Source organism: Nuphar pumila, chromosome 4, assembly GCF_984573655.1.
Source record: "Nuphar pumila chromosome 4, dmNupPumi1.hap1.1, whole genome shotgun sequence".
NCBI lineage: Eukaryota > Viridiplantae > Streptophyta > Magnoliopsida > Nymphaeales > Nymphaeaceae > Nuphar > Nuphar pumila.
The window spans coordinates 138,176,024-138,297,919 of record NC_143252.1 but is presented as its reverse complement, the minus strand read 5'-3'; the positions used below and the strand labels follow the sequence as shown (position 1 = coordinate 138,297,919).

Below are 121,896 nucleotides of genomic sequence, written 5' to 3'. Positions count from 1 at the left end.
CATGTAAGGTTATCTGACTAGAAAGATTCAAAATCACGAACTTGGTCATGTTGATACTCGAAAGGATATCGGATTCACATGACATGCAGCACGTTTTAACCTAATGCCAAACGGGGGTTTGTGAAGGAGCCAAGCTGCGGGTTTGGATTGCAAAATTTGTTTAAGCTCAATCCCTTAATCACGATAGTAAGATAGTATCAAAGTGAATTTAACTAACGGGTGATATTTTAGTCTTAGACGCGCTTTCAATTATATGGGTCTGGTTTGGGTTTTTATTTTCTTCGACCCGATTTGTTTGACAGGCAGCCGGGCCCGGTCCGATGACGAGTTCGGTATGAGAAGGCTGCCCTGAAGTCTTGGGTCTGCCCGGGCGGGTATTCCACGTCCTATAAAAGCGTTTCTTGTTCTCCCTCCCTCCCTACTGAGAAAGACAAAGGGGAAAGAAGAAGAAGGGTGGGGGGAGAAGATGTGGGTGTTCTACCTCATATCGTTGCTCCTAACCCTAGGAATGGTCTGCATCACGCTCAGATACTTCGCAGGGCCCGACGTCCCTCGCTACGTCCTCTTCACCGTCGGCTACGCCTGGTTCTGCTCCTTGTCCATCATCATCCTCGTCCCCGCCGATATCTGGACGGTAGGCTTCGTCTCTTTTTCTATCTATCTTCTATCGATCTCGATCTATGTCGATATTTTGTTGTTTTTTGATCCTTGTTATCCGTCGAGTTTTTCGAGATCTTGGATTGTGTTTGTTGGAGAGGGGTTTGATATGGATTTCTGGAAGACTAATTCATAGTGATCCTCTTTTTTTTGGCGCTTTTTTATTGGAAATCTTGTCTTATTTGATATGTGAGGATTTTGAATCTGGGAGTTTTGTTTAGTTGGATTAGTTCGTCAGCTATAGATTGCAGAATTAGAGCTTATTTCTTATTTTTATTTGATCAATTTACATAATTTTGTTAATTACTGGTTCGTTTATGTTGGTAAATGCCGACCATCTGACCATGTGATGTTGTAGGAGCCCTTGTATAGAACTATAGGTTGAGCTACGATCGTATCAGGGGACTGTGTGAGGATTTTGAATTTGGGAGTTTTGTTTAGATGGATTAGTTCATCAGCTATAGATTGCATAATTCGAGCTTATTTCTTATTTTTATTTGATCAATTTACATCATTTTGTTAATTATTTGTTCGTTTATGTGGATAAATGCCTGACCGTCTGACCATGTGATGTTGTAAGAGTCCTTGTATAGAACTATAGGTTGAGCTACGGTCGTATCAGGGGACTATGCGATGCTATAGGAGTCATTGTATAGAACTATAGGTTAAGCTATGGTTGTATCAGGAGTTTTGGTTTCTGTAGCTAGCAGATTGTTTGCCCATTTGTGGGGGTTCTTTTCAAAATATGGTAGTCAGTGGATGGAATTAGTTATTTTGAGAAACATGCATTTACGTGCTTAATTCTAGCTAGCAGTAACTGTAATGCTAATGTCCATGTTTCTTCATGTCCATTGATGCTAGTTTCTGTATTATGCTTGCCTCCATGCTGTTGATGCCACAACTTACTTGGGGATTTGTATCTGGAACAATGGATTAAGTGGGCTTTGGTTTGCACTTTGCAGACTTTTCCTGTTTCGTGGAAGTTAATTATTATTTTGACCTGCATCTTCCAAGTTAACTGGTGGAAGCCAACTGTTGATGATGGATAGAGCTGACCATTTGAAGTTACATAGCATTTACATTTGGAGCTCTAATTGTCGAGGCCAGTTCTGGCTCTTGCAAATTAATTATGATGCAAATACTTGAAACTCTATAGCATTAGGCGTTTATACATATGTCTTAAATCTTTTTTTATGTGTATTCCTAAAATTTCATCTTTTACATATGCTAAATGCAGTGTAGATGATCATTTTTCATAGTCACAAATATCGGTATCGGCTATATCTCGGCGAGGCTATTTCTCGTGATATTTGGAAAAATCTCAGGGCTTAAAATATAAAGAATAACAAAAAAAAGTAAGAAAATATCATGTTTAGACAAAAATACATAAATAATAAAATAAGTAAAAATATAAAAGAGAAGAAAAACACATTTAAAATGTAAAAAATAAAAAACCCATAAAATTAATTGATAATATCGTGATAATATCACGAGTAGGGATGCACACAAGCCGAGCTCGAGCCAAGCTTGACATATACAAGCTTGGCTTGCCCAAGAAAATATGTGTACAGGCTTGGCTCGAGCCTGAACCATTGGTTTTCAGGTTCGGCTCGACTCGAGCTCATCCCAGGTCAGTGTTTCACAAGATGCACATGGGCCAGGCTCGAGCCGAGCTTGGCATGTATAAGCTCGGCTCACCCCCCTCCACCCCCCCCCCCAAAAAAAAAAAGAAAAAAAAAAAAGAAAGATGTACAGGCTTGTCCCGAGCCTGAACCAGGTCAGTGTTTCACATTGAGCACACCAGACTAAGCTAGCTCGGGCTCAACAAGCAAAGAGAGAGAGAAAGAGCATACCCGCCAGTGGTCCGTTGAGCCACAACTACCTTTCTTTTTCTTCTTCTTCCTTCTCCTACTCTTTCTTCTCCTTATTCTATATCTTCTTCATCCGCCTCCCCGAGCAAGAAATTCCTCATCTTTCTCCCCATGCGAGAAAGGAGAAAGGGGAAGAGAAAGAGCGAGAAAGGGGTAGGTAAGCAAGGTGGGGTAGGTCTGAGTCTTATCGAGCTCAGTAGGCCGATCAAGCTCAGCTTGTTTGCTTGGTCTGAGCCTCAGAGCTAGTATAAGATTGACTCATTTATGGCCGAGCCGAGCCGAGCCCGTGTCGGGCTCGGCTCGTTGTGCTTCCCTATTCATGATAATATCACGATATTATCAAATTGGTGATGTTTTCAAAATATTGTGATATTTTACCTATATTATCATTTGCTGAATTTACAATGATAATATTGCGATATTTTGAAAATATCGCCGATATCTGTGACTATGTTATTTTTTTATGCTAGTTGCTACATGGAAGAGCTCAGGCATGGATTTACAGGGTGATCAAGAATTGTGCTGATTCTTTTGAACATGGTGATGAAATTGTGTTCCATAGTGGGTGTTGTTTCACCCAACTGGGGCAGTCTGGATGGTTATCCGTTAACCTAGTCCAGTAGGGCCATGCAATGCTAACATATGTGAAATGAGGAGTTTGACCTTTATGCCCCAAAGCAGTGTCTGTTGTGAAGTGTTGCTAGGTTAGAAAGAAGGCCATTTTGAGGAGGGGAAGTACACACCTTCCAACTTTTTCTTATTGTCTTAATGTTTTTTAACTTGCATCTGCAAATAAAGGAGACACTAATCCTTGTACTGATATATTGCTAATTTTCGTCCTTAGATTCTCTTGCGGAAGTAGAACTGTTTGTAATATTGATGGTTTGGAATGTTACAGGTTTGTAATATGATTTGCTTTCGTGTGCAGGCAATCCTTGGCCATGACAAGGGAGGTATTGCATTCTTTTGGGGCTGGTCGTATTGGGGTACATTCGCTCTTACTTGGTAAGCTTGGGTCAACTTCATTGCATGTGAATATTCTCTCACTTTTTGATCAAGTGTCTGAAGTAAGGAATAGGTGAGGTTCATTTGATGTTGACTAACAATGTATTTTCCATCTATCTATTTGGACCTTCATCCTTTTATAGAGCACAATCTATGTTACTTTGACACTGATATGAGTATTGGTGTATATATATATAATATGATGTAAGAAAAAAATTACTGACCTTCAATTTTTGTGAAGAAAAGAGAGAGAGGAAAGATGTAATAAGAGAGAAAGGGGGAAAGAAGTGAGCCAAGAGAGAAGAAGAGAAAGAAGGTCACCAGTTCTCAATTAAAGGATTGAGCAACCCACTTGACATGAAATGATATATGGGCGAGAGGGGGATTTTGAGTTTGATTTATGTAATTACATTATGGTTGCTTAATTTGTTACTTTGCAACCTTAGCACATCTCTTGAAATTTGTCTCCCTTGATACTTATCTTCTGCTACTTTATTTGCTACCCCAGAAATGGCAGCACTTGGAATTCTCTTTGCGATTAGATAAGGTAGTTGCACTATTTTACATTCTTCTCATACTAGTCTCATACCCTTCAACATTATTTATCCATTACTTCACATAGTGCAAAATGGTTTCTCATTCTACAAAAGCTAGTGTAGGAAATTTATATAAAATCATTAGCTATGTCACCTGAGTACGGGTATGGGTACAAAGGGTACGACACGGAGATTCCAACAAAATGTGGGTACGGGGACATGGCTATATACATTAAATATCACATAAATACAAAATAAATTCAAAATAAACTGAATATAATCTAAATATATATGCTATATCTAAAATATATATTATATACTGAATAAAATTATAAATTATAAATTGAATACAAACTTGTATGTACGGAGGGTAAAATGGCATGTCCGGGTGTGGATGCGTGTTGACACGGGTACGGAGGGCAAAATAGCATGTCCGGGTACCATAGAATCAATAGGGGAAGAGTTTGAGTTATTGATGTGAGATGGGGCTGTAGAAAGGGGGTTAGATTTATAATCCATAAAATGGTTTCTCAGAGAAATGTAGAATCAAAGTGGATTATGAAGTAGCTGGAAGACATGGGAATAGAGATATCATTTAAAACATTTTTGCCTTCCCACACGAGGAAAGTGCAGTTTTGGGTGTTATTTTGCATTTGAAGAGTATCCATGTATCTTATTATGCTGCAGTTACCACATGTACGATAAGCAGTGTGAGATCTTTAGTGGTTGCAATCTACCAGCGAGAACTAATGAGAAACCACAGATGAAGGGTAGAGATGTGCATGTAATTGCTTAATGTGCTAGAACAAGATGGAACAAAAAGGAGCTGTTTGAAGGATTATCTTCAACACTTTGATAGCACTGATTCTTTTAGAAGAAATAAAATTATTAAGGGTTAATTTAGTGATGAGGAGTCATCCAGAAAGCACAATCAGTGTTCAGAAGATAGTGTTGTTTTGAAGAAGCATGTTTGCTTGACTTAGCTAACTTCCCCTATGACTTATATAAGAGGTCTATATGCAGTAAGATTTCATTTCCGCTTGCTATGGCCAACAACCGTTTACTCCCCAACCTGTCAATCATGGCTTCATGGGAATGAGCTCACACTTGAATATGTGAAGAACGAGTCATGAAAGGTCAAGGCAACAGTTGAATGGAGAAGTTGGGGACCTGATGTTGGGAAGTTACATCAAATCAATATTATGCTTACCACAAGGTAAATAAGATGTTAGTAGCCATATGGGCCATGGTTGGTGATTGCCAAAGTAGTCAAAGGCTATCCATCTGCCACCTCCAAAGTTGCACCTTTGCTCATGTTAGCCACCACGCCCATGCATATCCAATGAAGCAGTGCAAGGCTACCCTATGGGAAGAGCCAATTTCTTTTGTACTTTTGGTTCCTATAAATGCTATAACAGTCCAGGCCTTGCAATTTGCACATGAAAAATTGTTCCAAGTGGTTCGTTGACCTCGTGCAGGAACTCATAAGTTACAAAAATAGCAGTCGATGAATAATTGTGCGAGAATATGCCATATCTTAAATCACATCAGAGTCTAACCAATATCGTACTTTGTTCTTATAGTTCTCCATATGTATTGTAGACAATGTTCCTAATTAATCTGCTTGATATCGTACTAGTTCAAAGTGGTGCTTGATATTGTCAGATAAGATATTGTTTTAGAAGGAGCAATTGTGGTAAAGTCTGCAGAATTTCCTGCAATTTATGATATATGGGTTGGGAAGGGATGGTTTTAGGTTGGTGGTGGAGGGAGGGTTATTCTTTACTCACGCTGGTGGATCTCAAGGATTATAAGTAATGTTTAGTGTTTCATTTCCTTGATTATGATGAATTTATTCCTTTTCTTAGTGTCTAAAATTGTCTACCTCTACTCTGAGAGGTCAATTGACTTTTTTCTGAGGTCTCTTGCAGCACTATGAGGATCCTATTGTAGCACTTAGATCTTTTAGGAGCAGGCAGCATCCTGTCATTTTCATGCACTTGGTGTCTCTGGCCTTTTCTAAATCCTTTTCCCATAGAAGATTTAAATAATCCAAATACAAATATCATACTTTGGGTTTTTTGGTGATTGAAGTGGTTATTAATATTGTGTGGCTGGTTATCTGCTGTTGCACCATATATATATATTGTAATGAAATATGCGGAAAAGAAATGTATGTCCTACAATGGACATTCACACATAGAAATCAAAGAACAAGTCCAAAAGGACATACACAAAAGCCAATAATGGCTAGAAAGCATGAAATCTTATAAAGGCACTAAAGGGCTTGAAGAAGCCACACATTACAAAGGGGGAGACCCCACTTATTTATAGGCAAGAGAGGAGTGAGGGAGAGTTAGAGAAAAGCAAGAGAGAGGGACCATTGGGAGTCCCAACAAGGAGTCGTTGTGACCGTTGGGGGCCCAACGACTCTTTGTTGGGCCCCCCAATGGCTGTGCATTAAATGCACAAAAAGTACAATAAAAAAAACATAAAAAAAGAAATAAGGAAAAGAGAAAAAGAAAAAGGAAAAATAGAAGAAAAAGAAAAAGACTAAAATGCCCCTATTGGGCGAGTTTACAGAACTACCCCTTATCGGGTAGTGTATGATAAATATATTTATATATATATATATATATAAATATATATATATTACATATATTTTAACACCCTCCCTCAAGCTTTACGGGGATACAACGGAAAACTTGTTGAGAAGAAACATGAATCGAGGAGCAGCAAGAGCTTTGGTGAAGAAATCCGCCAACTGGTACTCGGATGTGACGTAGGGCAGTGCTATGGTTCCTTTTAGGTATTCATCTCGAACATAGTGACAATCCATCTCAATGTGTTTAGTACGCTCATGGAAGGTGTGGTTGCTTGCAATATAGATAGCACTCTTGTTATCGCAACACATCTTCGAAGGATTTGAGATGACGATGCCCATATCACAAAGGAGACTTCTAAGCCACACAAGCTCCATGGTTGTAGTGCCCATTGCACGATATTCCGCTTCAGTTGAGGATAATGATACTTTATGCTGCTTCTTGCATCTCCAAGAAATCATAGAGTCACCTAAGAAAACACAAAAACCAGTAGTTGAGACTCTATCATTGGGATTTTCTCTCTAATCAGCATCTGTATAAGCAATTAAATCAAGGGATGATGAAGAGGAAAGAAAAACTCCCTTAGTTATGGTGTTTTTATTATATCTGACAATCCTTAAGACTGCACTCATGTGCACAATTGTAGGTGCATGTTGAAACTGACTGACGGAGTGAACTGCATGAGCTATGTCTGGCCGAGTGATGGATAAGTATGTCAGAGACCCAACGAGTTGACGGCAGGGAGTAGGGTTCTCGAGAAGTGTCCCATCTTCCAGCCTTAGCTTTGCATTGATAACCTCAGGGGTTTCTGTCTTCTTATCATCCGAAATTCCAGACTTGGAGCAAATGTCAGCAACAAGTTTCATCTGTGAGAGAATATATCCTCGGGGAGAATATTCAACTTCAATACCTAGAAAATATCTTAACCAAGGTCAGACATGTCAAAAATTTTTTTTTAAATTTTTTTAATATCATGGATTCCTTGCTCATCAATTCCAGTGATGATCATATCATCAACATATAGTAGTAGAATAACTACAGAAGACCCTACACTTTTCACAAATAACGCAATGTCAGTATAACATGAACGAAAATTAAATCTGTCATGCCAAACCTTTGAAGCTTGTTTTAACCTATATAGAGCCTTTTTTAGTTTAAGAATTTTGTTTTCTCCAATAGATACTCCTGGTGGAGGATCCATATAGACCTCTTCACTTAGTTCGCCATTGAGAAATGCGTTCTTAACATCCAATTGATAGATAGGCCATTTTTTAACAGATGCAACCGCAATAAGAGTCCTAAGACTAGTCATTCTAGCTACGGGAGCGAAGGTTTCTTCATAGTCTATTCCGTACTCTTGAGCATATCCTTTTGGCTACCAACCTAGCTTTATAACGTTCTAATGACCCATCACTTTTAGTTTTAATCTTGAAGACCCATCTACATCCAATAGACTTCTTCCCAGTGGGTAATGAAGTTATTTCCCAAGTTTTAGCCTTTTCAAGGGCACTAAGTTCTAGTTTCATGGCCTCAACCCATTGAGAAATGTTTTTGGCTTCATTATAGTGTGATGGTTCATGATAAGAGTGTAATGCAATTAGGCATGCCCTATATTTAGGTGTTAGTGACTCATAGGAAACAAACCTATTAGGAGGATTGGAGATTCAGCTAGATCTCCTTAAAGAGGTTTCTTCTATGTTGGAAATTTGAGAATATTTTTCTAAAGCGCTTATGGGAGTTTCTTGACCACGCCTAGCATAGGTTTGAATTGACATATTTTCAAAATCATTACTTCCATTTTCAACATTACTAAGAGGAGTATCCTCTAAATCATTAGGAACATCCTCTACGTGAGGAGTCACATCTTCTTGAGAGAGAAGATCAAATAAGAAAGCATATTCGCTTTCATCAATATCTTTATTTTTCTCAAAACCATTCTCATTTTCTAAAAAGGTAACATCTTTGGATACATATAGTTTGTTGCTTTTGGGGTTGAAGCACCTAAAACCTTTTTTATTTTCTCCGTATCCTAAAAATACACATTCGATAGCTTTGGGAGACAACTTATCTCTTTTATGTGTGAGGACAAAACACTTACACCCAAAAATTCTTAATCTATTAAAATCGGGTGTTCTTTCAAAGAGTTTTTTATATGGAGATATATTTTGTAAGGATGAGGATATCATTCTATTTATCAAATAAGTGGAAGTTAAGGCGGCTTCGGCCCAATAGCATTTTTGGAATTTATTTGGAAATGAGAAAAGTCCTAGTGGTTTCCAAGATGTGTCTATGCTTTCTTTCGGCTAGACCGTTTTGTTGGGAAGTCTTAGGACATGACCTTTGATGACAAATGCCATTGGTTTCTAAGTATTCTTGAAATTCATTTGATAGATATTCTCCACCGGAATCGGATCGAAGAATGGAAATATTAGTTGAAAATTGATTTTTGACAATCATATGAAATTTCTTAAAGAAATTAAAAACTTCGGATTTTAGGTTGAGAAAATAGATCCACACATATCGAGTGAAATCATCAATGAAAGTAACATAGTAAGAATATCCTCCTTTTGATATGACTGGAGAAGGACCCCAAACATCCGAATGAACTAATTCAAAGGGTCTTTTGGACACAAATGTTCTCTTTGGAAAAGGGGTGGAATTCATTTTTCTAAAAATACAACTCTTGCAAACAAAATGTTTCTCATTACAAAATTTCTTTTCAAAAGGAAAGGAGTACATTTTTGAGAAGCTTGGATGTCCAAGTCTTTGATGCCAAGTTTCTATATTTTTATCTTGGACATGATTACAAAATGAGTTGATGGGAAGTTTCAAATGGTTCATGTAGTAGAGATCTCCCCTCCTATGGCCTTGCCCAATCCGCTTCTCGGACTGGAGATCCTGTATAGAGCAACCCTTGGTTGAGAAGGAGATTTCACATCCATGATCACATATTTGAGAGACGGATAAAAGATTTAAATTAAGTTGAGGTACTACTCTTACATTTGGCACAAAAAAATCTTTTGAAAAGTCTAAGGTTCCAAAACTTTTAACTTGTAAAGAGGTACCATCGACGGTTGAAACAAAAGAATTTTTGGAGTTGCTACATATATTGGATAGTCCATTTTCAATAGGGGTCATATGAAAAGATGTTCCAGAATCAAGAATCCAAGAGGGCGTACCTGGAGGAGAAGAAGAGGCAATGGCGGCTCCCGAAGTTGATGGCGATTTGAGTAGAATTTGAAGTGCTTCGGATAGTTGAGCAAGGGAAAAAAACTCTTTCCCTTTCATTGGCTCCTCTTTCTTTTGTGGGATTTCTTCAATAATAGCAACTTTCCCTTTTGGAGGTTCATTTATCTTTGGACAATTAGGTCTTATATGACTCGGTTCTTGACAATGATGGCAAATGGCTTTCCTATAATTGCCATTATAGTTGTTTTGTCTCCCAAAGTGTGGAGGCTTATATGCTTTCATATGATTGCTGGGTTTAGACACGGCAAGAACTTCATCTTCTCCTTTAGTCATGCCAAGACGCGTTTCTTCTTGGCATATTTCGGCTATGGCATCTTCCAATGGAAGCGATTTTGACCTATGAAGAAGGGAGAACCTAAGTTGTTCATATTCGGGCCTAAGCCCATGTAAAAATTGGAAAAAGTGTTCTTTTTCCATTTGTTCTCTTCGCATCTCCACATCTTCACTAGATACCCATTTGGGTTCAAGAAGGGATAGCTCATCCCATAAAGGTCCAAGAGTGCTATAGTAATCTCTTACACTCATTTCACCTTGCTTAATGGTACAAATTTTTTCTTGGATAAAGAATTGACGAGCACGGTCTTTTTGGGTATACATACCTTTCATAAAGAACCATGCTTCATTTGCTAGGCGGAATTTAGCAATGTTGGCGCAAATCTTTAGCTCCACGTTGTTCATGAACTATGCAAGAATTTTTGCGTGCTTACTTTCCCAATCTTCTACCTTAGATTGGTGATCTTCAATAGCCTTCATGCGAGCATTTCCTTCAAGAGCTTTTTCTTGATCACCATCTATTTTTGTAAGTTGAAGTTGAGGTTCCCTAATGGTGCCCATAACATATCCCCAAAGCTTTTTACCTTTGAGGTTGTTCTCCATGGCGGCGGCCCACATCATGTAGTTAGTACCATTAAGCTTGAAGGAGAGATCAATCTTTTGTTCTCCTTCCATCCTATAATTAAAAATGAAGGACAAGCCAAGAGAGAGATAAAACAAGACAACTAGCTATATATGAATCAAGAGCACAACCAAGGCTCTGATACCATGTAATGAAATATGCGGAAAAGAAATGTATGTCCTACAATGAACATTCACACATAGAAATCAAAGAACAAGTCCAAAAGAGGACACACAAAAGCCAATAATGGCTAGAAAGCATGAAATCTTATAAAGGCACTAAAGGGCTTGAAGAAGCCACACATTACAAAGGGGGAGACCCCACTTATTTATAGGCAAGAGAGCAGTGCGGGAGAGTTAGAGAAAAGCAAGAGAGAGGGACCATTGGGAGTCCCAACAAGGAGTCGTTGGGCTCCCAACGGTCACAATTGTGACCGTTGGGGGCCCAACGACTCTTTGTTGGCCCCCCCAATGGCTGTGCATTAAATGCACAAAAAGTACAATAAAAAAACAGAAAAAAAGAAATAAGGAAAAGAGAAAAAGAAAAAGGAAAAATAGAAGAAAAAGAAAAAGACTAAAATGCCCCTATTGGGCGAGTTTACAGAACTACCCCTTATCGGGTAGTGTATGATAAATATATTTATATATATATATATATATATATATAAATATATATATTACATATATATATATTGTTGCAAGGCTATGTAACACGGACTCTTCTAACAGAGCACCACACCCGCCCTCATGCTGGTTTGACACTTGGGCGCGGCTTCCTTTGTGTCAGGTGAAGTCAACCGCACTGAGGTCCATTTCTGTCAAAAAGCAGATTCAGTTCCCTAACCAAGTCCAGTTATATATATATATGCCCTCCCCGCACCCAAGTTTTTTGAAAGTGCCGCATCCGCATCTGCGCCCGCACGTATGTGACAGTTGCAAAGTGTATAATCTTTCTGCTTCACTGACATGTTTCTTTGACTTCTAAAATTTATCTAAGTTTCAATTCTTATTCATATTCCTAATATTCCATATCATGGCATTTGTCTAAGCAGGGCTGTGGTGCCCACTATCCAGGGTTATGAAGATGCAGGAGACTTCACTGTGAAAGAGAGACTTAAAACTAGTATACATGAGAACCTTGTCTTCTATCTTATTGTTGGTTCGATTGGTCTTTTTGGACTAGTTATACTCATTATCATGCACAAAAACTGGTAAGAGTACCCCTTTCTTGTCCCTTCCTTTTCTCTTTTTTTACCAATACATGCATGTCTTCAGTCAGACTTCTTTTTTTTTCCTCATAGTTCCTTTTTCTCTATCTCTTTCATCAATTTATGATAAACTTTAAGGTATGCATTGCCAATCCTGCACATTCATTTGTCTTTTACGAAAATATTTTATTATTCATGTTGCTTTGGTGGTTCTGCAAGCATGCATTTCTTTTTTTTGGGAAATTTTAAAAAATGCACCTAAAGTATTGGCATTAATAAAAAACACACCTAAGTTTTCGATATTTTAAAAAACACACCTAAATTTTTGCAATGTTAATCAAAAACAAATTTCCATCCTTTTAACCTAGGTTATTACCAACCTAAGTTGAGTTAAGATGGTAAATTTACTAATTTGCCCTTAGAACTCTCCTTACTCTTTTGCTTTCCCTCTTTCTTTGCCTTTCCACTTTCATTCATTGCCACCTACCCTACTCTTTTACCAAATAGTTGTGCAGCATCCCTCCATTTCTGTTGCAACCAGTAAGGCTTCTCTCCAAACCCACAACATCTATCAAGAAAGCTCTCTCTCTCTCTCATATACAGGGTCATAGAGGGATGTTGGTCTTCTTCTTCAAAGCCACGTTTTTATCTCCAACAGATCCACTCTCCTTTGTCATCTTCTTGATTTAAAGGTTTGACCCCACTGTGAAATTCAAGCAAATGGATTCTTAAACCTCTAGTGAAAATGATATGCCATGACAAAAAAGAATCATGAAAATGTCCATAGACTCCATACACTTAAAAATGACTGTAACTTTTTCTATTATGGTTTGACATTACTTAGTGAAAAAAAAAATCCAACCCTTATTAGGCAGTATTGTTACATCTATTATAGTTGGTTTGTATTGAATCCAATCCATCGCATTTACTGGTTTGTGTCGAATTAGGTACCACAAGGACAAAGACTTTCATACCCTGTTTCAGAACAACTTCTTTGTGAACTTGTTTTGAAGAAACTCAAGAGGATGGGTTTTGTAAAAAAAAAAACACCGTGGGGATTGCAAGGGGTTTTCCTTGAGCTATAAGAAGAGAAAATGGAACCCCATTGGCTGTTTGCTAAGGTACAGCATACTTAATATCTTCCAATCCTATATATTCTATTAGGTTTCATAATGAAACCTAGTAGTTCTTATTTTAAACAAATGACAGATTAGGAATTTCCACTAAATTCATTAACTTGAAGGTAAAATAGTAATTTTGAATCACATTTGACGGCAAACTTAACTAAAATAAATGCTGGACCTTTTAATTAACCACAAAATTTTTAGGTGTGTTTTTAAAAATATTCAGAGCTTAGGTGCTTTTTTAATTAATGTCAATACTTTAGGTGCGTTTTTGAAAATTTTTGTTTTTTTATTTTCGTTTCTTTTATAAGATATTTTGTTGGCATTGCCATAGATGATATAACCCTTTGCCATTTCCCTGTAATGATATGTTCTTAGCTCATTTAATTTGAATTTTATTACCTAGGCCTGCATAGATTGTGGAAATAAGTGGAGATGATGTCTCATGATTGCAGGGAACCTGATTAAAGTTTCTGCCATCTGATATTGATTACATCGTCTCATTGAAATTTTATTTCCATAATATCAAATTTGATTTCAGTTCTTAAGTTGGTTTTAAAGAGGAATATTTCAAACCAAACTTTTTCAAAATTTAAAATAAAGCTATAAGAGTACCTGGACAAAGGGACACTGGGTTGCAACAATTTGGGTTATTGAACTCCAGGCAAATAGTATTTTTCCTATATATTAGTCTTTTTTTTACGAATTGACATTGACTTTGAGGCATGAACTATGGTGTTTTTGCTAGTGCCTCTTGTAACTGTTTTGTCTATGTGCTTTTGTTTTGCTTGTTGGTTCACACTTCACAGGTTCACATTTTAATTTAACTGAGCTGAACTGTCTTAATTCTTAAATTTTTAAAAGTTTATTGTGATTGAAACTTTTACTGGGGGTGAGACACTGCTTGGGATAATTTTGTGTTTATCACCTGGTTGCTTAAGGTATCATCCTCAAGCTGTGTATCACTTTTGATCTTGTCTTGAAGTGTGAGTTGGATTAAGTGCAGGAGTGGAGGGATCGTTGGCTTGGCTATGGCATGTTCCAATACCTTCGGGCTTGTTACTGGTGCTTTTCTTTTGGGTTTTGGTTTATGTGAGATACCAAAGAGCATCTGGAGAAATGCAGATTGGGTAACTCGTCAAAAAGTTCTTTCCCATCGAGTTGCTAAAATGGCAGTGAATCTTGACAATGCCCATCAAGAATTGTCTAATGCAATTGTGGTTAGTCAAGTATCACTACCTGGTGCTAATTTCGTAATGTCATCTTGAATTTTTTTTCTTCTTGATCTATCGATTGGTTGATTGATTACAAGTATGAAAATATATTATTTTGTAACAATCTTGCCATATTTGCTTGATTATTTAAGTATTTTTATGCATCCGAATGGTTGTTAGTGATTATATGCGTACTTATTAACTTATAGAATTCAAATAGTCAGTATTCTCACATCATTAACTTGTAGAATTTGAACTTAGTCATAGAGATGCTCATCTTCATGATCTGTGAAATAATAAGGATAGGAATGAAATTGAAAAGGATGATGTTATGGTAAGAGTGGCTTAAGTTTTGGAAACATTCATGGAACACCCTCATGGCTAGTTTAGGCAAACTGGATGATGCTTATGTTTTTACCAATAAAGCTCAGTTATTTTTAGGAATATTTTTTAGGAATAAACAGTGCATTATAACAGTTTTTTTTTTCTAAAAAAAACTGTTAAGAACTTTGCGAAGTCGTGTTTTCTTTTGGCCCTCCATAGGATAAGTATCTGTTGGGATCTTTGAACTTCTAGAACAGTCTAGGAGGCTCTTATACAAGTGCAGTATAAGTAATGTTCTAGTCATAAAAATTTAGGATACTAGACACTAAAATACATAGATTTAAAAACAGCACATGTTGGTAGCTTTTGTATGTCTATACATATATATGTATGTGTATAGGTATGTATGTATGTAATATACTTACATGGACATGTGAATGCTAATAATATAAATCTTTTGTTTCAAAGATAAAGAGGAGCTTTAACATAAATCACGAACATTTTAAAGGCTTCATGATTAGAAATATGCATCACCATTTCTGTTATCATAATGTGTGTTCTTTGGCAAAATTGTTTGTTAGTCCTATTTTATCCTCATCATATTCTCAAAATGTCAGACGTAGTTTCATTTAGACTCTATACTTGAGACAATTAACCAATGCATCAGAAGTGCAAAAAACCATCCTTTGTTCTTTTTTGTGATTATTTGTACAAGTAATAAAAATGGAAGTTTTTACATAAGCTGAGAGAGTCATTCAGTTTTGCATACTACATGAAGAATACAAGGAAGATGAATGATTTGGCAGTTCTGTATTCTCATATATCCACTCTTGGCATTTCATCACACGATTCATGTAAGCGCTGTTTGTCTAGATTTTGGAACTTGCGCTGGAGAAGCCATATGTTTTGGAAGGAACTTGCACAGCCTTGGAAGGTTTTTTTTGCTAACACAGGGGAATCTACTCACAACTGATATGCCCTTGGGCATGGACTTATGCAACATACTAATAACACTTGGAAAGACCGGATCAGTGCTGCGAAAAGCGTTGAGGCGTAGCGAGGCGCTCCACCAAAATCTGAGGCGAGGCTTACGCCTCGAGGCGTAAAGCGTAAGCCTCAAAATTTTTTTAAACTTAAAAAAACTATAAAAATATCTAAAATTATAAATAAATAAAAAAATCTTTATTGATGAAGCAACAACCAACATGACATAAAAAATCTCAAGTAAATACTGAAAAAATATGAGATTAACATGTAAAAGTAACATTATTGCAACAACTTGATCTATGTAAGTATCTAAAAAATAAAACATGGGCATTCATTAAATAAAAAATTAACATTAACAACGAAATGCATCTTAGCATTAACAATACAATGTCATAATTAGAAAATGCATGTTAGTATTAACAACCAAATGTTAATATATTTGTCTAAAACTCTTCAAAATGAGAGTGTTAACATTCACAATTGCAATTGAAAGACCTAAAAAAACATATAAATCGCCATAAGTCTATGATATGAATTAGGGCCTAGGCTCTTCTTGTGTCTCGTCATCATTAATATCTAAGTCTTCAATGTCATCATTTGAGAAATCCATATAAATAGGTTCTCCTTCATCTTCATTCTGTGACTCTTCATCAACTGCACTTTCTTCCTCCATATCCTCGGTCACTTATTTTGCTTTTCTTTTTCCTGCAATAAAAATCATGTATTAAATACTTATTTTATGTAATTAAAAAAATATATTTATATTCATAGCAAGGTAAAAGAAATTTAGCTTTACCTCGATCTCTTGAAGAGTTGTCTTGCCTATAACCAGTTTGTGAATCATGAGGTGAAGTGACTTTTTCAATAGGCACATGCTCAATGGCATTTATGTCGAAGTTCGGATCCAACCATGAATCCTACAACCAATTGGGATCACTAGGCAACACTGAATCTTTCTTCTCCGTAATCTACTCATTGTCTGAGTCTATATGATCTAGACATATAGGGTCTTTGATAGTCCTCCTCCCCATATTTCTCTATCTTAATTTCATATTGTACATTACAAAAATCAATGCATTCATCTTCTCTTGTTCAAGTCTATTCCTTCGTTTTGTACAACAAACAACAACAACAACAACTACGCCTTCATCCCAAAACAATTGGGGTCAGCGATATGAACCAAAAAAGAAATTCATTTTGGGTCTTCCTCATGAATCCTTTTCCTCCAATCATTTCTATCCAACGCCATGTCCTCGGTGAGGTTCAAAGCATTCATATCCTTTCCTATCATCTCCATCCAAGTCTTCCTAGGCCTACCCCGACCTCTTTTAACTAATATATTTTCCCATTTCTCCAACCTTCTAACTGGAGCATCATTAGGCCTTCGCCGAATATGTCCAAACCACCGTAAACGATTCTCTCGCATCTTATTTTCAATGGGTGCAACACCTACCTTCTTACGTATCTCTTCGTTCCGAATCTTATCTTTTATTGTATTTCCACACATCCATCTAAGCATCCGCATCTCAGCTACACTCATTTTTTGAATATGATGTCTCTTGGCAGCCCAACATTCCGTACCATATAGTAAAGCGGGTCTAATAGTCGTCCTATAAAACTTTCCCTTCAACCGCAATGACATTCTACAATCGCACAGCACTCCAGTAGCACTTTTCCATTTCATCCACCCAACCTTTATCCTATGATTTACATCTCCATCAATTTCTCCATACTTTTGAATGATGGATCCCAAATATTTGAAATAATCATTCACCGGTATATCTTGCTCACCAAGCTTCACTACACTCCCATCACTACTTCGTTGCTTACTAAACCGACATTCCATATATTCAGTCTTACTCTTACTCAACTTAAAACCTCTAGCTTCCAATGTTTGTCTCCATAATTCTAACTTAGCATTAACCCCAGCTCTAGACTCATCAATCAAAACAATATCATCAGCAAACAACATACACCACGGTACATTTTCTTGAATTGATCTCGTAAGCTCATCCATCACTATCGCAAATAGGAAAGGGCTTAAAGCAGATCCTTGATGTAACCCAACCGTTATCGGGAAATTGGTTGTCACCCCTCCACAAGTGCGGACATTGGTTACTACTTCTTCATACATATCTTTAATTATACTAATGTACTTGAGAGAAACACCTTTCTTCATCATTGTCCACCAGAGAACGTCCCTAGGTACTCTATCGTATGCCTTCTCTAAATCAATAAAAACCATATGCAAATCTTTGTTCATCTCTCTATATCTTTCAATAAGTTGTCTAAGAAGATGTATAGCTTCCATAGTTGATCTTCCAGGCATAAAACCAAATTGATTCTCCGATATCAAGACAACCTTCCTCAACCTAGACTCAATCACCCTCTCCCAAAGTTTCATAGTATGACTCATGAGTTTTATACCACGATAGTTTGTGCAATCTTGTATATCACCCTTATTCTTATATAAAGGCACCAAAGTACTCTTCCTCCACTCATTAGGCATCTTATTTGTTCGCCAAATCAAGTTAAAAAGATTTGTCAACCATTCTAAACCTTTCTCTCCCAAGCATTTCCAAGCCTCGATAGGTATACCATCTGGGCCAACTGCCCTTCTTGATTTCATTTTCTTCAAAGCCTCTGCAATTTCTTTCTTTTGAATCTTGCGCATGAAGTCACGATTTATCTCATGAAAAGGAATGGAGAAGTCTCCAAGATCTTGAGCATGACTATCATTAAATAGCTTATCAAAATAATCTTTCCATCTCTCCTTAATCTCCTCATCTTTGACTAAAACCCTTTGCGTTTCATCTTTGATACATCTAACCATACCCAAATCCTTCGATTTCCTATCTCTCATCTTTGCAAGCCTATAAATATCCTTCTCGCCTTCTTTGGTATCCAACTTGTCATAAACCTCCTTATATACCTTAGCCCTCGCGTTTCGAACAACTTTTTTAGCTTCCTTCTTTGCTATCATATACTTCTCCAAATTCTCATTATCACGACTCTTACTTAGATTTCTATAACACTCTCTTTTAACCTTAATAGCTAATTTGACATCCTCGTTCCACCATGATGTATCCTTACCTAGTGGTGCACCGCCTTTAGACTCACCCAATACCTCCTTAGCTACTTTTCTCATACCACCCGCTATCTTATTCCACATTGATTCTGAATCCTCCTCGAGACACCAATCAACTTCCTTAACTACCTGCTCTACAAACATTCCTTGTTTAGCTCCTTTCAGTGCCCACCACTTAATTCTAGGATCTATCCTATGTCTATCCCTTTTGCGGCATTGTCTAATTCTAAGATCTAAAATTAAGACTCTATGTTGTGTAGCTACACTTTCTCCTGGTATAACCTTACAATCGATGCAACAACCCCTATCTCTCTTTCTAAGTAGGAAAAAATCTATCTGACTCGTATTAACCCCACTTTTAAATGTTACTAGGTGAGACTCCCTCTTCCTAAACCAAGTGTTTGCTAAGATCATATCATAGGACAAACAAAAATCTAAAATCCTTTCTCCACTTTCATTTTTTTCTCCTATACCATAGCCTCCATGGATATTCTCAAATCCATCCCTACTAATGCCTACATGTCCATTAAGGTCACCGCCGATGAAAAGCTTTTCTCCATAAGATGTCTCTTGTACTACTCCATCTAAATCTTCCCAAAATTGATGCTTAATGGAATCATCTAAACCTACTTGAGGTGCATAAACACTAATAATATTAATAATATCCGTACCTAATACTAATTTAATAAGTAAAATTCTATCACCCTTCCTACGGACCTCAACTACATTATCTATAAACTGACGACTCATAACAATCCCTACTCCATTCCTATTCCTATTTATTCCTGTATACCAAATCTTATATCCCCAAGGTTCTATCACTTTAGCTTTCTCACCTACCCATTTGGTCTCTTGAAGACATAAAATATCAATCTTTCTCCTACACATAACATCTACTAACTCTACCAACTTACCAGTTAAAGACCCTATGTTCCAAGTGGCTAACCTAATTTTATGGTCTTGGACTAACTTCTTTACCCCCACCCGTCCAACAAAGTGAGGGAACCCTTGCTTAATGGAATCATCTATTCCTTCGTTTTGTATGCACCTATAATTTCAAATCGTTGATAATCAATTATAAGATAAATACACTTATAAAAATGTATTTCAAAAATAAAATACAAAGTTACAAACCAATGAGAAAATACTCCAGTTCCTCTCACGACCCGATGCACTGCATGTCAAACTTAGATTTCGAATTAAAAAATTCATCAACTCAGGATTTTCGTACCCAAATAAACTCCACCAATCGGTTGCATTCAAATAAAACAATAAAAAATTGATAAAAAACATTAAGAATGTTACAATTAACAAAAAACATAAATAAAATATTAACAAATAACAATATAATTACAAACTTACCAGGAGTTTTTATTTTTTTTTGTTGTAACAGTTGCTTCTCTACCAAACAACCCCTTTGCCTTTTTAAATGCATCGATTTGTGTTGTAATTTTCAACCGAACATTTGCATCAGAAACCAATTTTTCAACAGAATCATATAAGCCACTCATAACTTTTTCATCCGGGTTGAAGTTGTCAGCATAATAAAAATGATGATTTAAATAATAGGCAACTGCATGCAAAGGCTTATGAAGTTGCAAGTCCCATCGTCTATCAATGATATCCTAAATAGTTTATATTTTTTTTCAACATTGTCAAGGTTTGAAGCAATTTTCTCCTTTGCTCTATCCATTGCCTCGTACAAAAATCGTATTGCAGACTCATCTGCATCTACTAATCGCAACACTTTCACGAAAGACAATATAACTTTAATTGCATATGATATGACAGCCAAAACTTATGATCATTAAGAACAATATAAGAAATGTTCTTGACATCAGATTTCTTATAGTAATTAGATGATCTAAAATTTGAAGACAAGAACATCGACTTCAACTCTTTCTTATAATATCCAATACTATGAAGCGTAAGATGTTGTGGCGAAACGAGTGACGGCTGTACGTAAAAGTTCTTTCTTCTTTGTGAACTTTATCATCAAATTTAATACCCATGCATGACTATAAATATATTTTGTAAATTTTTTTGCTTTTCCACTGTATCTTTAAAAATTAATATCTTTCCAATATCTTCTAACATAAGATCCAAGCAATGCGCCGCACATGGTGTCCAAAAAATATTTTTTTCTACTGTTAACATATTCTCAGCTGTCACATAATTTGGTGTATTATCTGTAATGAATTGTACCACATTACTTTCACAAACTTCTTTAACAATTTCTTCAAACAATTTACACAAATTTGCACAAGTTTTTTTCATGTCACTGATGTCAACAGATTTCAAAAATACTGTATCAGATGAGCTGTTCACAGGAAAATTAATTTTCTTCCTTTTCCATCTGTCCAACCATCTGCCATAATGCAACAACTAACCTTTGGCCATTCCTTTTTGAACTCTTTTAAAATTTCGTGAGTATAATCTACCTCGCCCTTCAAAATCCACGTTCTGATCTTTTGATAAGAAGGCGGTTTGAACCTTCGCCCATAGTTTGCAATAGCTTCTACCATTGCACCAAAATATGGACTGTTGCAAAGATTAAATGATATGACATTTGAATAAAAAAATCTACCAATGGCACGACATACATTTTTTCTTTCATCCATTTTGAAAGCAGTGTTTATTGTGGTTTGTTGTGCTTCTTTGTTCACAAAGAGGTCCATAGGACCACATGTGCTTGTTTTTGCATCACTACATGATCTACTGGTTTCTTTGTTTACATTATCGCCCGTTGATGATCCAAAATAAACACTCCTCCCGATATCCAACTTGTTTTGTTCTTTCTCTTGTTTTTTTTTTGCTTCTGATTCCTTATATGATTCTGAAAAGATCTTTTCACATCAGGTGAAATCACTTCGCACATGCTTATACCATGTTTTGTGCCAGCTAAGTGATGCTTTAACCTATAGATGCCTCTTGTAGTTTGATTATGACAATACTTGCAAATTACATGTCCTACGAGTTTGAGATCTTTAGTGGGATTTGGAACTTTAGCTCCATGATCCCATCCTACATCTTTTTTTATTGTTCAACTGCAAAAATGATATAAGAAAATATATATTAACACACAAAATTAGATTACAAGTATCATTCTTTGATAAAAGACACATTCAAAATAAACCGAAAAGGATTTTGCTGCATTTTATGATTCAATAATTCAATAGTCAACAAATGCACAAACAAACAATAAACTAATAGCAATAATGAATGTATACATGCTTGTGTATATGAGAAACCAATAAGTGCACAAGATCTTAAACCAAAAAATGTGAACTAAGCCAAGCCAAAAGAGTTAAATGGAACAAGGCTAATCGACTCAAACTTTTTCTGCAATGGGTTTTCCCGTGACAGACATGGTCCGTCACTCCTTCAAATAGTGACAGTTGGGGCTACTTTTGGCAACGATTCATGGCCGTTGCTAGTGGGTCAATTTGTTGTAGTGAATCTAGTGATAGACCCCTTCCTGATGAAAAGGCAAGGTCACAAATTTCCAGAATTCTCCACTGAGCCTAATACAATTTCAAATCACATTCAAAATATTGCCACAATATATGCAATATTTTTGAAAATATCATGAAATTATCATGTGGTATAATTAAAAAAAAGATCTCGAAAACAAATTGAAAACATTTCTAAAATACCCTGATATTTATCACTATATTTACAAAACTTTTCCTTGCTTATGCTTTCTATATCTTAAATACAAGTAATCTTAGTTTGTATTTTTATTTTTAAGAGATTTTCTGTGTTCTCTTTACATTATTGAAAAGAAAATTACTTAAACCTACTTGTTTTACTGTTATTGTTATATTGTATTTTTTAGGACAGAGATTTTTGCCAAGATTTATCTAAAAGCTTATAATATCCCAAGAACAAAGATTTTACCTACAACCAAGACATGACTATGACCGAAAGTTACCTCCCCCCCCCCCCCCAAAAAAAAAAAACTGTGATAATGGTTTCAGAAAGAATAAACGAACAAATAGTCAGTCATACAACACGCTAATATTCATCAATCATTAAATCCATACTACATAAATTGTAATAATCTGCAAAGTAAATATTCCATAGTGCATACTAATTTGTATTTCATCAATCAACTGACTCATTTTTACTGCTTAAGCAGCATGAAGGCAGACAAATGACAAGTTCTCATTTTGTATTGCCAAAAGAAAAAGTTCAAAATTTAGAGGAATATAAAGGCAAAAGAATGAGTGATAAGGGTAGCTTGAGACTTACGTGCACAAGCACGCACAATAGAGTTCACATAATCTGACTTTCTTGAATGGAACTATGACCAGTCTAATACATAATTTTCTTGTGATATTGACTAAATTGCAAGTGTGTAACGTTAGAAACTTTAAGCTTTTGTTGCAACATTTCATATTTAAGGAAAAACAAGGTTAATTTACGGAGCACTAAATTCAGAACAAAATTGCAAAGCACAATCATCAACATGTGTGTGAAAAAAAAACGAGAGAAGTTCACATGTTATCATATGAATGCAGTCTTAGAAAAGTTCACATGTTTTTTTTTTCCACACGCAGACTCTGAACCTATGTCACATGGGTGCGGGCGCGGGTGCGGGTGCGGGTGCGGGGATTCGGCACTTCCAAAAAACCCGGGTGCGGGGGTGCGGCAGGGGCAAAAATATAAATATATATATATATATATATATATGCGACGCGGGTTTTTTCAAATTTCATTTTATATACAGCTGCACGCACCCATTTCGTCAGGAGAACAGTGAAAATCCTTTACTAAAAAGAACCATCATTATCATTTATTATGGAGAGAGAAAATCCTTTACGAAAAAGGATTGAAAAGGCAGCTGCTGTCAGCTGTCATTTATTGTGGAGAGAGAAAATCCTTTACGAAATTGAAAAGGCAGGAGCAGCAGCTGCTGTCATTTGTTGTGGAGAGAGAAAATCCTTTACGAAATTGAAAAGGCAGGAGCACCAGCTGCTGTCATTTATTGTGGAGAGAGAAAATCTTTTACGAAATTGAAAAGGCAGCTGCTAGCAGAATTTTTTTTAAAAAAAAATTTCGCAGCCCATTTCGTAGGGCAATTTTTTTTTTAAAAAAAAATCCAAACAAAAATGGACCGAAATGATCCTGGGTGCGGTCAACGCACCCAGGATTGGGTTGACCGCACCCGGTGCCGCACCCGCATCCGCGTCGAGTCGCGTCGACGCGGGTGCGGCACCCTGCTAGCCAAATCCCTGTGACATAGCTCTGAACATTGCAAATTGTAAAAAAAGCTTCTCTCCAAAGTTTATGAAATCATCAACTTACGCTAAGACTGCGTGTGAAAAAAAATGAGAGAGACATTACCATTTTTCGGTGTGTGAGAGAGAGAGAGAGAGAGAGAGAGAGAGAGAGAGAGAGAGAGAGAGATCTACCAACAAAATAAAAGGGTTTAAGCCCTAAATTTTGGTCAAATAAGGGGTTTGACCCTTATTTGACCAAAAGCAACGAGGCATATGTGCCTCATCTTGAGGCGCGCCTTGCCTCGAGGCGTGCGCCTCAAGGCCTATGAGGCGCACGCCTTGGGGCTTTTACGCCTTATACTTGCGCTCAAGGCATAAAGCCCCTCGCCTTGAGGTGAGGTGCGCTTTTTGCGCCTTGAGGCGCTTTTTTAATAACACTGGACTGGATGATTAGCTAGACCTGTAGGTGCTGTAACATAAGTGATTGCAAAACATGGTATACTATTTTTTTGTTTTTTTAACAGGGAAAAGTTCATCATGTCAAAATAAGAAAAACATATAAAAGGTGTATGTCACATGGGTACAGGGAGTGGGTTCTAGTACAGGTACGAAGGTAAGACATGGCAATTTCTAAAACTTTGGGTTCTGCTATATATAAAAATATATATAGGGAAATGAAAACCTACAAAATAGGCATGGTGCTAAAGAAACATGCTATTGGATTTCCAGTGATTTTTCAAATTTCTGACCGTACGGATGTGATCTATATGCTTGTTTTTATAGGAATTATTTAGTGCATTTGATTCTGATGCATGGATAGATTTTTATAAGGTTTCAAAAATCAACGGTCTACACTTTTCATAAATTTTTGAGGCTCTAAATGCCATTTTTTCCATCCAAAATGCATGATCCAAGTGTTGATTTCGAGTAAATCAATCATGGTGAACACATCTATGGGTCAGAATTTCGAAATAAACATCGAAAATCCATTAGCATGAATCATTTACCACCTAGCCTATTTTGTAGGTTTTCATTTCCCTATATATATATGTGTGTGTATATATATAGATTGAATGAGAATCCAAACCCATATATAATGTTTTATATAATATGTGGGTTTGGGTTGGATTATAATCCAAGCCCAGTCTCATATAGTATATAAAATACAACATATGGGTTTGGATTTTCATTCAATCCAAACCCATTATTTATATAAAAGGAGAGCTGGTGCCTCTTCTTCTCAACAATAGATAAGAGGGAGAGGGGGGGGGGGGCGCAGATACGAAACCCACCCTTCCAGCCTCTCTTTCTCTCGTCTGGTGTGCTCCAGCCCGGCATGAGTGGGAGGCAGGAAGTAGGGAAGGGGCAACAACACCCCTCCCCCATTTTCCTTGGCTGTGCTCAACTGGGGCAGGGAGGCCCTGCCTGGTTGACAGAGTAAAAAAAAGTGTTTTTGGGTGGGTCGGGCCGGGTTGGGACCCGACCCAGCCCACACTGTATCTGGTGCAGGGGCAGGTATGCACCTGTGTGACATGGCATAGACGATTCCGAATATATAACAAGCAAATGAACAGTGTTAGCTGAGAAATAGAAGTCATTGATATCTTTGCTTTTCTTTTTCTAGTAGGAAAAAGTGCCACCTCAACGCTCCATTACTCTAACCTTGATTGTCATGATCTAAATATTGCGGTCATAATCAAATCAGCTTACATCCTCTAGTCATTCTGATGTTGCAATACATGCTTTTATGCCTTGCACCGATGCTACTCTTGGTAATTGAATCTAGAACAGAACTACCATAACACTATTTGCTTGCATAATCAAAAGTATAAAGTGGAGGGCAAAATTGCAATCATTGATTTGTGTAATTTTCTACATTTGTTTATGGTTTTTTAGCTTTTGCTTTTTCTATTTGAAATTCTTAAAAGGCGAAAGGATGATGCCTTGTCTTTTCTAGGTTTTTGTTCCTACATGGAACTCATCTTGTGGTCATTTTCTTTGTTTTTACCATATGTGGCAATAGACACCCTAGCTATTAGCATGCTTGATAAGGTTGAAAATAGCCAAAATGAATTTGGGCTGATGAATTGATTTCTTACCTTGGATGCTTCAATTAGTTGGACATCATGGAATAACATTTTGTATGGCCAAAGGGTACTTTGATTTATACATTGAAGTTCAGACCAGAGTTTGTGATACTTGCTATTAAGGGGTGTTAACCATTGTATAATGACAGTCACTTTGGTCATTTTCATATGTAGGCACAATAACAAATACAGGCAAGGCTGGAGGCATTCTTGTCATCATCAAAAGGCATTTTAGCCATTTCAATCTTTCATTGCCATGCCTCGCTTGCCCACGAGGTTTCTCCCCTGGGTCTCTCTTTCTCCCTTCCACGTTCCTCTCCTTGTTTCTCCTTTTTCCCCTTCTCTCTCTCTCTAACCACTTTCTTCGTAGCATTTAGTGCCCCTATATTGATTGTTGGTAGTCAAGCATAGATATCAACTGGCAATGTCAATTTTTGATGGCTCAACCCCAGTCGTGCCCCCCATCTGTTTCTCCTTTTTATCATGTGTAAAAAAATCTTCTTTTCCTCTCATTGAGGATCCAACCATCTCCATGCCTGTCCTGTTATTAACATCCCGTGAAAACTGAGCTGCTTCTCAGGTCACCAAAACCCTCCTTTTCAGTCAGCCCATCTCCATCTAACCATCATTCTCTTGAAACCTGCAGCTATTTCTGCTCAAACCTAGTTGCCTGAACCTACTCAAACATTGACACATCGTCAGACCAGCGCACTGACTTGTGGGCCTGTCAAAACTACATATTTGCCATCATTTATAACCATCTGCAGCCACCATTTTGCAACACTACTGGTGGACTGCTCCCATTCCCACATCACATGGTGGTCAACATTCACCAGGAACCTCTCTCACAGCTGAATCCTAATAGCGTCCATTTTAATATGCCCTTTCATTACTTGAAACCAAAGAACCTCTTGTTAATATGCCCTTTGCTTATTCCCAAGTCATCATCCTTTCTATTCACTATTTCACAGAATTTGTCCCTTATTTATTTCAGTTGGCCTTTTGCCAATGTCTTACCTTTCCTACTTAGTCGCCCTTTAGGAGTGCAATTTGCATGAGTCAGCTCAGCATTCTTCCACTTGGAACCAAATAGCCCACCAATTAGCAAGGTCCACTCTTAGGTAATATTGTTTGTGTATGACCTAATTTTGGTTTAAGAAGCTCACCCCTTTTGCTAATCTAGTTGAGAACCCACCTCCCCTCACCCGCCACATGCGAAGAAAAGGGAACTGCATGATCAACTATGTGACATGGGTGTGGGTGCGGGGATGCGGCACTTTAAAAAACCTTGGGTGCGGTGTGCGGCATGGCAAAAATGTAAAAAATTATATATATATATTATATATATATAATTTTGAAGTTTTAACAGTTAACATTGTCATAATATTATTCATCATGCATTCAATATATCAAATTAGCAATCTACAATTCTATTCATCACAAAAACTAACACCACAATTAAATCAACCTAAATATCAATCAAATAAAGCAGAAAAGAACTAAATTATATACCAAAAGTATATCCTACAATGTATATGACGATGAAGTAATGAATCTTAATAATTTTCTGCTTCATCATCAAATGCATCATAAGAAGGAAGACTGGGCTCAGATAAATCCATGTTTGTCATGTTAAATTCATGCTCTCCCTCTAAGTGACACTCTTCTGGGTTTACATCCCAAAATTTGGATGTTCCTTGTTTGCATTACAAACCCAATTTGAAAATATTAAATACAATACAAATATATTTAAATAAAAAACTAAGAAATAATCAAATAACTAAGAGAGAAAATTAGTACTTGTATTCATCATTGGTTCGCGAAAGTAGTCGAAGATTTGAATGAACATATACTAAATCCTTTGTACGCTTGCTGGTGAGTTTGTTTCTCTTCATATTGTGAATTTGAGAATATGTGCTCTAATTTCTTTCACAACAAGATGAACTAGTAAGCTGAGATAACAATCTTAATGCAAGACGTTGGAGAATAGGTGTTTCTGATCAAAATGTTGACTACCATGTAATAGGATCTATATTATCCTCATCTCTCGCGAGTAATGCCTGTCCATATAATCTCGAAGATGCAATTTTTCCAAACACTTGTGTGGCTTGATTTAAACTATGTGCTTCTGAAAAAAGTCTTGTCATACATATATTTCTATGCCTTGATAGCTTTGGGTCTAAATTTGGAGGAACACGACCAATACCACCTTTCTGCCACTTTTTTGCATAATATTTTGGATTAAGAGAATGTGTCATGCAATGCAAATGAGTGTTGCTCTTATCTCATCTTCTGACTAAAATTGAATGAATATGGTTAAAAAATTCTTAATCATCCAATGCAAGATTTTTTTCTTCTTCATGCTTGAAAACTACAACTTGTATTTTTTCAATCATATTATCCCATATTTCATAAACTTTGTGAAGCATGGGCTCATCCTTATCAACTTCTCTCAACATTTCTCAAATAGGTTGCGTAAATTGAAGGAAGTATACCACTCTGTCCCAAAACTCATCATCAATAATGAATTTTCTAATTTCTTGAGTTTTGACATCATCATCAGCACGATAGAATGTCTAATTCTCATCATTCACCATACTAACCAAAGCATTCTTCACTTTTTTAATCCTCTTTACCATCATAATGATAGACGCAAAACATGTTTCAACAACCTTCAAACAATTTCAGGTCAGAATGCCTATTAAATATAATATTAGCATGATGGTGGTTAACAACAAAATTTTTAATTCTTTTGACATTTCTTTCTAAATCTTCAATCAATGAACATAAAACATATGCTGGTGAATTTTCTTCTTTTTGGGGGTTGCAGATGCTCTTGAAAGCCAGATTTAAGCTGTGTGCTACACAAGGAGTCCAAAAAATATGAGGGTACTCACTCTCCAAACTCAATGCTGTACTTTTACAAACTGGAGCGTTGTCTGTAATGATTTGTACTACTTTCTGATCACCAACTTCTTTTATGACTTCTGTAAACAACCCCTTCAAATACTCCACATTTTTATATTCCCGAGATGCATCAACTGCTTTCAAGAATACTGGGTCACTAAGCGAAGAAGTAATGAAATTGATTAGTGGACGCCTTTGATTATCTGTCTACCCATCAGAAACAATAGAAACTCAATTTTGCTTTCATAAATATTTTTTAATCTCTAGCAACCTCTTCACATTTGCCCTCTCTTCTGCAAGAAGTGTGATTCATAGTTTTTTCTGAGCTTGGAGGTACATAGTCACTCAAATTACAATTTGCCAAAGAAGTTACTAAATCCTTTCAATAAGGATTTCTAGCTGCATTAAATGAAAGTGAACTAGAATAAAAATATCTTCATACTTTTCTCTCCATCTCCTCCGTTCCGTATGTATTGAATGATGCTTGTATCGTTCATGTTCCTCTACCTCCTACATTGACTTTTTTTTAGCATCTTCTTGGTGGCTTCCAAATGACACACTAATTGCACAAGAATTACTCATTGTAATTCTCTTTTCATATTCTTCTTGTATTTTCTTGTATTGTCTCACCAACTTTTCTGCATCTTGAAATGTCATGTCCTGATATCTTCAATAAATGAGCCTTAACTCTTGTGTAAGACCCAACAAAATCTCTTTCACAGAGCTTGCATCAAAATCTTTTATTTCCACCACCTCCAGTTTTTGCAAGCTTATCTACATGTATCTATAGTGGCCTCGCATCATCACTCACACTACAATTATCAGCAACACTAGCAGCAGAACTTACATGTGGGGATGAGGATGACGCAAGTCATTTTTGTCCTGAAAACACAAAAAAATAGTCAAAACCCATTCTAATATCAAAAAATGAATCATATATCCTCATTAAAAGACATGCATTTTTAAAATATTTTCATAGTATGATCGAATGAGAGAAATTTGAAGAAAACAATACCCTAATATCTCACAAATCATATTAGGTCAACTGTTACTTCTTAGACTGGGTTTTTCAAAAGGGGATGGGGTGGTTTGTCATTCATGAGTGTATTCTTATATGATGACACCCTTGACTGCATATACATGTTTTATATGCATATTTATATATCCAAGAGCATTTACATAATATCTTCGTTGGGTAACATGGATAAACTCTGTTCTCCACGTGATTGTATCACTCTTTTGACTTCATAGTCTCCTTCCATGAGAGAGTGATGATGGCACAATTGCAGTTCCTGTTTTGAGCCACATCTGCATGCTTGAGTCACATTGTTTGAAAATCTTATGATCATTTCAACTTCTGATATATGTTGAAGCCCAATAAACTATTTCCCTCTTTCCAGTCAAAGGAAAACTTGATTCATGCTCGACTTGCATAAAAATGGAAATTCTGTATTATCTATTATCTGTTTCAGACAAAAACAAATTAAATATTTTATTATTTGATTCAACAAAACTTTTTCATTATTGATAATTGATGACTTTGATATATTAGCTTCTCTAGGTTGGTAAGATATAGATATGAGATACGTTTTGATCTCTTTCATGAATGCTGCTTAATGTTCTTATTTTTTTTTCTTTTGCTTTTTCAGCTAGCCGACTCTTCCACATTGAAGAGAAAGATAGCAGAGGGAGTTGACATCATGGTTGTGAGGGAACTTCCTGGAGGTGTATTCTAAGTGATTGAGAGTGAGAGAGAGACCGACCGAGAGTGATGGAGAGCTCGTGAGAGAGAGAGAGAGAGTGAGTGAGAATGGGAGAGAGAGATGTACCTGATAAGTGAGGAGCGGTCGGAATGAGTCAGAGACCGTCGACGTCGACGAAGGCGTCAGAGGCGACGTTGGCGTCGGCTTCATGAGGGAGGCTGGGGAGGAGGATTAGGGCAAAATACTTTTGCCCTAATCCTCCTCTCAAGCAATAAAACATTGGGCGTTTTTTTCCAGTCTTAAATTTGGATAAAAATGACCCTGGGTGCATTGACCGCACCTAGGGTTCGTTGACCGCACCGGGTGCTGCACACACACTTGTGTCGCGTCGACGCGAGTGCGTCACGCGGTTGGCCGAATCTCTTAGACTTAGATGATCAAGTATTCGTACATATATTTCAACACTATTCACTTTACAAAATGAGTGAAGTGTTTTGGAATTCTCTAGAGATTCTGAGTGCCGAAGACAATAAACAACACCTGCGGAACATCTTACTAAGTGCACTTTCCCTTTTTAGTTTAAGTTTTCTTATTTTCTTTAAATATCTTAGTTGTCAAAGGCACAACCCTACTGCCTGGGCGACCAGGTCTGGGTGGTGGGGCCCTATATTGCCGCCTAGTTTTTTTTTTGTTTTTTTGAAGTTTTTTTTGAAGACATATCATTTGTTTTCTTCTTCGAGGAGAAGAAGAAGAAAGAGAAGACAATATACATGTTTCTTATTATGTTTTTTATGTTTTTTTTTTGGGGTACCACCTAGGCCTTTTTAGGGGCTCACCGCCTAGGCTCCGCCTAGCGCCTATGAAAACTAAGTTAAATATATTTGTTTTCTTTTTATTTCTTAAATCAAGCACTTGTTGAAAAGCACGAGACAATCTTGGTAAGATCATACAAGGTCGAGTAATTGACCAATTGCTCTACATTGAATCCGTGATCTAGTTGCTTCCGATGGGTATACATTGTTAATAAATTTTTAACAGGTTGTTAGACCTAAATCTTGATTTTTAGGATGTCAACTCCAAAACTAAGGAACTGTCACATGATTTATCAGATTTCGATCCAATCCCTTCAGATTCTCTTCAGAATCGAAAATGCTTCCTTTCCTAAGCCAAACATTTGGAACTTTCATACCTTAATCCTAAAACTTGAACACAAAAATCCAGAATAGTAGTTGTGCTCATCTGCTTGCAGTGCCATTGATTATATCCATACCAGGCGTTGTCTATTATGTCAATGGCACCTAGTACCTAACAATAGAGCTATGTTTAATTGACATAATTTACTTCTTTAAGTTGTTTGTGGCTGATGATCATCTCCTGCTCTTTGTGATACATTTTATAATGACATCAATTATGAGAATGCTTCCTCCAGTTACTACAATATAATTCAAGAATTTCTGCTTTTTTTTTAAATTCTTTTACTTTGAAATTGCATATTTACTTCTGGCTTTCTATGTTAGATTGCTCAAGCAACATCAAAGCAGATGTCCAAGCGTGATCCATTGAGGCCCTATATGGATGTTGTTGATGATATGTTGCATCGGATGGTACTTTTATCACCTGTCTCTAAAATTTCTCCATAATAACTTAGACCTTTTCAGGCTGAAGTTTTCTCTTAACTACAAATTTTTTTCCGTATTGCTTTCAGTTTAGAGAAGATCCATGTTTCAAACCAACAGGAGGCAGATTAGGGGAAAATGACATGGACTATGATGCAGATGAAAAGTCAATGGCTACACTTAGAAGACAACTTAGAATAGCTCGTGAGGAATACTATCGATATAGAAGGTATTTTTTCATGCAAAATGGGATTTCTACTTATTTTCTGAATTTCTGTAAGTGCCCTAGCTTCATGGGTCTTATTTGTGATAACAAGTCATGTTTCATACTTTTTTAAAGGAAATACACCATGTTTTTGCAATTTGTTTGAAACAGCCAAATAGGTGAAGGATTATGCACTTGTTAATTTACCAACATTTGGAAAATGTAATGTTTTCCCAGGTACTTAAGGGTATCCTATTTATGGTGACACTTTGTATATTGTCATATATTGGCTGCAATCGACGGTTTAGTAATAACTATACTGTATGATAATGACTGCTCTGAATGCATAAGACAGCGTTAGAAACATTTCCAATAAGTTATGCTATTCAGAATGCCTTAAAATGTTTATAAAAAGCAGAACACTTATGTTTGAGGCTTTTATCATTTTGGGGGGTTGAGAGAATAGTTGTTTCCACGAACCAGCCTCAGCCTTCTGAGGCTTTTGCAGGGCAGCTGGTAGATGCATGCCATTGAGCAAAATATGGTGTAGGACTTTTGGACATGGATTTATAAGACATGTCAGAGGACGGCTAATGTCTTTGGCTATGGTGCTGGAACACACTATTTTACCCTCCGTACCCATGTCAACATGCGTCGACACCGGGACATGACATTTTACCTTCCGTACATACAAGTTTGTATTCAACTTATAATTTATAATTATATTTTCAGTATATAATATATATTTTAGACAGCATATATATTTAGATTATATTCAGTTTATTTTGAACTTATTTTGTATTGATTTGATATATATATATAGCCATATCCTCGTACCCACATTTTTTGGAATTGCTATGTCGTACCCTCTTGATCCATACCCAGGTGACATAGGAGTGCATGGATGGATTGTAAAGTTTTCGCTGGATTTCATGGATAGCACCAGATCTTAGGTAATCAATGGAAAGTCCTTTAGGTTTTTTATGGAATTTTTTATGAATCATCAAGCTTTGCCTACCAGCTAATGTGTTATCAGTAAGATATTAATGGAAGATTTTGAGCATGAGCTAGTTCATGGATTTCATGATAGCCTACATGGGTGTGTGGGGGTGGGGGGGGGGGGTGTTGCGAATGTGGAGCATGTTAAGGATAGAAAACGTGAGGTTATTCTGGCCATAATAGGAATTCTGGTCATAACAGGAACCCAACTGAGGGTATTTTAGCCATATTGCTGGACCAGTTTTAGTCCAACTCACCGTCTTGTGAAACAATCCTGATCTAAAACAATATCTGTATTGTTTTCTATATAAACATACCTAGGGACATCCTCTCATGCGTTTAGAAATAGAGGAATGTCCCATAGGATTCATTCATCTTCTCTCTCTCTCTCACTATATTCAGACATGAAACTCTGCCAAAACTTGTTAAAATACATGTATATCATATATGTGGTTACCATATATATACATATATATTATTTCCTTCTGTCCTTTGTAATGCCCACTAAGTGAAATTTGGTCTTTTTCTTTCCATGTAAAATACACATCTATCAGGGTTATTTTTTAGTTTCTTTTTCTTTTTCTTTTTCTTTTTATTATTTCATTAAATAATGTAAAGGGGTCCTCATTAGAGCCATTTGGGGGCTCCCAACGACTCTATGGGAGCCCCTTGGGTCCCATTTTGTGTATAAATATGGGTGCTTTGCCCAATCTCAAAACAATGCTTTTTCAAGCATTTTATCAATAAACACATTATTATTTTTAAGCTCTCTTCTCCTTTGTGTGTGTGTATGGTGTTTGCCCTTTGTGGCATATTACATCTTGTCCATTAGAGACAACTTGCTTATGTGTTTTATGCTTTCTTGTAGTCACTTTGTGATATTGTTCTTGGCACTTGTACTTAATTACATGGTATCAGAGCCCCTAGGTGTTTGATCCCTCTTGGGAATCTTTTTATTTTTATTTTTGAAGTATGTTCCTAGATTCACTCTTGTGCTTCAACTCTTTTGCAATGGCGGACAAAAATACAAAGATTGACTTCTCATTCAAATTGAATTGGACCAACTATAGAACGTGGGTGGCCGCTATGAAGAACAATCTCAAGGACAAGAAACTTTGGGGGTATGTATGTGTTACCATTTCGGAACCTCAACTAAAGCTCACTAAGAATGAAGGAAATAAAGAAAAAGCCTTGAATGAGAAAGAAAAAGCCAAAGTCATTCAAGAATACCATTTTAAAGTTCAAGATTGGGAAAGTGAGCATGCCAAACTATTGGCATGGTTTATAAACAATGTTAATTTAGAAATTTGTGCTAATCTAACCAAATTTAAGAAGGCAAATGAAGCATAGTTCTTCATGAAAGGTATGTATAATAAAAGGAACTTTGCTATACATTTCTTTTTACAATAAAAAGTAAGAGGAACCAAGCAAAGTGATATTAGTATTAAAGACTATTATAGTCATTATCTCCTCTATGGGATGAGCTTGCTTTCTTTGAACCACAATGGGAAGAAAGTGTTATTACCATGAGGCAAGAGCAAATGGAGAGAGAAAGATTTTTTTTTCATTCATTCATGGGCTTCTACCCGAATTTGAACAACTAAGATGGACTTCTAATCCTCTTAGTGAAGTTTCTGCTGATCTATGCCAACAAGAAACTCGCTTGGCTCCATTGATGAGGTCCATACGGTATCTAAATCGAGAAATAGCACAAGGATATATAAACCCCCTCATTTTTAGAAAAATAACAATGGTGAAGAAAAAAATTTATTTGTTAATAAATTGGGACATCTTAGACCCGATTGCCCTAAGCTTAAAAAGGTGGCTTTCGTTGGAGATAGTCCAATCTATTCAAGTGAAGAATCAAGAAGAGATGAAGACATAAAGGTGTAATGAGATATTGCGGAAATATAAAAAGTGCATACAAGCACTTACAACAATGAATAAAAGAGACAATATCACAAATCCACTAAGAGACAATACATGCACAAGCCTTTAAGAAGGCAACAATATAAAAAGCCTCTTATTGAAAAGAGAGAGCTCTCAAGATTGAAAAATATACAAGGGGATCACCCCTATTTATACAAAAGGGGAAGGAGAGAAAGAGAGGCAAAATGCCTCAAAAGGAGAGCCCAAAAGGGGGCTCCCATGGAGTCGTTGGGAGCCCCCAACGGTCACATTTGTGACCGTTGGGGGCTCCAACGACTCTATGGTTGGAGCCCCTTTTGGCCTTTAAAAAATACAAAAAAATAAATGAAAAATAAGAAAAGAAAAATACATTTTAACAAAAAACTGAAAATAGTTGTTTTCTAAAACAACTGTGTGAATTTACAAAAATACCCCTATCGGGTATTGATGCAATATTATATATATATATATATATATATATATATATATATATATATATATATATATATATATATATATATATATAAGAGATACATTTTAACACCCCCCCTCAAACTTTACGGGGAAATGACAGAAAGTTTGCAAGAAGGAACATGAAGCGAGGAGCCGGAAGAGCTTTAGTAAAGAAGTCCGCCAACTGATATTCTGAAGTGACATACGGTAGGGTAATTGTTCCTCGTAAGAATTCGTCACGAACATAGTGGCAATCCATTTCGATATGTTTTGTACGCTCATGGAATGTATGATTGCTCGCAATATAGATGACACTCTTGTTGTCGCAACATAATTTTGAGGCTTCAGTAATATCAACCCCCATGTCTTTAAGCAGACTGCGAAGCCATACAAGTTTCATTGTCGTGGTTGCCATAGCCCGATACTCAGCTTCTGTGGATGACAGTGAAATTTTTTGCTGCTTCTTGCATCGCCAGACAATCAAAGAGTCCCCCTAAAAAGACACAAAAACCAGTAGTTGAGACTCGATCATTGGGATTACCTCCTTAATATGCATCAGTATAAGCAAGAAGATTCAAGAAAGAAGAGGAGGATAGAAATAGCCCTCTATTGATGGTATTCCGAATGTAGCGGATGATTCGGAGAACAACACTCATATGCACAGTTGTAGGAGCATGTTGAAATTGGCTATCTGAGTGAACCGCATGGGTGATATCTGGTCTAGTGATGGTTAAATAGGTAAGAGATCCAATGAGTTGTCTGTAAGGTGTGGGATCTTCCATAAGAACCTCATCCTCCAACCGTAATTTGGCATTAATAACCTCGGGAGTCTCTACTTTCTTGTCATCAGAAATCTCAGACTTAGAACAAATATCTGCAGCAAGCTTCATCTGTGACAAAATATATCATCGAGAAGAATATGCAACTTCAATTCCAAGAAAATATCTAAGAAAACCTAAATCAGACATATCAAAATTATTTTTTAACATATTTTTAACATCAATAATACTATTTTGATCATTCTCAGTAATAATCATATCATCAACATAAAGCAACAATATTATGATACTAGTACCTGCATTTTTAACAAAAAGAGCAGTCTCAGTATAACAAGAGTGAAATCCTAACTTTACCATGATATCACTGAAACAATCATATCAAGCCTTAGGAGCTTGTTTGAGGCCATATAATGCCTTCAAAAGCCGAAGTGTTTGACCTTGCTTAACATTAATTTCGGGTGGCGGATCCATGTAAACTTCTTCACTTAAACTGCCATTTAAAAATGCATTTTTTACGTCAAGTTGATAAATAGGCCATTTTTTGGTTGATGCAACAACTATTAAGGTTCTGACACTGGTCATTCGGGCTACGGGAGCAAATGTTTCTTCATAATCAACGCCATATTCTTGGGAGTATCCCTTAGCGACTAATCTAGCTTTATATCGTTCCAAAGAGCCATCACTTTTAGTTTTAACTTTGAAGATCCAGCGACACCTAATAGGTTTTTTGTGTGAGGGCAAATTAACTATTTTCCAAGTATTAGCCTTTTTTAATGCATTTAGTTCAACTTGCATTGCTTCAACCCAATGTGGTATAGATTTAGCTTGATTATAGTGAGCGGGTTCAAAATAAAAATGTAAGGTTATTAAACACGCCCGATAGTTGGGGGTTAAGGAATCATAGGATACAAACCTATTTGGCGGTATTGATACTCTAGAAGAATGTCTAACTTGTGGTTCCTCAGTAGATTCAGAAATTTGAGAGTATTTTTCAAGGGCACTAATAGGATTTTCTTCATTTCTTCTTGAGTAAACATTTATATTTGTATCACTATCATTTGAGGATGTTATATCAAGATGGGACACTTCACGTGTATCTTCTATGTTTTCAAGAAAATCTTCTTGTATGTCATCAATAAGATCATATAAGAATATATAATCAATTTCATTTGTTTCTTCTATTTTATCAAAACCGTTCTCTTCTTCTAGAAATGTTACATCTTTTGAAACATATAGTTTATCATTTTTAAAATCATAACATCTATACCTTTTTTGATTTTCACCATATCCTAGAAGAACACATTCAATTGCTTTTGGAGACAACTTATCCCTTTTATGTAATAAGATAAAACATTTGCAACCAAAAATACGAAGACGATTGAAATCAGGTGAAAATTTGAAGAGCTTTTCATAGGGAGAAGCATTTTTTAATTTGGAAGAAGGCATTCTATTGATTAGATAAGTTGAGGTTAGAACGGTTTCGGCCCAAAACTTCTTTGGAATATTCCTAGAGACAAGTAATGTTCTAGCGATTTCTATAATGTGCCTATGTTTCATTTCCGCTAGGCCATTTTGTTGAGGAGTCCTAGGACATGACTTTTGATGACAAATTCCATTTTGGGTTAAATAATTTTGAAATTCGTGGGATAAGTATTCACCACCGGAATCAGATCTTAAAATAAATGTCATTTTGGAATTGATTTTGAATCTTTTTATGAAAATCTTTAAAGGAAGTAAATACTTCTGATTTATGACTAAGAAAATAAATCCAAACATACCGAGTAAAGTCATCAATAAAAGTAACATAATATGAATAACCCCCTTTAGACATAACCGGAGAAGGCCCCCAAACATCCGAATGCACCAATTCAAAAGGTCTTCATGAGAGAAAAGTTCTAGTTGGAAATGGAATAGACTTCATTTTTCCAAGAATGCAATCTTTGGAATTAATTTATTTTTCCTTACAAAATTTGTTTCCAAAAGAAAAGAGATACATTTTGGAATAACTTGGATGACCAAGTCTTTTATGCCAAGTTTTCATGTTTTTTTTTGGACATAAGAACAAAAATAATTTGTAGGGAGATCAAGATGATCCATATAATAGAGGTCTCCCTTTCTATGGTCTTGCCTAATCCGCTTCCCGGACCGGAGATCCTGCACAAAGCAACCATTAGATGAGAAAGATATTTCACATTCATGGTCGGTAATTTGAGAGACCGAAAAAATGTTTAAATTTAGTTTGGGAACAACTCTTACTTTTGGAACACAAAATTTTTTAGAATCTTTAAAAGAGCCAATACTTGAAAATTTTAAAAAAGTTCCATCGGCCGTAGAGACACAAGAGTCCTTTGAATTGGTGCAAACATCAATAAGTGCATTTTCATGGGGGGTCATATGAAAAGAGGCTCCGGAGTCAAGGATCCAAGAATATGTACCAGGTGAAGATGACGAAGCAATAGCCGCACCCGATGTGGAGGAAGAAACTTTTAGAATTTGTTGGAGAGCCATAGATATTTGTCCAAGAGTTTCTTTGATGTCATTGTTCTTGCCTTCATCATCTTTGGTGGTAGTTTCTTCAAGAGAGGCCACCTTAGGCTTGAAAGTTCCATTAAGCTTTGGACAAGCGGGTTTAATGTGACTCGGCTCATAACAATGATAACAAACAATCATTTTTCTTCCTCCATTGTAGTTTCCTTGTTTCTCAAAATGAGGAGGTTTATGGGTTCTAACATTGTTACCCGGTTTTGATATGACAAGTACTTCATCAACATGTTTACTCATGCCAAGTCTTGTCTTCTCTTGAGTGATTTCGGCAATAGCATCCTCAATAGGAGGAAAAATAGATCTATGGAGAAGTGAGAATCTCACTTGCTCAAATTCGGGACGTAGCCCAAAAATGAATTGAAACAATCGTTCTTGTTCCATTTGTTTTTGTCTTAAATCAATATCTTCCATAGAAACCCATTTTGGCTCCAAGAGAGCCAATTCATCCCATAGTGGGTTTAGGGCACTATAATAGTCTTGAATGCTAGAATCACCTTGTTTGGTGGTTCTAATCTTTTTTTGCAAGAAATATGCTCTTGCAAGATCCTTTTGGGTATACATACCCTTCATAAAGGACCAAGCCTCATTGGCTCTACGAAATTTAGCTATATTAGCACATACCTTAAGCTCAACATTGTTCATAAACCACGCAAGGATTTTTGCGTGATTGCTTTCTCAATCTTCCACTTCTTTTTGATGATTTTCAATGGCCTTGAGGCGAGCATCTCCTTCAAGAGCCTTTTCTTGACCTTCTTCGTCCTTTGTGAGCATAAGCTTAGGTTCCGGAACGGTGCCCATGACAAAACCCCAATGTTTTTTTCCTTTGAGATTATTTTCCATTGTCGATGCCCACATCATATAATTCTTTCCATTGAGCTTGAAGGATAGGTCAATCTTTGCCTCCATGATGTTGCCAAGAAGTGAGAAGAGATTCACCAAATATGAAATACACGAACCACACCTTTCCTTTAAGAATCGAGTGGCTCTGATACCATCTAATGAGATATTGCGGAAATATAAAAAGTGCATACAAGCACTTACAACAATGAATAAAGAGACAATATCACAAATCCACTAAGAGACAATACAAGCACAAGCCTTTAAGAAGGCAACAATATAAAAAGCCTCTTATTGAAAAGAGAGAGAGCTCTCAAGAATGAAAAATATACAAGGGGATCACCCCTATTTATACAAAAGGGGGAGGAGAGAAAGAGAGGCAAAATGCCTCAAAAGGAGAGCCCAAAAGGGGGCTCCCATGGAGTCGTTGGGAGCCTCCAACAGTCACATTTGTGACCGTTGGGGGCTCCAACGACTCTATGGTTGGAGCCCCTTTTGGCCTTTAAAAAATACAAAAAAATAAATGAAAAAATAAGAAAAGAAAAATACATTTTAACAAAAAACTGAAAATAGTTGTTTTCTAAAACAACTATGTGATTTTACAAAAATACCCCTATCGGGTATTGATGCAATATTATATTATATATATATATATATAAGAGATACATTTTAACAAAAGGATACCATTGTGAAACTTATGAAAACTCTCCAACAATTTATGAGAAATAATTCCTCCATACCTTTCACTTTCGGTGTCAGAGTCTCATCAACTCCCGGTATGTCCTCTTAGATCCTTGATTCGGGTGCCTCCTTTCATATGACCTCAAATGCATCTATTTTATCCAAGCCTTAATTATTTTAAATCATTTATTTCCACGACTGATGGAATTTAAAGGAACGGAAAACCTTAAAAAGATTTTGAGCAAAAACAAAGCATTTTATGTTCAAAAAATTAAAGCTATTCCAAAACCTAACTTAAATCTTTTCTCTGTTTCTCAAATAACCGATTTTGAATGTAGTGCCTCTTTTTCACCTGCCAATTGCTATGTGCAGGATCTCCAGTCCAAGAAGCGGATTGGGCAAGGTCATAGAAGAGGAGACCTATATTATGTGGATTTTTTGTTATTGTCATCCAAATCATTTTGTAATCATGTCCAGTCCAAAGATATTGTCACTTGGCAAAAAATGCTCAATTATCCTAGTTGCTCTAAGTTATATCTTTTTCCTTAGAAAAATTCTGTAGTGAAAAAGAATTTACATGCAATGATTGTATTATTCGAAAAATGCATTCTCTTCCTTATCAACATAGCAAATTTATTTCTAAGAGACCATTTGAATTAGTGCATTCAGATGTTTGGAGACAGACACCTGTTATGTCTAAAGTAAGATATTCACAATATGTAGTTTTTATCGATGATTTCACTCGATACACTTGAGTTTATTTTATTAAAAACAAATCCAATGTTTTTTTTATTTTTAAAAAATTTCATATCCTTATTCAAAATCAATTTCAAAATAATATAGCAATTTTTAGATCTGATTTCGGAGGAGAATATGTGTCAAATGAATTTCAAAACAACCTTAAACAAAATGACATTATTCATCAAAGATCTTGTCCAAGGACTCCTCAACAAAATGACCTTGTCGAAAGAAAATACAGGCATCTTATCGAAACAACAAGAACTCTTCTTATTTCTAAAAATGTTCTAAAAAACTGTTGTTCTGAAGCTGCACTTTCTGCAATTTATCTTATAAATAGGATGTCATCCTCATCTTTAAAAAATATTTCTTCCTTTATAAAATTGTTCAAAATATCTTCGAATTTTAAAAGATTAACAATTTTTTGTTGTAAATGCTTTGTCATTTTTTAAGGACTAAATAAACTTTCACCAAAAGCTCTTGAATGTGCTATTAGTGGCTATGGTCAAAATGAAAAAGGATGCATGTGTTATGATAAAATAAAAAAATTTATATTTCAAGAAATGCGACTTTTCTTGAAGAATAAAATGGATTTGAACATCAAAAACCCAAGGAAGATGTTGATTATTCTTTTCTCTTTGACTTGTTACCTAGAAATAAGTCTAAAGATTCTAATGATACTATTTATGATAATGTTTGTGATGACAATTTTCATCAAAATGATGATTCTCCCAATGAGAATCCTAATGATATCCATGTGTATAATCGGTGAGAGGGAAATGAGCATCAAAATGCTTTTGACATGTATTCACAAAACATTTCCTTAGAAGACTAAGTAGAAGAATCACTACTTAGGTGATCTTCTAGGATTAGTATATCTCAAAAATTTGTGTCATATGATTCTTTTTTCCCAAATTATAGAACTTGTCTAATGATGATCCATTTCTTTCATGAACCTACCAACTTTAAAGTAGCCAAGCAACATCCACATTAGATAGATGCTATGAAACTTGAATTAGAAGCACTCAACAAAGCTAAAACTTGGACAATTGTAAGTCTCCCTTTGAAAAAGAAAGGCTATTGGGTGTAGATGAGTTTATAAAGTCAAAACTAAGAGTGATGAGTCATTAGAAAAATACAAAGCTAGGTTAGTTGCTAAAGGGTATGCACAAGAATGTGAAATTAATTATGAGGAGACCTTTGCTCTAGTTGCTAGGATGACTAGTGTAAGAACTTTAATAGCTTTAACATCTATTAAACAATGACCTATCTACCAATTAAACATCAAAAATGCATTTTTACATAGGAACTTTTGTGAAGAAGTCTACATGGATCCTCCACCGGGTTTTGAGATTGAGAAAGAATTTTTTTAAACTTAATAAAACTCTTTATGGTCTTTGTAGAAGTTTAGATGAGATGCGCAGGAACCTAGGCAGAGAGAGAGAGAGAGAGAGAGAGAGAGAGAGAGAGAGAGAGAGAGAGAGAGAGAGAGAGAGAGAGAGAGAGAGAGACGACTCTGAAATGAGAAAACACACTTTCTTGATTAGGGCTAATCTCTATTTTAAATAGAGAGAGGCCAAATATAACAAATTACATATGAGTCCCTCATTAAACAAGATATATCAAATAACCTACTTTTAACTTAAAACTCTTTAATCTCAACACTCCCCCTCAAGCTGGAGCATAGATATCGATCATGCTCAGCTTGTCACAGCATTTTGAGAAATTTGGTCTAGCAAGAGGCTTTGCAAACATATCTGCAACTTGGTCCTCAGACTTTAGATATTTGGTAGTGATATGACCAGCTTGAACCATATCTCTTACATAGTGGCAATCAACCTCAATATGCTTTGTCCTCTCATGAAAGACAGGATTGTTTGCTATATATGTGGCGGCCTTGTTATCACACATCATGGTCATAGGAGAAGAAACCTTCACCTGAAGATCATTCAGAATAGTACGAACCCACATTAATTCAGTAGTTGTTTGGGCCATAGCCCTATATTCTGATTCTGCACTAGACCTACCAACCACATTTTGCTTCTTACTTCTCTATGAAATTAGGTTATCTCCCAAAAACACACAGAATCCTGTGGTAGATTTTCTATCTACTACATATCCTGCATAGTCAGCATCAGAGTAAGCCACTATATCAAGAGTTCCACCTTTCTTGAGTAATAACCCTTTTCCAGGAGAGAATCATTATAGCGGCATTCCAGTGTACCTCAGTTGGTTTGTCCATGAATTGGCTAACTTTGCATACTGCTAAAGCAATATCCGGCCTGGTCACAGTTACATATAGTAGCTTCCCTATTAGTGAGCGATAGCTTTTGCAGTCAACGGGTTTCGACCCTTCTTCAAACAACTGAACTTTATGGTCCATGGGGATATTAGCTGGTTTAGCTCCCAGCATTCCAGTTTCCTTTAATAAGTCAAGAACATACTTCCGTTGGGACAAAACCATCCCTTCACGACTCCTGGCAACTTCTATACCCAGAAAATATCTAAGTGAGCCAAGGTCTTTTGTAACAAAGTGTTTTTGAAGATGAGCCTTTGTGGCTTCAATATCTTTCACATCATCTCCTGTAAGAATGATGTCATCCACATATACCACCATAACAACTATGCCTGAGTTGGTTTTCTTAATAAATAATGTATGGTCTGCCGCTGACCTATTAAAGCCAAAACTCGACATCACTTCAAACAACTTTTGAAACCATGCACGCAGACTTTGTTTCAATCCATATATTGCCTTTCTCAATCTACACACCTTCTGACACTCCCCCTCAACCTCGAAGCCAGGAGGTTGTTGCATGTAAACTGTCTCAGATAGATCCCCATATAGAAATGCATTTTTCACATCTAATTGACACAAACTCCAACCATGATTAACAACTACTGAGAGAACAAGACGAATGGTGTCCATCCGTGCAACAGGAGAAAAGGTTTCAAAGAAATCAATACTATAGGTCTGAGTATACCCTTTTGCTACTAGTCTGGCCTTGTACCTTTCAATAGAACCATCTGATTTGTACTTTATTGTATATACCCATTTGCATCCAACAATGTCATCCTCCATTGGGGAATAAACTAGATCCCATGTATGCTGAGACAATAAAGCATCCATTTCTTCTTGCATAGCCAACTTCCACCTGTTATCTAGCTCTGCCTGTTGATAGTTCAGAGGAATAGTTTCAACAGATAAGGCTGAAATAAAGGTTTCCATCTGATTTCCAATTCTGACATCGGACACAAAATGAGATATGGGATATAAGGTACATTGTCGAGTCCCCTTTCATAGAGCGATTGGCTTGTTATCATCATCATGAAGATCACTGTTGTCAGTAGTACTTACCTCAGGAGAAGAGGAAGATGAAGGCACCGGAGGAGATGGAGCTCTACGCACATATACCAATGGAGGATTATTAAATCGTGAAGAGGATGAAGTTTGGTTCGGTAATGAGGGCACATACTCCAAAGGAAAAGGAGGTATAGGTAATGGAAAAGACTCAGCTGGATCAACTTGCATCTGGGAACCAATGCTAGAGTAATATGGAATGGATTCCAAGAAAGATACATCCGCATTGACATACTCTCGGCGAGAAATTGGATCATAACATCAATATCCCTTTTGATTTTTTGGATAACCTATAAATATGCATTTTGTAGCTTGAGCATCTAGTTTATCACGGTCAGGGCCAGGGCCAAGTTTGTGTACAAAGCAAACACATCAAAAAATTTTAGGTGAGAAAGCGAAGAGTGGGGCATTAGGTTTTAGGATATGTAATGGAATTTGATCTCCCACAAAAGATGAAGGCATGCGGTTGATCAGGTAACAAACAATGATAATCGCATCACCCCAATATACCGCAGGAACATTGGATTGTATCATAAGGGTCCGTGCAACATCAAGTCGGTGCCTGTGTTTTCTCTCAACCACACCATTTTGCTGAGATGAATAGGCACAAGTGGTTTGGGGTTGAATGCCATGATCTTGGTAAAATTGTAACAGGGCTTTTGATTTAAACTCAAGAGCATTATCAGTGCGAACAATCTTGACAACAGATTCAAACTAAGTCTTTATTTCAAGAATTAAGGATTTGATAATACTTGGAACTTCAGATCTTTCTTTTATTAAGAACACCCACGACAACTTAGAAAAGTCATCAACAATAACAAGATAATATCAACACTGAGTCATAGTAGGAATTTTACTAGGACCCCATACATCTGCATGGAGAGGTTCAAAAATTTTATGACTGGACTGACTCTGACTCGAAGGAAACGAACTTCGATGATGCTTGCCCAACTGACATGCTTCACACTGCAATGATGTAGTAGAAGGAATTTGAGGAAAGACATAACGAAGCTTTGACAATGAAGGATGACCAAGACGACGATGCCACTGAACAGGACTGGAGTAGTGGTCCACTGCAGCATAAACATTACCCAGTGGATGATGTAGGTAGTAGACTCCATTTTCTTCATAACCTCCACCAATCTTCTTCCCCGTCAATAAATCCTGAAAATGACAACCCATCGGATCAAATATCACTCTACAATTTAGTTCTTTAGTAAGACAACTAACAGAGAGTAAACTTTGAGGAAAATTTGGAGCATGTAGAACATTTTTCAACTGTAAGGAGGAGGATATAGAAACATTTCCCTGACCAACAAGTGGTGAGGAACTCCCATCAGCTAATGAGACTCCTCGATGAACATTAATATCCTTTAGATCGGAAAGGAGAAACGAATTTCCACGCAAATGTCTGGATGCACCAGAGTCAATAATCCACTTACTATCATTCCCTGTTGAGTAGGCAACACCAGCTACAAGAGAGTAGGAGCTCGACGGGCGAAGAGCTATCAACTCATCATATTCTGCTCGACTGAGGGTGATACTGTCACTTGCAGAGGTATTCTCATGTGCATTTGTTACCTCTAGTATAGTAACATTTGCTTTTGGAGCATTTGACTTTGATGAAGAAAAAGAAGGTCGGCCATGCTTATCCCAGCAACGATCTTCTAAATGTCCAGATTTTCCACAGAATGTACATTGAAGTTTTCCTCAGCCTCCTATACCTCTGCCACAACCTCGTCCTTTGATGTTCTGAATATTTTCACGCCCATAACCAGATGAGACAGCGAGAGCAGATGACTGAGACACAGAATGAGATTGTGGAAGAGAGATAGCAAGTCTACTCAGACGATTGTATGCATCAGCAAGAGTAGGTACATCGGATCCAGTCAGCATTTTGACTTTTGCAACAGAGAATTCAGAAGATAAACTAGTGAGAAACCGAGCAACCATAGTATGTTCTTGATGATCCTTGTGTTTTGAATAACAAAGAGGTCTGTGAGCATTAAGTCTTTCAAACACAGCTTTGACGGAGGCATAGTACTGGGCCAAGGTCTGATCTCCCTGCTGTAAATTATATATTTCCTGTTCGACTTGCAAGATACGACTCACATTAGTCTCTTGTGAGTACGTATCTCGAAGATTGTCCCACATCTGTTTGGCTGTATTATAGTAAATTAGACCATCTGCAATATGAGGTTCAACACTATTCATGATCCATGACATAACAATGTCATTATCTTCGTCCCAAGTAATATATTTGCCCACCTTTTCATTTGGTTCATTTTCCAACAAAATATGTTTTCTACGATGTCCAGATACCGACATCATAAACGTTCTGGACCACCTGACATAGTTTGTTTAATTCAATCTCACAGAAGAACCATACGCAAAGGGGTTTGCAAATGCCTTATATTTCCCAATATTCTCATTTTTGGAATCAAATTTCGAAACATCACCCATACTGAATAATACTTAACAGGGAATGAGATATTTGATGCTAAAAAACTGCTGCAAAAGAAAACCGATTCACTCTCTTAATCACTTATGATTAAAAAAAATTTAATGTTCATCAACCACAAGCCAACTAACACAGGAGCAACATATTTCATAATCTTGTGTCAGTCAATTTCCACGACCACCCAAAGCTGTTCATCCCACATCAGGGATAAAATCACGTCAGCAAAGAAAAACAATGCATTTTACCCTCATACGACAGCTTCTTTCACAACTACACAGGGTTATTTAGCCCAAAACAGATATCAGATCAGATCAGGCAATGAGATCTGAAAAAAACTTGAACCACGTCGAAACTCGGCATCAAGGTTCACGACCACAAAACAACACAGAAAATGAGATCTGAGAAGAACAGAACCATGTTGAACTCGGCATCCAGATTCACAACCAAAGATAATATGAGAAAAAAACTTACTGCCGCTGCTCCCAGGTACAGAAATCACGACAGCTTAAAAAAATTTCACAACAGAGGGGTTACAGCAGCTGCTCCCAAACACAGAAATCACGGCAGCTGCTCCCAAACACAGAAATCACGACAGTTGCTCCCAGACACAGGAATCACGACAACAAAAAAAATCCCACAACTCAGGGGTTACGACAAGAGACCACCTTACACATCCAGATCCAACACTGACAGGGGTTACGACAAGGAATCACGGCAAGAGACCACCTGAAGACACGCATTCACCTTATATCTGATGACAGATCTGGGTCATGACCTTAGTCAGACACCAGATCTGTTATCAGATCTACGCAAAAAAAATGAATGTGCACACCTGGTTCCAACTTTTCTTTTCGTTGGTGTAGATCAATCACGATCGATCACGCTCCTGAGATCTATCGCTCTGATACCATGTAGAAGTTTAGATGAGATGCGCAGGAACCTAGAGAGAGAGAGAGAGAGAGAGAGAGAGAGAGAGAGAGAGAGAGAGAGACGGCTGTGAAATGAGAAAACACACTTTCTTGATTAGGGCTAATCTCTATGTTAAATAGAGAGAGGCCAAATATAACAAATTACATATGAGTCCCTCATTAAACAAGATATATCAAATAACCTACTTTTAACTTAAAACTCTTTAATCTCAACCGTCTTAAAAAAGCTCTCAAAGCTTGATATGATCACTTTAGTAAAGTTGTTCTTGATAGTGGATTTACTTTTTGTTATATTGATACAACTATTTTTGTTAAGAATGCATGTGATCACATAACCATTTTATTGTTATATGTTGATATGATCATCATCGGGAATAATAAAAAGGACATTGAGTTTATTAAAACTGTTCTTAAAAACAATTTTGATATGTCAAACATTGGATTTCTAAGATATTTTTTAGGGATTGAAGTTGCATACTCTCCTCGGGGATATGTTATGTCTCAAACGAAGCTTGCATCAGATATTATTGCTAAGTCTGCCTTGACTGACAAAAAGAAAGTGAAGACTCTAGAAGTAATCAATGCTAAGATGAAAGTCAATGATGAACCTCCTTTAGAAGATTTCACTCCTTATCGTCAATTAATCGGATTTCTAACATATTTGTGTATTACCAAGCCAAACATTGTTCATGTTGTACACATTGCATGTCAGTTCCAAAATACTTCTACTACTATTCACATGGCAGTTGTCGTGCGAATTATCAAATATCTGAAGGAAACAATCACAAAAGGGCTATTCTCATCCCGTTTTTCATCTCTAAATTTAATTGCATATATCTGATTGAGGTGGAAACCCGTATGATCGTATTTCTACCACGTGTTTTTCTTGGAGAATCGTTGATTTCTTGGGGATGTAAGAAGCAACAAAAGGTTTATTTATTTTCCACAGAAGCCAAGTATATGGCAATGACCACCACTACAACAAAACTTGTTTGGTTAAAAAGTCTGCCTAAAGATATTGGAGTTGTCATCTCTATTCTTTCGAAACTATGCTGCGACAACAAAAGTATCATCTACATTGCTAGCAATCATATATTAAAATGGGCTGTCATTATGCTCGAGATGAGTTTTTATGTGGCACTATCGAACTTCCATACGTCACTTCAGAGTGTCTGCTTGAAGATTTCTTTACCAAAGCTTTACCATCCCCTATGTTCTCCTTTCTTCTAAGCAAACTTTCGATAATCTCATCGTTAGTTTGAGGGGGGGGATGTTAAAATATATGTATATCATATATGTGGTTACCATATATATATTATTTTCTTTTGTCCTTTGTAATGCCCACTTGGGGCAATTTAGTCCTTTCCTTTTTGTGTAAAATACAAGTCTATTAGGGTTATTTTTAGTTTATTTTTTTATTTCATTGAATAATGTAAAGGGGTCCTCATTAGAGCCATTGGGGGGCTCCCAACGACTCCATGGGAGCCCCCCTTGGGTCCCATTTTGTGTATAAATATGGGTGCTTTGCCCCATCTCAAAACAATGTTTTTTCAAGCATTTTATCAATAAACACATTATTAGTTTTAAGTTCTCTCTTCTCCTTTGTGTGTGTGTATATGGTGTTTGCCCTTTGTAGCATATTATATCTTGTCTATTAGAGACAACTTGCTTATGTGTTTTGTGTCTTCTTGTAGTCACATTGTGACATTGTTTTTGTCCCTTGTACTTTATTACAAAACTGACATGGTTATGAAGTAAGATTTTTATAGATAAAGTGGTTGTAATATAGGCAACGGCAACTTGGTTCATTTTAGACCATATGGAGAAATCCAAATTTGGCACAAGCTTATATGTCTGCTTGCCATCCTTTAATTCAGAATGTAATAAAAACTCCGTAGGAACAAGTAGAGTGCTATCTAGATGTCAAATCAAACCATGGTTGCTGATAAAGGGGATGATCTGCTTCTTCCAAGTAACAAAGTTGGAAAAGTCTAACTTGTCAAAGACAAGTTAACTAAAGAAGGAAGAGTTAATGAGAGAGCTGGAACTTAGGGTAGCCATAACAAGAGGGTTATTTGGAAAAGATAGAAGGAAAGCAGAAAAACCAGCACCGGTTTTTTATTTTGTCGGTCGATAACAGTAACTTCAAACCAACAGAATTTCGCAGATGATATATGCTGGAACAGAAATATATATATTATTTCGAGAAACAAGAAAGAAAGAAAGAATCAAGAAGGAACAAAAGAACTCGAGGATAGATTGGCAAGCAGATTCATATTTGAATCTGTAAGATTCGTTCCACCCAATGTCGTGAAAAGCATTGAGGCGAAGCGAGACATAAGCCTCAATTTTTTTGTTTGAAAACTTAAAAAAAATATCTAAAATTACAAATAAAAAAATGCTTTATTGATGAAACAACAACCAATAAAAAATAAAAAATCTCAAATAAATACTGAAAAAATATGAGATTAACATGTAAAGTAACATTAATGCAACATGGAGAGTAGGGAAAGAGAGAGAAACGCAGGGAGAGCAGGGACTGAGAGAGAGACCCAGGAGGAGCAAAGAGAGTAGGGAGAGAGAGATGCAAGCATACCTTATTCTTCTTTTTCTTTGCCAGAGACGCAAGGAGTCCGAGAGACTAGACCGAGAGAGCAGGAAGGGAGATAGCCCAAAGTTCTGGCTATTTAGCCCCAAAATTGAATCAAATGGGGGCTTTGACCTCCATTTGACTCATAAATGTGAGGCGCATGCCTTATGCTTGAGGCGTGCACCTCAAGGCAAGTGCGCCTCAAGGCAAAAAGGCCCCCACCTTGAGGTGAGGCATACTTTTTGTGCTTTGAGACACGTTTTTAACAACACTGGTTCCACCTTTTTTTTTTGGAACAACAAGCTTTCCCTTTTTTTTTGGAGAAATGATAAAGGAATTTGAAATAAAAGAAGGCACAAGACGAACACCTTAGATCTGATTCAGATGTGGATCCCTTTTCAGAGTACATGATTTTCTTTTTGGAGGACTTTATTCTGAAAGGAATAGCAGAAATTTTTTTGGCTGGAAAGTAAAACGGAATTTGAGAAAAAAGAAAAGGGAGTAGGGTTGCCCCCTTATGACTCACCGGAAACCCTCATCCCACCCCATTGCCACCACTGTCGCACGCCATCCAGCACCGGACCTCTTGTGCCCTCGCCGGAAACCTTCATCCCACCCCATCGTTGGTCACCACTGTCGCACGCCATCCAACACCGGGCACCTTGTGCACTCGCCGGAAACCCTCATCCCACCCCATCGTCGGCCACCACTGTCGCACACCATCCAACACCAACCACCATCGACGACCACGAGCCCTCTCATTCCTCTTGTGCCCCCCTTGTGATCGTTGCCCCTTGTGACTCGCCGATGGTTGCCCCTTGTGACCGTTGCTCCCTTGTGACTCGCCGGAAACCCTCATCCCACCCCATCGCCACCACTGTCGTTCGCCATCCAGCACCGGACCTCTTATGCCCTCGCCGGAAACCTTCATCCCACCCCATCGTCGGTCACCACTGTTGCACGCCAGCCAACACCGGGCACCTTGTGCACTCACCGAAAACCCTCATCCCACCCCATCGTCGGCCACCACTGTCGCACGCCATCCAACACCGGCCACCATCGACGACCACGGGCCCTCTCGTTCCTCTTGTGCTCCCATTGACCTCCGACAACCACGAGCCCTCGCTTTCTCTCAGCACCGGCCACACCCAGCGAGTGTCGCACGCCATCCAACCCCCCCTAGTGCGCACCTCTCTTGCCGGAGACTCACCTTCCCTGGCAACCCTGCTCTGGCGACCGCCCTCTTCCACGGCGACGACCCCCTTGTGCCCTCGCTGGAAGAACCTCTTCCTGATTCTACGTAGGTGAGACCCGCATGCTGAGTTCGTGGGGTGTGAAGTGGATTCGGTTGGCCTGCGTGTGACGCCGGTGCTGTCGACTTCATCCCCCCTCAGCCGGATCTCTTCCGTGCCTGAGTCTATTACGGTTTGAGTCCCTCTACCCTCTTCCTGATTCTACGTTGAGAAATCTGTATGCTTGATTTGGCCTCCATGCCTGCGTTTAAGGAACTAAAATATGCGGAACTTTTTTGGAACTGCAGACTAAGTGTTTGTTAAAATTCCTCAAATAGGAATTTCGACCCAGGTGTGATGCATTTTGAGTTGATTTCTTTCTCTTTATTTTCTTGTTTGCTGAATTTACTTTTCTGCTTAATTGTTTAACTATTTTTAGGCTGTGTATAACTGTTTAGTGTACACTGCCGGTCCCAAGCCCGGATAAAGGAGGAGGGTTGCGGTAGGCCAGTGACAACCAACATAAAAACTTACAACTTATGCATACGAACCAATATAAGAATTTCGTTGGGGCGTTCACTACTGAGCGACACACTGTACTAGATAGGCTCGGAAGCAGTGATAAATGGGCAAGGGTTGCTAGGTCGTCGCCCAGAAGCGACGCGTCACATCGGCGCCCAGGTGTGGTGTCAAATAGGCAAGGGTTCTCTCATTTTGTTGGACGGGTGGGGGTAAAGAAGATAGTTCAAGAACATAAACTTAGGTTAGCCACTTGGAACATAGGGTCTTTAACGGGTAAGCTGGTAGAGTTAGTAGATGTTATGTGTAGGAGAAAGATACAAGAGACCAAATGGGTAGGTGAGAAAGCAAAAGTGATAGAACCTTGGGGATATAAGATTTGGTATACAAGAATAAATAGAACTAGGAATGGAGTAGGGATTGTTATTAGTCGTGAGCTTATAGATAATGTAGTTGAGGTCCGTAGGAATGGTGATAGGATTTTACTTATTAAATTAGTATTAGGTACGAATATTATTAATATTATTAGTGTTTATGCACCTCAAGTAGGTTTAGATGATTCCATTAAGTGTCAATTCTGGGAAGATTTAGATGGAGTAGTACAAGGGATATCGTATGGATGAAAAACTTTTCATCGGCGGTGACCTAAATGGACATGTAGGCATTAGCGGGATGGATTTGAGAGTATCCATGGAGGCTATGGTATAGGAGAAAGAAACGAAAGTGGAGAAAGGATTTTAGATTTTGGTTTGTCCTATGATATGATCTTAGCAAACACTTGGTTTAGGAAAAGGGAGTCTCACCTAGTAACATTTAAAAGTGGGGTTAATACGAGTCAGATAGATTTTTTCCTACTTAGAAAGAGAGATAAGGGGTTTTGCATTGATTGTAAAGTTATACCGGGAGAAAGTGTAGCTACACAACATATAGCCTTAATTTTAGATCTTAGAATTAGAAAATACCGCAAAAGGGATAAACATAGGATAGATCCTAGAATTAAGTGGTGGGCACTGAAAGGAGCTAAACAATGAATGTTTGTAGAGCAGGTAGTTAAGGAAGCTGATTGGTGTACCGAGGAGGATTCAGAATCAATGTGGAATAAGATAGCGGGTTGCATGAGAAAAGTGGCTAAGGCGGTATTGGGTGAGTATAAAGGCGGTGCACCGCTAGTTAAAGATACATCATGGTGGAACGAAGATGTCAAATTAGCTATTAAGGTTAAAAGAGAGTGTTATAGGAATCTAAGTAAGAGTCGCGGTGATGAGAATTTGGAGAAGTATATGATAGCAAAGAAGGAAGCTAAAAAAGTAGTGCGAAACGTGAGAGATAAGGTCTATAAGGAGGTTTGTGACATGTTGGATACCAAAGAGGGCGAAAAGGATATTTACAGGCTTGCAAAGAGGAGAGATAGGAAATCGAGGGATCTGGGTATGGTTAGATGTATCAAAGATGAAACACAAAGGGTTTTAGTCAAAGATGAGGAGATTAAGGAGAGATGGAAAGATTATTTTGATAAGCTTTTTAATGGAAGTCATGCTTAGGATCTTGGAGACTTCTACATTTATTTTCATGAGCTGAATCGTGACTTCATGCGTAGGATTCAAAAGAAAGAAATTGTAGAGGCTTTGAAGAAAATGAAATCAAGAAAGGCAGTTGGCCCTGATGGTATACCTATCGAGGCTTGAAAATGCTTGGGTGAGGAAGGCTTAGAATGGTTGACAAATCTTTTTAACAAGATTTGGCAGACAAATAAGATGCCTAATGAGTGGAGGAAGAGTACGTTGGTGCCCCTATATAAGAATAAGGGTGATATACAAGATTGCACAAACTATCGTGGTATAAAACTCATGAGTCATACTATGAAACTTTGGGAGAGGGTGATTGAGTATAGGTTGAGGAAGGTTGTCATGATATCGGAGAATCAATTTGGTTTTATGCCTGGAAGATCAACTATAGAAGCTATACATCTTTTTAGACAACTTATTGAGAGATATAGAGAGAGGAACAAAGAGTTGCATATGGTTTTATTGATTTGGAGAAGACATACGATAGAGTACCAAGGGATGTTCTCTGGTGGTCAATGATGGAGAAATGTGTTTCTCTCAAGTACATTAGTATAATTAAAGATATGTACGACGGAGTAGTAACCAATGTCCGCACTTGTGGAGGGGTGACAACCAATTTTTCTATAACAGTTGGGTTACATCAAGGATCTGCATTAAGCCCTTTCCTATTTGCTATAGTGATGGATGAGCTTACGAGATCAATTCAAGAAAATGTGTCGTGGTGTATGTTGTTTGCTGATGATATTGTTTTGATTGATGAGACTAGAGCTGGGGTTAATTCTAAGTTAGAATTATAGAGACAGACATTGGAAGCCAGAGGTTTTAAGTTGAGTAAGAGTAAGACAAAATATATGGAATGTCGATTTAGTAAGCAACTAAGTAGTGATAAGAGTGTAGTGAAGCTTGGTGAGCGGGAAATACCGGTGGATGATTGTTTCAAATATTTGGGATCTATCATTCAAAAGAATGGAGAAATTGATGGAGATGTAAATCATAAGATAAAGGTTGGGTGGATGAAATGGAAAAATGCAACTGGAGCGTTGAGTGATTGTAGAATGCCATTGCGGTTGAAAAGAAAGTTTTATATGACGACAATTAGGCCCGATTTACTATATGGTACAGAATGTTGGGCTGCCAAGAGACATCATATTCAAAAAATGAGTGTAGCTGAGATGTGTATGCTTAGATGGATGTGTGGAAATACAATAAAAGATAAGATTCGAAACGGGGAGATACGTAAGAAGGTAGGCGTTGCATCCATTGAAAATAAGATGAGAGAGAATCATTTACGGTGGTTTGGACATATTCGGCGAAGGCCTAATGATGCTCCAATTAGAAGGATGGAGAAATGGGATAATATATTAGTTAAAAGAGGTCGGGGTAGGCTTAAGAAGACTTGGATGAAGATGATAAGAAAGGATATGAATGCTTTGAACCTCACCGAGGACATGGCATTGGATAGAAATGATTGGAGGAGAAGGATTCATGTGGAAGACCCGAAATGATTTTCTTTTTTAGTTCATATCGCCGTCCCCATTTTTTTTGGGATGAAGGCGTAGCTGTTGTTGTTGTTGTAAAGAAAGGGAGTAGAAAGAGAAGAGTAGAAAATGGAAGAAGAAAGATCAAACCTTATAGCAGCCTCTGATATGATAGGAACTTATTCTCGACCCTGCTTTGATACCACATGGATGTTGTGAAAAGAATCATTAGATATTATCAAGGGCACGATCACTGATGGCCTTATATACTCCAAACCGCTGAATCATACATATTCAATGAACCTTGTGGTAGTTGCCTATTCAGACGCAGATTGAGCAGGTGATCCCTCCACGAGAAGGCCAGGTTATGGAGTATTTTTGGGAAGGCATTTGGTCGCATGGTCAAACAAGAGACAAAGAACGGTGGTCAGATCAAGCACAAAAGCTGAATATAGAGCAATGGATGTTGTCACGGCTGAAATTTTATGGCTTCATCATCTATTGTCGGTTCTGAGATAGATAGATAAATCCCTCATTATTGTGATAATCTAAGTGCAGTGGCAGTTGCGACTAATCTTGTTCAACATGGAAAGATGAAGCACGGCGAGTTGGATCAGCATTTTGTTCGCGAACGAGTAGAAGATAAGGAAGTGCTACCACATTTTATTTCTGGAGAACATCAAGTGACTGATCTCTTCACCAAACCATTACCCTTTCTTCATCATTGGATGCTTAAAAACAAACTGTCCATGGTCAAAACCCTTGCACAATTTGAGGGAGAGTGTTAAGGATAAAAGACGTGAGGGTATTCAGGAACCCAGTTGAGGTTATTTTAGTCATATTGCTGGGCCAATTGTAGTCCAACTCAAAGTCTTGTGAAAAAGTCCTGATGCAACACAATATCTGTATTGTTTTCTATATAAACATACCTACGGATGTCCTCTCATGCATGCAGAAATAGAGGAACATCCCATATGATTCATTCATCTCTCTCTCTCTCTCGCTAACTATATTCAGATCTGAAACTCTGTCAGAACAGCAGTGGGTGGATATCCGAGGTATGTAAACCTCAAATTAAGTTGGAAGACAGTAGAATGACTAGATGCCATCAGATGGTGATTAAATTATCCTTTTGTTACAGTTATTAGTATTTTCTTGTTATTGAGGTTATGGTTGAACCTTGTCTTGAGGAAGCCTTCGGGAGATTAAGAGCTGGTTGAGAGGTTTATCCTTTGTTGTCTGGTCTTGTTAGGAAAACTCTTGATTGTGGATTGCCTCAGGAAAAATGATACTTTACTATAGATCCTTTGTGGTATGGAGAGGGAGATCACGGGGCAAGTGCTCTGATAAGTGGGTGGTGAGTTCTATTGATATTTGGTAATCACTAGAATACTCAACTTCTGGAAGATATGAAGATCTTGGGTTCTTTCTGGCTTTGTGGCATACATTTCTTGAATGAATTATATGCCTGTCTGAATAGACCAATGTTCCTATTCCAACTAGCCAAACACAGCAAAAGCCTATTTTTCTTCTTCATGCAACTCTTTTATTAAAATGCTTTCCTTTTAGTTTTAGATATTTAAAAAGGAATGAATATAAAAGGTGATTTTTCTTGCCTGACTCATTTTTGCTGAAATTGTTTTGCCTGATTCGGTGGAGTTATAGTGAAAATAAAATCTGGTGACTGCTTTTGTGTTGTCTTCACCCTTTAGCGTGAGCAGCATATTCCCCACCCTTCTCCACACGCCCCCAACCCCCTGCGAAACAGCTAATTTATGGCTATTGTTTCACATGGTGTTGCATATCATATCACAGCCAGGCAACCTTTTAAATTCCCTGTTATGCTCTATCAATTGGTCAAACTTTTCCCTTCCTAAGCCATTAAATTGAAATGATAGACTTACACCACTTGCTTTTCTTTGTTTCCATTCTCCCTTCTGTTTGAGAATTAGTTTCCCTTTTTTTCTTGCTTTATGCTTTCCAAAATTGATTTCTACATGTTTGTCACTGATCTTTATTTGCTTCTGCTAAAAGTTTTAAGTTAATTATTTGAAATATGGATAAGATACTGGTAATGATGTGGTTTTAACTCCATGAGATGCAGTTCAAAATATTGTGTTGATTGGGGAGGCCAAATTTGCGTCATTGAGTTTCTTTTGGGTTCAGATATCATGATGATATTTTGAGAATTGTACTATTATTGCTTATATTTGTCAATCTGCTTCATGATTTTTCTTGTGTTTTCTTCTCAATGTTCTTGCAGTGAATACATGACTTATGTCATCGAGGCCCTAGAATTGGAGGATACCATAAAAAACTATGAGCTTGGGAGTGCATCAGGATGGTGGGTTCCTGGCTTGTCTGTCACCTTTCTTTTTCTTCTATGTTTAGAATTTCCTTTGTGCTACATGTTTATAAGTTTAAGTTGTATTGATTTCTAGTGCCAGAACGGCAAATATATGTTAAACTAATGGTCAAAAACAGTGTTCTGATGGTCAAAAATAGTTTTCTGTCATACGTGATTAGATCCTTTATAATCCATTCTCCTTGTTATGATTTTTTTATTTCACTCCATTCTAGACCAGAATTATGCGCTTGTTTTCTTGCATAATGCATTGTAATGATGATGATTCTAGAAATTGATTTCACTGGAAATTCTTTTGAAACAGTTTAGTTTTATATTTTCTTTTGTGAAATTTTCAGGGGATCTTCCTTGCCCCAGAAGTTTATGTTATATTTTATTAGATCTTCTTGTTGCAGGAAATATATTTCAAGTTTGAGATCTCCTCGGACTGGCACTTTTGCACCATTTTTGGATACACTGGGTAAATTTTGCATCTAATTGTTGGACTGTTTTAAGTTTCATCCTCATGAACTAATGACTAATGATACAAGTTCCATTTTCCAAATGGTTCCTTGATTTTATTTGCCTGATATTGTATATTTTACTAGTAGTTTTTGCCCTTTTCATTTATAGGTCAGATTAATGCATATTTGAAACATATTTGCTCTAAGCTGCTTCTGTTATTTTGTTATTTCTTACTTTTTCTGGATATTGAGTGCTGTTATGTCGGCATGATTAGTGTCATAATATTTGCTTCTCCAAATGCCATAACATCGGCCTCAGAAATTCTTAAATGTTATTTTGGTTTTCTGTAAGGTGTGAATCCTCTTAAACCCTTTTGGGAAATTTCATGTCCTTAGAGCTGCTATCTTAACATTGCATATTCCGGGGTAATAACTGCTATCTTAACATTGCATGTTCCGGGGTAATAACGTAGATGTTTAGCTGTGCAAAATGTCATCTCTATTTTGCACTAGTATCAAGTGAGTTGTGTAGCATTCTTGTCAAATGGGCAAACAGTTGTTTTGTCTGCTTTGATGTTAATTATCATATTGCAAGTCACTGAAACACTCTATTCAGTTCACTGTAACTATACAATTACATTGCCTTTTTTTTTAAAGAAACTATACAATTACATGGTCATATTATGTGTTTCAAGAATTGTAGAGATTATTGCTTCTTAGGAGAGTTCTGCATGGGAGAGAGATTCATGTATGGGGTTCGAGTTGTTTCTCCAATACTAATGTTGTAATATTTAGGGACTGGGTCTATCGAAAGTTACCCAAGATTTTCCCTTGCAAGCTAGAGGCTAAAGTTAATTGTCCTGTTATGAACATTAGTGAATGTTATGTAATGAAATATGTGAAAATACAAACAAAGGCCTATAAGGGCTTACATTATCATAAACACAAAGTGCACATGCACATACACAAGTCCAACTAAGGGACAGTACGAGAGCAATAAGGCACTACCTAATCACTAAGTGCATACAAGACATTAAGGAATTAAAAAGAACACAAGAATATAAAAAATATACATTTTATTGAGCATGAATGCTTAAGAAAAGCATTAGAGAATGAATGAGAACAAAGCCTCTATTTATACACAAGAGGCAGTCTCAACAGCTCTATTGGCTAGTCAACTCTATGTTGACTAGTAAAAAAAATCCAACAGCTCTTTTTGTATTTGACCAAATAGTACCTTTAAAAACAGAAAAGGACAAAAAGAAAAGAATAAAGTGAAAGTACTAATGTCCCTCTAATAGGCACTTCCTATTACAATACTTATGAATATGAAATGATGAAAATACCCCTAGAGAGTATTACCTATTACATCAATATAAATCGAACATATATATATATATATGTATATATGTATATATATATATGTACAATATGAAACAAATATATACATGTACAACTTAACATGTTAATCCCCTACATCTTATCATGTTTAATAGCCTGCTACTGATGTATTTTGCAGAGTGGATTTGGCACTGCATTCTGAGGAAGCAGCTTAAAAAATTATTAGCGGTCTCACTTGGATGTATGTCAGCTGCCATTCTTCTGGCAGAAGCTACGCTTCTTCCAAGTGTCGATTTGTCTCTTTTCTCCATTCTGATAAAAGCAGTTGGAAAGCAAGATGTGCTTGTGCAGGTAATCTCAGGGTCACATATTCTTCATTAGCCTGAGGTGCATTCTTTTATGCCATTATAAGCCTTAATATTCTTTCCATCATTATTTTTAAAAGGAAAAGGTTGAACCAGGCGGTTGGGGCATATTGACAAAAGGTGTGAGTATGCCTTTCCAGAAAAAAAAATGGTGGCTGAATTTGGATGGAGTCGGTCCAGATATTTAGCTAAACAAATGGCCAAGTTGAGCTACAGCTGTGGGATGCATTGAATCTCAGTTGGAATTTTGAGCCTGTGTTAGGCTTTCCATGTCTTGGTCTTGGTTTGAAGTGGCTGTACATGGTTATGGTGGAAGTTCATTTAGCGATTTTATATTTTACTGCGTTCTGTCATCCTATATCTATTTAGTGTCAGCTTGTGTCATGATTCCATAGTTCTAAACATGGCACAACAATGTCTGCTCTTGTAATCTTGTCCATCTGATTCATCAATGAACCTTTCAGCATATGGCCTTGCTAATTTGGTTAAATCTTGTGCAGGTTGCTGCATTTGTTCCTTTAATGTACATGTGCATTTGTACATACTACTCCTTATTCAAGATTGGGATGCTGATGTTTTACTCATTCACTCCAAAGCAAACAAGTTCAGTGAGCTTGCTTATGATATGTTCGTAAGTATCTCCTTAACAAAGCTTGAGTTACAAGCAGGTTTATCTGGATTAATGTCGCACTTTGAAGTTCTAGTAATATTTAATGCCTTTGCTAGGATGGTTGCTCGATATGCTCCTCCGATATCTTACAACTTTCTAAATCTCATCCGACTTGGTGGAAATGCGAAAACCACCTTTGAAATGGTCAGCCTCATCCTCTCGTGGCTTTTAAAGCTAATTATGCTGTTTGATATTTTTGCTGTCAACATTACAAAAATGCTAAAACATTATAGGCGGAATGTCTTATCTGTTCCAGTGTAATATCAAGTCCATCTTCTGTCTTAACAACTGCTGATATGTTCCACTGTTTTGGCCTACTCCATCTCTGTTGGAAAATCTGATGTAAAATTCATATATTTTCTGGATTAATTGCTCATATTGAAACCATGTTTCTGTCACGAAACGGTGCAGAAACCAAGATTCTCCAAACCGAAATCCCAATACCATACCAAAAAGCATTTGGATACAAACAAGACTCATTAAAACAAATACAATACAAATATTGTGAATGAATGATTTCATCAATAATGAACATTAAAAATACATAAAGACCTCACTACAAAATACACTTAAACACTAAAAAACCTAAAAACTACCCATCACTCTCTCACTCACAATAAGCACACCCCATATATAGAGAGAGAAAAGACAGGAAGAGTTAGAGTAAAGAGAGGAGAGAGAAAGTTGTCTCTAGCCATTGGGCGTAGTTCCCAATGGCTAGTTTGACTATCTGTTGGACCTGGTTCAACAGCTAGAAAGACTAGCCGTTGGGCTTAGTTCCCAACTAGTAGAGAATCAACTTTAGTTGACTTTATATATATTATATATACACAAAATATGTAAAAAAGGATACATTAATCGAAAGACTAGCTGTTGGGCTTAGTTCCCAACGACTAGTAGAGAGTCAACTTTAGTTGACTTTATATATATATATATATATATATATATATATATATATAGAGAGAGAGAGAGAGAGAGAGAGAGAGACAAGGGGATACATTAATCTTAATAGTTTCTCAGTCTACTTAAGTGTGCCTTCAAGCTGTAATCAATGCGGAAATTATTTTCATTTTGTTTTTTTTGCTTTTATTTTGTGAAAGGGCTAAAAATGTGTATATTTTGAATCAGGAAAAGATGAAAAAGGAACATACATAAAAATAATAGTAGAATTAGAGTGTTTGTCCTTTCATCATTCTTTTAGCCAGTTTTTTCTTAACAAGATCCAGAGGGGTTGGGCCTTAACATGCAGTGAAAATTCTGGTTCATCGTCAATTCATCATGTCCCAATGTGTTATTCATCATCTTTACATTAATTTGTGATGATCAACATGAACAATAGTCTCATTCTAGTATGTCACTTCCGTGGTCGTCCTCCTACATCATTTCGTCATAATAATCATTAATGTCCCACCAAACATCATCATCAGCAAACGACCTTCTCACCACTGTCTGTCACCATAATCATTGGCAACATGTACCATCAATTCTGTAGTTTTCCACCCTACATTGTCGACGTAGCATTATTGATGCAAATCCATACAACTTGGCCATGGTAGGGAACCGGACCTGCACGATGGGATCCCTACATACCTACTCCAGACGAGCACAGGCCCAGACGCCCCAGATCCAACAACAAACAGAAGTTGTCTCGGGTCCGGCCGGAACCGGACCCGGATCCAACTGCACCCTTTAAAAGGGCCAGTCTAGGGTTGCGTGAAAGGAACACACCGAATATTGGATTACCGCAACCTTTGTTTTCCTGAGTTTTTTTATTGCCTTTCAGCAACCTCTTTTCAACGTTTGTTTATTGTTCTTATTACCTGTTTGTTTCTTGTTTCATTTCCTTGTTAGATTGATTATTATTGATAATAAAATCAACCACTGTCCATTCAACGGTGGTTTTCAATATCATTCTCAACATACTTCACGACTAGTGCAGTCGTGAACCTCATTTCTCAGCACCTACGTGCCAAGTTGCAAGCAAGAAACGTTGCGTCACGTGCAACACGATACCTCCCTGCATCAAAGTGGTATCAAAGCACAACCTTCCTCCTTCATAAACGGCATGGCTCAAGAGGCGAGGAATGATCTTGCGAGTGAAAAAGAGCGGGAGAAAATCGGCAACGAAGATCCGATGTTGCGTATGATGAAGATGATGACCAAAATGCAAGAAAACATGTTGCGTATGACCAAAGAAGCGGCGGGGATATCCAAACGGCTGGACGGGATTGAAGGTCCGCTCGTCGCCCTAGAGTCGCCAGCAGAGCCGCACACGACGTCAATATCAAAAATGGGTTCAGGCGTAGGCGACAGTGTAGTCAATCTCGTCAATACTGTTGTGATCGACCCCACCCAACTGAGCCGTCAGCCTATCATGCAACCGGAAGGCACCGAGAAAGACTTGCGCAGAGACGTTGGTCGTGCGACATTCCCGTCGGCGGTACCGTTTCTGAACCCTGTCCCGGTAGCAACGAATAACCAGATCGACAACACTTTCCAGCAAAATGCGGGGGTCATCGTAAGGCCTTCCGACGTCGGCCTGAGTGCGCAAGCCTGACATCGACCCCAGCACAGGGGCTGCAGATCAGGCATGGCCTGCAGGGTTCGAATGAGATGTGGGGCCAGGCTACAGGCGCGCCTGCTTGGCCCGGGTTGGGGCTGACCTGACAGCCCTCCCACCGCGCGTGCTTGGTGGGTCGGTCGCAGCCCACCAGCGCGCCGGGGTGTGTGGACCCTTGTGGGTCGGACCGAACCCGATAGGGTCCGGTCAGGAGCCAGTTTTATCGGGTCCCAAACCCGGATCCAAGGGACCATCCTTTGGGTCCCATGGGGCGGGTCTGGGCCCCGAAACCCATTACTCGACCTACCCAGTTGGGTTCGGTTCGCCCCAAATCAGACCCAACCCACTATGTTTGAACCCCAAAATGGATCCAATGCTGACCCAAACCCCTAGCAGACCCGGATGGAGCTCCAGTTTAAATTTGAGCCAGGTCAAAACCAGACCCATCCTGTTATGGATCAAGGATCGAGTTCAAACCAGGCCTTCTCACACCACAACTCGATCCATGATCCCACCTACCCCATTCTGGGTCCGACAAATAGTTTAGGACTTGACCCGATCTAGATCCAATCGGATGAATCATCCCAGTATTACACCAACCAAACCCAGTACCCACACCAGACCCAATCAATTAACCCATCCCCGATCCAGAACCCAGTACCATACCAGACTCACTACCCCTACCCTGACCTAATCCATAACTCAAACCCACATTATCCCGTTCCTACCCACTTAGAACCCGAGACCCGACCAACCCGTCCACCTTTAGTAGGACCCCTTTTCATACTGGTGCCACAACATCGGCCACAGATGGCTCCATCCCACGGGCTAGTCAGACCGAGGCCGAATCAGCAGGGACCGGTGCAACCTGAGCGCCGACCACACATCGTTGGAGTTTATCAGCACTAGCATCCAGGCAAGCAGTACCGCGCAAAGGGTGATGAAGCAGTGTGGGATGACGACGCTTTCTGGAACGAGTATCCCGCAGGAATGGTAGAGACTCGTCAGCAGAGAGCACCAGAGCACCCCTCCACCTACGGGGTGAAGCTAGACCTTCCGGAGTTCGCAGGACGATTTGATGCGGAGCAGTTCTTCGACTGGTCCTATGTCATACAGTTCTTCTTCGACTACCACACTATTGCTGAGCATCGTCGTGTCTCTTTAGCATCCACTCAGTTGAGAGGCCTAGCGCAGACATGGTGGGTTGAGCTACAGAGGTCGAGGGAGCGGCAGAGACTAGAGCTCATACAGACATGGGAGGAGATGTAGAGGTTGATGCAGTCCAAGTTCGTGCCGTCAAATCATGCTGAGAGAGCCTACAAGGAATATCTGACCCTGCGTCAAGGCACCCGTACTGTGATAGAATACACTGCTGAGTTCCATCGTCTATCCCTACGAGTGCAGATCGAGGAGACCGCCTGCCAACAGGTCATGAGGTATATTTCTGGTCTCCGTCCTGCTATTTTTGATGATTTCAGTTGTATCACAGTCGAGTCATTAGATCAGGCAAGCAGTTATGCCATGAATATGGAGGAAAAATTGAAAAGGAGGCGGGATTATAGGACCTCTCGTAGTGATCAGTCCGATCGACCTAAGTCAAATTTTCCAATCAAGGGAGCGAGCTCCCCTAGGAAAGAAGACTCAAAGTTCACCTCTAGAGTAGACCCTAGCAAACCTGACCAATCCGGACTTACGTACAATACCAGATCCAAAGCCAAACCTAGTGAGTCTACCATCCGTTGTTTTAGGTGTCAGGAGTTAGGACATGTCGTGTCCAAGTGTCCCACCATGAACAAGAACGCCCATCTCATCGAGGGTATAGTTGAGTCAGCATCCGATAGTGAGAGTGAGCGTGAGTCATTGGTTGAGGAAGATGATGAAAGGGAAGTTGTAGAGTTCGATGACAACATTGAAAACTTATTGTTCATCCGTCACATTTTGACCGCACCCTGTGAGCCGACCACTGCAAAATGGTTGCGGAACAACATTTTTAGAACCCGGTGCAACTGTGAAGGTCATGCATGTGATGTTATCATTGATACTGGGGCGTGTGAGAATATGGTGTCCGAGAGTATCGTGTCCACCCTAAACCTGAAAACGGAAAAATTGTCCCAACCTTACAAAATGACATGGTTTAAGAGAGAAAACGAGGTTCTCATCACCCAACGTTGTCTAGTCGGTTCTCTATGGGGGAGCATTACCACAATGAGGTGTGGTGTGATATAGCTCCTATGAGTGTGTCACATCCTTTTGGGACGTCCCTGGCAATTTGATCGCATGACCATTCAAGATGGCCGCAAGAACACAACAACAACAACAACTACGCCTTCATCCCAAAACAATTGGGGTCGGCGATATGAACCAAAAAAGAAAATCATTATGGGTCTTCCACATGAATCCTTCTCCTCCAATCATTTCTATCCACTGTCATGTCCTCAGTGAGGTTCAAAGCATTCATATCCTTTCCTATCACCTTCATCCATGTCTTCCTAGGCCTACCCCGACCTCTTTTAACTATTATATTTTCCCATTTCTCCATCCTTTTAATTGGAGCATCATTAGGCCTTCGTCGAATATGTCCAAACCACCGTAAACGATTCTCTCTCATCTTATTTTCAATTGGTGCAACGCCTACCTTCTTACGTATCTCCTTGTTCCGAATCTTATCTTTTATTGTATTTTCACACATCCATCTAAGCATACGCATCTCAGCTACACTCATTTTTTGAATATGATGTCTCTTGGCAGCCCAACATTCTGTACCATATAGTAAATCGGGCCTAATTGTCGTCATATAAAACTTTCTTTTCAACCGCAATGGCATTCTACAATCACTCAACGCTCCAGTTGCATTTTTCCATTTCATCCACCCAACCTTTATCTTATGATTTACATCTCCATCAATTTCTCCATTCTTTTGAATGATAGATCCCAAATATTTGAAACAATCATCCACCGGTATTTCTTGCTCACCAAGCTTCACTACACTCCCATCACTACTTCGTTGCTTACTAAACCGACATTCCATGTATTCTGTCTTACTCTTACTAAACTTAAAACCTCTTGCTTCCAATGTCTGTCTCCATAATTCTAACTTAGCATTAACCCCAACTCTAGACTCATCAATCAAAACAATATCATCAGCAAACAACATACACCACAACACATTTTCTTGAATTGATCTCGTTTATTTTTAAGGGTCATAAAATAATTCTTCTCCCTATCAAGGAGACTGTTTTTCCCACTGTGGATAAGCCTGAGCCAGTTCTCCGACTCGCAGGCCTATCCTACCAGTCTTTCTTGAGCCATTGTCAGGAGGATGGTTATTGTTACGCCCTGGTGGCTAAGCCGTCGATGAGTACGTCGTTGCCCGTTTCCGCGGATATCGCCTCCCTTGTTGAGGAGTTTCACGATATTATGCCGGATGACCTTCCTGATAGTCTACCTTCGATGAGGGTAGTTCAACACGCCATTGATTTTGTCCCGGGATCTAGTCTCCCTAACTTCCCCGCATACCACATGAACCCATCTGAACATGCCGAGTTGTTGAAGCAGGTCCAGGAGTTACTGCAAAAGGGTTTTATTCGTGAGAGGGTGAGCCCTTGCGTCGTACCCGCCCTGCTCACCCCTAAGAAAGATGGGTCCATGCGCATGTGTGTTGATAGTCGAGCAATCAATTACATCACTGTCAAATACCGTTTTCCCATTCCTCGTTTGGATGATATGTTTGATATGTTGGCCGGTGCCTCTATTTTCTCCAAAATTGATTTAAAAAGTGGGTACCACCAAATCCGTATCCGAGAAGGGGATGAATGAAAAACGACATTCAAGACACGTGATGGATTGTATGAGTGATTAGTTATGTCATTTGGGTTGTCTAATGCCCCAAGTACGTTCATGAATATGATGACCCAAGTGTTGCATCCTTGTATAGGGAAGTTTGTTGTTGTGTATTTTGATGATATTCTGATTTATAGTTCGTCTTTGTCTGATCATTTGAGTCATTTACGTCAGGTCTTAGAGATTTTAAGGAAAAAAAAGTTGTATGTCAATGCCAAGAAGTGTGAGTTTATGACGCCAAGTGTTGTCTTCTTGGGTTTTATTGTGTCCTCTGATGGAGTCAAGGCAGATCCCGCCAAAGTTCGTGTGGTTGTAGATTGGCCTACCCCAAAGATTATCGGAGAGATCCGCTTCCACGGGTTAGCCACTTTCTACCGTCGTTTTGTGAGAAACTTTAGCACCCTCATGACCCCTATCACAGAGTGCCTAAAGGGGACTAGTTTTCACTGGACGTCTGCTGCGGAAAAAGCCTTCACGCTCATCAAAGAGAAAATGACTAGTGCCCCCGTCTTAGCCCTTCCTGATTTTAGCACAGTCTTTGAGGTTGAGTGTGATGCCTCTAGAATGAGAATTTGTGCAGTCTTGAGTCAGAACCACAGACCCATTGCTTTTTTTAGTGAAAAGCTGACTCAAGCCAGGTGCCAATATTTCACTTATGATGTTGAGTTTTATGCCGTGGTACAAGCCCTTCGCTATTGGAGGCATTATCTTATTTATAAGGAGTTTGTCTTGTACACGGATCATGAGGCATTGAAGTATCTGAATAGTAAAAAAAAGTTGAGTGCTCGTCATGCCAAGTGAGTCAGTTTCTTGCAAGAGTACACATTCACGATTCGCCATCAATCTGGTACTCTGAACAAGGTAGTTGACCCCTTAGCAGGAAGAACAACCTTCTAATGACAATGTCACTGCAGGTCATTGGGTTTGAGCAGTGCAAGCAGTTGTACCCGACGGACCCTGATTTTCATCAAGTCTGGGAAGGGCACCTCTCCTTTGATCGCACAGTCGACCAACGATTTAGTATACATAAGAGTTACCTCTTTCGTGGTAACAAATTTTGTGTGCCTGCATTCTCCCTTAGACTCCAGTTGATTTTCGAGCTACATGAAGGGGGACTAGCTGGGCATTTTGGGCATGATAAGACGTTCACCCTGTTAGATGAACGTTACTTTTGGCCTAAAATGCGCAAAGATGTTGTCAAGTTCGTTCAAAGTTGTCGTGTGTGTCAAGTGTCCAAAGATCGACGTCAGAACAGTGGATTGTATACGCCGTTGCCCATCCCTGAGCGTCCATGGGAACATGTGTCCATGGATTTTATTGTGGGTTTTCCCAGAACCCCGCGTCGTTTTGATTCCATTCTAGTCGTTGTTGACTGATTTTTCAAAATGGCTATTTTTATCCCATGTAAATGAACCACTGCCGCCTCGTTAGTAACTTCATATTACTTCAAGGACGTGGCCTGCTTTCATGGATTGCCGCACACGATCACCTTAGATCGTGACACACGTTTTATGAGCTATTTTTGGAAATCGTTATGAGCCTTATTGAAAACCAAGCTCCAATTCAGTAGTGTGCTTACCACCCACAAACCGATGGCCAAACCGAAGTAGTGAACCACACTCTAGGGAACCTGTTAAGAAGTCTAGTGGGGGAGAATGTCAAAACTTGGGACCTAGTATTGCCTCAAGCCGAGTTCGTATATAACAGCTCCATCAACCGGTCAACAGGCAAGTCTCTTTTTCAAGTGGTTTATGGTCGGTCACCCACCCATGTAGTAGACCTAACACCTATGTCCAGTCCCCCAGCCCCAGACGCATTTAACGCTATCGAGTACATGCGTGATATCCACCGACAGGTCCGCGCCAAACTTGTGGAAAGCTACGAAGCCTACAAAGCTTTCGTAGACCAAGGTCGTCGAGATGTCCAGTTTCAAGTCGGTTAGTATGGGTTTACTTGCGTCCCGAGCGTTTTCCAGTGGGTACTTATGGCAAGTTGAGTCTTAAGAAGTATGACCCTTTTAAGATTCTTCGATGATTGGGCCCGAATGCTTACCTCCTTGAACTGCTCGAAGATTAGCACATTTCGCCTATCTTTAATGTGTCTGATCTATATGCTTACTTTGGAGACAAGTCGTCAGAGCCGACTTCTTCCCAACCTGGGGAGAATGATGCAAAGCCGGATCGACCCAGATCCATACAGCTTGACCATGGTAGGGAATCAGACCTGCACGATGGGATCGAGGATCGGACCCAAGCAGTGGATCCGACCCAGTTTCAGTCGGTACCGAGACGCCCCAGATCCCTGCGTACCTACTCCAAACAAGCATAGGCTCGAACGCCCCAGATCCAACAGCAAACAGAAGTTGTCTCGGGTCCAAAACCGGACCCGAGACCCGGATCCAACTGCACCCTTTAAAAGGGCCAGTCTAGGGTTGCGTGAAAGGAACACACAGAATATTGGATTACCGCAGCCTTTGTTTTCCTGAGTTTTCTGATTGCTTTTCAGCAGCCTCTTTTCAACGTTTATTTATTGTTCGCATTACCTGCTTTTTCTTGTTTCATTTCCTTGTTAGATTGATTATTATTGATAATAAAATCAACCAGTGTCCATTCAACGGTGGTTTTCAATATCATTCTCAGCATACTTCACGACTAGTGCAGTCGTGAACCTCATTTTTCAGCACCTACGTGCCAAGTTACAAGCAAGAAACGTTGCGTCACGTGCAACACGATACCTCCCTGCATCAATTATTATCAAGTCATAATGTCATTGCATGCTTCCACCATCATGATGGCCATTTTCATCATGTTTCCTTGCAATCATATCCCACCCACCAAGTTTATCTTTATATTATCATTATCATTATCATTATCATTATCATTATCATATACCGCTGTAACCCCATACCACATTTTCAAAGATTGCTGTGTTGGTACCCTTCATACTTGTTATGCATGTATCATCATGGCAATGAAAAATGTGAATTTACTGCGAAGAACCCTGCTCTTCCAGGATGCATCCTCCCCCTTTTTTTGACATTACTTACTGATAAGTCATCTACCTAACCTATTAGTTGTGTCAGCCCTTGTAAATAACGCATCATGTTCTATTTTTGTAAAGGCTTAACTTTGTGTATATGGGAAATCAAGTGTCATCTTTTTAAACTTGGTTGTGTGCAGAGGATGGGAAACATTGATGATGCTGTCCCGTTTTTTGGGCGAGGATTCAACAAGATTTACCCACTCATTATGGTTGTTTATACGTTACTGGTTGCAAGCAATTTTTTTGATAAAGTCATTGATTTTTTTGGTAACTGGACAAGCCTCAGATTTCAAAGTGATGCAGAAGATATGAATGGGTTTGATCCATCAGGAGTTATCATCCTACAGAAAGGTAAGCTAGAACTGTTTTGTCTAATTATTTTCTCTCAGCATTATTGTACTGTCTCCTTTGGCTTGGTTTTAAATGAGTTACCAAATAGCTTTCACGTGAATTTCATTAAGGATATGTTTAGATTCTATTTCTGCACTTCCCAACCCAAGTTCTGTAGAACTCATAGTTGGAGTATGAGTTTTGCGGACTCCATCATTACAGTAGACACCTGGACGGGTTCCTGTTTAATTTCCAACAACATGAACGAGTTCTGCCGAACATGTTGAGAATAAAACCTAAGAAGCTGAAAAACATATTGGTGTCAGATGAGATGCATGATAAATCTTTACCACCAACCTGTGCACAGGCTAAAAGAGTGTGCATTGTTTCCATATCTTTGTTTATATATTTGAATTCTGAATTGTCTTCAGAGCGTTCCTGGCTTCAGCAAGGGTCCAATCTTGGGGAGCATGTTATCCCATTGGCTAGAAATTTCAATGCCATGAGTTCAGATGTGGAATCTGGTAGTATGCCTACGGTATGTTTCCTTCTATAGCATGGAATTCATGATGTTCTTTGTTTTTTTCAGAGATCTACATCAGAATGATGCATCCCCAATTTACTTTGATTTACTAAAAATCCAAGTTTGCCAATCCATCATCTTGTTTTCAGTCAAAACCTTCTATTTCAGAACGATGCATCCCCAATTTACTTTGATTTACTAAAAATCCAAGTTTGCCAGTCCGTCATCTTGTTTTCAGTCAAGATTCAAAACCCATTTGATGGTTCTACAATAAACATATATCTTTTCCATGACTAATTTGCCTAAGCTATTACTGCTTAGTTGTCAGTATTAGAATACCTTATCAGCGTTTTGACTTTTCTTAACATCCTGGTTATCACTTTGCCGATGATACTGCTCAGACATCTGCCAGAAACGAAATGAAATCACTCACAGCCAGTTTATCAAAGGATGATGGTAAAGGGTCTCAGTCAAAAACTCTAGATGACAATCGAAGATATAACAGTAGCCGAGGCGGCATTGGGAGCAAATATGCTGCTTTCAAAGATCAGCAGGGAAGACAATCCAAGCCTTCTGTTTCGGTGTCTCTGCTTGAAGCAGGCAACTCCAGAGATGAACATAATTCAAGAGAGTGGATAGGCAGTTCATCTGGATTGGCAAATACATGGACATCGATGAAAACTAATTTCCAGAATTTCAGGGCAAACTTAGAAGCCAAGAGATCATTCCAGACTCAGGAAACGAAATCAAACTCAAGTTTCTCAGCCGAATCACTGGATCAGATATTTGAAAGATTAAAGAAACGTCCGGAGAAGGATAGAGATGAGTTTGGTTACGATACAGGAGTTGCCAGGTCTGCAAGATAAACACAGCCAACTGCTGAAGGATATGAGATGGACTAGGATATGAGATGGACTAGATAAAAGAAATGGGATGCTCTGCCCTGCTATCTTTGAAAATTCAGATGATTGCCAGTTTCACCAGATTAATCCCCCAAAAACTGTCATACATGGGGAACTTAGTATTATAATAAAACTTTACAGTGCACAATTGCAATAGCTTTGAAGAAATGCAAGAACACGGCCATGGTTGCAAGATACTGATCCCATTTTCCTACTCAGTGAAATCATGTCAAATTAGTTTCTGTTGAAAGAACTCGAGTGAAAATGTGTGTATACTGATGGAATGCTTCACTGTACAGCTACAGAGCGGTGATGAACCCCCCACCCTGTATATCATCTTTGTATTTGCAAACTGTTAATGGTGTCTATAAGAAGTTTATACACAAGCTGTTCAATTACACGATTTCGTGTTTGTGATAATACTGTGATGTAAACATCTACGTTACCAAGGAATCAGAGCGCTCCCATATCAAGTATTGATGATTAAATGCAAGTTTTTGTATTCTCAAACATCTTTAACCAACTGTGGAAGTGCATGGATGATCAGATCATTTGTTCGTGAGTGGGGCTTATGTTTAATCATGAGTATTTTATTTCTTCCATGAATAAAATTTCGGGGCAATGCATATGCTGGTGTTTATAGTGTTCCTTGCCTTATTGATTCTCTCTTTGATCCCTTGGACCTAATGTATGGTATTTGAAGTGCACCACCTCATTATAAGTTGCATGTGCATCTTTTAAATATGTGCTTAATATTTGCAGGCGGTTCTCTTGTGACTTACATTGTAAAGTTGTGTTTAGAGACTGTTTTGTTTTTGTTGAGTTTGATGTAAGTTGTCCAGTTCATGTTAATCAATACCCCAAAGAGACAACCCGTATATTTGAAGGGACAACCCGTATATTTGAACTATAAGAGGCCTACGGGCTAAAATTGTGAATGAATCAAATGCGTTGAGCTTTCTTTTGTTCACCTTCGTTGTGATTGCTTATTGTGATTACAATTTTTTTCTCTTCTTTCTCTTGCACTTTGATTACAAGCTTTTGTGACTGGCTAGCGAGCGATAAGTAGGCTTACAGCGGTAAGAAAGGACTGTCGCACCGCGTTGGCTTATTGAAGAAAATAGGCTCATGACAAGTGATACCAGAGCCTATTCTCGTGTTGGGGAAGGGACTCCAGAGTCGGTGTTATGATTTGTGAGCAAGATATCGTGGTCTCCTATAAAAACTTGCGTAACACTAAAAGTAAGACAATTGTCGAAGCTGAGAAGATGGGTTCACCTTGGAGCTAAGAGCAGATGACTGCAACTGTCAACAAGCTGGTGAAAGATGTGACTTTGCACGAAGAAACAATTTCATGTGCAATTGAATCATTTGGTGCACTAAATGATATGGTGATTGTAACGACCTCAGCTCATACCCTTTGAAAATGCAATTTTTTTAAACCATTGCGGAAATATCCCCAGAAACTCGGGGCCTTTACAATTCCACTCTCAATTGGATAAAATAACCAACTACAATAGAGCTTACAATTATCACCCATATCAAACCAAATCTTTATTGGAATAATGAGTAATAAGTCTAGAGATAATTGCATAAATGAAATATTCAGAGTGCAATAACTACTGAATGAAACAAAAAAAAATAAAAGTAGATTGAGTCACGTTGTCCATCTGTGATCTGTCTAGCAAGTGTGTGACACTCGTAACTTTCTTAAAAGCCAGTCGCTTCACTGATCTCCTTTGGCTGCGAAAAACCACAGAAAGAGGGGGTCAGAAATTTAAAAAATTTTGCGTACAGATCACTCTAATGAAAATAAATGAGTATAAAGAACACAAATACAATTTTATGCAATAATTTAGAAAATTGCAATTATGACAATTACATAATTCATGTAAGCATTCATGTAACATAGAACATTTATTAAACATGAAGAAACATTAATCAATAACAGAAATTACCATTTTAGTAAGCAGGATATTTAACATGCATTAGAAATTAAAATGTCATGCATCTATCAACATGTAACAATTAAGGGAATAAGTAAATATGCATGATCTAATGAATAACACGAATATGCATGATTTATGAGCAATGCATGAATACTTTATTATCTTTTATTAAAACTTTCGTTTCTATATGCATGCCCTATTGAACGCATGCAATTTAAGTTTCTCTTTTTAATTACCGTTACCCACGGATATACCACATAGGTAAAATCCTCGAGGTCAAGTTAGGTTTTCAGGGTAGCTTAACACACAAGTTGTATTTTATTACTGGGTTTCAAACTTAGCCCTCGACCGAATCACTTTCGAAACATTAAACCTTCACATCTAATGTTGGGGACACTCCACGCCCACAAGTGTCACTTTCTTGGTATACCAAAATAACAATTGTGTCAAACACACTACCTTCAGGTAAAATGACAGACTCTTCCTAAAACCGTGGCTAAAAGAAAGAACCATAATATCGGGTTTAGGGGTCAAAGTAAATCACACAGAGTTTTTGTGTTCTCGTGGTCCCCCAAAACTGAATCTTTAAGATGCTCATTATTTCGATGGGAGATCTTAGATCTTACATTGCACTGTTCTTTTTCATTATCTTTTTATTAAATGTCAATTATTAAGTTTTGCAATTCAGTATGCAGAAGTAAGGGCAAAAGCTCGCATCTACCCCTGCGAGAACCATCACGGGACTTCCGCCCGTGAAAACACATAGAACCGTGTAATATAATGCAATAAAAATAAAATATAATTTTCACAATGCATTTAAAATACATAAAGGAAGAGCAAACCATAGCTCAAGACCCACCAGTCCCACGATGATTTATTTCAATCATCGATACACCCTAAGCAAAAACCATAACAACATGCCATAATTTACATGCTTTCTAGATGCACATTCATAAGAACAGTTTTCAGTTGTGTATATGAAGCAAGGATATTTAGGAGCATGTTTACATTCACTTCATATATTAATGACATTCACTTCATATATTAATGACATGTGCAAGCTTTCATGTAATACATCCGTTCAAGGCAAATCTATGCTTTTATTCACTTTGCATAAGCATGTCAATTTCATGTATTCACCGTAGGTCAATGTATGTTTCTCTTTGAGGATGTATATTCATGTAAATTGCATGATGTCAACAACTTGCATGCATCTATCAATGCATGATTTCACCACATGTACATATTCACATAAATGCATATTCCCATCGACTATGCATAATCATGCCAATCACAGAATCTAGATAATTCAATGATTATGCTCATTTCATTCTGCATATACAAAGCAATATGCAAGTCCAAGTAATACAGAGCAATATGCAAGTCCAAGTAAATTCTGCATCACGTATCAACATGCAAGCCTAAATCGATTCTACATAGCAATGCACATTTTGTCTAAGCTTCATCATCAACATATTATTAAATACCCTCTCTCTTTTTTTCTTTTGCTGAATGAGCATCATTGCGTGCCCAGCACAATGCAAGAATTTATATATATATATATATATATATATATATATATATATATATATATATATATATATATATATATATATATATATATATATATATATATATATATATATATATATATATATAAAGAAGTTGCACCCAACTGACCCTGTCAGCTGAGGCTTCCAACAGGCCCCACTGAGCTGGGTCGGGTCTGACCGACTCTGCCAGGCCTGTCCCAATTCTGCCCAAGGGCCGGATAGGGCCAGACATGCCATTAACAAACCGGGCTGGCTGAGTCAGCCTAGCCGACCCTGTCGGTTGGGCCTGACAGCCCATGCACAGGCCCCAGTCCAGGCCTACGTGCTATCAGGGTTGAACAACCACAAAGATAAACGATATTTATTTATATATATTCTATTTTTATTATTATTTTATATAGGACATGACCCAACCAACCCAATCGGCTGAGTCTGTCGTGCAACAGAACCACCCAGCCGACCCAGTCAGCTGGGTCAAACACACACAGCCCAGCCGACCCAGTCGACTGGGGCTGATTGTCTAACAGGCTCAGGCGTGCGTGGATCGACTGGAGCCCAACAACATCAGACCCAAAGTTTTTTTTAAAGGAATGATAAAACACATGAAACCAACCATGGGTCATCCCTCATGCTTCGTGGAGGAATCCACCATGAAAACGCTTTTCCCTTGGATTCCATAAAAAAAAAGCATAAAATCAAACCGGAGTTTGATTTCTCATCTATTTTCAAAAGAGAAGACCCATACCTCAAACTGACGCTTAGGGGCTGCGGCTGTTGCGAGAAGGGGATGTTGCCAGCCACCAAACCTCTGCTGCAAACGGGCGATCGAGAGTGTATGAAAATCTCTGGCTGCTAACAGGAAACTTTGAGGGAGGTCTCATCGGTGCTTCGGGGTCATCGACGATCAGTGGTCACCGAGAAGCGAGGCAGTGGGAAGGGAGCCGCAGGAGGAGGTGGGGCGTCAGCGGCTAGAAGGTCGTCAGCAACCAGCCGAGAAAAATACGGGGGAGAGGGAGAAAGACAAAGAGAGTGGAGGAGGAAAAGCGCACGGGTGAGGGATCCTCCCTCACCCTTGCGTGCTTTTAAGGGCGCGATTCGGGAAACCCCAAAGGGGTTTCCTTCTTCAGTCGAGCGGGGAAGGGGAGAGCAGTACGGGGGAGGAAGAGGGTTTTAAAAACCCTCACCCCCTGCGTCGGGTTTTATAACCCTAAAGGGTTATCGGGTCTGGGTCCGGTCCGAGTCTGGCCTGGGTCCAAAAAAGTTTTTTTTATTGTTCGTTACATGGAGCGCGGCCTGGGTCTGAGACACGGGATCCAATCGAGTGTTGGATCTGCGCCTCACTGGCAATGTGGATCCATAGGTTGGATCCAACTGTGGATCCCTATACTAAACTCTTTTACATTTTTTTTCAATAGATAAGATATTAATTTCCTATATCGACCCCCTTTATGGGTCCTGGATCCGAACTTGGATCCCAAGCCCAAATCAAACAATTTTTGCGTTAAAAATTAACTGAAAAATTTAGGTTGTTATAGTGGCGAGCCTGCAAGAGCAGGTGATCTTACTAGTGGAACAGGTCATTTCATTAATGACAAAAGTGTCTGACTTGCAGACTGAATTTGGGAAACTTCAGTTGAGAAACCGTACATTGCAACAGATAGTGACCCTAAATGGGAGAAATGGTGAGAGGCCATCAAGGATTAATGTGCAAAAATCATCAAAGTTCAATGGTTCTCGTGACAGCAAGGCCACTGAGAACTTGTTGTTCCAAGTAGAAGACTACTTGGATATTCAGAATGTGACGCTTGAAGATTTCAGGATTAAGGCTGCAGCAACCCTACTGGATGGAGATGCTATCGTTTGGTAGAGGCAGAAGCGCAGTGACATGGAGAGAGGTCAATGCGTGATATACACCTTTGACGACTTCAAAATGGAATTGTGCAACTACTTCATGTCAAGGAATGTGCAAAGACAGGCTTACAGAATGGTGGCAGATCTTAAACATACTAGTTCGTTGCAAGACTATGTCATAACGTTCCAGAAGCTTATGATTGAGGTGCCTAACATGCCAGATTAGGACAAGCTCAACTGGTTCATTGTGGGACTTCATCCATGGGCACAATCTAAAGTAAAAAGGAGCAACTCCAGTATTTTGGAAGATGAATACGTGACGATCGAGCACTTAGCTAACACTCAGCGCAAGCCCTTCACCCTATCAACCAAGGTCGGGAAGAAGCTTGACTACGAAGGCAAGAAGGATAAGCGATGCGACAACAAAGGTGAGGCATCGACATCCCACCAATTTGATAAGGAACAAAACTTCAAAAAGTATAACAACAACAACAAGGGAGAAGTTGTTTGCTGGTTCTGTGGGGATAGGCATATCGCAAGGCAATGCCTAAAACGACTCATGAAGGACGACAAACAAGCCACTGCGGTGCATGCATAATACAATGATACTGAGACCATGCAACCAAGGATGAGGGCAATGCGATCGATTAACGCATCTAGAAGTTGCACAACTGAAAACATGCAAGTCAGTCAGAAACTCATGTACCTAAAAATCATTACGAATAAAAAGTCTACTTCAGCAATGGTAGACTTCAAGGCCACACACAATTTTGTCTCGCTGGAAGAGGTAGAGCGGTTGGGCTTGAAGCCCGGGCCAAAGAAGAGGACCATCAAAACGGTAAACTCTGAGGCCAAGCCCATCCTTAGTGAAGCAAGGGATGCGGCTATCCAAATTGGGAGTTGGGCCGACAAGGCCAACTTCTCTGTGGTGCCCCTGAACGATTTTAAGATGATTTTGGGTATGAAATTTCTGCGCAGCCAGAATGTGATGATGTTGCCAAAGTTTAACTTGTTGGCGATTATGAATCCAAACATGTTATACACAGTTCAGTGTCTTACTCAGAAAAGCAAGACTTCAGTGTTATCGACAATGCAATTGAAGAAGGGTGTCAAGCATGGGGAGCAAACATTCTTAGTTATCGTGCGTGCAGAAGAAGAAAATATGCAAGTAGCAGTGCCACCAACCCTAGCCCCATTGTTGGCAAAGTTTCGAGGGGTGATGCCTTCAGAATCGTCGAAGCGTCTACCATCAAGACGCGAGGTCGACCATAAGATTGAGTTGACCTCTGGAGTGAAGCCTTCCGCAATGGTTTCATACTGCATGGGGCCAGCTGAGCTGAAAGAACTCTGTAGGCAGCTAGACAAGATATTGGATGCAAGCATCATGCATCCATCAAAAGCCCCATTTGGCACACCAGTCCTATTTTAGGTAAAATATGACGGCTCCAAGCGATTATGTGTGGACTACCGTGCGCTAAACAAGGTCACAATAAAGAACAAGTATATGTTGCCATTAATAGTGGACTTGTTCGATCAGTTAATGAATGCTTATGAATTCTTAGTAATGTCATTTGGGTTGATGAATGCTTCAGCCACGTTCACGACCTTAATAAATCAGATTTTCTATTATTATTTAGACAAGTTTATGGTAATCTAATTAGATAGACATCGTGATCTATAACAGCAATATGGAGAAACATGTTGGGCACTTACGATCAGTATTTCAAGTGCTAAAGGTGAATGACCTCTGTGTTAAATGAGAGAAGTGTCTCTTTGGTTAGGAGGAGATCAACTTCCTCGATCACGTTGTGGGGCGTGGTGTGCTACGCATGGATGAGCAAAAGATAAGAGTCATCCATGAATGGGTTCCGCCAAGCAAAGTTTCAGAGTTGCGGTCATTCCTTGGTTTGGAGAATTACTATCGGCGATTCATTGAAGGTTACTCTCTTATTGTTGCGCACCTCACTGACCTGTTAAAGAAGAATCGGGTATGACTGTGGATAGGAGCATGCCAAGATTCCTTTGATGGCTTGAAGAAAGCCTTAGTGAGGGAGCCAGTGCTACGATTGCCTGATCACTCGAGACCCTTTAAGGTCAATACAGATGCCTCAAACTTTGTCATCAGTGGAGTTATTATGCAAGGCGGTCATCCGATCACATATGAGAGTCATAAGCTAAAGGATGAAGAGAGGCATTACACGGTGCATGAGTGTGAAATGACAACCATCATGTATTGCCTCAGGACCTGACGACACTATCTTCTGGGTGCCCAGTTCATCATCAAGACAGACAATGTTATCACGAGCTATTTTCAGACACAGAAGAAGCTGATGCCTAAACAAGTTTGGGTGTAAATGTTTTTGGCTGAGTTTGACTTTGCCTTAGAGTACAAGGTTGAGAAGACCAATGTAGTTACGGATGCCTTGAGCCGCAGGGTTGAACTGGCTGTTGCGCATGCAAAACCTTTTTAAGTGCATTTGGAGGGTGCTTTGTTGAGCCGCATCTGCGAAAGTACGCAGCAGGATCCGACGGTGCAACACCTTGTTTCTCTGGCACAGGCAGGAAAGACTCGATAATTTTGGCTACAAGACGGCCTCCTCGTGACAAAAGAGGGACACATTTTTATGTTGCGGTGGAGAAGCCTTCGTCGAGAATTGCTTAAGGAGTACCATGATACATTATAGGTCAGTCATCCTAGTCAGGAGCGGACCTTAGCACTCTTTGAGCGCGGCTACTATTGGTCACAAATGAGAGACAATGTTGAGAGGTATGTATTAACGTACCTCGTCTGCCAGCAAGACAATGAACCAACCAGAAGACAGATGGTCTCCTTGAGCCTCTACAAATTTCAGAACGTCCTTGGGAAAGCATCTCCATGGACTTCATTGTTAGTCTGCTGAAGATAGATGGCACTGGCTTCATTCTTATGGTGATTGATCGTTTCTCAAAGTATGTCACCTTCATCCCAGCTTCTAAGGAGTGCCCTGCAGAGTTGTTTATAAAGCATGCAGTGAAGCACTAGGACATACCAAAGAGCATGTGAGTGATCGCGATGCTCGCTTCATAGGCAAGTTTTGGCATGAAGTATTTCAGTTACTTGACTGATTTACTGTTTTCAACAAGCTTCCATCCGCAGAACGATGGGCAAACAGAGTACATCAACGAGATACTTGAGCAATACCTTAGGCATTTTGTTAGTGCCAATCAGAAAAATTGGGTGAAGCTCCTTGACGTAGCACAATTTTGGTACAATCTACAAAAGAATGAGTTTTCAAGCTACAACTTGTTTGAAATAGTCATAAGGCAACAGTTGTTGACTCTACACACTCTTGCCACGCAATAAAAGGAAAGTTCATCCTTCGCCTATCAGTTTGTTCGAGACTGACATAAGCATAATGAGTTGGTGAAGGCATTCCTATACAAGGCGGCAAAGAGAATGAAGAAGTGGGCAGACAAGCACTGTTAGCCCGCTGGGTTCCAAGTTGGAGATCAAGTGTTGGCGAAACTTTATCTTGGTTGCACAAACATCTTTCGCGGGCAGCACCGCAAACTGATTAGAAAGTATGAAGGACTATTCACCATCACAAAGAAGGTGGGCAAACTAGCGTACAAGCTGGAGTTGCCTCCAGATTTCAAGGTGCACCCAACGTTTCATGTGTGCAACCTCAAATAGTTTCATACAGATGACAGAGATCTAAAACGTAGCGTGCCACAATGTTCTCCCATCATACAGAGAGCCCCGACAACACAACAGGCTGAGAAGCACCTCAGTCAAATCCTTTGCCACATGGTAAACTACTTGAGCGAAGTAAAGAAATACCAAGTGCAGTGGGAGGAAACAACATAATCTACATGGGAGCCAGCTTTCCGGATGAACAGTCGCTACTCAGCTGAAGTCAGAGCTTACCATGAAACAGATGGCCCCGAAGACGGTGCATGATTTGAAGGGGAGAACATGTTCTCTTAATTAGCGACAAAAATTTATGATGGATTTTTTTGTCGCAAATTTATGATGGATTAGCTAGAGAAAACTATCTGTCGCTAGCGATGGAATTTTTTCCATCGTGAATTTGTCACTAAATTTTCTGTAAGTTTCTAATATGAGCCCACTTTCTTATCCTTTCTATTTCATCCCTCGCTCGTCGCTCATCGCCCGCCGCTCATTGTCGATCGCCCGTCACCCGCCGCCCGTCGACCTCTCCCTTCGACTCAGTCCCCCTCTCACCTCCGCTCTCCTCTCTTTTGCTCTCATCATTTTTTTGGCCGGCGAGCCCTGTCTGGATGTATCGTAGGATAATATTCGTACCATCATAGGACAAAATAGCTGCAAACTGTGAATAAATGTACTATAGGATAGTTGACAATAAGGTATCACTTGAATATATGGATGGTGTTGACAATTTTATTGAATTTGCAATAGCAAGTGTCAGTACAGTGGATCCCACAGGTCAGATCAGGTGTCCCTACACAATGTGTAAGAACAGTCAATTTATAGAACCTTATGGCGTTAAGCATCACCTATACAGGAAGAGTTTTATGAGTGATTATCAGAATTAGATGCTTCAGGTGAAGAATTTTGAAACAATTTTGACGCACAGGTGGATGTGGTGCATGATAATCCATATATAGATTTGATATTTGATGTCGTAGGACCAGAACTAGGTTCTGCTATAGGTTTTAGTGATGTACCAATTGGGGTAGAAGAAGAAGCAACAAACGATACAGCTAGTAGATTTTATGATTTACTTAGAGATGTTGATGAGCCACTTTGGAATGGTTGCGAGAGTCACACTATCTTGTCTATAGTTCTTCAACTAATGAATTTGAAGTCTGAGTATAATTTGAGCCAATCATGTTTTGACCGTCTGTGCTGTATTGTGAAGAGTATGTTGCCCAAAGATGAGAAGTTGCCATAAAATTTCTTTCGTGCAAAGGTTTTGGTCAACGCTTTAGGTATGGGGTATCAAAAGATAAATGTGTGTCCAAATCACTACATGTTGTATTTCAAAGATCAAGAAAATAACAGATCATGTCCGTCATGTAGGCATCCTTGGTTCAAGCCAAAGACAAGTGGCAATGATAATATGAGGTCAAAAGAAGTGTCATACAAGTTGCTCCGCTACTTCCCTCTCACTTCTAGATTGCAACGATTGTATATGTCTTCGAGGACAGCTACACACATGAGATGACAAACAAATAAAGTTCAACATGATGAAGACAAGATCACGCATCCTGTTGACGCGGAAGCTTAGAAGCACTTTGATTGTACTCATCAGACCTTTGCAATGGAAGTGAGAAATGTTAGGCTCGGTTTATCTACATATGGATTTAATCTATTTGGAGGTAGATCAACCCCATACTCGTGTTGGCCGGTATTTGTCATCCCATACAACCTTCCTCCAAGCTTGTGTATGAAGTATCAAAATCTTTTCTTGTCTCTATTGATCCCTGACTCGACGTCTTCGGACCAAAATCTTGATGTATATTTAAGGCCATTGATTGATGAATTGAAAATACTGTGTGATGATGGTGTTCTCACGTACGATGCCCACAAAAAACAAAACTTCAATATGAAGGTTATTGTTCTATGAACAATTAGTGACTTCCCTGCATATGGTATGTTATCTAGATGGAGCACACATGAGAGGTTGATATGTCCGTACTGCATGGAGGATACAAAATCTTTTAGATTGACGCATGGAAGGAAGCCGTGTTGCTTTGATTGTCACCGTCGATTTCTACCCAACGACTATCCATTTCGACGACAAAGGAATGTGTTCAAAGCAGACACAACTAAAATAGAAGGTCCACCTACATGATTTTCTGGCATAAAGATTTTAAGACTATTGCGATACTTTTCATATGGACTGACAGATGCCCGTAGTGCGAGGCCCTTCCTTGGATTTGGGAAGGATCATAATTGGAAAAAGAAATTTATATTTTGGAAACTACTATATTGGTCGACCTTATTGATACGATATAATTTTGATGTGATGCATGTGGAGAAAAATGTGTTTGATAATGTGTTCAATACGGTAATGAATGTCAAAGAAAAAATAAAGGATAATTTGAAGGCTCGTATGGATTTAAAAGTAATATGTAAAAGATCAGAATTGAAACTCAAAGAGTATAATGGCAAAGTACTGAAACCAATGGCAAGGTACGTGCTTGGACCAGATTAAGTAAATCAGATATGCCAATGGTTGAGACAGTTGAGATTTTCAGATGGATATGTCTCTAACATTGCTTGGGTTGTGAAGATAGACGAGGGACAATTATATTGGTTGAAGAGTCATGATTGTCATGTTATCATGCAACGGTTGATTCCCCTAGCATTCCATGATATGTTGGACAAACCTATATGGGGGGTATTATCCGAGTTGAGTCAAATTTTTAGAACATTGTGTGCATCGAAAGTTGTTGTAACTGAGGTAAAGAATCTAGAGGATTCTATCATCACTACTATTTTTCAACTAGAGAAGATATTTTCTCCAGCATTTTTCGATGTTATGAAACATGTGATCATACACTTGCCATATGAACTTAGGGTTGGTGGTCCTGTGCAATATTGGTGGATGCACCCATTTGAAAGGTAATTTTTTTTATAATTTTTTCTCTAATGCTATTGAAAATTTATTGTATTATGAGATGTATATTGTTGGCAGATGCATGTTTGACCTAAAAAAGAAGGTTCAGGATAAAGCAAGAGTGGGAGGTTTAATTTATGAGGCATACACTTTAGAAGAGATTTTAAATTTCTCATCTATGTACTTTGAGCCACATATTCCAACACGTTATACTTGCCCACCTTGTAATGATGATGGAGAACAAGTTATTGTGGCTGACAAACTATCAATATTTAAACCACTTGAGAATGCCTTTGGCAGTTGTCAGTCAAGACTCTTGAAAGATCGAGAGCAAGATGCAACACAAATCTATATCCTTTTTAATTGCTCAGAGATCGACCCCTACATCGAGTAAGTATACATAATATGTTACACTAAGTTCTCTACGTACATGGTTCGGTAATATAATTATTTGTTAAGTGCAGACTATTTGATCTTAACTTGTGAAGAGAACTTTCTCATCTCACTGATTCAGAATTACAAAAAGAACGTGAAAATAAGTTTGTGGCATGGTTGAAAGAGTTGGTAAGGACGATGACATACATTCTTTCCCTATAAACAACAATATGTTACTTAATTGGTCGTATTTACAATCATTGTTTATGCTTGTAGGTCCGTCATGGTGATGTTAATGATGAAGAAATATGTAATTTATAAAATGGTCTGACCAAAGTTGTGCAATATTACAACGGATACATCGTAAATGGTTATTGATTCCATACAAAAGACTACAGTGTAAACAAGTCAACGATGAATAGTGGCATGTGTCAAGGGTAGTAGTTACGGTGAAAATGAACTTGACTGCTACGATGTTATAGAAGAAATAATGAAATTGACTTACTTAGGCATAAATAACATGGTAACTTTATTCAAGTGTCATTGGTTTGATCCCACAGCAACAAGAGTCGACAAAGCCTCAGACATTGTGGAGGTGAATCATAAATCAAGGTTTGGAACATATGCACCATTCATATTAGCATTGCAAGCTCAACAACTTTACTATACTTCATATCTGAATACAAAGAAGTTAGATAAAAATGAATGGTGAGCGGTTTGCAAGGTAAAGTCTAAACTATACCCCAAGTATGATCAGTTACAGGAATATAAGATTGTTGAAGATGGTGATTACTATCAATCAGATGATATGTATAATTTCTCTTATGGTCACGATGTCACACATGATCTGCATGTTACATCTCCATTGTTCGATAGCACACGTATGGAAGAATGTGATTCAAATGATATACTAAGTGGATGGTCGCCCAATGAAGGAGGAGAAAGAAGAAGAATATGAAAGTCAAACAAGTGATGAGGAAGTATACTCGAGCTAGTGAAATACATTTTGTAATACATACCTTATGTTTGATGTGAATGATTTAAATGATTTGAATGTATTGAAATGTATTGCAATGATTTGAATGTATTGCAATGTTTGATGTGAATGATTTGCAATGTATTGCAATGATTTGATGCAAATAATTTGAATGTATTGCAATGTTTGAATGCATTGCATAAAGTTATTTTCGATTTGATTATGTATCCATGAAGATATAGAGTTGTGTAATTGATCTAAATAAAATTTTTATTTGTTAGAATATGGTTCGTAGAGGTCACGGTGGTCGAGCACCCAGTGGTAGCCAGTCTCGGCCTTCATCTTCACGGGCTGCTTCGATAGGTATATCATTTAACTAATTGTATACTTAATTAGTTTAAATGTGCATTGTGTGAATTTCTAACTCAATTTTCTATAGGTGATCTTTTGCCTACACATGACCCACCTACACCATCTATTCGTACATGTCACGAGACAATGTCGGATGCAGGGTCTTCTCAGTCTGACACACGATGACTCATTCAAATAGTATATATCGATAGTCGACCGTAAGTATTTCATTGTCACTTATCTAATACTTATCTTATAAATAGTATATATCGACAGTCAATTATTAATGTGTATCAATTCATATGCAGTGCGAGGTTCGAGCTATAAGAAGTAGTACGAGAAATTAGAAAGTCGTTACTACAACATCTTCCAGAACCGGTCGCTCAATGGAAAGAGTTCCTGATGGAGGTGTTGGACAAATTATTGTCCTCATTCATAGTATACAATCATTTATCATAACTAATGTGTTTTATATTTAATTTTTTGTTATAGTCATGTGTTAACTTTCTTAAAGTATTTATAGGTTTCGTATCGCTTCGCGACTGTAAATGAGGAGAAAGACATGAGGGTAGTGTGGCAGAAGGTGGCTGCCAATCGATTTAGCAATAAAAGCAGCTGGTGAGATAGATGATCCACTGCAGTGGAAGGGTAATGGCCTTTCTACTATCATAAGATATTATTGGTAAGGGATGTGCAACAAGTGGTTAAGCAATGAATTTTGAAACTGCGCGAAGATGCCCAATGCCCATCTACACATAGGTGGATCTAGGACTTTTGGGAGCCACCAGAAGAAAATGGTAACTCATCAATATATATTGTCAAATTTATAAGTATTTCTGCATACTTTTTATTTGATTTTTTTATCATTTAACCTTGCAAGAAACAGAAAAAGGAGGCATTGTGCCTTATAAGGATGTGTTTGTTGAAACACATAAATGCAAAAGCACAGAAGAGTTTGTATCAGAGAATGCGAGAGCGACATTGGTATGTATTTATTGTATTAATAAATATTATAATATACAAGTTACTATGAATTACATTATCATAAATATTGTAATTCTTAATTATTAATTCATATTGTAATCATTACTTTGTAAGAGTCATACGAGCAGCAGATGGTAGAGCGATATGGTGATGACTCCACTCAGCATCCGTCTTTTGATCCTACAGCATGGGTGACTGCAACCGGTGAACCCAAAAAAGGTCGTGTGTTCGGGTTTGGGAGTAACATGAACACCACACCAGTTGTTGCCTCCTGCAATCAGGGTTCTCAGAGTTCTCCCGCCAGCATCAAATCCCACTATCCGTTTGACCCTGCTATATCTTGGGATGGTGTCTGTCAGCGTCTTGAGGACAAACTACGTGACCTTTTACATGAAGTCATTTCTAACCTTGTCCATAATGTGTTGTACAACTTTTTTTGAGATAGGGGAACTTCGTCTGAATTCAACATGAGCTTCATTGCCCGTCAGGTATAAAGATTCATGTAATTTGTTTTATGTCGTTAGATTTCAAGTTAGTATATGCATGATTGAACACATATAAGCATGATTTCATCACTATAATTTTTTTTACTGCCTTATAGCACATATATTCATGATTGAATCACTATAAAAGTTTTTTGACAACCTTAGAACACATACAAGCATTCTTTCATCACTATGACAACTTTAGTATGAGCATGATATTAGCATATATGAAAGTTTTTTGACTGCCTTATAACACATATATGCATGATTGAATAAATATAAAAGCTTTTTGACAACCTTAAAACACATATATGCATAATTGAATAACTATGAAAGTTTTTTGACAACCTTAGAACACATATGAGCATGATTGAATCACTATGAAAGTTTTTTGACAACCTTAGAACACATATGAGCATGATATTAGCATATATGAAAGTTTTTTGACTGCCTTATAGCACATATATGCATGATTGAATCAATATGAAAGATTTTTGACAACCTTAAAACACATATATGCATGATTGAATAACTATGAAAGTTTTTTACTGCCTTAGAACACATATGAGCATGATTGAATCACTATGAAAGTTTTTTGACAACCTTAGAACACATATGAGCATGATATTAGCATATATGAAAGTTTTTTGACTGCCTTATAATACATATATGCATGGTTGAATCAATATAAAAGTTTTTGGACAATCTTAGAACACATATATGCATGATTGAATCACTATGAAAGTTTTTTGACAACCTTAGAACACATATAATTATGATTTCATCACTATGAAATTGTTTTACTACCTTAGAACACATATATGCATGATTGAATCACTATAAAAAAATTTTACTGCCTTAGAACACATATATGCATGATTGAATCACTATGAAAGCTTTTTGACAACCTTAGAATACATATAAGCATGATTTCATCACTATGAAAGTTTTTTTATTGCCTTATAACACATATATGCATGATTATGATACATAACACATTTATTTGACAACCTTATAAACATTATATGCATGTGTGAATCACTGTGATATTTTTCTTGACAACCTTAGAATACATATCTGCATGATTGAATCACTATGAATTTTTTTTGTCAGTCTTAGAACACATATCTGAATTCTGTTATTGTCCTTCACTTTATTGCTAGTCCATGTGTCATTCATTTATTTACTTTGATTGCATTAGACTAGGTGCATTGCATATAATTTATTTCATTATATTTTGTTTAGCAATACTAACATTTTGGTTCTCTTGTAGGATGCTGGAGATGATCAGCGTAGAGGAGCTGATGGAGGCGTGGATGGAGGGGCAGATCGAAACAATGAAGAGGATGATGTCCCGAATCTTAGCGATGATTAGATTCATCTGTTTAATTTGTTTTACATACTTGTAACTAATTAGAACTTGGCAAGCACTATACTGTAACTTATAACTTGTGTTAAATTTGCTTCACCTGCTTTGTATATATATTTTTTATGTGTACTTTGTTTTTTATACAGAGGTTATATAAATTGTATAACGAGAAATTTTTTTCGATATTCATATTTCAAAATTTTTTTTTTTTAATTCGTGACAAATTAGCGACGGATATTATCCATCACCAATTTAAATCGGTCGATGTTTTGCAACAAAATTTAATTCATTGCTAATTCGTTGCTCAATTAGCGACGGATACGTATTCATCGTTAAATTTTAATGACGAATTAGCGACGACATACATTCTTTTGCAAAACCAAATCAATCCTTATTTAGCGACATACATTATCCGTATTAGCGACGGATTGATGATATATAAATTTTGTCGCATTTTAGCGATCAGAATTATGCGACGACCGATTTTTATCGTTAATCCATTGCTAAACACGTTAGCGACAGATAGCGTTTGTCGCTAATTCACATTTTTCTTGTAGTGTTACGTTGTAAACTTGCGTCTAAAGTTTGTTTTTGCTTTTATTGAGTCTAATGTAAGATGCCCAGTTCAAGTTAATCAATGCCCCAAAGGAGCAACCTGTATACTTGAACTGTAAGAGGCCTACGGGCTAAAATTGTGAATGAATCAAATGCGTTGAGCTTTCTTTTGTTCACCCTCGTTGTGATTGCTTTTTGTGATTGCAATTCTTCTCTCTTCTTTCTTTCTTGCTCTCTTGCACTCTGATTACAAGCTTTTAGGCAAGCGAACTATAAGTAGGCTTGCGGCTGTAAGGAAGGACCGTAGCACCGCGCTGACCTATTGAAGGAAATTGGCCTGTGACAGCAATACCCACACTAATATGGTGGATGGCACTCATGAGTGTTCTAGAACCAGCACATAATCATGGTCCTCTAATGTCCTAGGACCACGGCTGTGGCCTGGCTTGGTGGTCTAACAATGGTAAGTGGAGGAACCTGCATGTGCTTATGGAGCTAAGATCGCGTTTTGAGGCTGCAAATGAGGAAGCTGAAGCGTTATACAATACAAAGGGAATGACATTTTTCATGCTGCGCTACGATTCTACACTGTGCTCGGTGAAGCGTAGCAGGAACTGTCAAGTCCAGTTGGTCCGTTTTAGCTTCACAACATTGTGTCCACTCTTGGTTGAGCATACATTGACAGGTGCTAAACTGCATGTTGCTGTTGTTTATATGGGTATCTTGCCCCTCCCAGCACAACACACTATCAGTATAATTGATCTTAGTCAAGGCAGAATGAGCCCATGTTGGGGCCCATTTGTTTCAAGGGGAAATGCTGCATTTCCCGCAGGAGAGAGGCCACTTCCCAATGGGACATGAACAAATGGGTCCCAAGGGAAGTGGTATGGTAGTGGGCCTTATCTTTTCTCGTGGGACTCATCTGTTTCCTATGAAATTCCTTCCCTCCTGGACGAGGAGTGCTGAAGCGCTTTCCGTTGGAAAAGGGGTCAGAACCTGCTTACTTTTTTTATCGGTGCTCCCTTTCCCATCGAAAGGGCATCCCCACAGGTCCATTGAAACAAACGGGATAGAGAATTCTTGAGAGTTCGGCAATGTTGAAGCGTTGGGAATTTGTGTCGTGAGAAAGGTTGCCATGTCTATCATTGCTCTCACCAACGGGCAGGATCTGTTAGTGCACGGCACTTTGTGTTGGGACGTTGCAAGTTCGAATCCCAATGGTATAGTTGTATAACTGGTAGGGATTTGCCTAACCCCAGCTTTCTCTGTAGAAAAAAAAAATGTCTATTATGTCGTGGAGTTGGTGATGGTGAAACATATGGTGCCCTGTGTTGGGCTGCAATATCAAGTGTTACATAGCCGATGACAGGAATCTTTTCTCTAGGTTCATGATTCCATGAAGATTTCTCAGAAAGACATATCCGGTTTAGCCACCTCAACTTGATTTGTGGCCTAGAGATCATCTATTGCAGCCAAGACACAGATCTAACATTATCATAATTCACGCAAGGCCAGTCCATATCAGACCCCTGTTCAACCCAGTAAGCCTATGAACCAGTCTATAGATTTTCTTATACATAAGAAATGACACATATTAACCTTTTTTTGTCTATTTATTACATGGTGAAAACTGCACCCGGGATCGAAGACCTGGTCATGCTGGCCTTAGCCTGTCATTACCTACAGCGGCCATTAGTACACGTCACCTTGTGTTGGGACGTTGCAAGTTCAAAACCCAATGGTATGAGTTGTATAATTAACTGGTGGTGGGTCTGCTTAATTCCAGCTTTTTTCTTAAAAAAACAACAACTAGTTATCCTGTTAACCCTACTAACGGATTGAAAAATACACACGTATGATAATTATTGGATTATTAAGTACACTTAATTGTCTCCTGACCTGGTTAAAAGTGGAGAGAGAGAGATTAAACACACGCAAACACATCGTTGTGAAGCTATGTCACAGGAACACGTCATTTTGGTGGTGTCCCTAGTGGCATGCTCGGACACGTGGACATAAATACTGTATGGTGAATATTTTAATATTTGTAATGTTTTAAGTGTTATTTTAATATAAATTATATTTAATATTAAAGTATCAAAAAATAGTTATTGATTAAAAAAATTAAAAAATTATATGCCCTTCTATAGGGATGCACAACGAGCCGAGCTAGCTCGAACTTGGCCCGTTTAAGCTTGGTTCAAGCTCGTTCCAAAAATAAATGAACCAAACTTAAACAAAGGTTTAGGCTCACGTAAACAAGCCCAGTTTTAAGAGGTAGTCCAGCTCGGTTAGGCTCGATAAACCTGATTAGGCTCAGTTCACATAGTTATATAAAGAAATTAGAGCTTATGTATGTATATTGTTTTTATATACTTGAACACAAAAGGAGGTATTACCTTATTGGGTGTGTCTGTAGTCTCTTTGGAAAGCATCGTGAGTTAAAATCCCACCACATACTATTTTCTTAAAAAGAACTTTTGACACAAATTTTTAAAAAAATTATAAATGTGTTCAGCTCGAGCTTGACTAGAGCCGAGCCATGACATAGGCTGTTCAAGCTTTGCTAACAACCACTTCCATATGAAAGCCCAGTCCTAGCCCAGCCCTGATTCCATATGAAATAGATTTTTATCCATTTTTGTAGCCCAGTTCTAGCCCAGCCCAGCCCAGCCCTGACTGCAGCAAATAGTTTGATTTGTCCATATGAAATAGATTTTTATTAATAATTGTAGCCACTTTTTATTTTATCTCAAAAAAATATATTTTCGGGGGTGCTGCCCCCGAACCCCGACTATCAAACCAGTTTTTTTTTCCTACACCCCTGTTTGCGCTCCCCCCCCCCCCTCACATGAATCCTAGCTACGCCACTGCGACGGGCGGTCTTGTGGCACCGGTACCTTTTGTCACGAATCCTATCAATATTTTGGAAAATATTAAGATGATCTTGGAGGAGCTTTTCATGACAATAACATGTCAAGAATATCTTGATCCTTTAAAAAGTCATTGCATTTGATTTTATCATGATCATGTGTTCTCATGCTTTTTTTGGTCAAATTGTAAGAGATTTTTTTAAGCTAAAAAATCAACCCAAAAACTATCGTACCGTATGACAAAATGTCAATTTTTTCAAAGTACTTTAAATTTTTTAAAATCAGCCTCATGTTTATAAATTCACAAATGTTTTACTTTTTAAGACTATTTTACCGTCTACATGAGTGAACTTCTTGAAATTTGTGTGATATATTGGTATGCTCTTCGGGTATTACAAACTCTTACTAACAAGTAAATTCATATTTTTTTTGCGTACTTTACAAAATTTACATAATCAAATATGCAAACTTTTTGTAACTGAAATATGTTGATACTTCATAAATATTTCACTAAAATTTCAAATTTGCAAAATGTCTGTAACTGAAACTTGTAGTAACTTTTTAATTAATACATTAAATTTGCATATACAGTACAAAATTCATGAGATATCATGTGAACCGCTTTTTACTGAAACCTCATAAGTTTGCAAATACGGAATTAAATTCATATATAATACATAATTAATGAGATAAAGTGCAAACCTCTTATTATTGAAACCTCGTATCTTCGCAAATATCATATTAAATTCGTTTATATAATATGAAATTCACAAAATATTGTACAAACCATTTTTAATAACTAATCTTTAAGGAGATTTACAAATATATGACAATTTGCATGAATTTTCATATATTGACATTCTTGTTAGATCATATGTAAATCCATTTTTTTTATTTTGTATCTATACAGGTTTATATATAGTAATGGATAAGTACTAAATAAAATATACTAAATGAAGCGTGTTAAATGTTTTTTTTTCTTTTTAGTGTTTTTTTTTGCAGTTCTGACCTCGTAAATGTGTTGGGCATGGCTGATTTATGAAGAATCTACACCTGGTTCATGTCTTTTCTATGAAAAAAATGATATTTGGACTTACGAAAATTTATAAAGATTTTAGACTGTTGATTTTTTAGAACACTATAAAAACCTACCCATGTGTCTGAATAGAACTCTTCAAGAGTTGTTCCTTATAAAATCAAGTACATAGATCACATCTGCATGGTTATAATTTAAAAATAAAACTTAAAAAATCTGAAAACGCGTTTCGTTTAGCATATTTCATTTGGCACGCCACTATATATATATATATATATGTGTGTGTGTGTGTGTGTGTTTGTGTGTGTAAAGAGAGAGAGAGCCAAGACGAGTTCGAGTTTGAGAACAAAATAATGGTAATTATTTTGTTGTATTTTACAATTTACGTATAACTTCTGGAGACTAACCACCCCCATAAAAAAAGGTAGCTAAAAACAAACCCGCAAGTTCTGCTCATGAACGTACGCCAAGAAACAAGACATCTCTTACCACTTTGGAGGACTGTGCAAACCTCCACCTCCGTCCCTTGGCCTTTTCCTCCACCTCATCCTTCCTCCTCTTCATCAGCAGCAGCGACCACAAACCACCGCCACCAATCTTCTTCTTCTTCTCTGCTACAGCCTTCTTCACCTCGACCGCCGCCGATCTGCTCCTCCTCAGCGGCCACAACCTCCCCTCCCTCTCCGGAAGCTTCCCCTCCTTGCTTATCAGAGACGAAACCCTCGCCCCCTCCTCCTCCTCCTTCCTGGCAGGTGGGGCCCACGAAGGAGGCGTTGAGGGAGAGGAAGACTCGCAGGAAGAGGAAAAGTAGTAGGAATAGGAGGTGGAGTGGGAGGTGGAAGAGTAGTAACACGAAGGCTTGCAGTTCGAGAGCTGGGTGAGGCGCTCCTTGAGGCATACGGAGCATACTCCAGGCGATGGACGGCGGTCAGGGTGCTTCAGGCACATCCCTTGCAGATCCGACGACCGTGGTAACGCCATCTCTCTCCTTCTCCCTTTCTTTCTTTCTCTCTCTCTCTCTCTCTCTCTCTCTCTCTATATATATATATATATATATATGTGCAGAGTCTTTTGCTTGCACGAGTGGCCGTGGAGGGGAAGGCGACTCCGTATTTATGGTCTTGGGGGTTGCGTATAACGTCCAAAAGTGGGTGAACATGGAGAGGTGGTGGGGCCTGGGGGAGAAGGTGGGTCTGAGCCCACTTGACTAGGCAGGAACTTGTCACCTTTCTTTGGGCCGGCTTCGTGGCGTACCTTCTCTGTTCCTCCTTGTTAGGGATGGGTCAAATCGGCCAGGTTTGTGGTCTCATATTCTATATAATCGTTCGTCAGTTATATTCAATTCCGGCCTCACATCTTTACTCTTTACTTGGAACAGTGAGAGTAACATTTTCATCGAATGAGATGTGCGGTGGGAAGTAATCGAGGAATGTCTTGATCTGCTCTTGCCAGGTGTTGTGATTTGAAGAGGGTGCAATTTCCCAGACGCATTGTGCACGTGCGTGTAAAAAGGGTTTGGCGCAGTTGATGTTGACAGTCACGTGCCACTTGGTAGCAATTGCTGGCGTCTAGTTGTGTTTAGGAAAATATTTGCATACGCATGGTGAAACTTATACTTTGGTAGCAAAAAACTTCGGACAGCGATTGCATATTTTTCGTATATTTGCAATTTCTATTCTCATTTTCTTTGCATTTTAAATTTGATTATTTTATTGATGTTTCATCAGCAAAAGCGAGAGAAATATTTGTTAGATTGTGGTTTTAAACAATACATTTTATGTTTATTATGGCTATCATTAGTTCTCCCTTCTCCACACCTACGTCTCTCTCTCTCTCTCTCTCTCTCTCTCTCTCTCTCTCTCTCTCTCTCTATATATATATATATATATATATATATATATATATATAGTAAAACCAGGATTATTAATGATTTTTGATGATAAAAAAACTCTCACTAAGAACCGGGTCACTTAATAGGTCCTCCTCCGAGTCCAAGCGAAATAAACCCTAAGTGTGGTCACCGACACTCAAGCCCTAATTATGAATGAAGCCCACCAATTAAAAGCACCCGCACACACTATCATTAATGATTTAGTAGAGTAACCAGCTGGGCTCTCGCAGGTAACATTGTTGACCAACTGTCTACTAAGTCAAGAACCACTTTAGGTTGTGCATGTGCAGCATTCAATGGGTGACCCTGAAGGGCTTTACCAACCGGTGGTCAGCCAATGTGAGGTCGGAGTTTTTTTTTTTTGCTTGTATTATCAAAAAGAAAAACATGTCAAACGTGACCAAGTTCATGGGTGAAACTTTTTACAGCCATAATAACGCTGGCCAAAAGCGTCCTTTCAAGACAAAATTAACATGTAGCACTCATGATGATTACTTTTCAAAGTTCTCTTTAGATTTGCCGGGCGAGCTCATTTGTTGCTTTTTTGAACTAACCAAAATTAATGTTTAGCTTTAAGGAGTGAGACAATAGACAATGCGTAAGTGATGGTCCAATTGGATATCACTAGTTAGCTTCTTCAAATTATGAACCTAGTGGGCACCCACTAAAATATACAAGCAAATATTATTTTGGGATAGTGGTGTTGATGGGTTGGGTTTGACTCGGACCCTACCTGTAACAAATCCTATAGGGTCTGGGTTTGGTGATAAATAAGAATGTCAAATACAATCATGGTCGGACTCCAAAGGTCCGATTAATATATGGAGCATGGTATGTTTTGTGAAAATTCATACGATACCTAAGCTCGACCTGAGTTTCAACTAAGATCTACAATTTTTCAATGTAAAAAAGATTAAAATATATATTATTTTACCGGATATGGTTTGTGTGTAATACTTATAGGGTTCGGGTATGTTTTTTCTTATGGTGGTTTGATTGGATTCGGGTCCGAACCTGATACCAATATTTCAAATCATGTCTGGGTCTGGTTTCACCTGGGTTTGAACCAAACCCCACCCGTTGATACCCCTAATTATGGACCACACCAAAATGCCGTGATAAAACCTCCAAGGGTATAGAAAAGAAGAAGAGAAAGTTCATTTGTTTGGCATTTCATAGACATTCCTTTGGAGTTCAAACGCTCTTAAATTCTTTTAACAATGGCCTAGAAGCCTAGAATGAAGCAGCCTTGACCACGAAGATTCTTCGTACACTCATCTCTTATTTTATTAAAAGTTTAATTTTTAATATCATGTGTACTAAAAAAGGAACTACTACTGTAAAAAGTAGGTAGTTTTCAAATAAGAAATGCTATAACCTGACCTGATCTTACAGGTACTAAACAATTCCTTCTAATTTCAAGTAGTAACCCAACATTGGCCCCAAATCCAAAACCGATTAGTCAGATTCGGTAGCCAAATTTGGATCTGATTAATAATTAGATTTGTGTTCTGTATTGTGTTTAGCAATCATACCTGAATTCAAATCTGGTTAAGATCCGAATCTGACTAAAACCCGAATCTGATTAGGTGTAAATAATGGGTTTTAAGCTAGATGGATCCGGTTTTGATTTTAGTTGATTCCATCCAGCTCTGAATCTGAATTCAAATCCGAATCCAATTAAGTCAGACTCATTAACGCCTGGATCTGACCCGAGTCTGACCTGTTTACATCCCTAAAGTTTATACACTATTTTAGGGAGTAATAACAAAGGAGGGGCCCGTGTTGAGTTGAGAACAGTGCTAGCAAACATGTACACAATGTCTTAAGTCATTGGGTGATTGACTTTAATATACAACGCATAATCACACAAAAATGGTCTTTCGTGATGCACAATGTTCCTAGCAGTGCATGTGGGATCTTGGTGATTCGTTGCAGGTAGGGGTGTCCACGGGTGAGGTTTGGTACAGACCCAGATGGAATCAGACCCAAACTTTCTATATTTTACGAGAAACCATACCCAGCCGCTAAAATAAGAGAAACCATACCCAGATCCTATAAAGATTACATGAACCAGATTCAGACCACAGCCGCTAAAATAATATTTTTTTTATCATTCTTACATTAAAAAATTACCAATCTTAATTGAAATTCGGGTCGGGCCCAGGTCTGGTATGAAATTTCACAAACCATACCCGACTCTCTATATTAATCGGACCCTTCAGGTCTAACCCGAATTCTAATCAGGCCTTCTTATTTATCACCAAATCCTGACCCTATAGGTCTGGGTCAAACCCAACCCATTGACACCCCTAGTTGCAGGTGGAGCACTTTGGATACATAGAATGGGTTAGGTCATAGGTGGTCCTTCAATTACATTTTGTTTTGGAGTCGCACGCTTTGGGCTTTGCACGTGCAACTTTAATCTTATGTCATGCTCGTTTTTTTAATATTTTCAAGAGAAAATTTTATCATAAATGAATGCATGGAATGTAAGAAGCTTGACCGCCGAGGTGGCATCCCATGTGGTAAGCCGGGTCCTGTGTCAAGCTGAAGGCCCAAGTTCGAATCCCTCTGCCACCTAGGGCTTAAGAGATATCTGGTAGGGGTCTGACTAACCCAGCTTGACTATTTAAAAAAAAACTTTTTATAATAAAAATCTTCATAAAAGTAAATTATATTAAAAAATATCATTAAAACAAAACCTCACACCTATGCTCTGCTTCTTTGTTTCGCGAAATCATGATTTATCGCTTGATGTATGGAAACCCCAGTTGGAAAGCATCTATTGCTGAAAGGTCGAATCCAGTAATGATTTCCAAGGTTTTACCTAATGTGAAAATTAGTTTTACGCGGTTTATAATGAAGGGTTTTTCTTCTTATGTAATTTTCTTCGACTGAACATGTCACTAGCCTTCGTTTGTTTCATGCAATTTTCATGGGAAAGTACTGGGCTGGCAATCCTGATATAACTTTTTTTCTAAGGTAAGTGAATCAAACATCAACTCATTATGATAGAAAAGCGTCATCCTGGGATAAGTAGACCCGAGGTTTTTTTACTACCTACCACTTTTTTTTTTCTGTGTAAATCCTTTGTACCTCTCTCTTCTTATGAAAGCTTTCTCATGAGAAGGCTGAGCCGGCAGGATTTTTTAAAAATTTATGCTCATTCCCATGAAAAACCTTTCCTTTTACATGAGAACCAAACATCGGAGGCCTTAGTGATTTACGGGCTAATATAATAACTAATAACTGAAGAGAGAGAGAGAGAGAGAGCAGCAGCAGCAGCAGCAGTAGAAGCTAGCTGATAAGTTGGGTGACTTGGCTTTTTGCAAGTTGATATTTTTTCCCTTTCATTAGTCTTTCAAAAGACTTCCTAATGTAGACTATGAAGCTGGCATTCCTGTCGTCACGTGTACAAAGTCAGGGATGTTTTGAGAGAGACAAAAGATGAGAAATTTTTTCCAAATCTCTCTCTCTAACTTTTGTCGTGTGGCTTATTTCATCACAACTCACCCCAAACTTCCTAGACAGCCAATGAAAAATGTAATAGTTATATTCTTATAAGTAAGCATTAAATCCCCCATGAAACTTATTTCCTTTTTCGTCAAGTGTATACATTATCTTTCGAAATAAGTTTTAATATGATTTTTATTGATTTCTTAACCTTTCTTAAGCTAACTTATAGATTCTGAGGCTTGCCTTAAGTCCACAAGGACTTACCAAGCTGGGTTAGCCTGAACTTAGCACCAAGTGCCTTGTGAAGCAAGGAACTACGAGGCAATAAGGTGTGTTTGAGGGTTGCAGATCTATGAGAAGATCCATGGAGACACGCTTCAAGGAACGAACCCGATGCCTTGATCCGATCCCTTCTCAATGAAGGATCTCTGAGATCCGCATTTTAGGTCATTCCACCTTAAATCCATGGATTTCTAGTTTGACGGGGGTTGGGGTCGGACAAGAGATCCATGGATCACAAAGCTAGGGATCTTTGATATGCAATCCGAGGAATTCAAACATGAAGTGAAACATAATCAATTTGAATTTGGGATGACTATTCAAAATCTTAGTGAAACACTTTCTTTGTTTTCTCATGTTTGGTTGTAGTGAAAGTGTAATCCGTCAACACCAGATGCACTACTAACTAGTGCATTTGGTGCTGCCTTATCACCAAGAGAGTATTATTCATGAAGAGGAAGTGGGCGTAGATAAGATCTACTTTTGAAATTTCATCTAGACAGGATCTATTTTTTAAATAGACTTTTCATTTCATGGTGATTTTTTTTTTTTTGAAAGGCAAAAGTTGAATATATCAAGAATGTAATTTTCTACATCACGCAAGCTATATATCTAAGTGTATTGGCTCCGCAGTGGCCGTTCAATCCAGTCTCTAAGGATACAGGATCTCAGGCTCCGGGGAGCAACCGATTATTTTCCGTTCATTTTTCTTGGTAGTTACATAAATGACACACCCATCTCTCCTGTTGTTTTTTCTTGTTTTGTTGCATCTCGAAACTTTTAGTGTTCAAGCCTACGTCACAAAGGCACGTGGACACGAGGATGGATGATGCGTGTTTGACCAGTAAATTTGATTTTTTTTTGGGAAAAATAGAACACTATTTTTAATTAATAAAAATTTAGTTTTTGATATTTTAATGGTAAAATATATTTTTATTGAAATAAAACCTTAAAATATTAAAATATTATTCAAGCATGTTAGTGTTTGCGTGCATGTGTCCAAGCGTGTCTGCTCATGTTACCGGACACAAAAATGGCGTGTCCCTGTGACGTAAGTTCAAGCAGAGCATATTTTTTGTTCATAAATAAATTAACCTTATCTTGAGGATAAAAAGATGTTGATCGGTTGGTCAAAAGAAGATACGAGCCATGGAAACTATGTTACCTGTTAGTGTTTAAAAAAGCACTTAAACAAAGAGATAGTGGCAACAGAGGAAACTAGAATATGTTTACCAGCAAAATATGTTTGCTGATATAAATTGAGATTTTCATAATTTTTTTTATTGCAAATCTGGCCTTGCAGATGCATTTGAAGTGGTTCATTTGCTAGGAATTGACTGTTGGATCAGCCTATAATAGGATCAAGAAATATGATTTTTTATACTTTAATATTTACGAAATTTATGAGCCGTTGATTTTCAAGCCTTAAAAGATCCTTCTTATACTTCATAATCGGATGTTCCAAGTGTGTTTTTATAAAACCAAGCATCTAGATCACATCCGTCGTGCGATAAAATAAAAAAAAAAAACTTATGAAAATCTTGATTGGTACCAATCAAGATAGTTTGTTGGTAAACATATTTACAGTTGCCCTTGTCAACAGAGGCAAGAAAAAGAAAACATGTAAACAAAACAAAATATTCAATTAAGAAACTCAGGTTAGTTGGTGAATTAAGTGTCCAGGCTAGGTGGACTCATTTGCTAGAGATTGAAGTTGACTTGGCCCAGCTGAGCCTAGGAAACTATGGTGTGCACCCACTTTGAAAAAAAAAAATCAAAATTTCAAACAGGTTTGGGGGGAAATGTGCATCCTTTTCATTCCTAAGCAAGTGGATGCCCCCTATGCAAAAACGAACTTTACTTGTAAAAACAGCATGAAATTCAACCTTGAAAGAAGATAAATTTGATGATACCATGGCAATATTTTCATGATTTTTGTGTCCATTAAAGTTTATTATAGTTATTTTCCTACTTTCTACCATTTTCCGGTTTCAATACCATAGTAACAAATATCAGCAGCATTTTGGAAACATGGCGATTTATCATGATATTTTCAAAACCGATATAATCTAAAAAAAACATGGTATTTTCAATATACTAACTATTTTGATTTTGTCATGATATGGTTGTGTTGTTAAAGTGATATTAACATTTTATACATTTTTTAATTTTAAAACTTGTATTTTATTTTATATATTTTTAAAATTTAAGTATACTGATGTTTTCGTAAGATTTCCTCGAGAAGAAACAAATGTTTTTAAAATATCACGAGATTATCCCTTGCCAAGAAAATCCTGAAGTCGAGATTTGTGATTATGTTTAACATCTGTGATCCAATCTATATAGCTGTCTTCAAAACTAATAAAGGCTTTTTTGTATGCTTTTGAGGTTTGGTTGGGGGTTTTGTCACCAAGAGGAATTACACAGTAACCCAAAGCGCCATGTCTGCCATAACTTAAGCACCAATCACTATCTACAAATATAAAAAATAAATGCTTTTTAAGAGAATGCACCATTTCAATAGACCATGGATCCCCATTCTCATCTTTGTCACTTAGTTTGGTTGGCTTTGTTGAATTTGTGAAACATATTTTGATGACTAATTGACTATATGGGCAGCATACATGAGATCTTGATGTGGACCCTTGGTTTGGGACAATGCCATGGTCCAGATTTACCCGTTTCCTCCGTGGCCCATGTACTATCTGCCCTGATTAGGACGATCGGATTTTAAGTAATTAAAGCACAAGGGTTATGCCTGAGGTTCGGACCAGGTCTACTCCAGCAAGGTCCATGCCTCGATCTGGATCCAACTATTCTAAATCAACAGGACCAGGCCTGGACCTGGCTAAGGGTCCCACCATACCTTGGGCCTAAAGTCCAAAGAATCGGCAGCCAACATAGCTTAAAGATGACATTCATTTATTTTTGAATAGTTGTACTGCTGTGCATGCACCTTAGGTTAATATCTATGAAAAATGATGGTATTGTATTACAAAAATGCCACAAAATTTATGAAATCTACCTGCTAAACCGCAAATAGGCAATTTTTTAGGACTTTTTTACCCTTCACACAAGCGAACATCATGAAGTTCACCCGATATATCGTTCCGCCTGTCGTCTAGGGCAAAACCTCACTTAAATGTATATTCGCGCATATTTTTTTGAGGTACTCTAGAATCACAAAAACTTTATGTTGTTTATATGATCTTCTCTATTAATCGTAAAATCATAAATACTTTACTAAAATTTTATATTTTGTACTTAAGTTGTGGGTCACAACCTTCTTTCTCTTTTCTTTAACCATCACTTAAAATGTATGTTTGCACTTATTTTTTTGTGATCTCTATGAAGCACACAAAAACAAGTTTTGTGAACTTCATTATGATTGTAACTTTGTAAATACCTTAAAAAATCAGATATTTTGCATAAATATTACGAAAAATCATGCAAACCTCCTTTCTCCTTTCTTAAACATTGAGATAAAGGGTTACAAAAACACTCATGAAAAATACTATGTATATTAAAAAAACTCGTTGTTACAAATGTGCTAAGCCGTAAACTCATCTTCGATGAATCTGAAAATTTCAACAATGAAGTATCGAGAAAAAATGGATAAAAGTCATCGAAAAAGTCACTAGATTTTTTTACAAAAGATCAAGAAAGTTGGAGACCACAAAGAAACCCTAGAATATGCAAAAATAGCCTTGATGTGCGAACAATCATTTTTTATACCCCAGAAGAGTCATATTTATCGTAGTAGAAAAACTGTAAACATGAAAGAATATCACACATTTAGATATGCAGTCATACTGAGGTATATGGGTAGTTAATAACATATTTGCATCTCTCTACAAAAATAAATATGAGGTTTTCTTATAAAATATATGATTTTACTAAGGTATTTGTGAAGTTACGATCATAAGAAAGTTCACATAAGTTATATTTGCATGCTTCATGAAGACCACAAAAAAATAGGTGAAAACACACATTCAAGTGATGATTAAAGAAAAGAGGAAGGTGGTTCACACGGTTTCCTGTAACTTTGGTATAAAATATATAATTTTGCTATGTTATAAACGAAGGTGCAATTAAACGAGGTTTCTATAAGTTATATTTGCAATGTTAATGAAAACCACAACAAAATAGGTATGAACATACATTTAAGTGACATATAAAGCAAGAAAAAAAAGTACTCAGTTTTTCACATCTTTGGTGAAAATATGTGATTTTTTAAGGTATTTGTGAAGTTACGATCATAAAGAGGTTCACAAAAGTTATATTTGTGTGCTTCGTGAAGATCACAAAACAATAAGTGTGAACATACATATAAGTAACAGTTAAAGAAAAGAGAAAAAAAGTTTACACACTGCAAAAAAATAAGTGCAAACATACATCTAAGTAACAGCTAAAGTAAGGAAAAAGGAGGTTCACACAGTTTTCCACGTCTTTGGTATAAAATATACTATGTTTTCTAAGGTATTTGTAAAGTCACGATCATGAAGAGGTTCACATATATTTGAGTGCTTCCTAAAGACCGCAAAAATAAGTGCGAACATACATTTAAGTGACGGTTAAGGAAAAGAAAAATAAAGTTCTCATGGTATCACACGACTTTGGTATAAAATATTGTATGAAGGGTAAAAAGGTCCTAAAAAGTTGCTTATTTGCAGTTTTGAACAACAAACATAAATTTTAGGACATTTGGGAGAACATGTCATTTTTGTCATATAGGACGATCATTTTTCGTAATATCTATGCCATGGATACTCTATTTTGACTTTCATTCTATATCCTAGCAATGCAAATGTGTGGATCCACGATGAAGGTTTTGCTTTGTGGTTCATATCTAACTCTCCTATGTATTTAGCGGTTTTGGATCCAACTCATTCGTATGCCTATCGTATCCGCTTGTGTACAATTTACTATGTGACATAGCCTAATAGCATATTCATTAATGGCCTTTATTGCTTATTGGTCATGTACATAAAGTGGAGAGGATGCCAATGGATCAGATAAGGCTGCATCATGGTTGATTTGAAACCCAATCTAAATTTTAAGTAGTTGGACATAATATGTGATATCCAAAAATTTAATTGAATATTTTAATAAAATATTGAGAAATTTTATATGTTGAAATTATGGTCTACATAGGTGAATTTTGTATATTTAATGAGTTATTATTATTTTGGCAAAATATTATTAATTAGCAAATTTAATTGGGATTTATGAGGTTTTGTATAAGGTATTTGGATTTGGATCCCAATAGAGATCCAAGATGACCAACACACACAAACACAAATACAAATTGTTCGAATAAGCACATTCTATCTACTGGATCTTAAGTTATCAAAATTTGAATCTTCAAATAATTCAGGTCAACTCAAATGAGTTCGGGTAAAGTTTAGATCCATATTGAAGTTTAAACCGAATATGAAAGAGTTTTGGATCCATTTGAAACCCAAATGGGTCTCACTAAAGATTTAGATTCACTGAAGATCCAAACAAATCTCTCTAAGTAAATAAGGATTTTGATCCATTTGAGACCCAATTGGATCACACTAATACTAAATAGGTTTGGAGTGCCAATCTCGATCATTTTTTATCGGGATTCTCGTTTCACTTGTAGGTTTTTGGGACAATTGCAGCAAGTTTTAGAAACAAAGTTAAAATTTAGTATGACTTACCATCTCCAAACCGATGGTTAGTCAGAACAAACTATACAAGCTCTAGAAAATATGTTGTGAGTCTGTATAATGGATTGAAAAGAAGATTGTGAATTATACCTTATACTCACCAAATTCACCTACAATAACAGCTATCATGCGAGCATCGATATGGCTCCATATGAAGCATTGTACGTGAGACCTTATTAATCACCAATCTATTCAGACAACATTTGTGAGCGAACAGTAGAATCACTAATAGTACTATAATACTATACTCAACAAGTGCAGATGATCCGAGAGAGACCACGTACAACTCAGAGTCGACAGAAGACCTACACAGATAAATGATGTAGAGAACTTACATTTGTGGTTGAGGATATGATGTTTGTCAAAGTATCTCCAACAAAGAGTGTATTCTGCTTTGGAAAAAAAGAAAAATTAAATATGTGATACGTAGAACCATTCAAGATTTTGAAGCGGATTGGAGAAACAACTTATCCTGTAGTGTTATTCTTTCATATCTCTATGTTGAAGAAGTATGTCCCTGACGTATCACACATCATCCAGTATAATGATGTAGACATTCACAAGGACCTAACCATGGTGGAACAACCTCTAAAGATTTTTGACCGTAGAAAGAAAGCATTGAGAACTATGACCATTCCTCTTGTCAAAGTACAATGGCAACATCATGGGATCAATAAATATACATGAGAATCAGAATCTAGTTTGAGAAAAAAGTATCCCGAGTTGTTCGAGTAGTCCTTGCATGAAAAAATTGAGCACAAAATTCCTTTAAGAGGGGTAGGATGTAATATCTAAATTTTTTATTAAATATCAAAAAATTTTACCTATTCAAATTATGGTCTAAACTAGTAAATTTTAAATATTTAATGAGTTATTATTATTTGTGGCAAAATATTATTAAGTAGCAAATTTAATTGAGATTTAAGAGGTTCTGTATAAGGTATTTGGATTTGGATCTCAATATATATCCAAGATGACCAACACAAGTTTGAATTATCCGAATAAGCACATTAGATCCACTAGATCTTAAGTTATTTAGATTTGGATCTTTGAATGATTCAAGTCAAACCAAATGGGTTTGTGGAAGGTTTAAACCTATATTGGGGTTTAAACTGGATATGGAAAAATCTTGAATCCATTTGAGACACAAATGTGTCTCGCTAAGGATTTGGATCTACTGGAGACCCAAAAAGATCCTCTTAAGGTAAATAAGGATTTGGATCCATTTGAAACCCAAAAAGATCTTCCTAAGATAAATAAGGATTTGGATCCATTTGAGACCCAAATGGATCAACTAATAATAAATGAAGATTTGAATTCATTTAAGACCCAAATAGATCTCACCAATACTAAATGACAACTTAGATCCATTTGAGACCCAAATGGATCTTACTAATAATAAATACGGATTTAGATTTATTTGACACCCAAATGGATCTCACTAATACTAAATGTGGATTTAGATTCATTTGAAACCCAATTTGTTCTCACTAAAACTAAACGGGGCATTTGATTCAATTGAAACCCAAATGGATCTCACTAGAGTAGAAATGATTTGGGTCCATTCAGGATCCAAATGCTTAATATTAATTAAATATACTAAAATTAACTATATATAAATATTATATATATATAATGGATTGGATTTAATGAGACCCAAATGAGTTTCACCAAATCCAAAATCAAAGCCCAAACTCCACTGCCTCTCAAATTTCAAAGAAATTCAAGAGTTTGAATTTTCCTCTTAAAATTTTTAAAAAAAGAAATAAAAGAAATAAAAAATTTCTTCCCAAAACGTTCTTTCTTGTTTTTCCTCCCAACAAAAAACCCCATAAATCCTATAAATACCCCTTTCTCTCTCTTGTGGTTGTCAGAGGGAAGCATATCAGGTCATGCTGAACATGAGCTTTTTTGCTCATGCCAACATCGCATCTGTTTTGTATTTTGAAAAGTTAAAAAGTCAACAGAACAATTACATGCTATGTGGCATTCATCCAAAATGCAAACAGACGACCATAATGTTGGCATGAGCAAAAAGCTCATATTTAGCATGACCTGATCTGCTTCCTTCACAGAGAGCACCACCTCCCATGACCACTCGTTCCCCTTTCTCCTTGCGATCATGATAGTTTTAATGTTATTCTTCTTGTAAAGTGGTATGTATCGACCAGGTTTTCACGAGTTTGACCCTTTAAAAGGATTTTAAGTAATTGATATGGTAGACAATGGATGATTGGACGACAAGATGCAGTGATAGTATTGAGGACCAACACTTTTAAAGATGCAGAGTCAAACTTAGGATTTTGTCTATTTTGATCCTAAGCACTTGTTTAACTTTGTATCTGTCATTTTGTGATTTTTTTTTTATAAGTAATATAAATAATTTTGAGTTTTGTAAATGGATACTCTGATTCACACTTGTAGCCCGCTCCGAAGTTGTTTAAACCTTTGTATGGTAAATATCGTTTCTTTTTATTAAAGTTTAAAAGGAAATTTTTAAAATTTTGCTAAATTTCCGAATTTTAGATTTTGGGGCATTAAAGAATCTGATTATGAAATAGATCTAGTGAAGTAGATTATAATCAAAGAGAATGGGGATTGTGCTGCATTTCTTTTGTTAGGTCAAGTTAGGAACCTCCAAAAATCTTAATTGTAGGTGTTTTATGCTAGACTTAAGCCATTAGATGTGTTTACCATTGCTTGTTTATTAAGAAGCATGCAAAAATGTAAATATTTTATCAACAAATTTTAGTATAATATCAACCATTGGTTATTTTACCTCTTTAAAATATATATTTAAGTATAAAAATGCTTAATTAAAAACATGTTTTTATTATATAAACATTGATAAAACACATCTAATGGTTGAAATCTAGCATAAAATGCCAAAAAACTATAAATTTTGAGGGTCCTACCGTGACCTAACAAAATAAAAAGGCAGCATAATCCCCATAAAGACTTAATGCTCGCTCCACTTCTTTGGGATAGAAGCAAAGTCTACAACTCAGGCTTAGTTTTGGCTAGAAATAAGTATATTATGGATATTCTCATTTGTGCATCCATGACTGGCGATGGCAGTTTCTCCACCCTTGTCTGCTAATTTTGGATTTAGTTTTAAAGATCCAACTCTATATCGGAGTGTTGGCAATATGCAATCATGACAAAGACCGAATATTGCCTTTGCTGTGAATGCACTCACCAAACTATTTAGGCTTTTCCTAATGCACGGCGGGGTAATTTTATTTTCTCTTGACAACTATTTAGGCTCATCTAGTCGAGTGGATCTGAGTATGAAATCCAAAAACAACCATCTAAGGGCCTGTTTGGAATCTGGGTGCTGGGATGGGCGTTTATGCATTTGGTGATCCCAAACTACCTTGGTGGTCCTGTTTGGAATCTCGGCGCTGGGATGGGCGTTTAGGCATTTGGAATGGAAAGTGAGGCCCTTTCTCCTTTGTATTTACACTAAATCATGGATTTGGCAGCTGCCACATATGCACAAACTGCATCCCAGATACATATTCCAAAGAGGCCCTAACTTGAATCTGTTTTTGGATTTGGTGGGGCAAGAAGGGGCTGCAGTAGCCCTGAGCGTTTTTTACCATTTTTCTTTACAGTAAAATCTAGATCCAACCAACTGGGGCTCCCACTTGTTTGGTAGGAGCAGCTAGTGCACATCACCTTGCGTTGGGACTTTGCAGGTTCAAAACCCAATGGTATAGTTGTATAATTGGTAGGGGTCTGCCTAACCCCAGCTTGCCTTTCAAAAAAAAAAATATAGATCGAACCCAAATTCATTATTCAGGTTTTGATTTTTCTCGGATTCAAATGCAAAACTTGATACTTAATCTGGATCCAATTATTAACCGGATCTCATTTTGGCCACCGAATCCCACTAAACGAATTCAGACTCGGACATGAATCCTAACAATTTACATCAGTATACCAAACACACTTATTTTCAACCGTCAAAGTTGGATCGAGAGTAAATGCATATACGGCTGGTAAACGAGATGAACGAACCAAACAGGGCATGGGCTTGGCTTGTGCTCGTGTTTAGGTCAGCTGAGCTTGAGCTCGGCTTGTCCCTGACTGAGACGAGCTGAATACGAGCTGGCTAGTGTAAAAACTTTTCATATTATTTATATATTACACTTAAAGTATATAATATTTTATATTATACTTAATAGTCGATATTTTATGCAAATATTTTCATGCATCTTTCTATTTGCATATATACATATTCTGTGCATTCTTTTCATAATATATTTTGCTTAAAATATATAGTATACATACAATTGAGTGACACCATAAAAAATCATAGTTTTTTAGTATTTTTCTCGCATATAGTACCATAGATGTGATCTATAGGTTTTATTAAGTGAGAACTTTTGGATTGCTGAATACCTGATTTTTAGTAATCCAAATTCAATGGCTATGAAGACAACAATTTTTTCTTGCTCTTATCATAAAAGAATTCAAAATATAAGGCCTAACATGACAGAATGAGAAAAGAGGGCCTAATATGTTCGGTTCTTCGTCTCTCTCTCTCTCTCTCTCTCTCTCTCTCTCTCTCTCTCTCTCTCTCTCCTTAACATAACAGCTGAGCTTGAGCTCGACCATCAGTCCCCCGGCTTTGCCCGACACACCTCCTTTCTTAGAGTGTTTCCTGAAACCCTCTCTCTCGATCTCTCTCTCGAAAACACGAACCTCCCTTTCTCTCTCTCTCTCTCTCTCTCTCAAAAACCCTCATCCGACACCACTTTCTCCCCCCTCACCCAGTTCCTCCTCCCGCCATCGGCTACCGTCGTCGGTGCTTTCCGGCCGGTGCCACCCCACTCCCTCTTTTTCGATTTGTTTGCCGGCCAACCCATCCAACCACCGCCTGTCACCACTACCATTCTGATGACCTCGTCAACCGGTGCATCTCTCTCTCTCACACACTCTCTCTGCAAAACCCTAGCAACAATCATGCCTATTTCCTCCTCTGAAATCAAGCACCTCACGACCTTCACCATGTCGTCCTCCGCCAAGAGAGCGTACCGCCTCGACCGCACCCCCAATCCCACCGGCTTGTCGTTGAGATCCAAGGTAACCCCAAGAGCCCTGGTGAATTCCCCATTACTGTCTAAGAGGAACAGTATCTCGTCTCTCACCTTCAGATCGGCCTTCCACACCTTCATCACGAAGGCATCGTTGACAGAGACGCAGGCGATGGTGTCGACCTCTTTCGCCTTCAACTCCCCCAATTTTTTGACCTTGATGGCTTACCTTCATTCCCTAGCAGGGTAACTCTCTCTCTCTCTCTCTCTCTCTCTCTCTCTCTCTCTCTCTCTCTCTCTCTCTCTCTCTCTCTCTCTCTCTCTCTCTCTCTCTCATCTGATGATGATGAGAGGCAAGCTGTGGGGGTCCGATCGATTTTGGAGTCTCTCGTGTGGTCGGTCGGTTTCTCACAACAAAAAGGCTCTCCTGGAGTTGGCAGAGGGGATTAATGCTTGGGCCTTCGCGGTGTCGCTCCGAAAGTGGGGAGCTCCGGTTAGGGTCCCCTTCAGGTTGTCTCATAGATTCTTCATATCCTTATATGGGTTCTTGGTCCGCGGCTTGCGTCGATGAGCGCTTGATTTAGGGGACGTCAGGTGGTTTGTCAAGTCTCTTCGTAGGGAAGCTCTAGAAGATAACGAGATTCAGGGATCGCTCAATGCTCCTTTTTTTTGCCGTGCTCTAACAAGGATGTATTAGAGGGGTGAAATCTGGTTAGGCCGGCGTGGCAACCTTCTTTTTGTAACCTTAGGCGACGGGTAGATGTGTGTCGGGCAAAGCCGGAGGACTAGTGGTGTACTGTTTGTTTCAATCGCAACTTTCGTTCAAGAGTTTTCTGCCACAGGTGTGGCTCAAATTGTTTGAGAATTTGGCGTATTGTTTGCCTCTCCGGTGAGTCTCATATGCCAGAACCTTCACCGTGTCCCTGCTCCTCGTCGACCTTGGAGGCGGTACCTCTCTGTTTTCGACGGTAAAGATAGGATTGCTCTGGGTACCATTGAAGATATCTGGTGCCGTCTGTTTGTCCTGTGAGGCCGACCGTTCGTCGGAGTTCTATCGCTCGTATCTCGAAGCAGCCATCGAGAAGCGTCCTTTTAAGCCAGCAAGCTGTCACATTCACCCTGACGAGTTAATGAGTACAACTGTTCTCGAGATGGAGTGTGGGTCAACTTGCGTTGAGAATTCTTCGGGCTTTATACGTTCATCCAGTTTGCCTCTTCAACTATTGGGCCGCCAACACGATCTTGCTTCTGGGAGTTATGCTGCATTTATCACCCATGATGGATCATGGGCCCGTTCATTTTTTGATGACCGTGTGATCTTTTGTTCTGTTGATTCTACACTTCGTATTCTGACGATATTGCTATCGTGCGAAGGTGTCCTGGTGTGCATGGGGTCCGCCTTAATGTGTTTTTAGGGTTTTACCTACATGGTCTCATTTCCACCTTGCATGCCACAACAAACACACTTTCTGTGTTCGGCGGACTGCCTGCCCCATCAAGACGGGGGATGTCTCATGGAGGTTCTCGGAGCATCTGTTCAAGGGGGCTCGGGGGTCTCCTGCTTGCAACCCATGCATCCACAACCTTGCCTAGATTCATTAGGTTCGGGGGGTGGGTCACAGGGGGTCAATGACATGTTCGACATATGAGGTATGTCCTTCGTCGAGGTTACGCGGGCACTATGAGTGCAGATTTCACCCGGACAACTTTCTTTGATTCAACAACAGATTGTTCTTCGGGCATGATCGGCGGTTAGGGTCGCAAATAGTCTTTATAGAGCTAAATCATTGGCCCGTTTGCAATACCAGCTTCAAGAAGATGGCTCCAACTCAGTTCGACGCTCAGTCAGGCAAAGGCATAGTAGGGTGTTGCCTGATTATTTATCACAAAGATATGTACTTGGAATACTAGCGGCATGAATTGCCCCCATAAGCGCTTGTTTTTAGCTAATTAGATTAGGTATGAAAGTCCAAACGTCGTTGCAATTTGTGAAACCAAAATGAAGGATATTCTGTTATTAGTGGTATCTTACTTATGGAGAGGTGCAACATATGCTTTTAAACCGGTCGTTGGGTTTGTTGGAGGCATCCTCGTTCTTTGGAAAGCTTCTCTTAAGGTGACGATAGTGATATTGGTCATTATTCCATCTCTCTTTCTGCAAACTTGTTGCCATTGCTACAAGATGTTGTCTTCACCTTTGTGTATGGTCCTGTCGTGTCTGCCTCACAACCAACGTTCTAGGCTGATTTGGACCAAGTTTTTGTTACATTTGGAGCTCTTTAATGTTAAGAATGGGATTTCAATTGCCTGTTGTCCACGTAGGATTCTAGTCTATCAGTTATTCTCAACCTCTCCATTTGGAGGTTTTAGGAGTTTGTTCGGTGAAACCAGCTTTACTCGGTACCTCATGTGAGAGAGTAAATCTCATGGTCAAATATGATGTCTCGCCCTTGCTTGCGGATACTTAATCGTGTTTTTCTCTCCCAAAAACTATTTCACGCGGTCCCGTATACCACTGCATGACTGTTGCGCGGACCTTGTCCGATCATGGACAACTGACTGTTTCTTGGGGTGGAGGCTTCAAAGCGTATCGTAGGTTCTTTTTTGAGGAGTGGTGGCTTCGTATGCCAGACTTTCAGTAGTTGGTTGGACAATCGTGGGCTCAACCTGATATGGGATCTTGGGCGATCGTCCGCATCTATGCAAAGCTTCTTCGTCTTCGACAACGTATTAATGAATGATTTAACTTTAATAACCTGAATAAGTTTAGGTTCATCTTCGAGTGGAAAATTGAGCTCTTCTATCTGACCCAATGTTAGGTCGATCTTGTTGGTGTGCCGAAGGGTCAAGTGCTTCAGTTACAGGAGCGTATTGTTGTCCTCTCTGCCCTCGTAGCAGAATGGAGAGCACGAGATGAGCTTAGATGAAAGTTGAGGGCCAGAGTTGCATGGTTGGCTAATGGTGATGATAATACACAATTTTTTCACATGAACACATCAAATAAATACAGTAAAAACCGGTTACTCTCAGTCGAGATCGATGGATGTCAGTTTGGTTAGCAAAATTTCCTGTCAGCTATTACTTCTTATTTCTCTAGGCTGTATTTAGCCAACTTAGGCGTCGGGAGGGTCATCGACGATATGAGTTATAAGCAGTTGGTGGCAAACCAATCTGTTCCTCTGTAGGCTCGATTCATCGAAGTTGAGATTTTTAATGCTATTAGCGGACTCTCGGGATGGAAGGCCTCAGGCCTTGACGGTTTTCAGGTCGACTTCTTCAAAGCTTTTTGGACAATTGTTAAAACTGACATGCTCCACTTATTCGATGAATTCTATCGTAATGCAAGGCTGCCTAAACCATATCATGCGGCAATCATCTCTTTGATTCCTAAGAGACAAGGGGCGTCAAACATATCCAACTTCAGACCAGTTTTGGTGATGGGTGCTCTGTATCGCATTATATCTAAGGTATTGGCTAATCAGTTGCGCGCTGTCATTGATCAACTTGTCTCTCCGAACCAAAAGACTTTTATTCCAGGTCAAAGTTTGCAAGGGTCTTTTATTTGTGCTACTGAGCTTCTTCACTCTTTACAGTCGACTGGAGCACCGTACTTCTTGCTAAAATTGGATTTTCATAAGGCTTATGATAGTTTGACATGAGATTTTCTGATTGAATCTCTAACAAACATGGGGTTTGGCAGCCGGTTTATAGCATGGGTTAAGGAGTTGGTCACGACATCCGTATCATCGGTTTGCATCAACGGACTAAGAGGGAAAGAATTCAAGTTGGCTAGAGGTGTGTGACAGGGTTGTCCCCTAGCCCCTATTCTTTTTAATATCGCGGCAGATGGTTTACCTATTCTCATAAAAAGAGCAGAACAAACAGGCTTCTTGGATGCCTTCGGCATTCTTGGTTTTGTTGGTCACACAATTCAATATGCAAACGATACTATAATATTTGGTCATGCGAATGTTAATCAGATATCCAGGTTGTGCTTCATTATTAAAGTTTTCACTGCAATTTCAAGCCTTCGCCTGAACGAGAGTAAGTGCGCTATGGTCTTACTCAATGCTAACCCTCTTCTCCAATCGACTGCTGCAAGGATCTTCAACTGCCCAATATCTCATATTCATGTCAATTTCTTGGGTCTATTGTTGCACTCACTGTAGCCGACGGGAACGTCATCTTGGATGTCTATTATAGAGCGGGTGCAAGGAAGATTGCAGTCTTGGAAGGCCCAATATTTATCTTTGGTGGGACTTTTAACGCTAATTCACCATGTTTTGGCCCGATTACCAGAGTTTCGTATGAGCATGTCCATTATACCGATGATAGTAGAATGGACGGTTAACTATTTGCTTTCACACTTCCTTTGGTTTGGGAATGTGTCTCACAAAAAGTACCTGCTTGTTTCTTGGCAACAGACCGTTCTCCCGAGGCAGCGAGGCGGCTTGGAGATTCTGGATCTGAAAAAAAGGATTGTCATTTTAGTCTTGAAGTGGGCCTGAGTAGATTTCATATCTCAGTCTCATTGGGCTACGTTTGTTAGGCAAAAATATGGTAGTCTACTTGACTCCCTTCTTTCAACGCCCAGTTCAGTGTGTCATTCGTCCCTCTGACTGGAGTGACGGAAGATGCTTCGGTCCTTCAGTGGCAGGGATCTTAGGCTTGTTCATGGCCGCCCGTGGCTTCACTAGGCCATGGCGAGCGGAGATAGGTTCTCCATTAAGCAAGTTTACCATTTCTTGTTGCCATATGGGATGGACTGGTTTTCCACTGATTGTATGTGGGGGTAAGGGGCCCACTCCAAGGGCAAAAGCTTTGGCATGGCTAGTGGCTCTGGATCGTATTCAAACCCAGATTAATGTAAGGAAACGAGAGATTCAATTTTCCAACATGTGTATTTTTTGCGAGAAGGCAGTAGAGGATACAACTCACCTATTTTGGCTCTGCCTGGTCGTTCTAGACTTATTTTTTCAAACTTGGGATGCACCGTCTGTTCAAACTCATTAGAGTTTCGTTATTTGAGACCTCTTGCTTGGTCCCATGATTTTTCGACAAAAGAAAAAAAATAGAGATTATTGTGGCAGGTATGATTGTTTTCAGCATGGTGGGTGATCTATACTGAAAGAAACATCTTCTTGAGGGGCATCAAATTCGATTTCTGAAGGCTTCGCCAATGGGTCACGTCTGATGTGTATCTAGCTCTTCAATTACATAATAGAGACGAGGGTTTGATTTGTTTGTACTCTGAACTGTGCATAATCACTATTTAGATTGTCGCTGTCTTACTCCTATGTTTCTCTCTAATCAAATATTCGATTTTGATTGGATGTATTTTGGTAATGTTGAATGATGAATGTTCTCTCTTTCTCTCTCTCTCTATCTATCTATCTATCTATCTATATATATATACACACGAGCTCACCCGAACGGGCTCGACTTGATTAATCACACGAGCTGTTCTTGGCTGGGACTGCCAGATATACAAACCATTGACGAACGAGTTCTTGATAAGCTCGAACCGAGCTGACATGACAGATCTCAAATAAAATCTGCATCCGATTGACCTGATTCTCCCCAATCGGACAATGAAGTGGCATCAACTATACCGGGTCCGGATTCCATCGTTTCCTGACCCGCCAACTCCGCCACCTAGTTAACCGCCATAATTAAAAGGGTTTCAGTTTCCCGCGTTTGGGAATTGGGAACTCGCTCGCATTCTACTGTGAGAAGCTACCAAGGGCGCCAAAGCACGTCTCTCTCTGAAGTTAGGGTGTCTTTCCCTCCATCCATCTTTTCTTATGGGAGCAGAGGCTGGATCTCCGGTCGCTTCGACGCCGGAGGACATCCTTTCCGACGCCGATTACGTCCGGGAGTTCGCGGAATTCGTCGTCCGAAACTACGAGCAGCAGCTCCTCTCAATCCTCCTCATACAGGACCAGATGCTTCACTTCCCTCTCGTCGTCGAGTATTCTTCTTATTTTTCTCCTCTCCTCAATTCTCTTCGTCTCCTTCTTCTCCGTTAGAAATTTCGGAAATTATGCTAGGATTTCGTTCCGTTGATTTTCTTGTTAGCAGATTTGCGGAATTGCTAGATGCGAGCCCTTCGCTAGCGTATCTGCTCTTCTCCAATCCGTCAAAGTTTTTGCCGCTTCTCGATGAAGCCGCTCGCTTGGCCCAGGTAATCCGATCAGAGGAATCGGCGTGGTTTGAGGGAGAGGAGGGGGGAGAATTAGTTGAAAATCGTGATGTTTGATTGGAATACGTTCAGGAAGTGGTGTTCGAAGCATGTAAGGATCGTGAGGCGGTGGTGTTGAAGGAGTTCTTGCATGTTCGGATCGATGTGAGTGGTTCTCCATTGGAGTGACCGGGTATAGTTTTCTATCTCTAGGGCTTCTTTTGTGCTGTATTTTTCCTTTTTTTTGGGAGTTCTGAAGGTATCTCTAGGATATCTTTGTGCAGATTAGATGATTCTTGACCCCTTCCCCCCCCCCCCCCCCCCCCCCCCCCCCCCACTCTCTTGCTTTTATTTTTTAATTTTGATAGAGACGTTTCCAAGAATTGGCCGTTTGAGAGTGAAGCACAGGGGGATTCTTCTCACTCTCAAAGGGACCATTACTAGATCTGGGCCTATCAAGATGATCGAAGGTGAAAGAGAATATGAATGCAGAAACTGCAAGCATGTGTGAGTATTCTCTCTTTTATGTTCTTGTAAATGCGATGAATAATTACTGTTTTTGAATTAGCTCTTGTTTTACTTCCTGAAGAATTGGCGTATATTGGAAGAATGAGAGTAGCATTACTTGCAAATGTAAATTAGTTAACGCTGAATTGATCGTTATTTCATAAATTTGATTATTTATGAGTGTCTACAGCTACTGCATAAGATTGAAGTGCACTGAATCAGTGCACAGGCAATGATGAAAGTGTTAAATGTCAGGTAGAAGGTAAAATGTGCTTAGAAATTCTGAATGCATCGCATGCATAGGCTTCAGCATCCTTCCATTGAATATATGGAATACTGGAACCCAGGAATAGCGTTTATCAGTTGCTTGGTTTTTTCGTTTATGTAAAACTGGTTATGTTGTCTATAGACAAATGCTATCACCGATGCCTCTTATCCCGATTGGTATGATTTGTTCTATATACATACTCTATGAGAAGGTGCTCATTGAGATGAAAACGGTTTCAGTAGATGGTGCACTTGAGGTTTTTCCGTGAAGGATGGGGAAAACCACCCTCGGAATCAGAGGCCTAGTCATGCTGGCTAAGCCTGCTGTACTTACAGTCGCTGTCCTGACAGTGTAAACCTGTGGCGCACCCCTTACCCTCCCCCACATGGAGTCACCAAGCTTCGGCTGAGCAAGGGCTTATCCCTTGCCCTCATTAATGCAAGGTGCTGATGCTTAAGGGAATGGAACCCTGTAAACCCGCCTAGTGTCCAAGGCCCCTTCCACTACACCAAACCCCTGGGACTGTGCATGTAAGGTTGTTATGGTGTGTGTAAATAGTTGACCATGCTATGGTGGGAGGCACCCATATTTTCATGTTTGTTTGTGATGCTTTTCTGAAAAAAGCAACTGGTCTAAATATCACAGACCTTATCAGTTTGGTGGTTACGTGATTTATAAGCTCTTATGTGAGATACTATGTCACAAAGACATGTGGACATGAGGACGCGTGATGCGGGTTGGACTTGTAAGTTTGATTTTTTTTTTTTTGCAAAATAGGACATGAAGACACTCTTTTTTAAGCAATAAAAAAAGTATTTTTAATATTTACTGTTAAAAATGCATTTTTATTGAAATAAGAAATTAAGCATTAAAAAACAATAAAATGATATTAAAATATTGTCCTTATGTGCCAGTGTCCATGTCCACATGTCCGAGCTTGTCTGCTTGTGTCACCAAGGGCCCACCACCAAAATGGCGTGCCCTTGTGACATAGGTAGAAGGTTCAATGCTTTGTTTGTTGGAGCAACATCAGTTTATGGGGTTCTAGTTGTTGTTTTTCTGCTTGCAAGTTATGCTTACATATCTGCCCTCATGGGATATCTCAGCCACCAAATATCACGATCTTTTCAGTTATCATTCATTTGAATAACTTGTTTCTTTTTTTGCAAAAGACCCATAATAGCATGATAAAAAAATAAAAAAAATAAAAAAAATAAAAAAAATGAAAATCATGATAATGTGTGATCTTGGCATGATATTGTTGACAATGTTTTCTTGAAAACATATTTTTCATTTTCACTTTAAAAGTCCTGATATTTTCCAGATTTTTTCTTTTCAAACACACCTATTTTTAAAACACTTTGAGAAAAACTGTTGCTGTTATCATTGGGATTGGTGATTTTGGTTTATTGAGTAGAAGATATATTTTCTTACAGAGCGAAAACATCTTTCAAGGAAAAGAAAATTATGAATGCATGACAATACATGCATGTATCCGCTTATGTTTTAGCCCCTTAAGAATTTAGATAAATATTAGCTAACATTTTTCATATAAATAGCAGCCTTAAGTGAAGTGAGAGTTTTCTTTTATGAATATAAATGTTCTCCAGAAACGGGAAAAAGTAGTGAAGTAGTTTTCTATATGATTTGTTTGTCCTCTGATGGTTGCTCATAGAAGTTAAATATTGTCTTGTCCCACTTGGGTTTCTGGTTTTTTCTGCTTAAATTCTTAATGCATATTAATCTATTAGTAGGCAAAAGACCTTGATTCTTATGTTGTCACTTCTATTGCATGCCATAGTATAATTGGCCTACTTCAGATTTATTGCTTACTGGAAGATATACTTCATCTCAGTTGCTTTACATTTTAGCTTTGGGCTTCAACATGCAATCTTTAAATGTAAAAGGTTCATTCATTATTTTGTTCAACTCATGCTCTTCTATATGCAAGTGTTAATTGAGCAGTTGAAGTCTCACATTTGGAAAATAAAACAAACACTGAAGCGACTTTGCATCCACCACTATATCTTTACAATTAGGAACTTGGTATTGCCATACAAATTGTCATGTCCATATCTAAAATTCTTAAGGCTACAATGTTTTTAAGCTTTTCTAATGGTCTTTCATGGTGACCCAACAGTGGGACTCTTAAATATTTGCAGTAGTTGCTTCATTTTTGTCAGCGTGATGCCTTTTTTATCCAAAAGAGGAAGTTGTAATGTCCATGTACCATGATAATCATTGTCTATTCTTTGGTTTCTTTTAGGGAAACGCATTATTTCATGAGATGTTTTTGTAACTAGTTGACTTTTGTCCAGAATTTTACCACTACTGAACTCTGTGCTGTTTCAGATTTAAAGTTTCTCCTGAGCTGGAGACTAATAATGCCATTAGGCTTCCAACATCCTTCCCTTCTAAGGTTTATGTATTATCTATTTATATTACCTTTTTCTTGATCTTTTTTATTTGCTTGCTGAGTGGTTGTCTAATAAAGTTTTTAAAAAACTGTATATCTGTTATTTGGTTATGGTCAAACTATGTTTTGAGCTAGTTGCATATGTTGTTATTTATGTTTCTTTATCTACATGGTTATGCCTGAGATAGTTGATTTTGATGACACGCTTCTCTGTTTTATACTTTTATGTTAGAATGCCATTTGAGGTTTCCACCAATGCGTAGAGTCCATGTATTTGCTGTTACTTTTATTTAAGTAAAGATGGCAGAATTGGGAGAAAATGACATTGCACTCTGCCATGACCCTAGATTGGTAAGATGCCCTTTTGCAAAAGAAAACTATAAGGTTGCTATTCAGAAGTGCAGCATAGCATTATCTATACAAAAAGAGAGGAGCAGGGAAGGAAAAGGGGCACCTTTTAGCCTATAGAAAATGAAAGAAAAGATAGAGGAATATAGCTAAATATTTCTTGATTAACAACATTTGCAGAATAATTTTTTTGATATAGAATAAAGGGCATCAAGAAGCCCAATGTGAGACATTCACTTGATGGATGCCGTTTATGATTACCCAGCAAATCTACTGTTGTTGATATTCAGACATGCCATTTACGATTACCCAATGAATCTACTTCTGTTGTTGATATTCATCCATAAATATGGATATTTCTTCATTGGCGTTTTTCTGCATATGCATATAAGCCATCAGGGTAGTTATAGCCTTCATTTCTAATTGACTATGATTTTAAGTCAAACAAGTTGTTTTCGAAAATTACACTAAATCTTTTCACCTTTTATAGAACTAGTCCATAATCCTAGTGTTGCTACATTGTAGGCTAGTTTCTAAACTCTTTACTGATTCATGATGCTGAAATGCGGTTGTCAAAAACATTGCCTATCACAAGTGTGGAGCTTTTTATCTCTTCATTCACACTTAATTTACAAATTGGCACATTGTTTTTGTGCTGCAAAGTTTTGTTCTTATGCTTGTTTTGGCATCCATAACCCTCTTCTCTCTCTCTTGTATTTTATCTCTTGTCCTCTAATATCATGATTCTCATGTTTAATATGCCGTTTTTTCATAATGGCCACACTGCTCAATAGACTGGCAATCAACTATTTAGTCAAGTGCGTAGTCTTCTTGGGAGGTAACCTTTTTATCTTTGATTTTGTCAAGTTCTGTTATATCCAAAGGTCTCTTTTTTGGAATTCTTGATGGAATATGTGCTTGATTCTGGGCATATGCTCTTAAGAATTTCCAATAATGACGATTTGATTAAGACAAAGAAGAATGTTGTACCTTCTAGGAAGTAAAGAGAGTAATTGATGGCACTATTCTAAAAACTATGTTCATATATTGTGGTGAATCTAAAAACTCATTAGTGGGTGCTTACTCCCAAGTTCAAACTGTATAAAGCTCCTTGATATGGAAAGATGGGCTGTAGAATGACGAGTCACAGAAATCTCAATAACGGGAGCTTTCATGAATCTAACTGTCCAAGAGGCTTGTCATTCACGAGAGCATGCTCAGACATCTGAATTCAAGTCCACGTAGTATCTAAGAACTCTAATTTGTTCAGGCTCCCATACTTCACTATGTAAACACTAGCCTCCCTTACCTGTCAGGAGGGGAAGCTAGTTGAAGACTGCCACAGATTAAGGTCGATTTCATAGCATTAAGCTGATCACAAGTTTTTAGTCTTGTTGAAAAATGTTCGGCCCTCAAACATGCAAATAAATAGCTCTTCAGAATCAAACATGCCAATAAATAGCTTCAGAATCCAATCATGTATGTATATGCATATATGATACAACTTAACAGTAAGCCCATAAGAGGCACTCTTTTGTATTGTTTTTCCTTCTTTCATTACACAATCTTCTGGTTCTGATGGACTTATCAGAATTTTGATTTTTTATTCTTATTATATGACATGGTTTTGCTGTTTGGAGATTCTTGCTTGTTGTACACAGTTTTAACCTTTTCATTGGGGACCTCTTATCCTGTTTAGCGATCTTTATTTCTGTTTGACTCTTATTAACTGCCTATAATTTCTGTTTTTCTCAGAGGTTGAAATCTTGTGGCAGTATCGAATTTCGGTTTATTGAAAGCAGCATAGTGTGACATGATTATCAAGAGGTTAAAATACAAGAAAGTGTACAGGTTCTAGGTGTTGGGTCTATACCTCTATCTATTCCTGTCATTCTGAAAGATGATCTAGTGGATATGGTTAAAGCTGGAGGTATTCTCTTACACATCTTAGATGATCTGTTTATCTTTCTATTTGTTATTCCTCCTCCTCCTACTCTCTCTGCTCTGCCCTGTTAACCAGAATGAAAACAAGAAAAAAAGGAGTTTTCGGGTGGGCCAGGATGGGTTCGGACCTGACTCGGCCCATGCTGCAACTGGTGCGCAGGTGTTACCTGCTCCTGCACTGACTCTGGTTGTGACATAGTTAAATATACTATCTTTATATGTATATTATTTCTTCAATATGATTTGTGTTAAATTGTATTAATAATTCATATATATATATATATATATATATATATATATATATATATATAGAGAGAGAGAGAGAGAGAGAGAGAGAGAGAGAGAGAGAGAGAGAGAGAGATCATATATATGTCTCTGTGTCTATCTAGATATGTATATATATTTTGTAATAGCTACTAAGGGTAAAATAGTCTTTTTACTTGTAACACGCATATTCATTTGAATATGTTTTTTTCCTTTTTCTATTTTCCTTTTTTTATTTTAGTTATTGCATCATAGGAGGGGTCCACCATAGAGTCGTTGGACCCCTCCCAACGGTCTGAAATATGACCGTTGGAGGGGCTCCAACGACTCTCTGGAAGCCCCTCCTTGGATCCCATTTTGTTCATAAATAAGGGGCTTTGCCCCATGTATTTGTAAAGCTTCTTGAAGCTTTTCTCAATAAGATCTCTTATATTTTTTAGCTCTCTTTCTCATTTTTGTGTTTGTCTATTGCCAGTTTGCCACAACTTATTGTATTCTTGCCCATTAATGGCCTATTGCTTGTGTGCTTGTGCATTTTCTAGTCACTTAAGTGACATTTTCTTTTCTCTTTAGTGTTTTGTGACACGGTATCACAACTTTGGTTGTGTAAGCATCATTGGAATACTCTTACTTTTGTTTGAGTAATTCTTTAAGTGTCACTCTTTTTGCTTTTCATCAAATTCCTCCAAGATGGCCGACAAA

The 121,896-nt window shown here is 38.2% G+C and overlaps 2 protein-coding genes across 4 annotated transcripts; one reads left to right on the top strand and one right to left on the bottom strand.

Moving 5' to 3' along the window:
* The first annotated feature begins 375 nt into the window (after positions 1-375).
* LOC149841250 (uncharacterized) lies at positions 376-72,428 on the top strand. 3 transcript variants are annotated; one of them, XM_090003713.1, is made up of 14 exons: positions 376-634; positions 3,457-3,533; positions 11,868-12,026; positions 14,154-14,367; positions 32,200-32,286; positions 32,388-32,527; positions 57,838-57,918; positions 58,335-58,399; positions 59,902-60,074; positions 60,589-60,719; positions 60,815-60,902; positions 70,338-70,551; positions 70,962-71,068; positions 71,455-72,428. In XM_090003713.1, the coding sequence occupies exons 1-14, from the start codon at positions 467-469 to the stop codon at positions 71,917-71,919; spliced, it is 2,169 nt and encodes a 722-aa protein (XP_089859839.1). In that variant the 5' UTR covers positions 376-466; the 3' UTR covers positions 71,920-72,428. The 3 variants fall into 3 exon arrangements, with proteins under 3 accessions (XP_089859839.1, XP_089859841.1, XP_089859840.1); XM_090003714.1 differs by lacking the exon at positions 11,868-12,026 and having other exon boundaries at positions 412-634; XM_090003715.1 differs by lacking the exons at positions 70,338-70,551; positions 70,962-71,068; positions 71,455-72,428 and adding an exon at positions 62,610-62,865.
* A 20,821-nt stretch (positions 72,429-93,249) lies between these two features.
* On the bottom strand, positions 93,250-93,880 carry LOC149841249 (uncharacterized). Its single transcript, XM_090005221.1, has one exon. The coding sequence runs from the start codon at positions 93,878-93,880 to the stop codon at positions 93,353-93,355; it is 528 nt and encodes a 175-aa protein (XP_089861347.1). The 3' UTR covers positions 93,250-93,352.
* Positions 93,881-121,896: the final 28,016 nt, after the last annotated feature.

Bases quoted from the DNA above. Each gene is read 5' to 3' on its own strand.
- LOC149841249 (XM_090005221.1), bottom strand. From the start codon at position 93,880: ATGGCGTTACCACGGTCGTCGGATCTGCAAGGGATGTGCCTGAAGCAC.
- LOC149841250 (XM_090003713.1), top strand. From the start codon at position 467: ATGTGGGTGTTCTACCTCATATCGTTGCTCCTAACCCTAGGAATGGTC. The intron at 58,400-59,901 runs GTAAATTTTGCA...TGTATTTTGCAG, and splicing joins ACCATTTTTGGATACACTGG to AGTGGATTTGGCACTGCATT. The intron at 60,075-60,588 runs GTAATCTCAGGG...AATCTTGTGCAG, and splicing joins AGCAAGATGTGCTTGTGCAG to GTTGCTGCATTTGTTCCTTT.